General features: G+C 41.1%; 3 protein-coding genes across 5 annotated transcripts; 1 reads left to right on the forward strand and 2 right to left on the reverse strand.

The window, feature by feature from the left end:
* Positions 1-709: 709 nt before the first annotated feature.
* VTA1 (vesicle trafficking 1) lies at positions 710-42,427 on the reverse strand. Of its 2 annotated transcripts, none has more exons than XM_089530267.1 (8): positions 42,262-42,427; positions 31,803-31,897; positions 23,151-23,278; positions 22,740-22,815; positions 13,663-13,771; positions 8,998-9,174; positions 7,489-7,569; positions 710-1,753 (listed from the first exon to the last, which is right to left on the reverse strand). In XM_089530267.1, exons 1-8 carry the CDS (start codon positions 42,368-42,370, stop codon positions 1,608-1,610), a joined length of 921 nt encoding a protein of 306 aa, XP_089386393.1. In that variant the 5' UTR covers positions 42,371-42,427; the 3' UTR covers positions 710-1,607. The 2 variants fall into 2 exon arrangements, with proteins under 2 accessions (XP_089386393.1, XP_089386395.1); XM_089530269.1 differs by lacking the exon at positions 42,262-42,427 and adding an exon at positions 41,999-42,017.
* A 10,731-nt stretch (positions 42,428-53,158) lies between these two features.
* Positions 53,159-63,128, reverse strand: LOC149311048 (gap junction epsilon-1 protein-like). The gene is made up of 3 exons (XM_089528453.1): positions 63,090-63,128; positions 58,801-58,983; positions 53,159-53,554 (listed from the first exon to the last, which is right to left on the reverse strand). The coding sequence occupies exons 1-3, from the start codon at positions 63,126-63,128 to the stop codon at positions 53,159-53,161; spliced, it is 618 nt and encodes a 205-aa protein (XP_089384579.1).
* A 9,899-nt stretch (positions 63,129-73,027) lies between these two features.
* On the forward strand, positions 73,028-98,592 carry LOC149311049 (neuromedin-B receptor-like). Of its 2 annotated transcripts, XR_016281604.1 has the most exons (4): positions 73,028-73,062; positions 89,733-90,081; positions 95,358-95,926; positions 96,297-98,592. XR_016281604.1 is itself a non-coding variant. In XM_089528454.1 (3 exons), the coding sequence occupies exons 2-3, from the start codon at positions 89,755-89,757 to the stop codon at positions 95,757-95,759; spliced, it is 729 nt and encodes a 242-aa protein (XP_089384580.1). In that variant the 5' UTR covers positions 73,028-73,062; positions 89,733-89,754; the 3' UTR covers positions 95,760-96,087. The 2 variants fall into 2 exon arrangements, 1 of the variants encoding a protein (XP_089384580.1); XM_089528454.1 differs by lacking the exon at positions 96,297-98,592 and having other exon boundaries at positions 95,358-96,087.
* The last annotated feature ends 45,587 nt before the right edge of the window (positions 98,593-144,179 follow it).

A 144,179-nucleotide genomic window follows, 5' to 3' on the forward strand; every position in this document is an offset into this window, starting at 1 on the left:
TGAACAGTTTCAGTAAAGGTGACCTGGGGAACTAGTGAGCTGGAGGAGTGTACCTTACACTCTGTCCACACCCACTTGTTCGATCATCATCCATCTTGGAAGAACACAGATTGACCAGTTCCAATTTCCCAGGGTGAAACAAACTGAACAGATTGTGCAGGGGAATTGTGAGCATGCTGAAATCCCAGTTCTTCCTTCCCTTATACTCTTCAGTATTTACCTGTAACCTCATGATAAAGTTACATAAAGTTTTGAAATGGAATTACATCAATACTGTTGTGGCATTTGAATTTTACTGCATTATGTAATATTCAAGGTCAGTGACAGCATTATGTTGGTGTTTATTTTAATAAATAACTGGATGAGCACACAGTGCTTAATTCTACTGTTGGTTAATGGCTTATTCACCTGAGAAGATAAGTGTTCAAGCTATCATGATAAGAATGACTTGCCATAAAATAGTCAGATTTGAAAAGGGGGGGAGGGAGGGGTATTTATCCAGCTCTGTCACTATGATCTGTGTAAGATCACTAGAGACTGGTCATTTACCCCTTCTGAAGAGAAAAAACCTGGACCATAGTTATTCACAGTCTCATAACTTCCACACCCCACATTTACACTACTGTAAGGAATATTCAGAAGCAGCAATTGTATTTTCTGCACTGTTACTGTGATTCAGTACTGGGAATACATCAACAAGAACTATGTGTTTGAAATTGGACTATTTTATTCATTGTTAAAACTATATATATACATATACATATACATTTTGAAATTATATTAAGAATTCAGCATTACATGTAAAGAGTCAAATATGTTTTAATGTCATCTACAATCCAGCATTAGTTGAAAATTTTGATTTATGCAGCAAATTTACTGTTTGGGAACAGACACAAATAAAATATACTGTGAACAGCTCAACACCATAGTTCAGATATTTAATTAGAACAATGGCTTTTTTGTAAGGTATAGAGTTGAAACTATCAGCAGCTGGGTTTTAGATTTTGGATGCATCTTCCTTTTATACCCATAAAGAGGAAAAAAAAAACCCAAACACAGCAGATCATACAGCTTGGCTGAATGCTGCAATCACAAATTATTAGGATGGTTTTCCCAAAATATCTTACAAATACTACCTACTTTTTCTACATTGATTTAACAGCACCTAAGAAAACGTCTCCTGCTTTCTCCTTCTTTTACAACAGAATCTGATGGTATATTCCTCCTCTTCTTATAATGTGAACTTTCCCTTTAAACTGCATTTCCAAACAATTTTGTTTGATACTTGTGACAAATACCTCCACCCTCACACCTCAAAATTATAAAAAACAATAGCATAGAGGTCTGGACAGTTCACATCAATGGATCAGAAGTACTCAGAACTTGCACTGTGAGTTCAAATCATTTTCCTCAGATGGTTCCTGTTACTTTGTCAAGAAGTAAAGGCAGGTCATAGCTCCAGACTGTAGAAAGAATCTGATACAGAAGCAGATTTTGTTTTCTTGTCAGAGAAATAAAAATGTTTTGTGTAACTGTGTTTGTTTGACAGGTTGAAGGTAGGAGTAATCGACTGTTAGTTCTTTAAGCATCAGTCAAAGACAAAGACCTCATTCTTTGCCTGTAGTCAGCAGCTTGAGGGCTTTTTGTAGATTCTGCACAGCAGTGCTTACATCTTCATATTGCAAAGCACTGCCAGCATATTTGCAGTATTTCTGGGCCTTGGCAAAGTCTTCAGGAGTCAAACGAGTTTCCCCTATGAAAATAAAGACCAAGATTCAAGGTCACTACATAACACACACATTTACTTAACTACTTGAAATGAATGGCTAATATCAATTGTGAATACTGAAGTTGCCTGATACCCTTAATGAGAAAGCTAATACTTTGAGAGAGATTTGCCCTTTATCGGAAACCACTAAGGAAAGCTTTTAAAAACTCCAGTCAGCTAAAGCATCATCATGTTACAATCTGCACAAAGATGAAGGACAATGCCTCATGCTTTAACCTTACATTTCCCCTTTCCCCCCTCAGCTGGGAACACAACTGAGGCCATTCATGCTGCCTCTGCATAATTTGTCTAGATAGGGGAACATCCCTGTTACAAATACACTCATTCAGCAATGCAAGATATGCACACTGTTGCTGCATTTTCTTTTTCCTGGCAGGTGAAAGAGAGCCAGACCTGTATTTTGTATTAATAATGCAGCAGCAACTTGGTACAAACAGTGGAATATTTTTAGTAAGGAAAAACATAAGGAATGTGCTCAGTTAAAACAAAAATATATTCATCTACACTTAGTATCTTGGATGGCCAAAAAGACAAAACAAATGGCTCCTTGAACTAGACATTCCCTGGAAGTCAAATTGACTAAACTAAGCCTGCCCAAGTAGTGAATGCCTCGCTACAGCAAGTCAGGTTTCCATCTTGCCAGTGATAAGGCCATTATTGGGGGGTAAATAAAAAAAATCCTCCTAGATAGCTCTTCCATAATGGAGAGCTGCTGTCAGTCTCCAATATTCCATTTTTGGGCAAGATTCTAAAGCATGTGGTGGAGTTCCTGGATGAAACTTATTATCTAGATACATGTCACTCTGGCTTCAGGCCCAGCTATGAGACAAAAACAGCTTTGGTTGGGCTAACTTAACTGATTTAGGAGTTTTTTGACACACACACATATATATGTATATATACACACATATGCAGGGAACTAGGTAAGAAGAGTGTGATGGAATCTGGGGGCATAGCTTTACAGTGGTGCTGGTCTGTCTTGTTGGGGTGGCTGTCTTCTTGTTATATTATATATTATATTACTTCTGTATTTGTTGACTTTCTTCACTGTACAGCTCTCCCATTAATATATTATGATGGGGATTGGGTGATCCTAACTTTAGTATTCAGTGTTGTATCTTTGTACTACACAGTGAGAAAGCCTGAAATATAGGCATTTAGGTAGTTTTCACAAACATTTAAATTAGGAGTAATGAAGTGTGGTCTTGCAGATATAGATGACTTGCTATTCCCATCATTCTTCATTACTAGCCAGGGTGGCTGAGGCTGATAGAAGGTGAAGTTCAACAATATTCAGGGGGCCAAAGGTTCCTCAACCCCAATTTAAAAATGCTGTTATTCTGTTATGTTGTACAATCCTGTGTGTTTACTTGGAGAAAATTCCAGTGAGGCTTACACCTTATGTTTAGGACTGCAGCCTTAATTTCATTTTTCAAAGATGGATAACTGAAAACTTATCCTGATGTTACAGGATGAAATCTGATGAGAGATAAATTCAACATTCAGCTCCAACTGGAGCAGACCCACTGAATCAGTGCAATTTATTTCCATTGCTAACAAGTTCCCATTGATGCAGTGGGCTTACTCTAGTTGGGACTAAATTGAATTCATCCCAGGAACTTTTACATTTATGGACATATTACATAACTGTAATTCATTCACCATTTGAGTTACTTCTACTGTTGAAGAACTAGATTTATTTATACAATTAGTGTTAAGTGTCAAATATGGTGATTATTTATTTATTTATGTTATTTTGGTTTTGTTCTAATGAAGTTAGTGAGTTGGATTTGAATGTTTCCTTCTGTGACTGGAAGGAGTCTGCCTTTGATAAATGGACACATTCCACTGGTGGAAGCTTCTTCTGGTGTGAGGAAGGGAAACTTTATAATCAACCCAATGTATTTGACAACAGTCAATGGGCTAGATCTTGCTTTGTTCAGTTCACAGCCCAACCTTTTTAACAACTTATAAAAATACACAGCAGGCAATATTCACTTCATTGCACACCACTCCAACTGTTCCTTTGAAAAATACTAAATTTCTGTCAACTGTAAGTTTAATACTGAATCTGAAGGGTTTATTTTATACAGTTATATTTGTAATATGCAGCTGGATATCCAGACGTTTAGGTCCACATTTCGCTTGTAAGATTTGGTCAGTGGTGACCTCCTTCCATTTGAAAAAACACAGCAAGAACAAATTACCCCAAAGACTGTCTCAAGCACATTTTGTTTTTTTATATGAAGATGCCAAAAGCAACTTGAAAATCATTCTTTTAGAAAACAGAGAAGGCATCAGTCCAGTATTCAACTGATTTTTTTGGAACAAAGCCTAAATTAACCAATCTAATCTTATTTTTACAGTACCTACTCTATTACATGTTCTATTGGCAACAGGCCTTTTTATTATTGAGGCCTACTTCATATATCATTATAGCAACATATCAGGAAACGGGTTTACCATTATTTGTAAATGACCAAGAAAAAGCTGGAAATATTTCAAAAAAGGAGCATTTAGAAACATGAAAGTATATATGGTAGATTCTTTTCATCTGCATCAATTGAAAGAATTGGATTCTGAAATACCAAAAATATTGACATATGGGTAAGGCTGTGCCTTATGCAGCCTAGAAAAAGCCAGACTCTCTGCAAATCCAAGGATAATATTAGTATAGTAGTTATATTCATTTCTGCAATGTAACAGTCCACAGTTAACTTCCACCAACTATGAATCTTTCAGCTAAACAGTTTGGAACCTGATATAGAAGCTGAAATGGATTTAGGTCAGGGATAAAGAAATTAGGCTAGTGAGGAAGGAAAGCAGTTTAATGTGTCTGACAAAACGTGTAACTATTTAAGAACTGTGGAGAATGGTAGGATATCAAAGCAGATCACTGTAAAAGCAGCACAAGATATCTCCCTTGATGTCCCAGGCAATCTGGTTATGTATCTAGACCAGGAGGTCCCAAATTTGGGCCCACAGATGTTTTGGAGTGCATTTTCTAGAAGCCCTAGGTTGTATGGCCAATGGATAGGAATGCTGGGAGTTTAAATTCAACAGTCTCTTTAGAACCACTCATCTAGATTTTACCTAAGGTTTGATCAACTCTAAAGACTTGATTTACCAGGAAGTGACATCTTTTGATATGCCCACTATGCTGGGGCAGAGGTGGAAATTGGGGAGGAACAGACAGGCAGGAAAGAGCAGCTTGAGGTTGATTCCATCCAGAGGGCTGTGGGATTGCAACAACATGATGTTGTCCTGATGCTGACCCCTGTCGCGGTCTCAAATGGACTACCGCAAGGAGCGGAAAAGATCAATTCCTTTTGGGGCTGGGTTTGGGCAACCCCAGGAGCAACATAGGAGCAACCCCGGTGTGGCTTCCAAGTGGGTTGGGGGTGTACATCATCGAAATGTCACACCCCCAAGCCATGTGGAAGCTGGCTTTTTACATCCATCTGTTTTGGGTCATAATTGGGTTTTATGTTTTTATATTACTGCATTCTGTTATTGTGTGGCATACAACTATGATGAACGAGTAAATGCTTTTATATGTTTTTGTGTAGGCTATTCGATTATAGGTTTCTATAACACTTTTATTTTTATTATTTATTTATTTTATTTATATGAAGATTTCCTCCTGGCACTGGACCAAAGGCAGCTCATAAAAAGGCTAAAACAAGATAAGCTAAGAACATCATAGGAAATACTTAAAATATAATTGATCAAGTTATCGTATTTAAAAATCATTACATTTAAAAAAGTATTACTACAATAATATTACAATAATAGCTGATAATCTGAGATTGTTATATTGTCATCCACAGAAGAAAAAACATTGCCTCTTCTCTGATACATAACTAACATGTCAAGTCCTTTTGAAAATCTGTATGCGGATGTGTGGGCAAGAAAAGCCAATATGCTTGTTTTCTGTATACTGATCACAGCCAGGCTTTTCTTAGGAAGTCTCTGGCAAATGGCACACTGGTGAAAAGCATACATAGGCCCTTGGTATCTATTGGGGTTTGGTTCCAGGAGCCCTGTGGATACTAAAATCCATGGATGTTCAAGTCATATTAAATACAATGGATAGTATAAATGGTTTCCCTTATATAAAATGGCAAAAATTAAGGTTTGCTTTTTGGAATTTATATTTTTAAAAGATATTTTCAAGTGTGGATATCTGAATCTGTGGATAGACACCATTGCTATGGAGGGCCAACTGTACCAGTTGTTATGTATCATAGCGGGTAACATTTGGTGGTGTTGGCTGGGGAGTGGGAACAGCAACTTGCTGCAGGTTGCACCAACCCTCCTTACCCCCAAGAGCTCAGCAAAAAACAAAAAACAAAACAGGAAGTACCCATTTGATCTCTTCCAATTTTGATTTTTCGTTTATGGACTGGAGTTGTGGAGGGCTCCTGATGTGGCAAAACCCAAACCAATTGCTTCTGAGGCACTCTAGAAGTAGTAAAAATCATTTGTTTCCTTTGTTTTATTTCTCGGGAGAGGAGAAAGTATGTTATTAAAAAGCCTTGGGAGGTCACCTGTGACCGATGGGACCCATTCCATCAGCCCCATTATGGAACTTCTGGATCTCTAATATATTTTATCACCTACCATTTGACTAGTTTCCAAGCTACTGGGGCATGCATATAGATGCCAGAATTGTAAACATGTTTTGGAACTGAGAAACATCCAAAGTATTATGTCATACCTTTCAGATTTGGATGACACATATTGCCTTACTGGGCCCTTCTCACTCAACAGAACCAACTGTTCATCCATGGCAACATTCCCATATATTACAAAACACACAAGACAGATTTAAGTGTGGAGTGGGAGCAAAATGCCTTCAAAACATGTTCTAGGATTAATATGTTTTGTGCAAAATGACAAAATAAATTCGGACCCAGTTATGGGGGCTCACACAAAATTTTCTATCTAGGAAAAGGTTTTAAAAATTTAGCTTTGTAAACAAGTTTTGTAAACAAGATCTGGTTGCTTCTCAAGGCATTTTCTGTCAACACATGGCTACTGAGCAGAGTCTCACACAGGCTAGCTCTATCAGAAGAAAGAACAGCAAAGGAACTATGCTGCACACAATCCACTAATCCTAACTTGCGTAATGCTGACTAGTCTATCAATGTTTTGATTCTACAATAAACTGGAAGAATAAGCATATTAAACATTTAACATATACTAGTAGCAGGCAATGTAAATCTGACCAGCCAAATTTGGAACTCATACAACTGCCAACACAATAGTTTTTTATGTATATTTTTATAGTGGTTAAAGTACTCTAGCCTTAGCCAAGCTCCCAAAGTTTCTCCTTTCCTCCCTGAGAAAACAATGCCTTTTTGGTTAGTTTTTGTTATCTGACTAAATATCCAAGGCTGGTGAATGTGTGTGCATTTCTGAGAGTGCTTTCAAATATAATTTCTGCAAGACTATCTTGATGTAACATCATCATTTATGAACAAAACAGGAACGTCTAATATAAATGAGTATTTTAATGTTAGCAATGCTTTTGCTGCTGTATCGACACTCAAATTATTGTCTCTTTTTTAAAACAATGGTTCTTAGGTTAATGCATTCCACTTGCATTCCACTCAGGTGTTTACAGCTCTGTGTAAAATTCTGCAGCTAATGCTTTTCGTATGTTGTAAACTGATACAGAAAAACAAAAATCTTACCTCCAGGCTGGACATTATAAAGTGAAGGATCTACAATTGGAATATTTTGAGGAGTGGGTTGAACTGTACTGCTTGTAACACCTGTGGGTAACAAAAAGAAACAAATCCTGTTTATTTACTTCACATAGCTGTGCTCCAGTTCAACTTATTTCACAAGTTGCTGTGAGATGTGTAAAGCATACCACAGAAACAATATGAATTGGTTTAAAAATTAAACATGAAAATGTAATTGATATACAGTGTCTATAATCTTCTGTGATTTTATCGTAATTGCAATGGAGGTGTATGTTTAAAATTTCCACATAATTTCAAAAGAGAACATTAAACCAATAATTTATGAGTTAGGCATACATTATTAGCATATTTCATTAAATATTTGATATCCATTTGTGCCTTTAGTAATTCAATTACACAAACATGCAAAAGGTGGTATTAAGCAATATAAACATGACAGAATTACATACCACACAAAGTGGAGAACAAGAAAAAGGGACCATACAAGCTACCCTCTTTTTGTTTTCATATATATCCCCCTCTATGATAACTGTACTGGAAGAAGACTGGAAGGAAACAATTAGGCTCCTTCTTTGGGAAAACCCAAGTCAGTATTTTAAATAGCAACAGCCATGGCAATGAATCCTTCTACTACTTATAAAATGTAAGTACAGAAATACAGGAAGAAGGAAATCCCACTGTTCAGTGATGCGTTTGTCAAAGTTGTGCCAATTCGCTGCTCACTAGCTTGCCAATATGGCAGACTCACTGTAGCATATTATTCAATGGCGCTTGTGTGTACATGGACATATGCACATCACCACAACTGAGTAACATGGACCTTGAGTGCCTGCATTTTGTCTCATCTGAGAGGGATCCCAGAACTGAACCCTCACAGATGGGAAGGTCCCACAGTATTAAAATTAAAAGTAGAATAAAACTTCACCATCTAGGATACTCTCTCACTGAACATAAAGTAGCGACTGTACATCAAAGTAACTTCAATCTGAGAGGCTGTCAAGTAACAATTCATTAAGCAACTCTTGTCTATCACCAGTATCTTGAACTGGGATAACTGTTATCACATTAAATTTGTTAACTGGTCCACCCAGTGCCAGAATATTTGGTCAACTAGCAACTGTTGTGGGGATGACCAATACTAATAAAGTGATTGTCACGGTCAGTACTCTCTACATTTAATTGCTACCTCACTGATTACAATCTCACACTCTGAATAACACTATAGTACATGAAATCTCAAACTAGAATAAATTTGTTAGTCTTCACAATGCTATTGCAGCCTTTTTCAAAATGATTTTACAGACAAATAATAACTGCAATTCCACCTTATACTACACTGGTTGAGGGCACAATTCAGTGTTATGCTGTAGTTCCCTTTCATTTCACTGGTTCTGAGCAGATGACAGAGACCTCTTCACTTAATCTTTACATTACTATATATTCAGTAAATCTACTGAAAGGTACTGATGAAACGTACATTATAAAATAGCATACCTGTGCTATGAGGCACTTCAGCAGGAGTGTTAGCTGGAGCATGAGCACCAGGTGGGATCTGTATGCCAGTGTAATTGCTTGTGGGCACGTTGCTTGTGGGCACGTCAAAGGTGGATGATGATGGTTGTGATTCTTGGTTAGGTAAAGGTGGAGAGCTAACGTCCTCATTTTCATCATCTAGTAAATAGAAAACAGGGACTTGCTGATTATTTTAATGAACTGCCACTGAAATTATTTAGATTTATAAATATGTGATATACTGAAAACAGATGTCTTCCCAGCTAACGTACTTCACAAGGTTACTTGTGATGATAAATGAAAGACATCCTGGAAGATTAATTGCTCAGCTGCATATATACAAATAAGAAAAATGTTAGGATAAAAGCTTCCCCATGTATAGTCAATATACACCAGCTGCATAAAACCATTCACTGGAGTATCATGTAAGGATGTCAGTGCAATTCTAGTCACTTAAAATACACTGCAAGAGAATAAGATGCTATGACGGCACAATGACTCTGTTTGAAAGACTGTCAGCAACAACTGCTGCTTGTCTAACAGGTGCTGTGCATGTGCTATTTGGTGATTACTTTGCTACAAAGCAACTGGCCATGTAGTTTAATATACAAATTGCAGAATAAAGTGGTTATTCCGGGGTCATTTTGTGTATGAGTTTTACTTTACAGTATGGTTTTCATGAATTACAGGGAGAACACCACTTTGTGAAAATATGGCATTCTGTCAAGCTATAGAAAATGAGTTTCAGTCTTTTTCAACACTTGTCTTTTTCCACTTGCAAGTGAAGGAAGAAAGTGAGCAAGCAGAAAGGAATGGGGGAAGTCCTCCAGCACACTTAAACAATGCTGCTTTTCTTTTTCATTTGCACAAAGCAGGAATTATGAGACGTTCTCAGGGTATTTTGGAATACAAATCCATTTCCATATGAACTTTGGCACTACAAGACCCTAAAAGTTGTAGCTTATATATCACATACAATACAACTTTAAGAACATACTGCAAAACTGATTTTACTGGTTTTTTTTATCGCAGATAGAATAAAATTAAATGATTATTATATCTATCAACCCACTGTTTTAAAGGAGTTATCAGTCTCACCCAAACAGGTGGTAAATTTTAAAAAATGCAGGGTTACATGCACTTCAGTTCAGCTTAATGCAAGTCAAACGCTACTAATGAATGAAATACTTCAGTTATATATTTTTAAAATCAAGTGTTAAGTGCAGGGGTAGGCAACCTTTTTGAGCCGGGGGCCGGGTTGCTGTCCCTCAGACAACTGGGGGGCCGAAGCCAATATATATATATATATATATATATATATATATATATATATTGGAAAAATTAAATAAATAAATAAACTGGGACAACTGTAGGACAAAAATCTCAAATGGGGGACACTTTTCCCGAAAAAATGGAGGACACGCTAAAAAAATTGCTGATTTTAAAAAAAATGTTAATATAAATGCATGTTTCGGAGGCTTCTATAGACAATTGCCCCCTTGCCCGCCGCTTGTCCCCCTTGCCTGCCGCTTGCCCCCCTTGCCCGCCTCCTCCTGATAGGCCAAAGGCCCCACACCCTCACGTGAGAGGCCAAAGGCTCCGGCGGCAACCGGTGGCAGGACCGGGCCGGGGCCGGTCCCAAGGCCTTGCTGGGCCGCATCCGGCCCACGGGCCGCAGGTTGCCTACCCCTGGTTAAGTGTAACATACTCAGCAGTCAGTTTTCAGAGAGATTATGTATTTAAAAATTGCTCCTGATCCAGGACGTGATCTTGGATGGAGTTGTTAACTAGTTTATAAAGACCTGGCTGGGTAAAATAGTCTGTGTGTGTGTGTTTAACCTGTTCCAAATTTGTCCCCCTAGGTCTCAGTGGAGAAGCAGGCTGGGAATTGGGGAGGTAGAGTTGCAGTAGTCTCTTGGGATTCCATCTCCCTCACCAGATGCCCAGTCTCATAATGCTGAATTTGAATATGTGTACTTAAAGGTTGGAGGCTGGGAAATAGGGATTCTGTTGGTGGACTGCTCACCCTGCTGCTGCACAGTCTCCCTTCCTGATGGTGCTGAGTCCCTGCAGCTATGTACAGGGGGGCTTCGACATTCAGGTGGAAACTACTCTGTCTGGAGCAGCTCAGGACTTCATGTCCACCATGACAACCATAGGTCTCTCCCAAGTTGCATCTGGTGCCATCCGTGCTGTAGGACACACTCAGGACTATTTTCTGCATAAGGTTAGATGATGGTGATCTGAATGTGAAGGAACTTTCCACAGTTCCATTGTGAAGGACAGACCATTATCTGGTGGGGTTTGGACTAACTGGATTTCAGACTTCTTACAGGGGTGGGGGTTGATTAATATGTCATGGATCAACAAGTTTATGGATCCAGATGGATTCCTGATAGCTCCTGGGAATTTCCCTGTTATCTTAGCAGGTGAATCCTTGGCTGATCTTATGAATAGGGAAATGGCTAGGGCGGTAGACACAATTGTTCCTAAAAATCTCCACCAGAGTGGAGCCAAGCAAGGGCCTCGGTTCACTAGGGAGCTGGTGGTGATGAAGGGAGTGAGATGGAGACTAGAGTGACAATGAAGGAAGACTCAGAATCTGACTGAACATGGGCTAGAGCTCATTGAAAAGCCTATTCTGTGACAATGGTACCAGCTAAGAAATCGTTCATTGCCAACCACTGCATCCCCAGTATCATCCAGAGAAGCTGTGTCTAGTGGACACAATGGAAGCCCCCAGGCTGTTTGAAGGTGAATGACGTAGCGGTGGAAGAGGCAAAGAGACTAGGCCAACCACCCATCACATCGTCTTCCTCGTCCTCTGCTGCTTTGTTCATCTTCAAGTGGCATGGGGGCTTTTGAGGGTGGGCGGCCTTATCTCTTTGCTGTGTCTCTGACTCTTCCACTACATCGGCCATTAGCAACAATGGAAACCCCCCAAGCCGCCTGAAGATGGACGATATGGTGGAGGATGAGGAGGAGGCAGCAAAGAGACGAGGCTGCCTGCCCACCGCATCCTCCTCCTTGTCCTCTGCCACATCATTCATCTTCAAACAGCCTGTGGGCTTTGATGGGCAGGCAGCTTTGTCTCTTTGCCACATCATCTTCCTTCTCTGCTGCATCATTCATCTTTGAGCAACCTGGGGCTTCCATTGTTCCTAATGGCTGCGGTGGCAGCGGCAGATGAGGCAAAGGGACAAAGCCGCCACCCACCAAACGCCCTGGCCGCTTAGAGGTGAATGACATAACAGAGGAGAAGAGGCTGTGCAGCTCTGCTGCATGCTCGCTGGCACCAAGATGAGATTGCAACCTAGCCTGGAAACCCCCTCCTGGCCTCATGTAAACTTAGGCCCGAGGAAGCCTCCGCAGAAGGTGGTGGCGTGCGCTGAATGACTTTTGGGGGTCCAGGAGCAACGGGCCTGGAGCTCACACGTGGAGCCCGGGAACAAAGAAGGACTTTGTGGGGGGACTCCTCTTGACTACTGTGAATCTATTTTAATTATTTTACTTGTTACAAGTTTATTTTGCTTATCCTCCCATCCCAATTCCTTCAAGCCCTCGTATTTCATTTGCATCGGTCTTTCAAACTGTGAGCTTCTTTGAGCCTATTGCCCCCAATGGCAGTGAGGCAATCATATTTGACCCTTGACATATCCACAGGTCTTACCAAAAACCCCAATTTTGCCCCCAAAATGTATCCTCAACTTATACATGAGGCCGATCTATAGTTGAGTATAAACGGTACTACTACTGCTTTTCATTCATATGAGCACTTTTGCTTTCATTGGCAGTAGTAATGAAAAATGAGACTGGCTAACTTTATATGAGGTGGCTGGATACAGCACTGACAGTACCTTTCCTCTTATATCTCTCAGGTGTAAGAAGAACTTTAAAAGCAAACATGCTAGCTAATTATTTAGCAGAAAGGTCTGGAACATTCCAGGGGTGAGAGGAAGCTCACAGAGCAATCACAGTGGAAGTTGTGAATTTAACTTCCATGATACAGATACTGGCAGGAATGTGTAAAAGACTCGGGCAATCTCAAGGCAAAGATTACTGTTGGCTGTAATAGCAGCAAGTATTGTCACTGAAGTGCCAGCTATCAACAAATATAAACCTGCTCTGGCACTTAATATAACTAAGACACATTTGCAAGGTTTCTGCATCTGCTACAGATGTAGAACTGGCTAACAGTATTCAACACAAAGAAAAGATCTCTTCCCTTTGCCTGACAGGAGGGCGTAAGACTACCCTTATAGAATTGAGTGTCAAACAGAGATGATGTGCATCACAGATAACATGCTGGCACATTCCATTTCAAGTCTACCAATTATCTGTCAAGTCTGCACATCAATGACACATCCACTCAGATCTCTACATGCTGGTAAGTAGAGAAGGGAAGCATTAGCATCTTTCTGAAGAAAACGATGTAATTCTCTCTTTTGCAGCAAAACTGGCCCTTCCTTGAACATAAGGGCTCCTTCTGTTTCCAGAAGAGATTGAGATGCAGTAAAGACTCCTGCTAGAATGGTTAAGTGTGTGGTGGTGATGGTGGGGGAGTGGATGTAGGGAGTTTCAGTGATTTTGCTTTTGGTCTAACCAAAATAAATTGGATCTATATGCAATATTTGAAACAAGGATTACAGAATTCTCCTTCCAATCCAATAGGTCCAGACTGTGGAGTCTCTCCATTCTTTAGACAATTATGAATATAAGCTGCCTTCCATCTGGCATATTTTCTGTGCTGAACATTCTAGAAAAATAAAGAGAAAATTAAAGTTAAATTATTTAATTTCTTGGTCTGTGGAAGTCTGTAATTAAAAAGAAAAGGTAAGCAATTGTCATTATTTATATTTTTATAAGATTCTGCTTTTCTTCTGTTTCTGTGTATTAGTTACCGCCATTAAATGTCTTTGGACTGGTCTTCTAGCTGGATGTTTTATAGAAACTCATTTAAAAAAAGATATTTCAGTTTTCTAGTAAGATTTGTTGATAGCAACACAATATAATATGCCCTAATGAAATACAGACATGCTAATTAGCAACAGGTTCTGAAAATATTTACTTCCTTCTTTCAAAAGGATCAATGAGTATGATAGGCTAAAATGCTTTTCTTAATTTAATTTGTATGGCATTCTGAGGCCCTATAATCATGATGTGCAATTGTGTTTTATACCATTTTGGAATGAAAAGAATTTAATACATATCTGTACATATTCTGAGCAAGTCTAGAAATAAGTACTTTAAAAAGATGAGATAAAAATGTATTATATAGTTAGCCAGAGTGGTGTAGTGGTTTGAACATTGGACTCTGGAGAACAAGGTTGAAATCCCCGCTTGGGCATGGAAACCCACTGGGTGACCTTGGATAAGTCACACTCTCAGCCTCTGAAGAAAGCAACAGCAAAAAAAACCCCAAAAACCTTCTAAAGAAATCTTGCCAAGAAACAACAGTAATAGGTTCACTTTAGGATCGCCAGACACCAGAAACTATTTGTACACAATGATGACAACAACAAAAACAACCATCAGTTCCACACTACTTTCTGACTTCTCACCCCAATTATCATAAGTGCTTAACAGTGAGGGGTGGAAACAAAGATGATGTTTGTGAAGACCAAAGATAGTTAGTGGCTTGAATCCTCTATAGTAGTTACAAATGCATAATCCAGAGTTACGCAGTTATGGACCGTTACATATTCATGACTATTATGTATTCACTAGTTTAGAGTCTATGTAGGGACTGTGAAAATATCTAGTCCCTACTTCCCGGACAGCAGCAGATGAGATCAACAGAGGTCTATTGTCTATTGATCAGTAAGCACCTGGCTGAAATTTCTAGTCCCCTGTGGTGCAACCCATCTTCAGTGTGAGGGGAATTGCAACAGGTGTCTTTCTTCTGCATGACACACCAGCGATTGCTCATGGGAAGGGGTAGAAATGGCAGTCAGGTCTTTCAGTTGCAGTGGCTGCTTTGGGCATATGAGGGGCTTTGGGCCAGAGTTCATTGTGCAACCCCAATTAGAGTGCTTATGCATACATATCTCCCGTACAGGATTTTAGTCGTTGAACATGTTTAGGGCACGTTTTAAATAGCATTTCAATTATACTTAATTTATAGTACATTCAATAATATATGGGAGTAACATCTGAACACAAAATTTATTTTTTAATTTATATCCCGCTCTTTTCCCAGGACTGGGACTCAGAGCGGCTTCACAGCATTAAAAAACAAACAAACAAACAAACAAAAAGTACAATTTAAAACATTTTAAAAATAAATAAATAAATAAATGACGTACATTAAAAAGAATGATTAAACTAGTCCAACATTCCAGCCTGTCCTTATAGTAATTCCTTAAAAGCCTGTTTGAACAGGTAGGTCTCCACCTGCCGGCGGAAAGCCATCAAGGAGGAAGCCGTTCATATCTCCCTGGGCAGAGAGTTCCAGAGTCTAGGGGCAGCCACTGAGAAGGCCCTTTCTCGTGTCCCCACCAACCGTGTTTGTGATGATGTTGGGACAGAGAGAAGGGCTTCCCCAGAGGATCTTAGAGTCCAGGCTGGTTCATACCAGGAGAAACGGTCTGCCAAATAGTGTGGACCTGAGCCATGAAGGGCTTTGTAGGTTATAACCAGTACCTTGAATTGTGCCTGGAAACAAACTGGCAGCCAATGAAGCTGTTTCAACAGGGGAGTTGTATGGTCTCTGTAATCTGCCTCTTTTAACAGCCTGGCAGCAGCTCTTTGAACCAGTTGAATTTTCCGAACACTTTTCAAAGGTAGTCCTATGTAGAGCCCATTACAGTAGTCCAAATGGGATGTAACCAAGGCATGTACCACCGTGGCAAGATCTGGCTTCTCAAGGAACGGGCTCAGTTGGTGCACAAGTTTTAAATGTGCGAAAGCATTCCTGGTCACAGCAGAGACCTGGGCCTCCAAGTTCAAAGCTGAGTCCAAAATTACCCCCAAATTGCAAACCTGTGTCTTCAGGGGGAGTGTGACCCCCATCTAACACAGGCTGGATCCCTATTCACCGATCTGCCTTCCGACTGACCAGGAGCACTTCTGTCTTGTCTGGATGGCAGATCGGGGAAAATATCTCCCTAAATTATCTCAGATGTTACCCAAAGTAAGACTTTTTCAATTTTATAATCTTTCTGTACTAGCTTAGAGACAGTACCTAGCTGTGCAACACTTATTTTACATTCAGTCAAAAGCTCAATCCAGTAAAATTTAGAAAGAGATAAATCCCATTCCATGGATTTCATTACAGCTAACTTTCTTAGATTGTGTTCAAATTCTACTATCCCTTCTGTGATTAGTAGCGCCTGACATATTGTACATACAATCAAAAATCAAAAAAGAGAAGTTGTAAATAAAGCAATAATATCCAGCACATATTCAGCAGAGACAGCAGTTAATTACATAGAATCAAGGAGGTTTTGCTGTTTAATAACTATTATAGATATTGGTGACTAGAATATGGGTGTTAGTGCCTAGCTAGGAAAGTACTTTGTTTTTGACATTAACTTATAGAATAACTGATATTTATCTGAGAATTATATCTTTTTAATTCCTGACCCTTTAGATTTGTCCTGGAAAGCTGCAAACCTTAAATAAAAGCATAGTACCAGGTCTTGAAGATGTTTAAGGAGTTAACTCTATACACAGAATATGTGTGTTCATCAGATTTTCAGCAATTTCCCTTTCCTTCTTAGCCCCCTGCATCAGAGCTCAACCCATTCAAGAGGTTGCCCTGACCTTCAGTGGAAGAAAGGGGGGCTTTCCATTAGCCCATTTCTTCTGGCACTTGGCAGAATGCAAAATTTTTGAATAACAACGAACTTTGAAAGAGGTAATGATTCTCAAGTGATATCTGTAGGCTGTTTTCCCCCACTAGGACTGAATATTTGGAAACCAGATAAATGTATTAACTTGATAAAAGAGTAATAGACTGAGGCCCCGAGATTCCCTTCTCTTCAGTTTTTCCAATCATGCCTTTGGCAATTCAGAATTCTTTGGGGTTAACTAGTTCAAGCTTGTTTTCCAGCACTACAGACTTGCAATGTGCTGCTTCCCACTGAATAATCAAGAGCTGTTGGAAAACAGACAGCATTTGTGAAACTTCTCTCTCTTTCCTTGGCTCTTGCTGTTATGCAGCAATTAACAATATGCAAGCTTCAAAGTTTTCTACTTTTTTTTAATTTCTAGAAGGTGGTTCTTTCCTAGATAAATTTTAACAGGAAACAGTGACAATAACAGGAATGCAGTCCATTTCTTACGGATGCTGGGTTATTTGCTCCTTGGAACATTTGTGGTCATTGGGAGGGAAAGTCAAAACTTTGCCTCTTAATGGGAATCATCTGTCTTGCTTCAGAAAGGCACACTAATTCATGTTTCTGTACATATTTTCTGAGCAAATATAAAGTTCTGACTTTGCAATCTTCTAATCACCCACTATAAATTACCTAGAAGGTATAAGGAAGAGGCTTACTAAACTATTCCTTTCTCTAGTAGGAAATTGTTGTTGTTGTTGGTACTAGTTGATATTGTTGCATCATCATCATCATCATCATCATCATCATCATCATCATCATCATCATCATCTGCCTGCCTGCCTGCCTGCCTGCCTTTCTCCTGATATAGCCTAACAATAAATTTAAAACAGTAAAAGTTAAAAACAATACAAAACCATTAAAATGTAGATACAAAGTTTAAAAAACACAATTAAAAACACTACATATTAAAATTTAAAAACTTATGAAAAACTCTATACAAACTCTAAAATCTGAATTACACAGCATTTAAAAGCCCAACCTTAGTCAGTTTGGAAAAGCCTGATGGCATAAGAATGGTTTTACCTGTCTGTCCTAGAAAGGAGAGCAGCGATGAGGCCATCCTGAGCTCTCTAGGGAGGGAGTTCAACCAATTTCTGTGTGCTGTTTTTGTCAAGATATGTTAAGTATATTCATTGGAGGCAGGCAGCTCAATCTCAGAGCTCTAGGCCTCATTCATAAATTGAATTCATGTATCCTGCTTCGGAGATGTGAATTACTTTAACATGGGTTCCACTAATTTTATAGGCATTCCATAGCTCCCTTTGACTAACTTCAGAATTCACCTACACTAACACAATGAATTTTATTATTTCTGCACAAGGCTTCCAACATTTCTGACATTCTTTTCCATCCAGGCCTCTTAATTTTGTCCATTTTTACACAATTTCTCCAATTTTATTTTCCAAAAGGGAAATGCCAGAAAATGGAATATCTTGTTTAGAATTTATCTATTCCAGCATGTCCCAGACTAAATCTCTTGCAGAACATGTTTCTGCAAGAGAAATTCATGGTAGAATTGGCACATATCTTTATTTTAATGCAGAAGTTACGATGGTTTCCATTTTTTAACTTTTAAGAGGCATACTTAACTCTAATCCTGTACAGCCAAATTAAAGAGCTTTAGTTTAAATATGCTTTAATTGTATTTACTCTAGTTTGTCAAAAGCAGGGACAGGTCATGTAATAGGCACCCAAGAAAACAGGGTTACACATACAGTGTACACGTAGTCTAAATTGGCAGCAAATTCCTTAGAATTGCACTGATGTTGTAAGACAAATAGAATTCCCTAGGAACTAGTCCCAGTGGCAACCAAATGTTGTGAAAGGAGCCAACTTCTGGCATAAACTCTGGATTTACACAACTAACTTCTATATGTGTCTGTCATGTTATTTTTCTTTTTAAAATTATGCATGTCATAAAGTGGATCCTTCCCAGCCGTGGGGGTATGCTTCCATGTCCCCCCCCCCCCCCCGCAGTGGGAAAAAGTGCTGGAGCTGAAGCCCATATTAGTCAATGAGTGGCAACATACATGCACCCATGTCAGCATATCCATGGGTGGGTGCCACCACTGACTATTATGGGGCATGGCAATCTAATCTGTAGATGGCTAGTCGTCTGATACGGCAGGCCTTATAATTAAAGCCTTATAATTTTCTTATGCAGGAAGGCAACATTGGTTTTGGGTTTGTTATTTTATGGAGATCAGAAGTAGCTAGGAGTACTGGAACATCTCATCTTTCATTATCATATCCTGTTGACAATGATTTGTTGGTACAAAAATATTAAAAATCAAGCTGGAGCATCATACACTGCTCTGTTTTGTTCTTCTCTTTAACCAAATGGATCTGTCCTTGTATTCAACTGCTTTTTCATACATATACTGCACTCAGTATCATGGTTGGAAATGCAGCTGCTAATCTTAGTTAGATATTGGCCACATTCCTTAATCATGTCATGATTCTGCATCATGTTCACACCATCCATTTGAAGGGAACTACTGTAATATATTTCCTTGTGGTCCAATGGACTGAGGCCTATGTTACCTCCACTACAATTCTACATAAACACACACAGGTAGGATGATATTAAGCATAAGCTTATCTAAAACTTAACTGAAATGTCTTTTATAGTTTACATCTCATCTCTGACTGCTCAGAATACACAACATGACAAATAGAGAATCCAAACAGATAACTATGAATTAACAACATGATATAAATGTGTGTTCTAAGGACATTATCACATCAGTCTTGTGTCTTGTGGCAATCACATTATGAAAGGAAACATAATGTGGAATTTCCTTCCATGGAAGGCTAGCATGGCATCCTCCCTGCTTTCCTTTCACTGGCAAGCCAAAACATTTTTATTTAAGTAAGCTTTTAATGCTTAAGCAGGGGAAGTTTCTAATATAGGTATGTTTTGTCTCTTGTATAATTTTAATCAGTTTTATAGTGTTTTAATGTTGTGTTTTTAAACTGCTTTAAAACTTTCTGTAATAATTTTAACATTTAACATTGTTATGGAAATTGTCTTGGGTCTCTGACTGGAAGAAAGGTGGCATGTAAATAAATAAAAACAACACTGACAAGTCATGAAGTTAGCCTGCTTTTGGGAAGGGGAGGTGGAGAGAGAAGGAAAATCAGGTCCTGTCCTGCTACATGACTGTTTTAATGCCTGAACTGAAATGAAGGGACTTTTACATCCATTCAACTGCACTATAATAGGAACATTTAGAGCTATTGATAGGTTTTGCTCTTCAATAAAAAGGTGCACTACAGTAATGAATTGAATGCAGAGTAGTAGCAGGATGGACATGACATCATGTGGTAAGTACAGTGGTACCCCGGGATACGAAAGCACCGCCTTACGAAATTCCCGGGATACGAAAAAATCCCATAGGAAAAAACTGTTCCGGGTTACGTTTTTTTTTTTCGGCTTACGAAAAAAATTTTTGGTGCTTTTCGGCGCTATTTCGCACGAAATCGCGGCTTTTAGCGCTAGCGCCTATGGCTTTTCTGGGTTGCGAAATCTTTCGGGTTACGAAGGGCTCCGCGGAACGGATTAATTTCGTAACCCGGGGTACCACTGTATTGACCAAAAACGCTCTTATCCTGTTAAAATTCAGTGTTTTAGCTTCATGTGGTAAAGTTCATAGAGGATGTTTTGCTATCTGAATAACACCTAACATTAGAGCAGGTCTCTTTTTATAAGATCTCTGTTTAATGGCACGGATCTTCCATAGATATTATCTCCTATCTAAGGAATGTTTTCTTAATTCACACTGAAAATGCAAAACAGTAATATCACAATAAGACTAAGCAATTGAAATTTTGATCATTTTGATTAATTTTGTTAAAACCAATGCTATTTCTATTTTAAATACAGCAAGAAGCCATTCTAAGAAGTGTGCTGAATCTGGGATTAATAATAATAACAGAGTTTATTTATATCTTCCCGCCTCTCCCAATTGGATCGAGATGGAATCACAACAGAGTTCAAAAAATACAATTAAAACATTACAATATTATTATCACACAAGTTAAAACCTCAGTTACAAACATAAAATCAATAATCATAGGGTCAGATGCTGTCGTTCCATACAGAAACAGTCTGTAATTCATAGAAGGTCAGGTGGGTATGCACGTCGAAAAAGCTCTGTCTTAACCCCCTTCCTGAAAGTTTCCAGGGATGTAGCAAGGCGGATCTCCTCTGGGAGTCCATTCCATAGTGTGGGGGCAGCTACTAAATGCTTTTTGGGAAGTAGAAACATATTTAGATGCTGGTATCTCTAACAATTTCTTCCCATTTGTCCTGAGTGCAGGGCGGATTGTATAGGGAGATGCGTTCCCGTAAGTAACTTGGGCCCAAGCCATGTAGGGCTTTAAAGGTAATAACCAATACCTTGTATTGTGCCCGGAAGCTAACTGGGACCCAGTGTAGATCTTTCAGAATATATGTTACGTGGTCAAATCTCGAGGATCCAGTGACCAACCTGGCTGCCACATTTTGCACTAATTAGAGCTTCTGAACTTGATACAAGGGTAGCCCCATGTAGAGCGCATTGCAGAAATCAAGACGAGAGATTAGCAGAACATGTGCTACAGCTTCAAGGTCATTTTGGTTGAGGTAGGGTCGCAGTTGGCGTATCAACCAAAGTTGATACCAAGCACTTCTGGCTGTCGCATCTACTTGAGATGACAATCGTCGAGACGGATCCAGAAGTACTCCTAAACTGCGAACTTCATCCTTCAGAGGAAGTGTGACCTTGTGTAGGAGTGGTTGACCAATTTCCTTCCCCGGGCCTAAGGATCCTATGGTAAGTACCTCCGTTTTCTCTGGATTCTGCCTGAGTTTGTTTTTCCTCATCCAGCCCATTACCGACTCAAGGCAGGGATTCAGAGGGTAGATGTCATCCTTAGTCACTGTAACAGTCGGGGACATAGATAAGCATATTTGGGTGTCATCAGCATACTGATAACCCCGCACCCCATGTCTCCGGATGATCTCTCCCAGCGGTTTCGTGTAAATGTTAAATAGCATGGGGGACAAGATGGCGTCTTGGGAGACGCCAGATGTTAGCTCTTTTCTAGAAGAGCAACTGTCCCCCAGCCTCACCATCTGGAACCTGCCCGAGAGGTAGGACCTGAGCCACTGGAGTGCAGTACCCCCTATTAAGACTTTTTGCAATAACCAATTAGGCTGCTTTCATGGATACCAACCCTGTTCATATTACTATAACATCTCATAACTACAGTGGTCCCTTCCTTTACATGAGGGATCTGTTCTGGATCCCCCCATGTACGGGAAATTCCATGGATGCTCAAGCCCCATAAAAGATAATGGGGCTTGTGCCCATGGCAGCATGCACCATTACTTTTTCTGGCGTGTGGTGCCGTTTCTTCTGGCGCAGCCTCCAGCATATGACGCAGGCACACTGTACTATAGTACTTTGAATCAGCAATTCCTATTCGGTGAAGCAAATACTATGCCAGGATCCAAAGAATCATGGAAAAGGTTCTGTCTCTAGGGTGTGTAAGGGCTTCTGTTTCTCAAACAGTAGTCTTCAAACTATACAGTAAATTGTATTACAGTAAAAGATTTTGTAATTTTAAGCTAGGACGTCCAAAAATGTCACTGGAAAGCCTGAACCTGAGTTAAACTAGAGATGGATTTCAGCGTCTAAGAGTTTTCAATATAGAAAGACTGCAATTCAGCTAAAGTTAATTTGAGCAAATCCAACTGACACAATGGAACAAGTTAACAGAAAACCCATTGCTTTTAATGAGATTTAGTTATGACTAACTTTTGCAGGGTAAGAGACAAAAATCTGTTTCTCTGTATTCAGCTGTTAATGATACATATTACTTAACTGTGCAACTTACCTCATCTGTTAGTTCTCCAAACACAGTCAGTACATCTATTAGGAGGCTTGCAGTATAAAAAGACTTAATCATGTTTCTGGAGAGAGGAAAAACATTTTAACTTCTCAAATGTTTTTTAAAGGCACTGCTTGCACGTTAACAGAATATGAAATGGAATAATTTCCCCACAAGCTAAAGAGGACAATAGAAGGCTACTTCAGGGTATCTGTGTCTCTTAACTGCAAAGTTGTTGTGGATGTTCAAACCAGTAGCTTGCCAAAAGTCACTCATCTGGACCCTCTGCATTGTTTAAATGCCCAAGGATAAGCTGGTGAATTTATTTTGATTAAATCGGTAGGGTTACTCTGCTTCAATTCCACATTTACCCCAATTACAAGTTCCAATATAAATTGCCTTTTCTAGGCCACTTACTTGTGAAACCGCCCAGCTCGATCTTCATTATCTGCATAAAGAAACATTTTCAAAGCATAATTCTCCACATGGGCACAACCAACTATTTCCTGAGTAACAGCTTCATTATCACCCAGCTGCTTCTTCATCTGAGAAAATACAGAGGTTCAAAAGATTATTTACATTTGCCCATAGAAATTGGGCAGCAAGGAAATATCTTAGATTTCTAGCTCTCATACCTCTTGCTTTGAGTGTCCTTCAGAGACAAAGCACCTGCTATACTCAAAACCGTTACTGCATGTCTGTACACTTGGGCAGGGGGTGCCAAGAGAATGAGGTTAGCCTACACATTCCTTTCCTGTCAACTGTGGTGCTCTTGTTATGACTCATGCTATGGAAATGGATAGTAAGAATCTTCTGGTTTGAGGGGAGTTCCCACTGATGGCTTGTTAAAGTAAATTGTTCCTGAAACTGGGCCCTTGCCTTCTTGTGAAATCTAGCTAGATTCGTGACATTACCTGAACAGCTTTGTCTACAGTAAGTATCATCATTTTGGTCTTCAATACAATTTACAAGCCACTTACTGTATGGATCATTGTCAAGTGTTAAAGGTGTAAATTGTGTGGGAAATTTAACATGCCCTCCCCTAAATGTTTACCTAGAAAGGTCCTGGAATTCAACAACTGTACTTCACTTCTTTAAAAAAATCATGGTAGCATTGGGAAAGGTTTTGTCAGAAAGTGCAAAAACACAAAAGGAGCATGTACAACAGAAGAAAAAATGGTTGTGTGGGATGGTGACCTTATCAAAGTACTGTTCATAATTCTATATTGGGGTTTTTTTTTGGGAGGGAATCCTCCCCAATGTTTTTATTTATTTACTTCCTTTAAAAAAGATGAAGTAAAAACATTCTCATTCTTCAAATAACAATAACATACTATGTTACTTAGCTAGAGTAGTAGCTAGAGTAATCATCACAGTCTGGAGTTCTAGCAGTTCTAGGACACTTTGCCCTCTTGTGTGCCTTCAAGTCATTTCTGGCATGGTCTCCTGAGATGAACTTATCACAGGGTTTTCTTCCTAAGATTTGCTCAGAGGGTTTTTTTTTTTTTTTTTTTTGCCTTTGTCTTCCTCTGAGGTTTAGAGAAATTGACTTGTACAATATCACTCAGTGAGTTTCCATGGCTTAATGGGGATTTTAACCCTAGTCTCAAGAGTCATAGACCAATGTTCAAACCATTACACTACTTTGCTGCCTTATCTCACCTTAAATTAGCACCTATATAAGACTCAAGATTTTCTAATTCGTAACTTTTTTTTTGTAACCACTGAAAGTCACCAGAGCTATAGAGTTTCTTCCTGTGAAACAGCTTGGAGCATTTAATATAAAGAATGAAATGAAAACCCCTCGTTCAACCTAACTGCACTAGTGTCTTGAATATTTACTGGAATGCTTAGTCAAGCAGTGTACTGCTACAGAAAGACCTCTTTTCAAAGATGTTACAGAGTACAGAAAGCCTCAGGTTTCCTAATAAAATCAGCAAAGTAAATAACACTATTACAGTTACAACAGGTGGATTTAAAGCACCTGAATAGACTTACTGTTGGCATTTAGGGAAATTCTAGTTTAGCTTTACAAAACAAAAACAAAGGATATTGGACTCTCTTATATTTCTTGTGTTGCCAAAAACTAAAGAAAATATGAGAATGGCAGTTTATTTTCTAACACCAAGTATGGCCCTGTGCAGACTGGCCTTAAAGGCTGGGTTGGAGGTGGGGTCAGGGCATAGCGTCCATATGATGCATGCCCTGCCTCTGCCCCTAGAGCAGTGTGACACATCACACCACACCGCATGCCATGTGGCATTCCTCTGGCTCTGCGTCATGATGCAGCACTGAAGGAGCACTGTAAAGCCGTAGTGCAGCGGCTATCACTTTTTGCGGCTCCTTTTCATGACCTGGGAAGGCCAGATAAGGGGCCATGGCATGTGGTTGTCACGGCCCCGATCTGGCTGCATAGCTCATACGTTAACTAAATTTAGAGGCCCTGTAATACTGATGACTGACAGCATAGAGGGGTCAAGTTCAGATGAAAATCTGATACTTTCTTGGAATATCAACATTTTGAATACAATACATTCCATTCCTACCCTCATATCTTCTCTATCAGTTTTCTCCCGCATCCATGATTTTCTTCTAACAATCTGATATCTATCCACTGTCTTCCTTCTTCGCAGCTTCTCTTTTCTTGCTCCTTATGGAACTGCTAAAGTTGCTACTGTTCATGATTTATATATTTCTCTCCAGACGTTTTCACCTCCTTGCTCTTACCCAAACCTGGCTTCTTGCCCATGGTACTGTTACTTCAGCTGTCCACTCCTTTGGAGGACTCTCCTTTTCTCCAGGAGGTAGGGGTGAGGTGGAGTGAATTTTCTATTACTTAGCTCATTCCAGTTTCATTTTTTTTCTTTCCCACCAACCAACAGTTTATCTTCTTTTGAGGCCAACGATATGAGATTCTTTTCACCTCTGTGCCTGCAGATTGTTGTCATTTAATGTCTATCTGGCCCATTTCAACTTTTATTTCTGATTTTGATTCTCGGTTGACTTCCTTTCTCTCAGATGATATTCCCATTGTTATTATGGGTGATTTAATATTCAGGTGGATGATTCCAAAAATCCTCCCATGCTATCTTTTCTTTCTTCTTTGACTTTTTCTGGGTTCAAGCTTAATACCTGATATTCCTTTGGCCATTATTTGATTTTGTTCTTATTAAGTATTGTTCTCTCTCTTATATCTTATATCGAATTTTCTTTGATCCATCATCTTCTTTCTTTTGCTCTTGCTCATAGTCCACCTCCTCAGTACTCTGTTGCTCGCTCCTTTTGAAAGCTTCATTCTGTTAATCCTGAGGGCTATTCACAAGCATTGGTCTCTTCCTGGTTTTCTTTCAACTCTATTGGTTCATTGGACTTAGCTATTTCTTTACCCAACTTTAACTTCAACTCTTGATAGTTTTGCCCTTTTGTCAACACGTATAGTTCTTGCTACCAAATCTGAGCCTTGGCCTATTCGCCGCCTCCCCAGGTGCCTGATGTGGGGATGCCCCAAGCAAGAGGGCCTCGGAAGACTGGCTTCGGACTCCGAGGGGAACCCCCCCCCCCGATTCTCAGCTGGCTCTTCTCGGGAGATGGGTATGGGAAGAGAGGCAGTGGTGCTAGAAAAAGAAGAGGAGGAGGAAGAATAAGAGGGGAAGGTAGCAAAGCAGGAGGAAGAAGAGGAGGAGGAGGAACAGGGAGGAGGAGGAGGGGCCCCCTCGGTTGGTGCCATGTTCCTGCTCTGCATCGCCTCCACACCTGCTCTGGCCACCGACCACAGCCCAGGAATCTGCCACCACTGCCGCAACCCCCTCTGTCCCCTCTGACATGGTTTCCCTGAAAAGGCATGTCATGGTGGTTGGGGGTCCCTTCCTCCCCCACCAGGTTTCCTGGGATAAAGGGACTTGGGGCCCTCCAGAACATCTGCTGAACCCCTTCCCTGCTTCCTGGACAGCACTTCTCTCCTGAGGCCAGGGCTGTGCAGATGAGGCACCCCAGGCAACAGCAGGGAACCCTTGATGGCCACTTTCTTCATCCCCTTCATCCTCCTTTTTCTTGCTGTTCCATGATCGGAGGAACCTTCCTCTCCCCCAGGAATCCTGCTGGGCTGGTCCCACACCCTTTTTTGAGACTTGAGTATCCATGGATTTTGGTATCCATGTGGGGGTCTGGAACAGATACCCTGTGGATATCGAGGTCCCATTGTACTAAAAATTGAACTTATCTGTTCTGATATTGCTGCTCCTTCTTCATTACCCACATATCAAATGTTTGTTTCGTCTATTTCCCCTCAATTTTGTATGCTGAACTGTTGATGTTTTCACATCTTTCTACCTGCTTTCTAGATCTTGTTCCTTTGGCTTCTTAATTACTGTTGCCCCTGGCATTCTCCCTCCTCTTCTCCATATTATTAATGTCCCCTTTTCTGGTTTATTTCCTTCTGAACATAAACATGCTATCATTTCTCTAATTATTAAGAGCCTTCACTTGATCCATCTTCTAATTATCATCCTGTTCACGACTGCCTTTTTTCTCAAAAGCTTAGGAACATGTTACTTATGTATATTGCTTTGACTGACTTTCTTGTATTTCTGGAATGGATCCTTTTCAGTCTGGATTTTGCTCTTCACACTCTGCAAGAGCAGTTCTTACAAAGACCGCAGATGATCTCCTTCACACCAAGTCAAAAGGCCTATATTCAGTCCTTACCTTCCTTGATCTCTCTAGCCTTTGACACAGCTGATCGTGCTCTTTTGTAGGAGCACTTCACAACCTAGGGTTTACTTATTCAGTCCTCAGCTGGTTCTCATCTTATCTCTAAGGCTGGTCATTCAATGTGGTACCTGGAGGACACGGGTCTTTTTCTTTTCTTTCGGGTTGAAGTTTCACAAGGTTCTGTTCTGCGCCCTTTGTTGTTTCCTCGTTATATACAGTACTCTCTTTGGGCAATCTTAGTTTGTATGGTTTTCAATATCATTTTTATTCTGATAATACTCAGATGGATTTCTCCAGAATGCTCTTTGACGTTGAATATCATCTTACAGCATGTCTTTCAGTTATCTCAGCATGAATGCTTCACTGTCATCTAGAACTTAACATGGCAAAGACAGACCTACTTAATTTTCCTCTAGAATTGTCTTTACATTCTCTTTCATCACTACTAATAATGTTCCCATTTATCCTTGACTTTATTTTTTACTCTTTGTTTTTCACATTGAGGATGTAACAAAGTAATGTCATTTTTTTCTTTATAACACTGCCAAAATCAGACTTTTTTTTCTGGATCCTCTGGTAAGACTTCATTTCATGTCCTGGTAATTTCCTGCCTTGATTATTGTAATCTTCTTTTGACTGGTCTTTGATTATCTTACCTTAGTCCTCTGGTTTCCATTCAACATTCTGCTGCTAAGATTATCTTTCTGGCCTGTCGTTTTGCTCATGTTATCCCACTTTTGATATCACTTCAATGGGTTACCCATTTCTTCAGTATAAGCTTCTTGTTAACTTTCAAAGCCCTACACAACCTAGCTCCCCACCATCTTTCAGCCCTTATTTTACCATCTCGCTCAAGATCTGAATTCTAAGAACTCTAGGCTTCTCACCCAAGGGTTTCCTCCTCTTTGGCTGGCTTCATTCTTGTTTGTTCACTGTTTCATAATCCTGGAATTGCTTCCATGAATGATAGCAGACTGCTTGTTCCCTCATTATTTGTAAAACTCAATTAAAAACTTTCTTGTTTTTCAAAGCTTTTGGAATCTTAGGCCCATTACAGACGGGCGTAAAGTACATCCTGGGGACGTACTAGGGTTAGGGAAAGTGCGTGCCTTATGCACGCACCTAACCCTAATACGTCCCCAGGACGTACAAAATGTCAGTGCCCGTTCCACACGGGGGCCACCATTACGTCATGAATGCACCGCCTCCAAACGGGGGTGGCACGGATGTGACGTCTTTGCTCCGCGCGAGGGCGCATAGAACGCCCTTTCCGCGGCGCTAGAAGGAGCTCCAAAACGGAGCTCCTTCCGCGATTTGTGTTGCTGGCGCAGCCTTTAGATGGCTGCACCAGCGACGCAAGGGAGAAAGGGGCCGAGCGGCCCCTTTCTACTCCTCCCCGCTGCCACCGGGTGTCCTTGGGGTTTGAAGCCCCAAGGACACCCCTTTCCAGGCTGCGGGGAAGCGGCCTGGAAAGTGGCGGATTAGGGCCTTGGAGGCTGCCGTTCTGGCAGCTAAGGCCCCGATCCGGCGAGGAAAGGAACGCCTACAGGCTGCCTCAAAGGCGCGGTCTGTAATGCGCCTTAGTTTAATTTTTTTATAATCTTGTATATTTTAGTTAGATGTGTTTGACAGTTTGCTTTATATTATGTTGCATTTTATCTAGATAATCTGTTTTACAATTGTATTGCAGCCTTACATTTTTATTATTTCCATCTTCTTTCTTGCTCTCTTTCTGTATAAATTTTAGATTGTATGTCTTTGGCAGGACCCATTTTTCCTTGTAAAGTGCCCCATAATCAATGGTGATATATAAATAACCGCTAACAACAACAACAAAGCTTCTTGGGTTGGTTAAAGTGGACAGACCATTGTTACAAACACCTCCAATCCTTGATACAAATTGGACATAGAAACATAATTACCGTATGCCCTATTTAGATTTTTCAATAAATGAATGGATAGGGAAAAAAACATGGAAAGACAAGGGTACACAAGTCTGCAACATACTTCCAAAGCCCTATACTAAATCCAATTATTCTGAAGTAAGCAAGTTCAGGTGAAGTCTAATCAAGCTTTTCTATGGATGAAGCACATTCAAAAGATCCAATTAATACATAATGTGAGCTCAAAAAATATTGGTTTATTAGATCAGATCCAGCATGATGTAATGGTTTGAGTCCTGGACTCAAATCCGTGTTCAGCCATGGAAACCCATTGAATGGCCTTCGGCAGGTCACACTATCTCAACCCCAAAAGAAAGGGATAGGCAAGACCACTCTGAGCAAATCTTACCAAGAAAATCCCATCGATAGGTTCACCTTAAGGCTGCCATAAATTGAAAACGACTTGAAGGCGCACAACAAGATCTGAATTATCCTTATACCTGCATCCTCCCTCCTCATGCATTGTTGGCTTTGAGGGATAAGGAGCTTACAGAGGTCTTGGAATCTCACACAGCTCCCTACCACCCTTCCTCATAGATTGGAGGGCCATTCCTGCCATCCCATTTCTTTGCATAAGGTCTAAACGTGCTGTGAGGCATAGCAACATTGCCCCACATACTTCTTGGAGCATACAAGGCACCTTTTAAATCAGACCAAAATATGGGGAAAGGTCTTACTGGACTCCCATTTTTAATCAATACAAAGGGGTCATTTATAACCAATACAAGGAAGGCTACAAGGTGCCTTTGTTTGAATATAGTGCAGCATGGGTATGGGTAAATAATTTAGATTCAATCCCAAAAAGGCAAAACCTCTGTAACAACCTGTTTTGGCAGGGGCTGTACCCTCTCTGACAGAACAAGTGTATAGTTTGGAACTGTTCTTGGACCTAGTATTGTTCTTGGAAGGCTAAATTGCTGTCCTTGGCCAGAGCAGGAATGCTCTTTCTCAGCTTTGAGTGGCACACCAGCTATGCCCTTTATTAGGGAGGACAGATCCAACAACAGAGGTTTACAATTAGCTAGAGTACTGCAGTGTACTCTTTGCTAGAGGAGCATGTTTAGCCTGGAGAAGACAAGGTTAAGAGGTAGCATAATAGCCTTATTTAAATATTTGAAGAGGTGTAATATTGAGGATGGAGCAAGCTTGTTTTCTGTTGCTCCAAAGATTAGAAAATGGAGCAATGAATTCAAGCTACAGGAAAAGAGATTCCACCTCAACATTAGGCAGAATGTCTTGACAGTAAGAGCTGTTTGACAATGGAACACATTCCCTGAGAGTGTGGTGAAGTCTCCTTCTGTGGAGGTTTTAACAGGGGCTGGATGGCCATTTGAAGAGAGTGCTTTGATTGTGTATTCCTGCATGGCAGCGGGGCTGGACTGGATAGCCCTTGTGCTCTCTTGCAACTCTATGAATTGAGCCTGCTTGAAATTTATCACCCCCAGCAGAGGTCCTACTGCATGTCCTACCACCCTGTGAGACTAAATTGATAAGCACACAAGAAAGGACTTTCTCTGGTACAGCATACTGACTGTAGAATTCCCTTCCAAAGGAGAACAGACTGGTTCCATCCTTTTCAAGCTTCCAGTGGGCAGGTAAGTCCATTTTATTTCTCACGGCCTTTGGTCCTTAAAACCGGGGGGGGGGGGGGGGGGGGGCTGCTCTGTTTAAATTGTCTGAAGTTTAGGCTTTTATTAAGACAATGTTTTATCATGTTTCAAAATGTTCTAATTATGTATTTAATGTTTTAAACACATTTACCTCTTGTATATCACTTCAAGGTCATTGGACTGAGGTGAAAGATAGATACTTCAAATAAAATAAAATAAAATAAAAGAGGTTAACTGGGGGCTCCATGTGCAATAAGCCATGCTTTACCCATCCTGGTTTAAATGCTGCCTATGAACTGGGAAATCAAACCAAGGTCCAAAATGCACTGCAGAAATAATCCAGTTTGAGACTGCTTTAACTCCCCTGGCTCAGTACTAAGGAATCCCGGGAATTGTAGTTTATTGTGGCATCAGAACTCTCTGACAGAAAAGACTAAATGTCTCACAAAACTAGTTTTCAGAATTCCCTAGCATTGAACCAGGCAGTTAAAGTGGTCTCAAAATGGATTATTTCTGCAGTGCATTTTGGACCCAACATTACTTTTCCTTTCTCTCTCCCCAGCATAATACTCATTCAGCCTTTTCCTCCTCTTACTCTCCTTCCCTTACTATAAATTCTTCTCTCTCTGTGAGATGCTTTGGGGATCCTGCAGAGAAAAGTGCCATGGAGAAAAATATAATGAAGGAAATAGCTGTTAGTAGCAAAAAAAAATTGTATTCATGTTTATGCAAAAAGATATACAAAGCAATTGTCTCCATGTTTCTATAAACAATACCAACATTAACACCAAAACAGATTTACTTACAGCTTCAAGTTGATCCATGAGCTTGCACAAAAATTTGCGACACTCTGGATTTTTACTATCAATCTTCATACCTGCCTGCATAGCATACAAACGGCCTGTAAGAAACAAGATTCAATGAGGATGACAGATGAGCATACAAAACATATGCCACACTGAGATTTCTTAATCTGATACCATGCCAGTATAATGTGTTTAGTAACCATGGCCCTGTATAGATGGGCCTTTTAGTACATCCTGGTGACATACTAAGGTTGCCTGGGAGCGTCCTTTTTAGACGTTCCCTAACCCTAGTACGTCGCCAGGAAGTCAAAATGGCGGCACCCTGTCTACATGGGCACTGCCATTTTGACAAGACAGGTGTGGCGCATCCAAATGGCGTGGCACGGCTGTCACATCCTGGCGCTGCCACAGGGCGCTTGTGGCACCCTTTCTGGTGCTGGAAGGAGCTCTGAAACGGAGCTCCTTCCCGGAGGGCGCCTCGTTTCTGTGGCAACTAGATTGACAAGGGAATGGCACCAGGGGGAAAGGGGCCGAGTGGCCCCTTTCTCCCCTGGCTGCGGCTCCCGGGGTGTCCTGGGGCATGAAGCCCCAAGGACACCCCTTTTCAGGACCAAGGAGGAGCGGCATTTTGCCGCTCCACCCTGGTCCCGAAAAGCACCGTATTAGGGCGTTTGGGCTGCCGCTGTGGCTGCCCTGGCCCCAATACGGTGCGCAAAGGGGCGGCTGCAGTCTGCCCGAAATTGGCGATCTGTATCCAGCCAAAGACAAACAAAAATATGGACCTGAAATCACCACCATACAACATGATAAGCTACTGAACGTGGATGGATGTTTAAAGAATTTGAAACTCTGTGTAGCAGTCTGAAGGGTCAAACAAACAAATCAAAATGTCCCATCTGTGCACTGAGATTATTTTATTTATTTATTTATTTATTTATATCCTGCCTTTCTCCTGATATAGGGACTCAAAGAGGCTAGCAACAAATTTTAAACAAGTTAAAAACAATATGAAAGTATTAAAATGTAGATACATTTTTAAAAAACAAACAATTTAAAAAATTTTAAATTTTAAATGGAAGGAGAACAGGCCACTCTAGATACCTTCATTTGGGAGCAGGTGGAATATACAGTTCTCAAAGTGTACCTTTTTAAATGCTCCCAAAGAATAACCTTTAAATGGAATGGAAAGTCTTTGATGTTTTATTTATTTTTTACAAATTTTGCAAAAAGAACCATTGCAAAAAAATAAATAAAAAAAAATACAGTACCAGCAGCAGAGTAAAAATCAACAATGCCAACAGTGTGAACAATCTAAAGTGAACAATGATCTATAAAATTATATGGTAAATCTCTAAGGTTTATAATGTTGTTCATATATTTCAGCCAGCCAGCATATACTATGCTGTTAGCATGCAACCATTCTTGGCTTGATATGTTTACAATAAAGGTTACATTAGGCCTGTCAACTTCATCATTCAGCGCTATTTCACTGGACTGTGTTCCAATACTGCCATAGAAATCAACACCTGCAAATTACATTTTTAAAAATGGACCTGCTCAGAAGCAAACAATATATATCTTAACTTGTTGATTAAATACATGAGATGCTATGCTCTGTATCTGTGACCAGCTCCTAAAAACTTGCTATTTAAAGCAGGAATGGGCAACCACTTCAAGTAAGACAGCTACAAACAACTCTCATGGGATATCACATAACCCCCTTTAATTTTTTTTCATTTGGTTAAGTCAAAATACCCCCCTGCACCCATTATGGGGTGAAAGTGGCAAACAAAATCCCACCCTATTATCCTGATGGTTTTAGGTCCTTGAGAGACCTTTTAAAATCAGGTCACTCCTGATTCTGAGGGGGGGAAAAACCACCAACACCCAGAATATAGTGCCACTGTATTTTGCTTTGGTCAGGCTCCACCTGGAATACTGTGTCCAGTTCTGGGCATCACAATTCAAAAGGGACATTGAGAAACAGGAGCGTGTCCAAAGGAAGGGGACTAAAATGGTGAAGGGTCTTGAAACCATGCCCTATGAGGAACGCATTAGGGAGCTGGGGATATTTAATCTGGAGAAGAGAAGCTTTAAGAGGTGATATGATAGCCCTATTTAAATACTTGAAGAGATGTCATATTGAGGAGGGAGCAAGCTTGTTTTCTGCTGCTCCAGAGAACAGGATCTGGACCAATGGATGCACTCCACTGCATTTCAAGCCCATCCCTCCCCATACATGGCAAAAATTATGTTCCAATCCCTCTAGAAGGCCAGAAGAACATTTCGAACATAACTTTTTAAAAAATCTTGTTTTGGAGAGGGGCCCTTGAGGGCCTTTCAGTAGCTTCTGAGGAGAGCATGCTATTCATAGCTAGCTCTTTCTCTACCTGTGATTTTGAGGAACAGTTACATAAAAAGCATTGTCAAACTATTATGCTTGCTTAGACGAAAGCTTATTTAATCAATCTGCTACCAGCCTCAGTATTTCAGTTGTATATATTTTATCCATAGTTTCTCTCTAATAGTCATGCCCAGCTCCACAAAATACCTTCCAGTAAAATCTCAGTTCCTGGACTCTCTTAGAAATGGCACGACAGCTGCTATGCTATGCAATCTCATGGCGTCATGAGACTGGTTTTTAAGAATTAATAAACTACAGAATACTTCTTCTACATGAGCTGTTTGATCAGTGAGCTGATACTGCCTACATGTGGAAACCTGTTCTAATTGCTTCTGAACAGTTTAGACAGTATACTGAAAAGCGATACAAATCGCAAACATTTCAAATCTAAAACAAATACACACACAAACCTCAAAGGGGGGGACCCCTGTTTTTAACAATCTGAGTAGATTTCACTCTTAAAACAGCTCTCTGACAAGCTGTTAAAACAGTTTACAAACAGGCAAAGTCTCTTCTGCAGAATAAACAAAACAAGTGGAGAAAGATTAAAAACTCTAAATGTTATTGGTGAGCTAGGGCCTAAAGTAGCTTTAACCCATAATAATAGGGCCTAAATATTTCTCTTGAATTTATTTTTCTGGAGCATTGAGAACATTGCCAAGGAATGGAAAGGGTGATGGGAACAGTTATTTACACTAGTCTTTTGCTCTAACTATAGTCGCCCCTCCTAACTCACGGATCTGGGATCCACGTCCTTTAATACTCACAGAGGGGTGACCCCCATTGTTTCCAATGGGGTGTGCTCCTGCGGTGCACGTCCTGTGTGCGCTTGTGGGCATATGCCCCATTCAAGCCTATGGGGCTTGGATATACGCATACATCTGTTTTCGTGGGGTGTGTGTGTCCGGAACGGATCCCCTATGACTGTATAACCATACAGTGCTACACTAACTTCTAGGGTGAAGTATATCTTATGGATGTTTGTTGCCAGAAATGGAAGCCCTAAGACAAGCTTTGGCCAACCTTCTCTATAAAATACAAATTATCCAGTGTTATCATTCTTTGCAAATATGTGATCATAAGGTTTTCAGGACCTCCCCCTCCCACCCTTTGCCTCAAAACATGCTTTTCAGGGGGTTCCCCGGCTCTTCACACACATTTCTGAGGTGTTTTGTGCACCTAATGGGCCACTCTGGATACCCCCCCCCCCCCCCGTTTAAACTAGTCAATCCTCCATATCCTTGGATTCTTTAACCATGGATTAAAGCATCCACAGCTTGGAGATATTCAAAAATTATATAAATACTGAAAAGCAAACATTGATTTTGCCATTTTATATAATGGATACCATTTTATTATCCATTGTATTTAGTGGGACTTGAACATCCATGGATTTTGGTATCTACGGGATGTCCTGTAACCAAACCCCAGCAGATACCAAGGCCCACTTTACAAGCACTAAACATTATTTTGATCTCACTGGCAACCAAGCCAAGATGTTGAAAATCACCCAACATTCATTGTGGATCACCTTACACACTTTTTAAAAAATGCATACTGAAAGAACTGAAGGAAAGTGGCAGAATTGCAAAACAGACCTAATTGTGTTTTCAGAGGTGTTGAAAGGATCTCAGAGCAGAATTGTCATTCACTCCCTGTACCACTGCTATGTGTAGGCACAAGGCTGCCAACCTCTGCACTGGACCCAATTATTTGCTTTTGAGGGACAAGACAATGTTCAAAACTGTGTCAAATGACTTACATATGCACTTTAAGAACTATGAACTACAGTAGAACATGATGTTCTCTCAGGGAAACAGCTTGTTTTACAAGACAATTAATTGAAATAATGAGCTACACATGTTACTATAAAGCTTTGCAAGTCTGAAATGTAATTGGTAAAACTAAGAGGATTTAACTACTTTTCAAAATGCAATAGAAACCATTTTCATCCTTTTTTTTTTTTTTTGGTATGTTATCACTTTTACCCTACTTGCCATTCTTACAAGATGCATCAGGCCATATACTGTAATGCTACTGACAAAGTCAGCAGGACATTATTTCAAAGATGATGTGTGTTCTAGTGGTTTAAGTGTTGGGCTATGACTAAGGAGGCCAGGTTTCGATTCGAGCTCAGCCATGAAATCCACTGGGTGACTTTGGGCAAGTCGCATGCTCTCAGCCCAAGAGAAAGGCAATGGCAAACCTCTGAACAAATATTGGCAAAAAAATAAAAATAAATAAAACCATGATAAGTTCCCTTTAGGGTCACCATAAGTCAGAATTGACTTGAAGGCACATAACAGCAACCAAGTATGTTCTCATCTGCATATCTTAGATGTTAAAATGCAGCCCTGCCTCACCGCCTTGCCAACTGGAAACCATTCCATCCCTCCATATTCTGCCCTACACTGACCTCGTCTCTTGAGTACAGTATAGGTTTTACAACAAAATAGTGAAACATTGTTGCACACTAATTACTTTAAGAACAATGCATATGTATGTTTTCACACAAAGGCTTTGCTATAATCCATAAAGCACAAACTGATTTTCTTCTTAAATTCTTTGGTGTGCTCTATTATTCAGTGTATGTTCACAATATGATCCAAGTGCCTTTTATTCCTCTGAACCCAGCTTGAACATCTCTGATTTATTGCTTCATATATGTAAAAGTCTTTCTTTGTAAAATTTTGAGCATCATCTTGCCTGTATGGGATATTAAGGCAATGTCTTGCTGATTGCTGCACTCCCTGATGTCCCTATTCCTGGGGATTAGAATGTATATTGAATATCTCCAAACTGTGGGCCATTGTTTCAATTTTCATATTTTAGTTAAAATTTGAGTGGTTTTTTGTCTCTGTAGCTTGAAACATCTCTAATGGCATGCCATATGATCCTGGTGATTTACATCTCCCAAGCGCTTTTAGTGTACCTTCCACTTCACTCTACAATTGTGGGTTCATCTTCAAATTGTTCTCACTTGATTGAATCTGTTATCTTTTCATCTCTTTTACATAGTTCTTTAGTGTATTGTGTCCATTGACTTTTTATTTCTTCTTAATTATCTCATTTATTCCCTTGCTGGTCATCTATCATCCTACTCTTGGTTTAAATTTCCCTTTGAATTCTCAGATCTTGTGGAAGAGGTTTTCTTCTACTTTTTTGTTGTTTTCACCTCTTAGTTCTCTGCAATGATTATTATATTAGTTCCCTTTGTCCCTATGCATGGGTTTCTAAACAGTTGCATCATCATCATCAGCATCATCATTATTATATTTATTTTGTATCCCACTCTTTTCCCAGAACTGGGACTCAGAGCAGCTTTATGATATTCAAAGAACAAAACAATTAAAAACATAAAAAAGAGGTTCATTAAAAAAGAATTAAATTATTACAATGTTAAAATAGACAGCTATTTAAAGAATAAAATATATTTTTTAAAAAAGATAAAACTGTATAAAATATTTTAAAATGAAACAACATCCCAAGCCAGTCCTTTACAAACATTCCATTTTAAAAGCCTGTCTGAACAGGTAGATCTTTGCCTGTTGGCGGAAGGTCAACAAGGAAGGAACCATTCTGGTTTCCTTGGGAAGGGAGTTTCAGAGTCTAGGGGCAGTCTCCAAGGTTCCCACCAACTGTGCTTGTGATGGTGGTGGGACGGAAAGAAAGGCCTCTTCATAGGATCTCAGAGCCTGGGTCAGTTCATACAGGGAGATACGGTCTGTCAAATAGCGTGGACCTGAGCCATATAGGGCTTTATAGGTCATAACCAGCACTTTGAATTGTGCCCAGAAACAAACTGGCACTCAAAATTCTGATACTACTTCTATCACCATTTACTTTTAATTCTCATTTGTCCTTAACTTTTTGAAGAGGTTCAGTTGTTATCCAATATGGCTTCCCTGTCCTTTTTGCTACAGACAGCATCTTATTGTATTCTTCCTGACAACATCTCTGGCTTTGCTCTAGAATTTTTCTGCTTCCAGTTCAATTAAGCTTAATAGTACAAATATATTTTTTACATGGTCTTTAAATTTTTCAGGACAGTAGTTCTTATCATATTTTGGTGGCGCAGTGGTTAAATGCCTGTACTGCAGCGACTCACTCACAAACCACAAGGTTGTAATTTCAATACCAGCCAACGACTCAAGCTTGACTCAGGCTTGCATCCTTCCAATGCCGCTAAAATTATTTATTTATTTAGTGGTATTTATACTCCGCCCTTCAGCCCTAAAGGTTCTCAGAGTGGCTTACAATTATTATTATTTTTAATTACACGGTTCCCTGCCCTCAGGCTTGCAATCTAAAAAGACATGACACAAAAGGAGAAGGAAATGGTGGTGGGGAAGGGGGATCAAGTCCAGCTGTTCTTCTCTCCCTCTGAGGCCTGGACCAAGGAAGATGGACTGGAGGGAGGGCTCTGCTGCTTAATCTAGGCCAGGCCCAATGGAGCTGGGCCTGCATCTCTCCCTCCATGATCTGATGGCACCAGATGAACTGGAGGGTGGGCTCTGCTTCTTAGAAGGCACTTGGAAGGCAGAGGCCCAAGTAGGAGTAGCACCAGCAGTATCCAGCTTGTTGGGGGCAATTAGGTTACACATTTTAAACTGCTTGGGGAGTGCTTAAGTGTATCTCAACAGGGACCGCTCTTTTGAAATCCAATACAGCGCGCCCACATATAATGTGGGCGCGCTATATGCGGCTTTGAGCGTATGTGCTCAAGCCACGCGGGAGCGCATGGGGCAGCGCGTCCCATCCAGATAAATGGGGTGTGTGCCTGCAGTGTGCGTGCGCCGCTGCACCACCACATGCACAAGCCCCATTCAAGTGAATGGGGCTCAAGCATAGGCAGAATTCGCCTTACATGGGGGAGGCGGGGGTCTGGAACTGTTCCCCCACATAAGGCAAGGATCCACTGTATGTCTCCATTCCAGTGAGGTCACAGGCCTCTTTGTAGGCAGAAGACAAAGGATTCCCCTGTTGTAGCTACAATGCGGTATTCCCCCCCTCCTATTTTATTTGTAACAGCTTGCCTGATAAAGAAGCCCATGGAGCTTCGAACGCTTACAAGTATTATTATGCATTTTGGATGGCCAATAAAGGTATCACTGGTGGATTTTTGTTTATATTTGTTAACTGGCCAACATAGCTACCCCTGAATGTTTTCTGTGATCATGTGGCCAGCATGGCTGCATGGAACACTGTTACCTTCCCACCAGTACTTATTTATCTACTTGCACTTTTACATGCTTTCGAACTGCTAGGTTGGCAGAAGCTGGGACTAGTGATGTGAGCTAGATCATGAAAGGCTATGGAATATCCTTAAAAGATGGGAGTGCCATCACATTTGATAGCCTGGATGAGGAATCTGTATTTAGAACAACAGGCTACTATTAGAACAGAGTATGGAGAAACAGAATGGTTCCCAGTCAACAAAGGGGTCATGCAAGGCTGAATAAATCACCCTACCTATTCAACCTATATGCAGAAAGTATCATATGCAGAGCAGGTTTAGACTCAGGAACAGGAGGAGAGAAGAACTGAGGAAAGAATATCAACAACTTAAGATAAGCAGATGAGACAATACAGACGGCCCTCCATTTTCGCGGGGGATCCGTTCCCCCCCCCCCGTGAAAACTTGCCAATATCCAAGCCCCATAGCCTTGAATAGGGTGCGTGCCTGCAAGCGTGTGCGGAGCGTGTGCTGCAGGGGCACACCCCATTGAAAGTAATGGAGGTTGCCCCTCCATGAATATTCAAGACTGCAGACCTGAAGTCTGTGAGAAAGGACAGGGGAGTCTACTACTAACAGAAACCAACAAAATCTTGGAACAATTACTGAAGAAGGCAAAGAAGGAAATTGCCAAGGTAGAATTAATGCTGAATGTTAAAAGAAAACCTAAAATAATGACAACAGAAGTTCTACAAGAATTCATCCTAAATAATGAGAAAATAGCGAAAGAGTTCCCATATCCTGCATCAAATACTGATCAAAACAGAGACTACAATCAAGAAATTAGAAGAGTAGGAATGGGAAGGGCAGCTATGAAGGAACTGAACAGGATCCTAAGTGTAAACAGATAACTCTGAACATCAAAGTGAGGATTGATCAATGCCAACTGTATTTATGTATGGATGTGAGAGCTGGATAGTGAAGAAAGAGGGTAGGAAGAAAATTAATTCATTTGAGTTGGAAAAGAGTGCTGGAAATACCATGGGGAGCCCAAAAGACAAACAAATGGGTTCCAGAACAAATCAAGCCTCAACTTTCCCTGGAAGCCAAGATGACTAAACTGAGGCTGTTGTATTTTGGCCATACCATGAGAAGGCATGAATCATTAAGACAGACAATGAAGGTAGAGAGCAGTAGAAAAAGAGGAAGATCACACGCCAGATGGTTACTCAATGAGGGAAGTCAGGGGCCTGAATGTACAGGACCTGAGCAGAGTTGAGGACAGGGGGCCTTGGAGTTGTCTCAACCACAGGGTCACCATGAGTTGAGGTGGACAAATGATTTGCAACCTGAGACTCATATCTTAAGTTGAACAGGTGTGTCCAGAGCACTGACGTTAAGTGTGCATGAGGCAAAATGGGGTTCACAAGCATTGTATTGCAATAAAGTGGGAGAATCGAGTCAAGCAAAAAAGCTTCTAATATCAGAACAAAATGTATTCTGCCTTTTAAAAAAAACCTGACAGTCACATCTGATCACGCTCAAAATGTAGATTCCCTTTCACCACAAACCCGCGTGTGCCTGTGTCCTGGAGTCATCTCACATGTTTAAAGCACCCTCCGTGGGGTGTCTTCATATGCTTTTAGGGCCCAAACAGACAGGCCAAAATAAAGCTGCTTCAGGTCACTTTGGAGGTATGCTGTTTAAATGACTCATGCATCTTAAGAGGCTGCAGTCCTTAGGACTGGAGTATGTATGACAGCCTGGCAGCAGCTCTTTAAACCAGCTGAATTTTCCGAATACTTTTCAAAAGCAGCCCCATGTAGAGCCCATTACAGGAGTCCAAACGAGATGTAACCAAGGCATGTACCACCGTGGCCAAATCTGGCTGCTCAAGGAATGGGTGCAGCTGGCGTACAAGTTTTAGATATGCAAAACAGCTTCATTGGCTGCCAGTTTGTTTCCAGGCACAATTCAAGGTGCTGGTAATTACATACAAAGCCCTACATGGCTCAGGGCCACACTCTTTGTCAGACCGTTTCTCCTTGTATGGACTGGCCTGGCCTCTGAGATCCTCTGGAGAGGCCCTTCTCTCCCTCCCAACACGGCTGAGGGCCTTCTCAGTGGCTGCCCCCAGACTCTGGAGCTCCCTGCCCAGGAGATGAGAAGGGCTCCCTCCTTGATGGCCTTCCGCCGGCAGTGAAGACCTAGCTGTTCACACAGGCGTTTAGGGAATCGCTATAAGGACCGGCTGGCATGTTGGACCAGTTTAAAAATCCTTTTCAATGTACTGTTTAAAAATATATATATTATCATATAAATAAATAAACAAGTAAACAAAATCTACCTCTATTTTTTATAAAATTTGTATCTTAAAAATTTGCATTTTATTATGTTTTATTGTTATATTTGTCTTTTGTAATCCGCCTTGATTCCCTCAGGAAAAGCCAAAACATAAATAAATTATATGTTATTATTATGATGTTGGAATTATGATTTGCCAGGGGGGATAATGGGATTTGTTTTATTGTACTGTATGTTTTTTATTATTATTGTAAGCCGCCTCCATCTTATAGGGGCAGAAATAAATATTATTATTATTATTATTATTATTACTGTTATTAAGGGATGCGGGGGCTTCGTGGGGGATCTATAACAGCTTTCCAGGACCTTCACTGCAGATGCTACAGCAGCACCCTTAAGTGTCCCTGCGCATGCGCACTCGAAGTGCGAAGGGGGCGGCAGGACCGTTGAAGGGGGCGCCAGCAGGAGCGCTTTGGCTCCTCCCATTAACGGAAGAAAGGGAGGGGGCGGGGCAGCGCGGCCCAAGTTCGAAGTGGGCGGGGCCCCTGCCGGCCGCTGACGCCTTTCTCACTTACAGTAATACGCCACCACAGGCTCGCGCTTCTCGAGCTCCTGCGCGGTCCTCAGGAAATGCTGGACGGGCTTCAGCTGCGGGGGCAGCGGCGGGAGACTCGAGGCCGCCATAGCGCTATCTGTATCACCACTATGACTAGGGTTTCCAATATAGTCTCTCTCAGGCACTTCCGCTTCCGGTGGGGTAGCTGAAGAGTAGGCTTAGCCTGGCTCGGCTTAAAAGGCGCATGCGTATTGTGCGAATTGCGCCCCAAACGCGGCCGCAGCGCCATCTAGTGAGCAAATGAGGGAAGGACCAGCAAAAGGGGTCGCGTCGCGTCGCGTTATTCTCTTAGGCTTTCAATAGACACTTCCGGTTTCCTTTTGTGAACTGAAACGAATCCCTCTCTTAGGCTGCATCCACAGTGGAGAAATAATCCGGTTTGGTAGCGCTTTAACTCTTTGTTTGGCTCAAGGCTATGGAATTCTGGGAGTTGGAGTTTGTTGTGGGCCCAGAGCTCCACAACAAACTCCAACTCCCAGAATTCCATAGCTTTCAGCCTGATAAAGCGCTAAAGCGCTGCCAAACCGGGTTATTTCTCCACTGTGGATGCAGCCTGAGAGTAAACAGGCGACGTAAAACCAAAACATCTCTTAAAATAATTCTAAAATAAACTAAAATATACATACATATGCCATTTTTGGCCATAATTAGTGTTGTGTAGGACACCATTTTTTTAAGAACTCAAAAATAATTATATAAAAACAAATAGGTGATATCAAATGAATAGAACACAAAACGTCAGCAACAGCGTCATTTGAAAATACAGAAGGGAAATGTAATACGACCGCTTTACAATCTTACTTAAAAGTAATTTCTGTATCATCTTTCCTAGTCGATGTCTTATATCTGAATTACTTCTTATAGCTGCATTAAATAACCATCAAATCAGATTGCGAATTGGAATGCTTCCCTCCAGAAGTGCATCAGAAGCTGATGAAAGAGACAGAGTGACCCGAGGTCCTCCTTTTCCAGGACCTGTCCTCCATTTCTGCCTTCTTTCCAGGAGGAATTCCAAAATGGGCATCACTAAGAAGCAGGGGTTTACATTTATACATTTATATTACTGTTTTTAACTTTTATTTGATCACGGCCAACTTTTTTGGTTCCCAACAGGCAAAGGGATCAGGCAAGGCTACATTATCTCACCCTATTTGTTCAACTTGTATGCAGAAAATATCATAGGAAAAGCATGTTTAGACTCATAAGGAGGAGGAATAAAGGCAGGAGGAATGAACATCAACAATCTAAAATACCATACCATACTACTAGCAGAAAACGTCATAGACTTGGGACAAATACTAAGAAAGATCAAAGAAGAAAGTGCAAAGGCAGGTTTACTGCTGAAGATAAAGAAAAGAAAAATAATGACCACAGGAATTCTACACAAGTTCAACCTAGATTATGTATTTATTTGTTATTACTATGTATATTCTGCTCTTCAGCCACAAAGGCTCTCAGAATGCCCTACAGATTGTTTATTTGACAGTTCCCTGCCATCAGGCTTACAGTCTAAAAAGATATGATACAAAAGGAGAAGGGCATGGCAATGGGGGAAGAGATCAAGTCCAACAAATACTGCCACTTCTCTCCAAGGCCAGGATGGTGGCAGATGGTATGGAGGGAGGGTCTTCTGTCTGCCTCTGGGGCTAGGTATGGTGGAGCTGTGCCTGCCTCTTCTTTCCCCCTGAGGCCGGGGTGATAGCAGCTAAGATGTAGGGAGAGCCTTTCAACTTCCTCTGGGGAAACTGAAATGGTTAAAGTGTTCCCATACCTTGGATCAAACACTGATAAGAATGGATACTTCAGTCAAATCAGAAGAAGACTAGGAATGGGAAGGGCAGCTATGAAAGAACTAGACCAGATCCCAAAGAGTAAATATCTACAACAGAACACTAACGTTAGAATAGTTCAATCCATTGCATTCCCCATCACCACATACGGATGTGAGAGCTGGACAGTGAAGAAAGCAGGGAGGAAGAAAATCAACTCATTTGAGCTGTGGTATTGGAGAAGAGCGCTGAGGATACCACAGACAGCCAAAAAACAAACAAATGGGGTCTTGAACAGATCAAGCCTGAACTCCCCCTGGAAGCCAAGATGATCAAATGGAAGCTGTTGTACTTTGGCCACATCATGAGATGGCATGACTCACTAGAAAAGACAATAGTGCTAGGGAAGGTAGTAGAAAGAGGGGAAGATGGCATGCTAGATGGACGGACTCAAGTCAGAAAGGTTGTGGGCCTGACGTTGCAGGACCTGAGCAGAGCAGTGGAGGGCAGAGGGTCTTGGAGATGCCTCATCCACAGGGTTGCCATGAGTCACAGTTAACTTGAGGCAGTTAACAACAACAAATTACAGAAATTATAGAAATAAGTTACTTGGTCAGTAGAAATAAATTAATAAATGTATTAGCAAATGAATTTGCTAGATAGTAAATGATAAGAAAGGGTTGTCTTTATTCAATTGCTAGTGTCCCCTAGCTTCTAAAGACAAAGTAGTGTAAATGTTTAGATCCTTTGCGTTTCAGTGCTTCAAAAAGCATTGTTTTCTGCCATTTTTTTAAAAGGAGAAAACAAGTTATGAATGGGAGCAATGTCTGGGGTAAGGTTACTGCTTCTTTCATAGCTTATGATGTGAGTGGAAACTGAACAGGTACAGACTTTAAAATTCTGCTTGATTTTCATTTTCTGCCAAAGACCAATGAGGATTTCCCAGCTAAGCCCAACAATATGTTTGCAACAGCTAAACATTACAACATGTTTACACTAAACATTTACACCCCGATCTAACACCTCTATTTAATTTTTGACGTGTACATTTTAGAGATGTGAAGTTTATGATGGAAAAGTATTTGTCCATGTAGGCTTTCTGTGCAGGCTCCCTCAAATCTTACTTATCAGGTGAGTTGGTACCTTTCCCTTTGGAGTTAGCATGCTAAGTAACCCATCTGTTGGGACTCTTGACAGTTGTCACTAAGAACTTTATCATACGGGGAAAGTCAGGGGTTTAAACAGCTGATTATCCCGTGCAAAACATGATATCACATTTAAGATTTTCAGTCACACCTCTATTAAAGAGGCAATAAGCAGCAATAAAGAGCAACAAATCCTTTTTGGGATTTCTCCATGAATGATTTGTTGCAATTTATACCCTTTTTATTACCTCTTTAATAGCAACATTATGTGAAAATCTTAAATGCTATATCACATTTTACATGGGATAACTGGCTGTTTAAATCCCGATTTTGCCTTATTTCCCCAATGTGATAAAGTCATAAGCTCAATACATTAATGGGTTGACTCACATGACTTCTAGTTTAAAGAAGTCACTGTATATAATGGTAGCTGCTAATGGAGACCACAGTGTTGCAGTTAGTTAATGACTGAATCTGGATGCAGGGATCTTGCAGACTGGTATCTTTCTCCTAAATGTGTTGAACCAGCATTGCTGCATTTGTTCTGCTCCACCCCTCTTATCTTGTTGAGTGGAGCCCAGGGCATATGCAACAAAGTCTTGCCTTATCACTACTGAGTGTAAATTGTTCTGTATAGGCCTGTTACAGACAGCCAAAATACAGCTGCTTCGAGTCACAGTGGAGGTATGGTGTTTCAATGATGCATGCATCCTAAGAGTCCAGAAGTTGCACCAAAGCCACGCTCCAGCCTGGAGCATGGCTTTGGTGCGATTTCTGAACTCTTAGGATGCATGCATCATTGAAACACCATACCTCCACTGTGACTCGAAGCAGCTTTATTTTGGCTGTCTGTAACAGGCCATAGCTATTAGTCATACCTCCAGTATTCTACTTGATATAAGTTACAAGAGTGGGGAGGAATAATGTGGTATACCCATAATGCCTTCATAGGGTGCTTGTGGACAACCTAATTGGCCAATGTGTGGATTAGGATCTCGGACTAGAGACACCCTTGGTATAATCCAGAAGTACTTTTTAAAAAGTACACTTGGCCCTTCACATTCACGAGGCTTAAGGGCCCAAGACCCCTGCGAATGTGAAATAACTGCAAATAACTCCCCCCCCCCCGGAAGCCAGTTAAAGGGGTTGGGCAGGGAAAGAGGAGTAGGTGTGCACACTTCTCTTTTCCTCCCACCCTCCAGTCCCTTTAATTGGTCCCCATCCCTCTCCCAGGTGGATGGATACCCATCCACCTGGAAAAAGGAGGGATGGATTCATCCCCTTCCAGCCTCTTTCCTGGGTGGATGAGTGCCTGCCTTCAGGCACTGATCCACCCAGGAGAGGGGAGGAGATGGATCCATCCTTTCCAAGCCTCTTTCCCAGGTGGATCGATGCCTGGCAAAGGTAGTAATTCGACTGGGAAAGGGGCACGACTGGTGTGTGCACCCTTCCCAACTTCTCTCTCCTGGCTTTTTTCCCCCAAGGGGAAAAGCTCAGGAGGAAAGAGGAGTGCACATGCACCCTGCCTTGACCTCACGAATAATCAAAATTGCAAGTGGCTAAGCCGTGAATGTGGAGAGCCGAGTATACTACTTGCAGGAATAGGGTGTCAGTAGAATGTTTTTACTAGTAACCATGACTGTACACATTGCCACTATGTCTGTTTCAGCCCTTTGTTTCTCAAGCGTCTGTTGGACAATCTCCTTTTCATTTTCTGGCCAAACCCATGCTTCTCATTTTACTTTTCCATCTAGTTCTAAATGTCCAATTCAGATCTTCTTTGTCCCCCTTCCTCTCTAGCAGATTATGTAATCTGAATTGGGAAGGACCATGTTGCTTTACATTTTGCCGTTTACATAGCATTGCTTGAACAGAGGCAAAGTAGGGTATACTTACCATATATACCCGACTATAAGTCGACCTCATGTATAAGTCAAGGATAGGTTTTGGGGCCAAAATTATGGATTTTGATATGACTCATGGATAAGTCAAGGATAAAATTTAGGGGCATGTAACAAAGGATGTAAAGAATGATGTTTACTGTCTTCATACAGAAATGTCTTATTCAGATCCTTCTAAGCCCAATTCCTCTTAGCATTCCTATGAGGGGAAGCACCAAAGAGGTGCCACCATTGCCATTTTCCCATCCAAGCATTCAAAAAAGCCAGACGCAGCATCCTGGTGGAAAGAGTAGAGGGATTAGTGGGCTTTTTTGGGGTGCTCCCAGGATGAACTTACCTTTTGCCACTCTACTCAGAAAAGAAGAGTTAAAGTACACTACCTACATTGACTTGTGGACAAGTTGACCCAGCTTTTGGGGGTCATATTTTTGACAAAAATGTCTAGACTTATACATGAGTATATACAGTATTCGTTATCACTGTTTATGAATACCCAGTTAATTGATGTTGTATACTGATTAACAATTTCTTATTTTTTATCTGTTCATCTCCCTTCTTTTTACATCCCCAACTGGCCAATTTCTTCATTAAAAGTCACCATGTTCCCAGCAAGCAATTTTTATTTCATAAAGTAATAGAAAGCAGGAAGCAAAATAACTTTTGCAGTAGTGAAAACATACCCGTATTTTCCGGCGTATAAGATGACTGGGCGTATAAAAGACGACCCCCAACTTTTCCAGTTAAAATATAGAATTTGGGATATACTCACTGTATAAGACTACCCCTCTTCCAATGCACACCAAATAAAATTTTTAAAAAACCATCAGATTTGATTTCAATATGGTAATTTTAATTCAAATGACATGCAGATACTTAGCAGGAAACCTTGTTGTATACGAAGCCTGCTTGGATTGGTCAGCTCTCCCTGCCTGCCCAGCCCTCCCTGTCTCCAAGGCTATCAGAGTGGTAGCTGCTTTCATACGATCGTCGCATACGGTGGGGATGTGGCTGCAGCCATTTTTGAGCTCCCCCCACCATATGCAGCAACCGCAGATTCCCCAGTCTGGCTCAGAAGTTTCATACATGTTGTATGTATCTACGTGTTAATACAATAAAGTTTATTTTAAAAAATAATAAAAGAAGAAGTTTCACCTGCCCTATAAGATGACACCTGGCGTATAAGACGACCTCCGACTTTTGAGAAGATTTTCCTGGGTTAAAAAGTAGTCTTATACGCCAGAAAATACAGTAGTTATTTAAGCCTGCATCATGTTTTGTTCCTGTTTATACGTCAATTCCATTAACCGGTAATAATTTCCATGGTTTTTCCCCCATTACTCATCTCCCCAACATAAGGAGTCTAATCATAGTTTCATATGGGAAAGAGTACATAATACCCCCAGTATCCACTGGGGTTTGGTTTCAGGACACACACCCCTCCCATGAATGACAAAATCCATGGATGGTGAAGTTCCATTATATGCAGTGATATAGTAAAACGATGTCCCTTTTATAAAATAGTGAAGAAGTCAAAAGATTTCCTTTTTGTAATTTTGAATATATTTTCAAGCCATGGGTGGTTTAATCTGTGGATATAGAGAGCAGACGGTATAACAAAAGAGATGGTTGTATTGAACCATCACTTTCTGGTTTGATTTTGGATATACATTTAAAGGAGAGGGTTGTAGGATTTCATTTAAGTTTTGCCCAAAACACACTGCAGAAATAATCTAGGTTGAGACCACTTTAACTGCCCTGGCTCAGTGCTAGGGAATTGTGGGAATCATAGTTTTTTTGTGGCACCAGAGCTCTTGACAGAAAATGCTAAATGTCTCACAAAACTACAGTTCCCAGAATTCTCTAGCACTGAGCCAGGGCAGTTAAAACAGTCTCAAACTAGATTATCTCTGCAGTACCCTTGATGCTGGAGTTCAAGCTTTCTTAGGCATTTCATAGAATGGCAGAACTATAGAGATTCATGGTACCCCAAAAGTAATTTAGTCCAACCCCTTGCTGATCCAGAAAATTCTTGCAAAAGCATCCCTTTTATATTGCCATCCAACCTCTGCTTAAAACCCTCCCATGAAGAAGAGTTTGTTTGAACTGCACTTTTCAATGTTTTCTTCACCACTGGCTTTGCTGACTACACTTTATGGGAGTTTCAGTCCAACAACATCTAGGGAACTGCACTTTGCCACCTATGCCCTAGGAACAATCTAAAACGCCCAGTTGTGTTGCTCCTTATCAGTGCTAGTAGTTTTGTATCTCTGTCATAACCACATATTTTGTAAAACTAATGGGTCTTAACTGCCTGTTTAAAACTAACCCATCAAGAAGCACTTTACATTCCAGTACAGGTCTCTCCATCAATATACTGTTGCTGTGGAAAGCCATTTCCTTCCCAGCTACTGTAGGGACTGCAGTTAAACTCAGAGAAAGTAGGAAAGCCTGAAGTATGTGTTTCTGCTAATCAAAAGTCACTCTCACTCGGTGAGCCCTAGCCCCACTACACCAGTGCATTTGTACGTTATGAAACTTTGGCTTCCATGCATAGAATTAGGATGGCTTTGGCTATAATCTAATTTACTTTAACCAGAATAAGCAGTGTATGTGTAGCCTTTGTGTAATACATTCACATACCCCATATTGTTGTGAATAAAAAGTTTTTATTGTACCTGAGATTATACATTTGGAATCTGGGGGGAAACGACAACGCCTCTGTTTAAATAGAAACATGGATGGATATTTGATAAAACAATAATCATTGCTTTGCAACTGAACAAAAGATGTTGGATAATATAAAGTAGCAATGACAGCTGATTAGTAAACAATATCTGGCCAGTTCTTGTCCCTTTAATAACAATTTGATTTCCAGCAATTGGCCAAAAAAGTTTTTAATAGTGTGAAGATAAACATTATTGCCAAGTGACATAATCAACCTGCTATTAAAAGCAGGGGGTGGGTTGAAAAAAAGAAGCTGGCAAGCCTCATTCACAGCATCCCTTTTTACACGTAGATCTGCATAACACATAACTCATATCTATGCAGAAACAAAGCATTCACCTATAACATAAACTGTCTCAGGACTTAGAATTGTAATTGTTATATTTTTGATCAATATAAGTAGATTCTGACTTTCTTCATTCAACCACTAAGAGTGGTGCTCCATTGAACAGCAGGTCAGGGATCCAATAGAGATTATTCACATGTTGAATGAGATCCAGTGTGGGGCAGCTGCTTTTCAAATTCCACTCGTGAAGTTTACTGGATAATCATGGGTAAGGCACTCTCTCTAACCTATAAGGTTATTGAGATGAAAAAAAAGTGTCACTTTGAACCCTTGGAGTGATGGGTATGTCACTAATGTTTGAAATAAAACATTGACTACTTGTCAAAGCTGGGCTGGGATGTTTCTTGAGACTTTAAGAAATAGGTTAACTTTAAAAAGGTATCTTCCTCTTTTTAATGGATTCTAATCCATTAAAAGTGTTGTACATAGAATGTACAAAATACATAGATACCATTGTGAAGTGATATGCAAAGGAACTGTATAGTACAGCTTTCTCTGTTGCTTTCTCTTCAAATAGTTCCTTGTGGCTTGCTTTAGAAAATCAATGATTGCTTTTATTTTGTATTTATATGTTTATAAAAGTACTGAGTTATGCAAAGGCTGAGAAGTTGGACTACTGCTGGGAAGATTATGAAGAAGCCAAGAGCACATGCTGTTTGTATTTCCTTTTTGTTTGGACTTGGGAGCATGGCCATGGTGCATTAATGATCTAAAATTACTGCCAAAGCTATACATAGGGATGTCATGCATCTATCATTGGTATAAGAGGAAGGGACTCAAAAACAGAAAGGAGACAACAATGCTATGTATTATGTTGAAAGTAGACTTAGGAAAAGAATGTAAGAAATATCATACATTGCCTTCACATTAAACCTTTGAAATTTATACTGTGCTGTGAATTTAACACTGTGCTTGTTATGAAGCCTAGCTGACCTGAAGTATCTAGGTTAGACATAGATATGATGGATCATACAGTTCTATCTAATCTCTATTTGTTTTTGTTTTTTGGGGGGAGGGGGAGTAATGAGCTGTTTTGTATAGTGTGTTTGTGCTGCAGTCAGTAAATTGAACTGGTTGTTTTAGCTTATGATCTGTATTTCAATCAAGGTTTAGTGATGGAATACTATCAATTTTTAAAACAAGAAAAAGAAAATAAAAACCAGTAGCAAGCTATGTATGGGTACTATCTATGTACTTCCTTTCTTATGATATTTATTTAGAAATTCATTTGGACTACTGGATTGGGCATATATAAATATCACAGAAATATTCAAATACTGTATGTTTGTGAGATACCTTTTCTGATCATACACAATAGCCCTTAATTTTAAATAGCAGTCCATAAAGAATCTATTGAAAAGGTAATTTACTATGCAGGAAACTTCAACTATTACTTGATTATTTCTGAACTATTTGAAATTAAAGCATGAGGTCTGCATTTTGGTCAGCATGTATATGGTTTTCAGTGCCATAAGAGGAAGCTTTTCTGTTGCTAAAAACGTATGAAGTATTTATAACCTTATAAATATAGAAACAATATAGAAACATGTCCAGCAATTTGCCCATGACTGTGTGTCAGAAATATGGCAGAGTTGTTTGACCTCATTGCTTTTCTTATCCACTATCTATGAAACTAATAAAATTGGCACAACATGATTACATCCTTCCTCCACTCAGAAACATACTTTCATACTGATAACTAAACAAATTGGAGCTCTATTATTATCTTATCTAAAGCTACAGGAAATACTGAATAAAGTCTCTTTCATCCCACCAGAGATAATTTTCTGTGCATAATATATCTTCAACAAGTTCCTGTATTAATACAAAATATAAAACAAAAAAGGAAATAAATTATCACCATCTCTTATTTAAGATAAAGAGATAGTATAGAACAAGGAAAAATAGAATGGAAAACAGGACAACATAAGAACAGTTTCAACATGGTAGCTTAAAAGTACTTTACAAGCAGCAAACAACATAGCTCATTATGTTTATAACAGAAACTACTTCATACAATTAAAAGTGGTGTTATAAAATGGAATCTCAATGAATATAATCTCTTGAGGTATAGCCATGTTAGTTTATGCAACAAAATCAGCAAGGAGGTTTTTGGCATCTTAAAGACTAATACACTTATTATTACGAACTTTTGTGGACTACATGCATCTGATGCAACAGGTAATTGTCAATGAAAATGGTTATTCTTCTTGCTCTATATGAGGTTTAAAATAAAATTCCCTAATTATGACCAACCAACCTGCTGTGTTGGAAAACACAGAACGTTAAAGTTAAAATGTATTTCTGATTTTTTAAGTATATTTTTTCCTGGTAAGTCTGTCTTAAATGATATACAAGATTTAGCATCTTGTTTGTTTCCATTATAGTCGGTAAAGTTATAAATATCCTTTGATGTTTTTATAGTGTGATCCTAGGTATACTTACAGCCAAAGTTACATACATTTACTTGGAAGTCTCACCTGAGTTCAGTAACATTTGATTTCACTTAAAATTTTATAATATCACAACTCAGCCTGGAAATAAGCCCGCTGCATTTACTTCAGTGTAGGAAACCAGGGTTTGAATCCCAGCTCAGCCATGGAAATCCACTGGGTGGACTTGGGCAAGTCACACTCTCTCAGAGAAAGGAAAGGGCAAATCCCCTCTGAACAAATCTTGCCTTAGGGTAAGTCAGAAATGACTTGAGGGCACACAAACAAGAAGAATGTTTCAAATCAGGATATTTTATATATCTATGTAAATATAGATATACAAAGTGTGTGCAGGTATTCAAGAATTCCTTGGTGAAATATTCAAAGAGTATTTTAAGGTGCTAGCTGCTTTTGTTAGCCTTTAAAGAGTCACCAAACTTTGGTATTAGAAGAAAGTAATTTCTGTTTAAAACAGAGAACTACATTGTACATAAAAATATGTGTTGATGAACAAACAGGATAAATTAATTATAACAAGGTTATTGAGTATTCAGGAAGCCTAACCTTCTATACAAGATTTCAAAAATTTCTGCAATACATAACATAATTGTGATCACAGTAAATGTGTACATAGCAATAAGGAAGATGGTCTTTTCAAAATGTTCTGGTACCATGCATCTGGTAATATTAAACTTTTTATCAAGGGCTCCTGCATCACATCTGTAGAGTGGGTTCACTTGGAAACCAAAGAGCTGACTCTGAAGCCAAAAAGCCACAACTTCAAGGATGATCCTTAACAGAACAGAGAGAATATAAAAAACGGTGTAGGCAGGTCTTTGAAGGATATCTTCCTGAGCGATGCTTTTACATGCAGCATAAAGATGGAAAATGGCTCCAGGTACCAGTACGGTCACTAGTTGTAAAGCCCAGAATACCTAAAGTGTAGCAGAAACTCGGCTGTCAGATCATTTATGACTGTACCATATTACCTGATACAGACATCCTTCTGAGTGCCTTGAAACTTTTCTTTTGTTCTTTGTAGATAATCTTAAATTCTAATTTAAACATAGCATTTATATGAAATATAATATTATAATTTATTCCAAAAGATGTTTTCATTATCAGTTAACTTCATTTAAATTTTCCCTATCAACATTTTGAAAATTTGATAATAAAACCAAACTGACAGTTTTCAGACTTTCTGCCTTTGGGAAATCCTTTACACACGTTGTAGAAATTTCTGGATCTTGCTCTGGGGAATATATTAAATTCCCTGAATGAGAATTGGCTTGGTTGCTGGGCCAGGTGTGAATGAACAGTGTGTAAAAGAATGTTTCTGGAAACATTGGTAATGGTAAATAAATTGTTCTTCAGTACTTACTTTATTACTATCATAGAAGTTTTCATGAAACAATCTTGTACGCAAGAAATACTACATACTATATGGATGCTGTTATAGTAGTAGCAGCTACAGCAATATTAACATCAACATGTTGTGCTAGTCATGATCCCAAAATCAGGCTGCAAAACCAGTATAGCCAAATTCTGAAGTGAATTGGTTGGTTTGGATCAGGTCTGGATTGTATGGGCTGGATCCAAAGCAGAAAGCACAGTCTGAAATGATTTGTACCATTCTGGAAATTTGGATATAAGTAGTAAGTAGAAAAAGCAGAAGGTTGTCTCCATCACAACTATGAAAAAAAAAAAAAAACCAACGTGGTTGGGATATGGAGGAGGGAAGAGTGGATTTGGTGTTGCTTACTGACAACTCTCCTGTCTAATCTGGAGCAAGAATCTCATGAACACTCTCTAATCATAGTGTATATCAGAAGGATTTTGTGAGCTCACTGAAGTCATGCAGGTCTTCATTCATTTGCTAGATTTAGCCATTATTGAGAGATTGTAACATGAAAGAGTTGTGATAACAGTTTGACAGTTAACTGTTGTCTAAACAACATGGAAGGGATTCCACAACCGTAAAGAAGCAGATAAGGATACTTACAAGGTATACTTGAATAATCATGCATTTTTAAAATCTCTGCATATTTTTAAATGTTAGAATTAACATTTACAAGATTATTAGTAATGTATCTATTTGGGGGGGGTGGTCTGGATGGCTTCTATCAATATTGAATGGATGGGAATTCATTGTTTAAGAATTGGCAGGCTGACACATCTATTTAAACAGAAGTCTTCGTATTTTGCTTATTTATTGGATATAGACAAATTGCCTAGAGGGTCAGTAAACTTCTACTCTACAGGACTGCAAATACCATATCCTCAAATATAGGCCACCCCTGGCTGGGGCTGATGAGATCTGGAGTGCGACAACATTTACAGGGCCACATAAATTGAGCATGGAGTGAAGTGCATTCAGTTTACAGTATAGCGGGTTTCTAATCACTGCTTTACAGGGAACTAATTGCCTTCTCTCTGTTCTCTTTTTTTGTACTGACTATATTTTACATTATACAGTACTTATATGATTAATAATTACTTGTCGGGCTCTCAGATCAGTACTTCTACTTTTAATATTCTCAAGAGAATTCTTAAACATGAAATGAGGGAAATAATAAAGCTAAATGTGCATCTGTTCAATTATTCTTAATTCTCATATTATTATTTTTTTACAGACATGCAAAAATTTCTTGCAGTCAAGCATAATTATTCACAGAAATGCTGTCTACAAAGTCTAGATCTGCATCAGGACATTGAAATCACAAGTTACAATGTCCATACACATTCACATATTGGTGCGTACTCTTAGACTGAACCCAGAGAATACTCACCAATGGTTGCTCTTCATCCTGGAGACAATATGAATGGGGTTCTGTCCTGGGCCTGATGTTGATTAACATTTTTATAAATGACTTAGAATATGGAATAGAAGGCAGGCTTATCCAATTTGTAGATGACACCAAATTAGGTGGAGTACCTAATGCCCTGGAGGACAGGATCACCATTCAAAATTACCTTGACAGATTGAAGTACTAGGCCAAAACTAACAAAATGTATTTCACCAAGGATAAATGTACTACATTTAATCAGGAAAAATGAAATGCAGAAGTTTAGGAGGGTGACACCCAATATGTGTGAAAAGGATTTACTGCTCTTGGTAGACGACAAACTAAACATGAGTCAATAGTGTGATGCAACAGCCAAAAAAACCAATGCAATTCTGGGCTGCCTCAAAAGGAATATTGGTGCATTACAGACCGCCGGATTGCAGCGGTCTGCTGCCGCCACCACTTGCACCGTCTGGGAGCCGCAGCCTTTAAACGGTGCGGCTCCCGGATGCTGCCGAGAAGGAGCGCGAAAATCGCGCTCCTTCTGAGGCCCCGGAAGAGGCGCTGCAAAGCGCAAGGGGCGCTTTTGTGGCGTCATTTCCGGGGTGACACGTGCGGACGCAACGCATCCAGCACGTAAAGATGGCAGCGCCCGTGTGTATAGGGCGCCACCATCTTTATGCCCTCGTCACGTGCTAGGGGTGAGGCCGGTGTGGACGCTAGGTCCTCGGCCAACCCCTAGCACGTGACAGGGGCGTATTAAAGGCCCGTCTATAACACGCCATAGTGTCCTGATTGAGGGAAATTATTGCCACTCATTCTACTTTGGTCAGACCTCATCTGGAATACTGTGTCCAGTTCTGGGCAGAGGGTATGTACAAGATGGAACGTGTCCAGAGAAGGGCAACCAGGTTGACCAAAGGTCTGGAAACCAAGCCTTATGAGGAAAGACTTAGGGAACTGTGTATGTTTAACTTGGAAAAGAGAAGGCTGAGAGGGTAACATGATAGCTATCTTTAAATAGATGAAGGGATGTCATGTAGAAGATGAAGCAAACTTGTTTTCTGTTACTCCAGAGATTAGAACACAAGCCAATGGATTCAAATTGCAGTAAACAGGATTCCACCCGAACATTAGGGAGAGCTCTTTAAAAGTAAGTGTTGTTCAACAGTGGAATAAATTGTCTTGGAAGGTGGTGGACTCTCCATTTTTTAAATGTCTTTAAACAGAAGTTGGATGAGCACCTTTCTTGCATGGCAGAGGGTTAGATTACATGGCCCTTGTGGTTTCTTCCAGCTATAAGATTCTATGATATACACACAAACTGTGTAGAGAACCTGAGACAAGACCACAGCCAGTGGTAAACCATATCATTTGCATGCAGAAAGTCCTAGATCTGATACTTGCTTTCTCAATCTAGGAGTTGGGGGAGCAGGAACTGATCTGAAATCCTAGAGAATAATGGCCAATCAGAATAGACAATACTGAGGTAGGTAGACAAGTGACCAAACCTGACACTGAGGAGCATCCCATATTCAGACCAGTAACGATAATGGCTTACTTGGAGTACCAAGTATATTGTGACATTTTTATGAAGTAATTATATGTAATGTCAGGATCCTTTAAAGTGTAACAGCCTTTACTTAATACTTATGAAATGTCATGTTGAGATTATTGTTGGAGATTTGAGGGCATTTTCTATTTTTATGTAATTTTTGTAAAAAAAAATAAAACTATAATAATAATAATATTTATTTGTATCCTGCTTTTTTCCTCAGAAGTGAGACGCAGAGCAGCTTAACAATATTAAAAGAACAATACAATTAAAAGAAAAACTATGAAAAAGTAAAGTGCTATGTTTTACTTTGTCAAGTAATGGCTATTGCAGATGTGTGACATTTTAAATATACAGTTCCAAGCTAATGTCATGCTTCTTTGCAACATTAAGGAAACACGTCTCTCTACCTCTGTCTGATCAATCACTGACATTTGTTAGGTATCTACTTCTGTGTGACCCACTGTTAGGAGCTGTACATTACCTGCACAAACAAAAGAAAGCCCTCTCTATTTTGGCCTCCAATTGTGGTATGCCTTCTCCTTAAAAGTGTGTCTGGCACCAGTACTGATCTCATTTTGGCACCAAGTTAAAATTTGGTTATTCATTCAAGCTTTTGGGCCTAGTGATCATGGCTTGTTTCGTCCTAGCTGGCTGGTGGATTTCTATCCACGGTTGTTTTATAAGTGTCCAGTTTATAATTTATAAATTGTTTTATTGACTCTACCCTACTCTGAGATCTCTAGATACAGGGCAGGATATAAAATTTTTGATACATTACCATATATGCTTGATTATAAGCCATGTATAAATTGAGGGCAGGTCTTGGAGCCAAAATTGTGAATTATGATAGGACCTGTGGTTAAGTCAGGGGTAAAACCTAGGGGCATGTAACAAAGGATCTAAAGAATGAATTGGAGAAAAACAATGCCAAAGAACTTACAATGTTCCAGCAGGCATAATTCTTTGTGCTCACACTAAAGACTGCTTGGATGAGAGAGTACAAAGGAGCATCAGTGATTCCAAGACAGTTACACTCTTGCTTTTCACCAGGGGATGGTTTCTTTTTTATGAGTTAAAGTACGGTATTTGCATTAACCCATTAATAAGTTGACTCAGGTTTCTGGGGTCAATTTTTTGGCTAAAATTTCTAGACTTATACATGAGTATAGTAATAAATGCATAATAGTAATGAATAGTTCATAGTGCCCATGTAGAAGCCCTAAAACAAAATATCTTCAGGATGCAATACATATATTGTACAAGTGCACTCAAATATAGTAATAGAACAGCAAAATCAAACTTTCAGGTCAGGTACACCTCAGCAAGTGTACCATGAATATATTCAGTAATTTCTCACTTTGCCAGGAATTGGCTTTTTGATAGGCAGGTATAGTTTTGCATGCCCCATCCACCCCATGGAAACTGGTAGGAAACAAAAGCTGCTTCAGTGCTTACAAATATCCTGAGATTTTTGGAAAGCTCTGTGTAGGAGAGGAGGAAATTATGTGCTACATCCTAAGCTAGAAACACTGCCAGTTTTCAAAATTTTAAAAGAGTTATACTTTTGGGGAAATCAAATGTTATACTCTAGTGTGGTTTGCCTGTGCTGAAAACTCCTAATTTTGTTTTAAGTCTTGCTTTCTGCTAGTATCATATAAAATAAACTTTGTATAGCATTGCCCCACCTGTTAGTACCCTTCATAATCAGTACATCACAGTTCTGTGACAGCATACTAATTTATCCTTTACAGTGTGTACAGCAGATCTATTTTTAAAAATTGTCAGTTGAGCATTGGTATCAGCAAATAAATTAGTCATAAAAGAGAAAAATGTTTACCTGTGGGGTTATAGGCCTGAACTGATTGTAACAGAATAGATTAACTTCTCTCTTGTCTGGCTCACAGCTGAAGTGTAAGGCTTCGTTTCCATAAACTGCAAAACCCAAAACACCAAGGAAAAACATTCGGACAGAGCCAAAGAAAAGTGTGTGGAATTGTCCAATCACTGTAGGAGGCCTAAGCTGTAAAGAATGATATGAACAGGAAAGAACTCAGAAAACAAAATGAATAAAAGCATATTTCATCAAGGATCATCTTCACTCCTCATCATTCCTTCACCATATTGCTTAGTACAGATGTGAAAACATATTCTACACCTGTCTCTAAGGTGATCATATGAAAACTCTGTTGGGTGATGGATAACCAAATAAATGATTGAAGTCTCATGGTAATCTGAGGCCAAATGTAGATTTCAAAGGTCATTTTCTATATTATGTCCAAGACCTGAACTGTACTCCCCTATTTACGTTAACCGATTTCCCACTTCCATTTGCACTTAGACACCATTTGGAAGGCCTTTGGGATCCAGGTCAGTGCATTACGAATCATGCTATAAGAATCTCTTGTCACTGGAATTTGATCCAAGAGACAACTTGTTGATTTTTTTTAAAAAAACACACCACCTCCCAATAATCATTCCAATACTAAGTCAAACGTGTTCTAATTATAGTATGAACTGTAAGAACTGTAAAAACTAAATAGTCCAGACAGACAAGCCAAACAAATTCATAAGTGTTTCAAATATGGTTTCAAACTTTATTTTAGGCTCCTAATGCAACAAATACAGATTATAATGAAGTATTGTTTGATGTTAAAGTAATGTTTGGCAGCTTACATGTGTCATTTGTAGCTTAGTATAGATTTATTAAAAAGTAGAAGCTAGTAGTAGAATACAAATTTCCTTTTAGGGACTATTCCATTCTGTATATTGGGGGAAGGGGGGAATTGAGTCTCAGTATTTACTCCATGGCTTGTAACAAACTGTCCTTTTTGAACCCTCATTATCCCCCAATAATGAGAACATATTTTTTTCTAGAGCACTTCTAATCTCATTCATACTTACACATCCTTCATAGAAGTTCTTGATGTAATTTAAAGACATGTCTTGTAAGATGTTCTCCTAGCGCAATTGTGGAAATAATTCCTACGCCTCATTGCCAATTTGCTGTCATTGGGCTCATTCTGATGCTATTACTCTCTCCTGACCTTTGCTATGGAAAACTCTTGTCACTGCACAATTTTGCTGTTTTATCTCTGGGGCCCCAATTAACTTTACTCTTTCAGGGAGGGAGGGAGCAGGGGGAAGCCCAAACAAAAGCTGTGTACATGTGGCCTGCCCAATAATCCCCCATGAACACAGTCAGCAAAAACAATCTCAACCCAACCTCATAAACTGGCAGCCAGCAACACAATGGTGAACGTGCAACTGGCAACCGTAGTCACTTTGTTATGTTGTAAACACACGACACTTCTGCCTTTGCTGCTAGGGCTGGTCTAGATGGCAGCTTTGCCCAGGGTTAATTTTGCAAAATAGCATCCAACTAGTTTGGCTGTACTATGAGAAACTAGCATACAAGAAACTGCTTGGAACATTGCTACCTGTATTATTCCTCATAGGGACCCCCTCTACCCATTGGGGGGGGGGTCTACAATATTCCTGTATAGATGGGGAATGATGGATGTACTGACATAAATTTATTTGCTCCAGAATATCCTCAAAAACTCCACACACCTGTTTTCAGGATGTACACATCAGTCTCATATTTTTTTTAAATAAACCTAGAAAATGTCTCCCCCAGCTTTTAACAATATTGTGACATTACCATTCTGTAAAATCATTGCAGTTATATTGTACAATAATTTTTAAACAACATGGGGAAAGCAGACATTTGAGAGGTTTGCTGTGATCATTGGCTTAATTTTTCATCTTTCACATGCTTGCTGTCCAGCTAAAATCACAACCTGATATATCTGTGTATTTCTATACCCATTTCTAGGCATGTTAATTCATTTGAAAAATAAATATATCTGTAGCCCCATTCTTTATTTATGTATCCTGCCTTTTGGTGGCAATCCCTTTCTTATTTCTCCTCCTCTCATTCTATTGTCATCTTGCCCACTTAAGGTTGCCAGAGTGAAAATAGGAGATGGCTCCTGCATTGCTTGTCACCCAACCAGGTGACAATCATTATATTTTTAATATCCTGCTTTTTTGCTAAAGTTGGAACTCAAACTATTATACAATTTAAAATAATACAATTAAAAACAAGCAAAAATATAAAATACAATCAAAAACAAGCAACATCTGCTCAAATTTCCTTTTCCATACAACCATTAAAGAAACAGAAACCATAAAAGGTACCCTTTTTAGTCTGAGAACCCTATACCCACCTACTCCCTTCCTTCTTGTGACTTATTTGTTGTCATTGTGTGCCTCCAAGTTGTTTCCGACTTCTGGTGACCCCTAAGAGCCAGTCTAGCATAGTGGCTTGTGTGTTGAACTATGAGTCTGGAGACCAGGATTCAGTTCCCAGCTTGGACATGAAAACCCACTGGGTGACTCTCAACCTCAGCAGAAGGCAATGGCAAAACTCCTCTGAACAAATCTTGCCAGGAAAACCCCATGATAAGTTTGCCTTAGAGTCACTATAGGTCTGAAAGACTTGAGGGCACACAACAACAAAACCACTGTAGAAATAAAGCAGTTTGTCATCACTTTAAGTGCTGTAGCTCCAAAACAAATTCCCTGTTTGTATATAGAAGTTCAGGAGGTAGATAAGCAGCGTAGTGCTTACTCTCAGAAGGCAATGGCAAACCTCCTCTGAACAAATCTTGCCAAGAAAACCCCATAATAGGGTCGTCATTAAGTTGGAAACAACTTGAAGGCACACAACACACACACACACACACACACAGAGAGAAGGCAACCTTATCATGATTTCCTGGGGCTGAGAGTGTGTAACTTGCCCAAGGTCACTCAGTGGGTGAGGGAGGGAGAAATGGGTTTCTATGGTTGAGCAGGGAATTGAACTCTGGTCTCCAGAGTCATAGTCCAACGTTCAAACCACTAACCCACACTGGCTCCCTGCAAAGTAAATTTAGGTCTATCACAGGCAGGGTGACCAGAGGTCCTCCTTTTCCAGAACATGTCCTCCATTTCAACCTTCTGTCCAGGAAGAATTCCAAAAGGGCCTCTATTCTGTGCATGACTAAGAAGCATAAATTTACATTTATAGGAATGTTTTTTAAGGCTTTTGCCACATCCAACATTTTTCTTCACTATCCTACATTTTATGGTGCCTTGTCCTCCTTTGCACTTAGGATAGCTGATAATGGGGTTTTCTCAGCAAGATTTGTTCAGACATGTGGTTGCCTTTTCCATTCTCTGAGGTTGAGAGAGTGTGATTTCCCCAAAGTGGGCTTCCATGGCTGAATGGGCGTTCGAATCCTGGTCTCCAGAGTCTTATTCCAGCTCCTACATTATAATGTCTCTCAAAGTGTCATCCTAAATCAGAAATGACACAACAACAATGCTTCTGAAACATCTTTATTTACTTCTGCCTTGTTTGTCCAATTCAATAGAGCGCTGGCATGATCTACATTGCCACTGACAGCCATTAGGAAACCATAATGGTTGCAACTTTCACACATCCACATAAAACTGGGAGACAAAATAGGCTGCAAAGAGTGGATAAACTTCGCCATTTCATAGATATCAAAGATATAGCCATGTTAGTCTTTGGAATCAGTATGTAGAGAGATCTTGTAGCAACTTTGAGACTCACTGAAAGAAAGTAATTGGCAGCATGAGCTTTTCATAGACTTCAGCCTACTTCCTCAGATGCATTAATGCATTAATGCAGAAATGCATCTGAGGAAGTAGACTGAAGTCTACGAACAGCTCAGGCTGCCAATTACTTTCTTTCAGTCAGTTTCACTCTCAGAGGTGCTACAAGACCTCTCTCCTTTCTTTCAGTCTCAGAGGTGCTACAAGATCTCTCCCATTTCTTTTAGTCTCAAAAGTGCTACAAGACCTCTCTCCTTTCAGTCAGTCTCAAAGGTGCCAGGAGACCTCTCTACACGCCTACATAGCTACAGACATGTTTCACTGCTTGATTTCCAGAGCCAGAGCCCAGCAGCACTCATCCCACTCCACCAGGCTGGCTTGAGCCTCCCTTTAAAGCCCAGACTCTGCTAAGGCTCGGGCCCCTAGTTTTCCCTGGCCTCCTTGGCTGCTGCTGCTGCTGCTGCTTCCAAGGGAGGAGGGAGAAGGCGAGGCCATACGCACCAGCCGCAGTCCTGGCGTGGCGTTGTTGGGGTTCCCCATCCTGAGCTGCCACCATCCTCCAAGGCAAGGGCCCTCCGAAATGCCGGGCCGGAGAGCTTCCCCGGCGGCTATTCCCCCGCCCAGTGGGCATTATCCCTCGCACAAAGAAGCCAGCGAGGGAGGGAGGGAGGGAGGAAGAGAGAGACACAGAGAGAGACAAGGGAAACATCCCGGGACAGCCAGCCCACCAGCCATCACAGAGCCTGGAATGGGGGACCTTTCAGAAACATCATCATCATCATCATCATCCATCTAGGGGTAGCCGTGTTGGCCATAGAGCAAATCCTATCACATCCAATCAATGGTACCTTTACTGGGTCAACCAAAATGCACAATTACATGTTGCAAGCTTTCAAAGTCCCACCGGCTTCTTCATCTAATATTGTAATGTTATTCTAATATTGGCACTGATTTGCATGCTTTACCACTACACCTCCTAAAGTTTTCCTGATGTGAAACGTGAAGCCTTCTTGAGAAATTCAGTGTTCCCTACCTACACAGGAGCCTCTGGCTTCACAAAGGAAGGAGGCGTGCTGGATCCCAAGAACACATCTTCCTTGAATTGCAAATGGACACTAAATTTCTTTGACTTTCAAAATGTCCCAGTGACCGCATGCCCCCCCCCCAAAAGAGGGGGTGCTAGCCTACAGAGAAACAGCAAAATGTAGGCCTATGATTTACATCTTCAATTTTTATTTCCTGTTTCCCTGATGAAGGAGCCAGTGTGAATTCAAAAGCTTGCAACATGTAATTGTATATTTTGGTTGGCCCAATAAATGTATCATTATTTGGATGTGGTGGTGGTGGTGGTGGTGATGACGACTGATGATGATGGAGAACATGACCCAGTAAAATACTCAATATAAATATCAGTTCATTTCATATCGTTTACACACACACTCTGTGCACCCATGTGTGTGTGTGTGTGGGGGGGGGTGTAATTTTTTTTTTATTGTAAGTGAACAAACATGTACACAGGACACCAAACCAGCAAAACAAAAAGCCTCACGATTTTGGATTACAGCTAAAAGATGTGGGTCTTCTTCTTGAGTTCTGTGTCATTTGAAATGAGTATTTAAAAACTATATTACATATTTTATTGTTGTTGTTGTTCTGCTTTGGGACAAATCAAGCACTGGTTTTTGTGTCCTTTTCATGTAACCTCTACAAAATTATAAGATATTTGTAAATATGTTATGTTGTTGTTGCTGTTGTTGTGCACCTTCAAGTCATTCCTGATTTATGGTAACCCTAAGGAGAACATATTGTGGGGTTTTCTTGGTAAGTTTCTTGAGTGGGGATTTGCCATTGCCACCCTCTGAGGCTGAGAGAGTGTGACTTATCCAAAGTCATCCAGTGGGTTTACATGGCCGAGCTGGGATTTGAATCCTGGTCTCCAGAGTCCTTGTCCAATACTCAAATCACCATGCCACCGTGGCTATCTATATTACATATACTGTATTGTATTATATGTGTGTGTTTGTGTTGTATGCCTTCAAGTCATTTCTGACTTATGGCGATCCTGAGGCTAAACTATCATGGGGTTTTCTTGGCAAGATTTGTTCAGAAGAGCTTTGTCCTTGCCTTCTCCTGAGGCTGAGAGAGTGTGACTTGCCCAAGGTCACCCAGTGCATTTTATGGCTGAGCAGGAACTGAACCCTGGTGTCCAGAGTCATAGCTCAACACTCAAACCATTATGACTCAGCCATATTTTTCTGCTGAACTTACCCTTGTTTAAATGCCTTGCTGGCCTGTAATATAGAACTCTGAGTAAGGCAAATGCTTAAAATCGTATCTTCCTAGCAACAAACCCTTGACTGAATCTGTATTTAAATTATTCTTTGCATTTGTCAATTGTGCTGAAATTAAGGGGGGAACCCTTTCTATATTTGCATTGTGTTCTCAAGCAGCCCATTGCCTAACACATTTGCTGTCCTTTTTTCATGAGAAATAAAGGTGCCCCGAACTCTGGGGTCAAATCTTGTCTGCTACTCTTAGGAAAAAAATAACTTAGGAAGGAGCCATCCTCTCCCCCTATTTGCTGCAAGGACAGGCTGCCAGGTAGACACATTTCTGGAAGGGGAACAGCAAGTGTGGTGTTACTCAATGGACTTGTTAGTCCTGGTCAAAATAGAAGACATTTTGAAACTTTCTGGACAGAAAGCTGAAATGTAGTACATGTCCTGGAAAAGGAGGACATCTGGTCACCCTGTGAGTGGGCAACATGGGCTACCAAAGCATTCAGAAGTGCTGCTGGCTCAGAAGATCTCCATGCATAAAACTCTACTTTCCTTCTAGAAATGGGGGATATTGAACCCATGGCATTTTGGCACTAATTGGCCCTCACTGCCCCTTTGAATCTTGGTGCATGGACACAGTATTTTGACACCTGAGCAAGAAAGTTCTATTCCTATTCCTTGTTCCCATTTAGGGCAGCACCCCCATACATTAATAGCAAAGTAAATAAATAATCAAAATTGTAAAAGAGTTCCCATACCTTAGATCAAACATGAATCAGAACGGAGATGGCAGCCAAGAAACCAAAAGAAGACAAAGAATAGGGAGGGCAGCTATGAAAAAACTAGAAATGATCCTAAGAGGTAAAGATGTACAACAAATAAGCACTAAAATTAGAATCATCCAAACCACTGTATTCCCCATCACCATGTAGGGATGTGAGAGAAGGACAGTGAAGAAAGCAAACGAGGGGAAAATTAATTCATCTGAGATGTGGTGCTGGAGAAGAGTCTTGAGGATATTGTGAATGGCCAAAAAGACAAACAATTGGATTCTTGAACAGATGAAGCCTGAATTCTCCCTAGAAGCCAAGATGACCAAATTGAGGCTGTCATATTTTGGCCACTTTGTAAGAAAGCATGACTCACTAGAAAAGACAATAATGCTAGGACAGGTGGAGGGCAGAAGGAACTGAGGAATGTCACATGATCAATGGGTCATGGATGGATGGACTCAATCAGAGAAGACATGGGCAGAAGTTTGCAGGACCTGAGCAGAACATTAGAGGACAGAAGGGCTTGGAGATGTCTTATCCACAGGGTCACCATGAGTCAGGGTCAACTCAAGGACAGTTAACAACAAAATAAGTAATAATTTAGTGTCCTTGTCAACCATAGAAGGAGGTTTTGCGTGAATTTGCTGTCCTTTCACAAGAACAAAAGTCTGTCCTTTCACATGAAGGACATCCTCAATTTGGGTAATCCTAGAACAGGGCCTGTTAGTGAAGCAGAAAGACTCTCTTATGCCTTCATGTATCAAGTTTTAGGGCCCCACCCTTAGGGAACCAAAATTTGGCTCAGTTTAAATTCTTTTATTTTACTACCATCTCTTGGGGCTACACCCAGTCACTAATAGTAACAACCATATAGGGAGGAAAAGAGTGAAACCATTTTAAAAGCTATTTTCAACATTCTGATCATCATAACAATGACATCAAGAGATAGTAGTAGAGGGTCTTCAATGAAGCCAGGATGAACATTTGTCTTATAATATCCTAAATGATAATTAAGAAATCATGGATAGTATCTATTACAGTGGGACCTTGGTATCTACTGGAGTTTGGTTCAAGGACTGCCCTATGGATACCAAAATCTGTGCATGTTCAAGTTCCTTGAAATACAGCAGCATAGTAAAACAGTGTCCCTTATATAAAATGGTAAAATCAAGGTTTGCTTTTGGAATTTCTATTTTTTTAAAAAAATATATTTTCAAACCATGGATGGTTGAATCCATGGATAAAGAATCTGTGTTTAGAGGGCTTACTATAAGTGATATGTGCATGGGACTTGGATTTCTGTAACATGGAGAGTTTCTGTGTCTTTTCTGATGAAATGAGTTTGCTGAATATTGGAAAGAAAAGAAAGGAAGAGAATCACTGTAGCGGCTAAAGACTCAGACGTTGTCTTGTGCTGAAATGCCATTTCTATCCTCATCTATATATGCAGGCTTATTCTGAGCACTTGGGCAAGTTGCTTCCACCTCAGTTCTGCGTCAGTAAAATAGAAATCATGATGATTAAAATTAAGAATAGGTTTAATGTTCTTAAAGGGAGGGAGTGGTATTACCAAAGGTGCTGTGGAGGAGCTGGAGGGTGATGTCATAGAATCATAGAATCATAGAGTTGGAAGAGACTGCAAGGGCCATCCAGTCCAACCCCCTGCCATGCAGGAAATCCAGATCAAAGCATCCCCAACAGATGGCCATCCAGCCTCCGTTTGAAGACCTCCCAGGAGGGAGACTCCACTACACTCCAAGGGAGTGTGTTCCACTGTCAAACAGCCCTTACTGTCAGGAAGTTCCTCCTAATGTTGAGGTGGAATCTCTTTTCCTGCAGCTTGCATCCATTGCTCCGGGTCCTAGTCTCTGGAGCAGCAGAAAACAAGCTTGCTCCCTCCTCAATATGACATCCCTTCAAATATTTAAATAGGGCTATCATATCACCTCTTAACCTTCTTTTCTCCAGGCTAAACATACCCAGCTCCCTAAGGCGTTCCTCATAGGGCATGGTTTCCAGACCTTTCACCATTTTAGTCGCCCTCCTTTGGACACGCTCCAGTTTCTCAATGTCCTTTTTGAATTGTGGCGCCCAGAACTGGACACAATATTCCAGGTGGGGCCTGACCAGAGCAGAATATAGTGGCACTATTACTTCCCTTGATCTAGACACTATACTTCTGTTGATGCAGCCTAAAATCGCATTGGCCTTGTTAGCTGCCACATCGCACTGTTGACTCATGTTCAACTTGTGGTCTACTTGGACTCCTAGATCCCTTTCACATGTTGTCTCCTTAAGCCAGGTGTCCCCCATCCTATATCTGTGCATCTCATTTTTCCGCCCTAAGTGCAGTACCTTACATTTCTCCCTGTTGAAGTTCATTCTGTTAGCTGTGGCCCAGCTTTCTAGTCTATTCAGGTCATTTTGAATTTTGATCCTGTCCTCTGGAGTATTAGCTATTCCTCCTAATTTGGTGTCATCTGCAAATTTGATAAGTATTCCCCCAATTTTTTCCTCCAAGTCATTGATAAAGATGTTGAACAGTACTTTGATGCAACGTGATGTGATGTGATGTCTACGTGTGTGTAAAGTTTGGCAGTTGGCTAATATTTGCAACAGTTGCTGATTTTTTTTTCTTAAAGTATAAACAATTAGTTCTGGTAGAAGGAAAGGAGACACACACCATTCAAAGTTTGGTAAGGACATGCACAAGGACTAACACTCCACCCTATGTTAGACTATAGTTTTTCTGAGCAATGTTACGTGTCATGGACAAAACAGAAAACTCAGCCAGCCAGTGTTTCAGGCAAACATCATTCCCTTGTTCACTTTTTCAAGCAAACAACAACCTTGGTTACACTGTAAAAGAGAGAGAGAGAGAGAGAGAGAGAGAGTAAGAAACATAAATGAGCTTGAGGCAATAAGGAAGTGAAGTAAAAGAGAGTCGCCCAGCTGCTGACAAGATAATAGCCAAGACTGTGGTTCCAGCAGACATATTCCAGTGGAACTGGCTACTGTTCAAGATTTCTTGCTTCAGATTACTGCCTTTGTAGCCAGACTTCTAAAATGGTAATCTTGCACCAGGGTGGTAGATCTGTAATTTGTTTTCCTTCGCCAAACTGGAGTGTTCATGCAGGTTCTTTTGCACACAGATACATTCTTGCTCCCCCTGCCCTCTACACACGTCCTTGATTTCAGCAGCGCAGTTGAACACAGAAAAGGGAGGTTTGCTCTCATTGTTGTTACACTATTTAGAATTGGAAGCACTTGCTGTGATCAGCTGCTAGATCCTAGTCTATATTCTCTCTACCCCTTTTCTGAAGCCCTTCCACTCCAGTGTAATTCAGGAGTTTTGTCCCAGAAGTACTGAGAGGTACATACATGTTAGTGGCAGTAGTAGTTAGTGGTGGGAAAAAAAACGCACAGATGTGTTCTCTGGCGTGATATGATCCCTTGATCATTTTGACTTATGCTTAACCCACAGTCTGCTACCATTCTCTTTTCACCTCAACACAACACCTGCTTTGCCTCTCAGAAATGATGGTGCAGTATATTTCATCCACAGGGGTCCTTTGCCATTATATATGTATGGGACTTGGACTATTTGGTGGGTTATTTGACTAGAGTAGTTGTCACCCCATAACATATTGCTGCATCTGAGCTCAAATCCATGCTGACCACATCTCAAATATGTAAGTACATTTGAGTCACTGTTTTAGAACACTAGGATGTGATCATCATAAAGATAAATCACAAAAATAAATATGTTTTCATGGGTCAGTTGGCTCACTCATTAGAATCTGCTGGGTTATTTGACTAAAGTAGTTGTCACCTCTGACACAACTTTATAATATACCTCTTTTCTACCTCCCCACCACACTGATAGGGCTTCTATGCCTCTCATGGCTTCACAACAGGCATAAATTCAACAGGTGAATCTCCCCCATTACTGGCATTTTCATGTTGGTATTTTCAGTGTTACTTCACTAAGAAAACTGCATACTGTAGTTAGGAGAATGGGAATTGTTGGATTAAAGCTTCAGTTCCCATGCTGAATGTCCTTACACAAGTTATTTCCTGCCTTTGACTTAAATGGAGGTGAACTAATTCATAGGAATCTTATGGATGAAAGTTGCACGAAAAATACAAAACCCTTCCCTATAGAGAAAAGTTCCACACAATATTTGGCAATCTCTGTGCTGTTGCAAATCCTCTCACTCTCCTTTGCTGCGAACAGGAACCTAAGCCGAATGATGCCAAATTAATGTTTCTTCCTCAGTCTGCCAAAGTGATTTCCCACTGCAGCCTGGACAGAAAGAGTGAGAACATTAGCAATTAAATCTCGGGTCATTCTTTTAGTGACTTCATTTTCTTCACTTCTCATCCATCCAAGCTTCCAGCTTGTCATTTTGACCTAACCCTCAGGGCTCTCTCTCTCTCTCTCTCTGTGTGTGTGTGTGTGTGTGTGTCTGTGTGTGTGTGGTACTAGGATATGCAATTCCCCATAAACCATAAACCTATCTGCAAATAACGCCTTCTAAAGCAGTGGCACCTATTGATCTATCACTGTTTAAGATTTCACCATGAACACCATTTCTGGCACATCCAACTAGAAGCCATTTCTATGTGCCTGGGCAGTTTATCAAAGGCTGCATCCACACAGCAGAAATAAACCGGTTTGACCCCACTTTAACTGCCATGGCTCCATGCTATGGGATTCCAGGAAAAGCAAAGCTCTGGTGCCACAACAAACTACAGTTCCTAGAACCCTACAGCATGGAACCATGGTAGTCAAAGTGGGGTCAAACTGGATTATCTCTGTTGTGTGGATGCAACCAAAGACTTTCTCTTCCTTGTCCTACCAGAGTGGAAGAGGGATAGAATTAGGCAAACCCAAAGAGAGTTGTAGACTTCAATGATTTTTCAATATATATGGGCATATGATGATGAGACCATGCTTGTTATATTGTTTATAACCATCAATAATATGGAAAGACATTATTAAGGCAGTGCCATTTTTTAAATGCTAAGGCATATCTAAGTGTACTTGCATCCTTGTCCGAGGGTATACCTTTGAAAAGCATGTCACAAATGTATTGGGAGGGAAAAGAGAGAACGTATGTATCCCGTTTGAAGCATACACACACACACACCTCCAAGAGAATAAAATCTGTGACTCACAAACTTCCACGAAAACTTTCAGGATCCTGTTCAAGAGCAGCTTACATCCTTCTCTTATTCACATTTACTGGAAAGCAAGTCCAAATAATTTCAATGGGATTTAATTTCTAGGCAAGACTGCAATCCTATACCTTCTTACCTTTAAGTTACACTGGACTCGACTGGGCTTAGTTCTGAGTAAAAGTGAAGAGAGCTCTATTAGAGACCAGGGTTCAATTACCAGCTCGAGCATAAAAACCCACCAGGGGTAACCTTGGGCAAGTCACACTCTCTCAGCCGCAGAGGATGGCCATGGCAACCCCCCTCTGAAGAAACCTGCCAAGAAAACCCTATGATCGGGTCTCCGTTAGTCAGAAAATGACTTGGAGGCACACAACAATAACAACAACCAATGCAGTTACAGCAAAAATCGCAATTTCTTCTGCTTTGTAGCTAAAGAAAAGTCGGGATGCTGTCTTTCTTTCAGCACTGAGGGGCGGACAGTTCCCCTTCCTCCACCGCCTGGCTGTCTGAAGATAACCCGAAAAGGATTACAATAAAGCAGGGCCACATCCACCTTTGGGAACCGCCTTTCACCCGGTGCGCTTGAGATTTCTAGCTGAGGAGTTTAAAAAGGATTTCTTTTAGAGCCTCTGAGCCTACTCCTGCCATACTCAGCAGGGAGGGTCTCTCAAGAAGCAGGAAGAACAGGATCATTCATTCATTCATTCATTCATTCATTTTTAAATTTGGAGTATTAATACCCCGCTCTTCGAGCCAGTGGGGCCTAGTGGTTTGAGTATTGGACTCTGACAGCTAGACACACATTCATAAGGACACACAGATATCATGCGTCGTCTCCTTTGGCACATCTGAACGTGACAGTCTTCAAAGGTGACACATGGCTACATTTCCTTCCCTTTTGATACACAGAGAAGAGCCAGCATGGCGTAGTGCTCTGAGTATTGGACTACGACTCTAAAGACCAGGATTCGAGTTTCAGCTCGGCCACGAAGCCCACTGGGTGACCTTGGGCAGGTCACACTCTCTCAGCCTCAGGGGAAGGCAGTGGCAACCCTCTTCTGACCAAATCTTACCACGGAAACCCCATGATAGGGTCGTCTTTAAGTCGGAAAGGACTTGAAGGCACACACCGCTCCCACCACTTCAGGCACAGAGGCTCCAAGGCTGCGTCCACACTGGAGAAATAACCCGTTTTGGCAACGCTTTAATTCTTTGTCTGGCTCAAGGCTATGGAAATCTGGGAGTTGGAGTTTGTTCTGGGGCCACAACATACTCCAACTCCCAGAATTCCCTAGCCTTGAGCCAGACAAAGAGTTACAGCGCTGCCAAACTGGGTTATTTCTCCAGTGTGGATGAGCCCATGTCAGCCTTCAGTCCCGGAGGAACACAAGCAAGACTAAGAAGTATGGGTCAACATTCCCTTTCCTCGGCTGGACGGTCCTCCCTCGCGGGGCGCCTGCTTCTCTTTTGGGGCTGCCCCGTCTGCCCGCCCCCCCTCCTCCTCCTCCTCCCCTCCTTCGCCCGCTCCGTCGGAAGGAGGCGGGGGCTGCCTCCTTAATCCTCCCAGTCCCAGTCTCAGCCCAAATGCTGGCAGGAGGGGGAAGCTGCCTGCTCGACGCCGGGCGGCACACCTTGCCTTAACTAACACAGACCCTTCGAGCCAGGTTGGCGCAGAGCCTTCAGCCTCGGGAGGCCAGGGTTCGAATCCTGGGGCGAGCCACGCTCTCTCAGCCTCAAACCATCTCGGGAGGAGAAAGTCGGGAAATGCCTTGAAGGCGCAAGGAGGAGGAGGAGGAGGAGGGGCGCGATGGCCAGCTGGGCCAACCTGAGCTGGGAGGAGGGGAACGGCAGCGCTTGGGGGGGAGCCCCTTCGGGGGCCTCTGCCCTTCCTTTCCCTGCTGCCGGGGGCCGCGCCTCCTCCTTCTCGCTGGAGGTGCTGCGCTGGGCGGTGCCCTCGGTCTACCTGGGCATCCTGGGGCTGGGGCTGGTGGGCAATGCCACGCTGCTGCGGGTGCTGGTGGGGCAGAGGGCCTCCCGGAGGAGCGCGCCCAACCTCTTCATCTCCAGCCTGGCGGCCGGGGACCTGCTGCTGCTGCTGACCTGCGTCCCCGTCGAGGCCTCCCGCTTCTTCCTCCAGGGCTGGCTCTTCGGGCGCCTCGGCTGCAAGCTCCTGCCCGCCGTCCAGCTCACCTCCGTCGGCGTCTCCGTCTTCACCCTCACCGCCCTCAGCGCCGACAGGTAAACGGGGCTAGCCTCCGGAGAATCCCAGAGGGCCCTGGTCCAGCCCAGACCCCTTCTGCAATGCAGGAACTCTCCCTCAAAGCAGCCCCCGGGACAGGGGCCGTCCAGCCGGGGTTGGGGGGCTGTGGTTGTTGTGAACTGCCCTCCAGGCCATCCAGACCAGCAGTTCGCAACCCGTGAGTCCCGACTAGTGTTGTGACAAAACAATTTTTGAGCCAGATGCGAATTTTTTTAAAAAAATATTGTTTTCAAAACTCCTTTCAAAAGGTTGTTTTTCCTCTCCCTGTAGGTTTGCTTTGTTTTGTTTTGTTTTTGCAGATTTCTCAAAATGAAAATAAAAGACCAGGGAGGCCAAGATTTGCACTCACCACCTGACGATATGAATGGTGGCTCTGCTTATGCACGATACTCAAATCCTGGCCATCAAATTAAAAACCCAAATTCTTACTTGTTGATCAAGAAGTGCTCATAATGTCTTCTTTTTAAAAAGCTTTCAAAATCTTCAAATGACAGATATTTCTTCTGTTTATTGAATTTTGACACATATTCTTTACATCACTAGTCCCCGACCCCTTTGGGGGTCAAATGACCCTTTCACACAGGTCACCTAAGACCATCAGAAAACACATGTTTTATGGGGCTACAAAGTCGAAATGAACATAGTTTTATGGTTGAGGGTCACCACGACATGAGGAACTGTATTAAAAGAACTGCATGAGGAAGGTTCTAGATACATGGCAACCCTATGGATGAGACATCTCCAAGACCCCCTATCCTCCACTCCTCTGCTCAGATCCTGCAAACGGATACCCATGACTTCCTTACAGAGTCCATCCATCTGGCATGTAGCTTTCCTCTCTTCCTGCTTCCCTCCACACAGGCAGCAAACAAGTTAGGAGACTCACTAGGATCTTAATCTTACAGTGGCAATTGATAGAATTATACTAGAGTTGGAAAAGATCCCCAAGGGCCATCCAGTCCAGCCCCCTTCTGCCATGCAGGAACTCACAATCAAAGCAAGCCTGACAGATGGCTATCCAGCCTCTGTTTGAAGACCTCCAAAGAGAGAGACTCCAAAAAAGAAGAGTCCACCACTGTCAAACAGCCCTTACTCTCAGGAAGTTCCTCCTAATGTTGAGGTGGAATCTCTTTTCCTGGAGCTTGCATCCACTGTTCCAGGTCCTGTTCTCTGGAGCAGCAGAAAACAAGCTGGCTCCATCCTCAGTATGACATCCCTTCAAATATTTAAACAGGGCTATTGTATCACTTCTTAACTATCTCTTCTCCAGGTTAAATGAATCAAATCTTTGAAGGGAGGACAAAACCAGAGAGCAAGGCTGTATCAGCACTCTAGAAAGAACCCCTTGACACCTCCTTGAACAGCCATGGCTCCATGCTGTGGAATTCTGGGGATTGTAATTTGTTGTGGCACCAGAGCTTTCTAACAGAGAAGGCTAACTATCTCATATAACTACAATCCCATAATTTCTATAGCATTGAGCCATGGCAGCCCATGCGTTTTCCAAACTGCATTAATTCTGCAGTGCAGATGCAGCCCATAGTCTCCACCCCACTTTAAGAGCTATGCTATTAGGTGATATTTATCATTCCAACCGGCATAATATTTGGTATCTTAATTAGGGATAGAAAACATTTAGGACAGATGTGAAGACATGGTCTACACTTTTCTCCAAACTGATCATATGAAAACTCCTAGAATTCCATAGCATGGAGGCATGGCAGTTCAAGGGATGTCAAACTGGATTATTTCTGCACTGTGGATGTAGAGACTTAGGATCCTACAAAACACCCCCCAGGAAAACTACCATCAACTCTTGTAAACCACACCAAAGGTTCTTATAATTCCTAGTCCATCCCTCTGGGTCCTTACCTCTGAAGGTTCATGCCTTTGCACTTCCTCGTTTAAGAGTTTTTCTTTGTTTTTAAGAAATTTTCTTTGTTTTTAAGACTAGGGTTAGGTTCTAGGACTCGCCTCCTGATACCAAAATCCATGTAAGTTCAAGTCTGACCAAATGCAATGGCACAGTAAAATGGTGTCCCTTAAATAAAATGGCAAAATCAAGCTTTGCTTATTGATACATTCACACACATGTTTGAATCCATGGCTAAAGAATCCATTGATAAGGAGGGCCAACTGTATAAGATGTCATGGTCATGTGTCACCTATAGGATCCCCCTGGCTTACCTGACACCCTTGAGCTGACTCTGTGACACTGTTTTCTCTGTGTACATTTTGTTTGTTGCATGTAATGTAATGTTGTTGTTGTTGTTGTTGTTGTTGTTGTTGTGTGCCTTCAAGTCCTTTCTGACTTATGGCCAACCCTAAGGTAAACCTATAATGGGCTTTTCTTGGCAAGATTTATTCAGCGTTGGTTTTCAATGGCCTTGCTCTGAGGCTGAGAGAGAGCGTGACTTGCCCAAGGACACCCAGTTGCATGGCCGAGCTGGAAATCGAACCCTAGTCACTCCAGAGTCATTGTTCAACACACAAACCAATACACTATGCTGACTCACAAGAGCAATATACAGGCAAGATAATCATGGAAAAAATAGGCACACAGGTGCAGGCACCTCATGTCAGACAATGTGGCCATTTTCTTTATGTGACAATCGTGAAAGTCAGTCCTAGACTGGCAAATCTAACAAGTCATTTAAAACTCATTTACTTTTACTCTGGTGATCCACCCAAAGGAGCTGAATTTAAGATTGCTGTGTGTCCCTAAAACTCAACACTGAAGTCTCTTAAGAGAGAGAAAGTGCGTGTTAATTGCTTGGGCTAAAGCCACTCATCTGATGTGGAACCTAAGCACACTGGAGCATGCACAGTGCACCTGTTCATTAACCTTGAGTAGAAACTGGTTTTCTGTGGGAATATGCTTAGTTCTAGCAATCCTTGTTCTTAAGATCTTACCTGGTAGCATCTGCTTTTACACACAAAAAGTAGCCCTTCACACATAAAAAGGCACATAATTAATATTTGCAAACCACTTGCCAAAGGAAGAGCACAACAACCAGTTCATAGATGTTTTTATTTAAGCAGATGTTTGATATCATATAGGGTTTTTTATGGAGTAGGTGTTTTAGTCATGCTTTTAACTTTTATATATTTCTATATAATTTTATACTGCTTTCAGATGATTTAACTGTTTTATATTTTATTGTAAATTTTTTTAAAAATGCTTTTGTCTGTGAGCTGCCTTGGGTCCCTTCTGGGAGAAAGGTGGCATACAAATACAGTCATCCCTCCATATTTGTGGCTTTGATATTTGCGAATTTGATTATTCATGGATTACATTAATATGTTCTCTCTAGGACTGTCTAGGTCCTCCAGTGCAACTCTGTGGTCAACTTTAACTAAAAGTTGCACTGAAAGACCATTTGTAGCTACTCCAGTGCCATTCCATGGTCAGTGTATGTTGGACATTGACCACAGAGTTGCACTGGAGGACCTAGAGATTCCTAGAGAGGTGTCCTCTCAGGTAAAAACAGTGTTTTTGTTATTTGCGGTTTTTCCATATTCATGGGGGTCTTGTTCCCCAAAACCTAGCGAATATGGAAGGACAACGGTAAAATCATATAATTAAATTAATATTAAATTTGGAGTGTATCCCATTAGTAAATAAGCTGTCTTATCTCTTCCGGCTTGAATTCAGGATCTGGGATGTTCCTGGATGTTATGATACCTAAATCACCACTTTCTAGCTGGGAAGTCACTGCTCATATGGATCCTGGATCAAATCCTCGCTCAGCCAGCATTTTTTTTGAAGTTGGGGAGCTTCCAACTTCAAAAATTGGCCAGCTGAGCGAGGCTTTGACACAAGATGCATTTGGGCAGCAGCATCCCAGCTAGACAGGCAGTGATTTAGGTATGATAACATCCAGGGGCACCTCGGATTGTGGTTATTAGTCTTGATAGCTGAATGGAACTTCCATATTCAGAAGCAGTATACCTTGGGATATCAGATCTAGGGAGCAAACAGAAATTTAATATTGTCTTCATGATTTCTTGAGGCAAAAGTCTGAATTGTGTCCTCTTTCCCCCATTTCATGTTCAAAAGGGGGAAAGTGAAACAGATCCTGATGAACAACTGACTTTGAAAGAAAGGTCAGAGTTGGGGGAGAATGGCAAAGGTTCAGCAATAGCAGAACAAGAATTTTACTACCCGTGATCCATAAACAGTGTGGACACTCCTTATGTTGTCAAAGCTGGGCCATCTGTAACTGAGGTAGCAAAAAAAGTAGCAAAAAAAAAAAAATAATAAATAAAATTTGGTGACTGCATAGGCACTTTTTTTCTGCTGTTCTAATGCCCAGACATGGGGGGCAGGGGAGACTTAATTTTGGGACTACAACTCTCAGAATCCCCTAGCAACTCCAGTAGTCCTCAAAAGTCTCTTAGTTTTCTTCTTGTCCTAGTCCTTCACTTTAGAAAAGGCACATACCATGTTCTGGCTATACTGTAAAATGTCACTGTGCATTTTCTTGTGGGCTGGCACTATTTACAAAATGGGAATTTTCTTGCCTCTATCCTTCCCTTGTTCTATTAAACATTAAAGGTTACATGGAATGGACTGTTCTGAAGGGGGATGATTCTGCCTGGAGTATATCTGTTTCTCAGAGAGAAAGAAGGGGAAGTGTGTGGCATGAACCGTTTCTCATGTAGGACATCCACCAGTCCTTCAAACCTTCAGCAGAGACAGTAGTAAGCCTGGGTCTAGGACAAGCCACATGGCAAGAAATATGCTGGAATAAGCCATAGAAGGACACTCTGCTATTAGGCAGAACAGGGCATATATCTCAGGCTGCATCTACACTGCAGTGTGACATCACTTTAACTGCTGTGGCTCAATGTTATGGAATTCTGTGAATTCTGTACTTTTGTGAGATATTTAGCCTTCTCTGTCAGAGATCTCTGGTGACACCACAAACTACAGATCCCAGGATACTATAGGATGGAGCCATGGCAGTTAAAGCAATGCCAAACTGCACTAATCCTGCAGTGTATACACAGCTTCAGAGGCTGATGCTGGAAGCCGGTAGCAAGGTGTTGGAGGAGATGTCTGGCTTGGCTTGCCCTCCACCCCTAAACCACATGCCTACCTTCAGGTGAGAGGGAGGATATTCTTCCATTGGCACTGATGAAGAAAGATTCAGCTGCCCCATCTTATCAGCTTCATTACATGGAAAAGAAAAAACAGTGGCGTCAGGTGGCCATAACATGGGTGGAACAACGGTATGGGATTTAGAGTCCAAGGCACTGAACCTACTTTGAGGCTAGCGCTCAGTATCTTGGATTGCTTCTTTAAAGATTAAAACAAGATGTTGGTTTATCTCGATACTGACATGAAAGCCATCAGAAGCCACTGGTGGGAGGGTGTTATCTTGTTGCCTCTGGCAGCAAAATATTTTGGGCCAGGCATTATCTTAATGTTCCCTGGTCTGTGGGCCTCTTGATGTTTCAGACTAGCAGGCAAATGCTGAACCAAGAATATTGGATGTAACCAGTTGTCATGCCCTAACTGTAGGCATAGCTTTAAGAACAGCAATAACAATATAGGCACCTGTACAAACATATGGTGTCAGAGTTGATGGCTGCATTTAAGTATAGCAGGTACAGTGTATACATACATACATACATACATACATACATAGTTACATCTACTCAGGAGAGAGTCCCTTTGATTTCAATGGAATTTACTCCCAGATATATGTGGCCAGGTATGAAGGGCACCCCTTTTTCTACTGTATCATGTATGAATGGAAAATGCACATGAATTGTTAGGGTTTTTTTAAAGCCCCTTCCAGTTCTATCCTTTTCATACAATGAAAAAGAGTGATATACAGGGCAGTCTCATTACATGTATATGGCAGTACTTAAAGTGGTGTCAAACTGCATTATTTCTACAGTGTAGATGCACCCATAGTCAGGCCATTCCTCCACTGCCACTATGCTTCACTGCTTTAAAAGCACTGCTTATATTGTCTTTCAAATAGCGTAACTCCCTAGTCCCTGCACTATAGCTTCTGAAACTTTGCACCTTGCTGTTCTTAGTACCTCTCTCAAATGGCTTCTGCAAAAACACAAGGGGGAAGAAAGGGAAAGCAATCAGTTCTCCACAGATTTTAGGTCGTCACTTCCCCAGAAACCACTGCACCTATGCTACTGAAATTCTGCATGTTTGTTTCTTAAAAGCAACTCTGTGCCATTTGTTATTTGGAGAACAAAAGTACACAAGGAATCTGGAAGAGTAGGTCACTTTTTATTTTTGCAGTTCACTATATACTATAAAGATGTAAATTTCTGATTTTTTTCGTATGAAAATTAGCAGGCTCGATTCCCTGAGAATCGTTAACTATCCCTGCAAAATTCTTCCAGTGGGCAGCTACTGTTCATCTTAGATCATACAAGTCTCTATTCACTGTTTTTCTGGCAGGAGATTCATGAGCTGCCCCTTGTTTGGCAGCAAAAATCCCCCCATGTGCCTATAAATTCCATTCAATTAGGACAAAAAGAGCAAAAGTTATAATCACTCTTAGATTTCCAAGGATAGTCAGTGGGAGGTATGAATGCCAAATCACAGAACTGCACTGAGCCTTTTTGTTACTTGAGGTGGGGTAGCAAATATAAACCTCTCCCCCAGATCAAGATGCACAGTAGTCACAGCCAGTGAAATTAGTGTGTCACATCAAATCCCACAACCACCTCCTCTCATCCTTGGTAGTACAAATACAATGACAACAAAGTAAATAACTAAAAATTTCCTGCCCTTTCATAACATTTTTTGCCAAAACTTGCTGCCTGTGGCAGCTGTCTCTCATTGTATAATGACTGCCAGGGCTGGCTTTGCTACAGGATCCAAATGGAAAAGATCAGTGCACTCCTATGTGTGGTTTCTGAATAACAGAAATGTTCCCCAAAAGGTATAGGATACAGGAAATGGCTCAGACTAATTAATTAGTAAACAAGGAACTGAACAAAATTAATGAGCAAAGGAAAAAAAATCACTTGTAGGATAATTAGGTATGTAATTAAAATGAAAGCTCACAAGAACTAAAATGGTATTTTGCAATTTATTCTGTTTATGACATGTGAATGTCACTTGTTAAATTAAAAGGGCATAGTTTCAAACAGAAACCTAATACCTAATGTATCTAAATATTTTTTCACCATATCATACGAATGTTCTGTAATGTTTTATATATGTTATGAGATGAGTTGAAGCTGCATGTGCATGTGCACACACATACACACTCATGCTTTTAGGAGGTGTTACAAATTTAAAATATTCTAGTTTTTGTGGGTTTTTTGGGCTATGTGGCCATGTTCTAGCAGGGTTTCTTCCTGACGTTTCACCAGCATCTGTGGCTGGCATCCTCGGAGAAAACGTCAGGAAGAAACTCTTGGGATGTTGACTTGGGATGAAATGTTTCCCTTTGTTTTCCAGTCATTATCTTCTCTTTCTGCTCCTTCTCCTTCTTTTGTAATTTTGCAATCCTTGCACTTGCCCTAAGCCTCCTGATACTTTCTTTGCTGCAGCGATGGCATCAGTTTAGCTACAAAATAATCCACAGTATCAGGGCATTTTCACACTAGGAATTAGAAGGCACTGTGTAGCAATTCTGTCTTTTTTTCCTTAATAGTTCCTTTCTGGTAAAAGAGAGGACAGAAGTAGCAGTGGAAAAAAATAAATGATGTTGTATGAAGCCCCTGTAAAATTCAGTGAATACGGCAAAGAGATAATATGAAACCAGGTATTGTTTTGAACCAGCCTTTCTGAGTTTGCTATTAAGGTTTCTTATGTGCTGCATCTGAATTTTGCACACATTTCCTAAACATCAGATCTCTCTCTCTTTCTGAATTAATATTTGTTATTGCTGCAGCAGAGATGCATTATGAGGACTGTGAGGTTCCCTTCCCTTATCCTGTCTGAGCAGGATCAGACCTCTTGAGACCACCTTTTTATCTAACAAACTCGCCACCTCCACCACCCCATGATTTGACTTCTTCCTTTTTTAGTGTCCTGGTGGCACAGTGGTTAAATGCCTGTAATGCAGCCACTTACTAACAAACCATAAGGTTGCAAATTCAATATCAGCCAGGGGCTCAAGCTCAACTCAGGCTTGCATCCTTTTGAGGTTGCTAAAAAGAGTGCCCAGTTTGTTGGGGGCAATCAGCTTACACATTTTAAACCACATAGGGGGTGCTTAAGTGCACTGATAAGCGATATAGAAATGTACTTGCTGTTGTTATTGCTATTGCAATGCAATGGGACATTGCTGGGGATTCCACTGGCACTTTGCCTCTGTTCCCAGTTTTGGTGAAGAATCAGGTCTTGCTGAGCTAAGGCATATGAAAGAGGCAGTGACAGAGTACTTTTAAAGAAAAGGTTTATTCTAAGTAAGGAGATACTATAACAAAATGATATCTCTTACCTGAAGAACTATCTTGTTCTTCAGAGACAGATAGAAAGTATAAATAACAGAGAAGGTAGTTTCAGCCAAATCAAGAAAAGAATCAAAATATCCTAACATGATTTGCTAGTACATCCTCCAAATCTTACAGATCAGATGGGATTTGTAGTCCTTGATGTACATAGGCTAGCTGGGAGCTGGGGCTCCATTGTCCAGATTCCAGTTCTCCATGGTCCATTTTGGGAGATCCCTGAGAAACCCCATCTTGTGGTGCTTTTCATAACCTCTGCTCAGAATTGTCTCAAAATTTTGTGCTTCTGCCAAACTGTCCATCTCATTGGGCAATTGCTATCTTGTCACCACTGTCAAGCTGAGCCTCATTAAAATCTAATTGTATCTCCTCTCACATTTAACCTCTTGTCATTTGGGGAGAAACCTCTGATAAATGGAAAGACTCCCATTTATCAGAAGCATGTTTTGGAGAAGCCAGTTCTGGAACTGTGGTGCATAACACTGGAGGGAGGAAATAATTTTGCTCGGCCTAAAGATGAGGAGACCTAGGATATTATCAGATGAAGCCATGGCTGAGCTGTAGCTGATCTGTCCAGCCATCAGTAACTATTGCACAACTTTTAATTCACAGGTTTTCCCTTTCAATTGCTGCCAATATTGCTGCTGCATCACCAGAATGGTGTGTGATAATGTCTGGGCTTCCAGGTTTTCTTATTTATGCTGCAGTCACAGAGTGCAAATTTGGCATGTCTTATGTTAGTACCTTGACATTATTTACCATCCAGTGTAGACTTCATGGGAACTGAGTGGCCTTTTATGATGAATCATTTAGTATAAGGTTATAATCAACCTGTCCCTTTGCTGGGCTCTGCTGCAAGTCCAGTTAAGCATGCAGACTACTATTCAACCAGACATATGCTTGATAATCCATCTCACAGCAGACATATAGTTAATAGAAACCTAACAACATGAGGCCAGGCTGGGAAGCCTATACAGATTTCATAATAGCTCCTTCAGAATTGTCAGTTTGGTTCACAGGGACTTCCATTCTCATCAACCATATCAGTTTGATCCTGAGTGTTCCAGCTGTAGTGACCCTCACTCCTTTTGGGATGCCAGGGTTGGATTACTAACAAAGAAATGCCCAGTGAGCTAACAACAGGGACCAGCACTTAAGGTGCAACAGGCAAGGATCTTGACATCCATTGCCTAAAGGTGCCAGGTCCAGTTTGGCTAGACATGTTGGTTCCGTGGTGCGGATATATCAGAATATTTGAGATGTTTTTAAGTCTAGTTTTAGTACTCATTTTCAGAATCGCTCCATCCATTTTTGTTTATGGTAATTTCAAATCAGTTAAGCATCAGGAATCCACACTTAAATAGCAGATTGACAAGAACATCCATGAGGGAAGAGTGGTAAGTCTCTTTCTTGTTCTCCTGGTTCTCAGTTTGAGAATTTCTCCACTAGGCATTGGCTCAAGAAGACTCAGACCTATGGAAACTTAGAGAGATCAGGTGGTGAGGGCCATTCGTCTTCCTCTTGCTCCAGATACCAAGAAGAGTTATCTTAGGCCAGCAAGGTGATTTATCTACTTCAGACATCAGCAGGGCTTTTGAGATGGCTGGCTTTTACAGGTGGTGCACATTTTACAGTTCTGTGTTCTCCTCATGGAAAGTGCAGAGTCCATTAGAGGCAGATTGTCAGCCCTAGCCTCTTACGTTAAGGCCCTGGGATTTTCAGAGAGCACAGGTGGTTTTAGTGTTTGTAAAATGGTGGAAGGGTGGTCCAGGGAAAGGTGGATGGTGGTTGATAGGTATGAACCTCTCTCTCTCTGGCTATACGGAGGAGCTTGGGTGGTCTTTGGGCTAGTATCTTCTCACATTATGATGTTTTTCTGTTTCCTGCTGGTTTCCTTATAGATTTATTTTTTTTTTTGGGGGGGGGGCTTTTCACACTCATGAATTAGTGGTGGCATTTAGTGGGCATTAGGGCCTGTATTAGTATTTTGGAGATTAGGGGCTCTAAGGATGGTCTCTTATTCTGCGCTGCAGATAATTTTTTTCTTACCAGATATCAGTTTTGCATGGTTACTGCTAAGACATTGTCTGGTGGCTTGATTTCACATTTATTGTTTCTGAATCAGAACTGCATCAGTAACATCTACAATGGCATAGGCATGAGTGTCATTCAGAAGCTGTTTTTTCACTAATGTTTTTCAGATTCAAGGTTCTGCTTGAAGAGGTTCCATTTTTGATCTGTGGACATAGCATGGTCTATTGGGCAGTGTGTCAGGTGCAAACATACTATTGTGAGTCTCAGCTGGGCCTGACTGACCAAACCACAATCAGGTGGCTGCAGGAGGGGAACATGTGATGACATGGTTTACTTGCTTCATTGTTTGGGGAGCACAAGGGCCTCTGCTGCAAATACTGGTTATTCAACTTGGTGGTAATGACCTTGGTAACTAAAGCGGGATACAGACTGCCCCAAAAGGGCGGTCTGCGTGTGCCTTGTTTTGCTGCATGAGGAAGCTGCAGTGGACAAACCACGTGGCTTCCTTGCACAGCAAAAAGGACCTGCAAAAAGTGGGTTCTTTTTGCAGCGCCATTGTGATGCCACAGTGCACCAATGGCACACTCGTGATGTCACAATGGCGTCGTGACGTGCGGACGCTAAGCGTCCATTGCCTCAAAATGGCGGTACTGGGCGCCGCCATTTTGACGCCCTCATGACATGTGAGGGTCGAGGGGCATCTGGAAGCGCCGCCCCTCGCACGTGACGACGGTGCCCCATTGTGCCCGTCTGTATAGCGTCTAAGACAATCACCTTGGTTTGTTGAAAGGGAAAGTCCTAATGCTTCAGACAATTTGTGACTTTCAAATTGCATACAATGGCCTGGGGTGCATTCTACTATGGTCAGCCATTCTTCCTCACCATGTTTGGAAGGGTCAGGTCAATCTACAGTGTCTGGATAGGGCTCAAAGATAGGCCAATAGAGAAATTAAGAATGCATTGATGAAAAGTTTGGACCCTTTTTTAAAACCACATCCCCATCACTGCAATACAGTCCTTTGGACTGGATCAAAAAGGAGCAGAAATAATCCGGCTCCTGGTGGCAGGCAGCTTGGGACCGTGGTGGTGCCCTGCTTCAGAAGTGGGCCATGCAGTCACCATGGTCCCGGCATGATCATGGGTGAAGCATCCAGAGGCTGCTCTTTGCCACTCGTCTGCTTTGCCCCTAAGTTTGCTATCCATTAGGGCCAAAAAGGGAGCAACCCAGCTATTTGGGTTCTACTTGGGTCTCTGGTGTTTGCCCAGGGGAAGATGAGGATGGGGCCTAGTGGAGACCTACTTCCTCCATTGCTCCCTCACCAGGTTGCTCCCCACTATTGCTTATCACAGAGTTTAAATTAGTTTGATAAGTCATAGGTCAGTATAGTGGCCTTTATTTAACCCATGTTCTTGTGTCTGTTCTCTTTATTTCCATTGTGGATGGCAATGGATATGAGATTGGGAGACTTTTTGGTATGTAGATAGAGAGGATGTAATTATCCTCCCTTGAAAAATGAAATAATAGGGACAGTTCTGTTTCTGCTGCACTTTATACCAGCAATGGATTTAATCTGTTAACCCTAGAAAATATGTTTGACATCAAACCTGTTTGCAATTATGGACTGAGCAGCATTTTGCAGTATCACACAGAGACTTTCTCTCACAGTTTCTCTTTAATCCGTGCATCCGCCTCTGGCTATTTTAGCATGTATGGAGGAAATAAGGAGCATAGTACCATGAAAGTAAAGATATTGTGAGGATAAATGGTTAAGAAACCATCACCACATTGCCCTCTCCTTTCAGTCATTTTGTGCTGGTGAAAAAAACTGATATGTGGATTTGACCTTCTTCACTTGTAATTGTGTCTCTGGGAGATAGAGATTGATCTTGCTTATCTGAGCATGCCTGCCTCAAGAGGAAGCTTCTTGCTTCATTTCTGTGCAATTGGAAATGCTTGTGAACACAGTCAACTATATGAAATGGAGATATTGCGTTTCCACTATATTGCATACCTTCTCTATGGATTCTTTTCAGGAGCATAAAGAAAACTGCCTCATCTATGTAATAGGCCAATGGGAAGAATTAATCGTGGGCTGAGAACAGCTAAAGGCAGTGATTTACATCAGCTCTTGTGAAAGCCATATTTTGAAGCCAGATTTTTATCTTCATGCATATTTTAATAAGGCTAGCTGCAGTATTTGGGCTTAGTATTAGTGTGTTAAGTCTGACCCACACTGAGTTGCAGACCATGGCAAAAGAGAGAGAACAATGAAGAGAGCATCCATGAATGATTTTCTCCCCTCAAGGTGCAACCAGAGCCATTGGCTTTCATAGATCAGTGGTAACAGACATTTATAGCATTGTGAACACAATCTCCACTTTTATTTGCACAACATTTGAGTGAAAGATAGCAACAGGCTCAAACCAGGCTCATGGTTATGTGTTTACTTGAATCCAGGCTTCTGTAGTCATTAGTAGTAGACATTGTTGATTTTCTGTTTCCTTATCTATGCTTGTTTTTTACACAGTGGTTAATGCAGAAATAACTGTGGGTACGTTTAATAACCCTGCATGTGTGAGCACAGTCTTGGATTCAAGCAGGCATTTAATTTTGATAGTATACATGCATGGCACTTCTCTTCCACTGCCACAAATTGGAGCTTTCCTTTCATTGCAAATTGTTTGTGTGTGTGTGTGTGTGTGTGTTGGGACTATTTCAGATTATAAACATGGAAGGCATAATGAGTAATATTTCTAGTCCAGCTCAGCACTGTGGGACTTTATTGTAGCTTTTTAAATGAAAATGATACTAATAATGACAAGAAAGCCTATAATTTAATGGTTCCTTTTCATAATCACTTTGCTAGCACTTTATTATAATTTTACTTGTACACTTTGTAATTTTACCCTTTTCTGTAAACCATCTGTGGAATTGTTTGTCATTGCATATAGCAATAATTAAACACTCAACACTGAAGTGATCCATCTCTTTTACTGACTATAGGAATGAATGCACATGTGATGCATAGGTATCTAACAGTCCCGTTTAAATGAATTAAATCTAAGCACTGTTACTCAATGTAAGAACCAGTGAGTTGGTTAGATGTTCTTGAAAAATAATCATGCGATCATTGTTTTTAAAATGAAAAAGGATATGGAGTGGCCTAACTTTTAAAAAATCTTGTGACATATTAGTAACAGGGGTGTAGCAGTTTGTGGAAAGCAGTCTGAAATTTTGAGGATGATTCACTTTCTCTTTTTTTATCAGGATTTTTCTGGGCAATTTCCTTAGAAATTGCACATATCAGGGGACTTCTGATGGGAAAGATGGTGCTTGGTCATTTGTAAGAGATGGACAGGAAGTTATATGGATTGGTATTAATAAAATCACAATTTGAAATACAATTGTGAATAGATTATGAACATTTAATAGCTAGTATGTATAAATTATTATTGAAAATGGAAATGGAAGATGAACAGGGAAAAGAATGCATGGTGGCGCAGTAGGAGCCCTGGTGGCGCAGTAGGAGCCCTGGTGGCGCAGTGGGTAAATGCCTGTACTACAGCCATTCACTCGAAACCACAAGGTTGCGAGTTCAAGACCAGCAAAAGGGCCCAAGCTTGACTCAGGCTTGCATCCTTCTGAGGTCGCTAAAATGAGTACCCAGACTGTTGGGGGCAAATTAGCTTACTTGCTAATTAGCTTACTTGCTGTTCACCGCTATGATCTTTGGAATAGCGGTATATAAATAAAACAAATTAAATTAATTAATTAATTAAAATGGGTACAAAATATGGGTCATACTGTAGATGGATCAATTGGAGAGAATGTGGATGAAGGCTTTAAAGTTCTATGATATTAAGGAAAAATTTTGCAACACAATGTACCAATGATATCTGACATCACAAAGAGTCTCTAAGATGTATAAAGGAATCACTTACATACACTTGTAAGTGTTACAAAAGGGAAGGAACATTTTATCATATGTGGTGGATCTGTGATAGGGGCTGCTGCCACACTGCAGAAAGAAAGCAGTTTAACACCATTTTAATTTCTGTGGCTTAATACTATGGAATTCTGGGATGTGTATTTTGGTGGGGCAAAATACAGGGTTCTCTGACAGGGAAAGCTAAATATATCTCAAAACTACAGATCCCAGAATCCCATTATATTGTATCAGGCAGTTAAAATTGTGTCAGACTGCATTAATTTTGCAGTGTAGATGCAAGCCAAGGTGAGAAAATATTGGCCCTAGACACACTGTATGATGAAAAACATTTTTAAAATTAAATTTCAGTTAAAACCAAAATAAAATTCTCTTGGGCTTGATGGATGACCAGATGGAAAAGAAACATGGAAGAATAATTTTATATATGCTTACAGCTATTAGAATGTTTTATGTTCAGAAACAGAAAGACATGGCCATTCCATCTGAAGAAGATTGGTTGATAAAATTACATGATTTTGCTGAAATGGAAAAGTTGATGAACTTGATTAAAGGAATGTCATTGAATATTTTTTAAAAAGGGAAAGGAACCGACAGTGGGTTTTTACAAGAAAGCATTGGAGAAAATATACATTTTTGGATTTGTAGAACAGTGGAATGGAATAACACATAGAAGTGTACCTTACATATTTATTTAGAGGAAGTACAATAACTTGATAATTACAGCTGTTAGCTGGCAAGCTGGAAGTAATTTGTTTTCCCTTTTCTGTTGTCTTATGTTATTATATGTAGTTGGTTAGTGTAGTGTGTAGAAGTAGTTAGTCTTAGGTTTGTAGCTGCATGTATGTAGCATTATCTTATGTGCTATTTTATTTTTTGAAAAATATGCATTAATAAAAATTATTTGAAAAATAAAATAAAATTTGCCTTTAGATTAGAAAGTGAACCTGCCATTTATTCAGCCTTCAGCCCTCCCCCCCCACTTCCCCTCCCCCTGGACATTTTCACAAAAACAAACCCTAAACCATGCCCCCTTTGTTTCATCACCATGCCTTTCTTAATTACCAAATCCAACACAAAACTTTGGCTGGGATCAAGCTTTAATTCTGTTATCTTTGGAGGGAAGCCCATTTCATCTTAGGATGCAACAGAAATAGTCAAAATTGCCCTGGTTTGACTAAGGCTTTGAACTTTATCCAGAGTCTATTTTCGAAACCACAGTATATTTCCAATGAGGTTTTCAGCAACAAACAAGTTCATTAGCCCAGGCTCTTTTGCTCATTAAAGTTAGATTAATTTTGAAGTGCATTAATCCGGGACAGTCTCAAGAGCTGTATCCATTCTACACTCAACTGCACAGATGTCAGCAGTCTTGGATTTATGGCAGCTGAGCATCACTCCCTGAAGCATATGAGATATAGGAGTTGGTGTTTTTCTGTCTTTCACAGTGCTCTGCAAAGGGCTGTCTAGATTTAATAGGGGATTTAGATTTACTAAAGGGATTTCCTAATCTAATCAACATCCTTATTGGTTAACATGGTGTTTAATAGAAGGAGAAAATCTCTAGCTTCAAATTCCTGGATACCATTAATCACAGCTGTTTCTAAGAAGCTTCAAAACACTTGACCCTTGAAGACTAAAGACAAATAGTTTTCATTACACTTGCCAGTCTGGAGCTGAAAGTGTGTGTGTGGCCGGCCCATGTCTCTGTAATGTGGAACAGAAATGGATGTCCTTAGGGACCAATTTAAGGATCAGCCAGAGTTATTCTTCATGCAGTGCATTTTCATGCAGGGTTACTAGGAGATGACTCCATTTCACAATCATAATGCAAGTCAAATGTCAGTAGAAGTACTGCTATTGATAATGGGAGAATACAACTTTTGACATCTGTATTTAATTTTAAATGATTCACAGCACAATCCTATAGATGCATGCTTAGTAGGAAGCCTCACTGTCTTGTTTCTGAGTAAGTGAGTAGTATACATAAAATAAAAAACTGTTGCAGCAAAAGCCTGTTTGAAATTTATTGCCTGTGATGTGAAAGCCCTGCAGATATGGAGATATATATTGATATTCTTTTTACAGGCTTTTTGAACAGAAGTACTGAATATGAACTCATACCTGCTTCTTGTTAAGTTTTCTGTCTTCTTTTCTCTTCCTCTTACAGATTGTCTTCTTTGAAAAATAACATTCATCTCTCTCTATATATATACTTTTAGGTACAAGGCAATTGTCAATCCCATGGATATTCAAGCACCCAACACAATCCTGTGGACCTGCATTAAAGTGATTGCCATCTGGGTAATTTCCATTCTGCTAGCAGTTCCTGAAGCAGTATTCTCTGAAGTGGCATACATCAATGATGCAGACAATGTCAGTTTCACAGAATGCATTCGATATCCCTTGAAAGATGATTTGCACCCAATGATCCATTCAGTGATGATACTTCTGGTATACCTCCTCATTCCACTCACCATCATTAGTATTTACTATTTCCATATTGCAAGGACTTTAATTAAGAGTGCACACAATCTTCCAGGAGAATACAGTGAACAAACTAAAAAACAGGTAAGTCACCCCATATATAATTGGAGAACTATTTTAAGAAAGTGAGAGTCTCTGACCTCTCACGTAACTTTAGGTAGGTCAGATGTCGTATCAAAATGTGAATATGATGCTTCCACTAAAATATTCCAACTAATACTCCCCCCCCCCCCATTTGATATCAGGAGGTTTTGTAACTCCACTCAGGCACCAGTATTAAACAGGGCTTTCAAAATAATTTTCTTTGTCACTGTAGTTTGATAAATAGTTCACATCATGTTTAATATGATGTCTGTGACAAAAGGAAAAAAATAGTTCCAAGTTCACCTGACCCCACTTACAGATCTAACCTTTTTAAGTGTGGAATTTTTAAGTGTCTAGCCTTTTTAAGTGTGGAATTATGGGACAAAATGTGTGTTCTCTCTCCTGCCTATTTGTTCTGTGAAAAAAAAAGCTCACTCCTGACTCTGAGTGTGTTTAGCCAGTGAGCCAACTAAGACTGAATGGCAATAGAGTCAAAGAATTAGATATTACCCATTGTCTCTCAATACCTGTTTCTGGTTCCTTCTATCATTGTTACAACTCTGTGGGAAAGTCTAGCTCAGTATTACTTTAAAGTGCCACTTGGAGAGCCATCAACTGCCAATCATGTTCATACCCCACAGTAAGTGCTGGCTGCAAAGAATTTACTTCAACCGGCTGCATACTTGCAAAAACAACAACAACAACAACAAAAAAACCCCTGCAGACGGCTTCAAAGCCTGGATTGTTGTAGAATATCCATGAATTCACCTGTTTCCTTCTCGACTTTCATACTGGCTCTGACATCAGGGCTCAATGGGGAGGGAGCATAGGTGAAGAGAGGAAAGGTAGTGATCATGCATATGTTCATAGAGATGTGGTAGCAAGAACTGAGAGCATGTGAACATTAGCAGGAACCAACTGGCTGCTTTTAGTTTCTTTAAGGAGAAGCAATCAATGGCTAAGAGACAGCAAGAAAAACAATTCCTTTAAGTATACTGAGTGCTGGTTAGCAGGCAGAAGAGAACTTGAAAAGCAAGTTGTTGGTCTCTCTCTCTGTCTCCTCTTCTTCCCGAGTTGGCAACTGGCAATCAAAACTGATTTAATAAAACAGACCAAAACACATTGATTTGAGATTTGTCCAATGGCTGCTGCTGGCCCAATCTTTTCTCTCTCCCTGCTGGTCCTTGGTTGAGGTGCAAGACCAGGGAGTGATCATCCCACTGATTGCTTCAGCCTCAAAACCAACAACACATGCAGGCAGCTCAGGACCTCAGACAGTGAAGGAGCAACCAATCTGAAAGAAGCTTGGAAAGGCTGTAACATTCAGATCCACAAAACAGTGATATTGTTTAATTTGGCCAACCTAAAATGCACAAAACATATCATGCAAGCTTATTTTATTTTATCTATTTCCAGGATTTATATCTCACTTTCTCCCATAGTGGGATTTAAAGCGGGTTACAATACATTTAAAAAAGATAGAGCTAAAACATTGATTACAAAAGTTAAAAAATAATTAAATGCTACTAACATTAAAACATAGATTAAAAACTTCACAGTTAAAAACAGTAAACATTAAAACATCACACCACATTACTCAAATTAAAACAACTCACCAAATGCCTGCCTAAATAAAACTGTCTTCAGCTGCTGGTGGAAAGAACAAGGAGGGGGCCAACCTGACCTCCTGTGGAAGGGAGTTCCACAGTCTGAGAGTATCCATGGAGAAGGCTCTCTCCTGAGTCCTCACCAACTGCATTTGAGAAGGTGGTGGGACTGAGAGAAAGCCTTTTCCTGCTGATCTCAGTGCTTGGGCTGGCTTGTATAGGGAGACATGGTCCTTCAGATAGTCTGGACCTAAGCTTTAAAGGGCTTTAAATGTCAAAACCAGTGCCTTGAATTCTGCCTGGAGATGGACCGGTAGCCAGTGTAACTGTTTCAGCAGGGAAGTGACTTGATCCCTGCTGACAGGCTGTTGATCCTGTTTGATAGTCATTTTCTTAAACCAGAAAACTCCTGGATCTGAAAAGAGCCAAGAGGAGCCCTCCTGGAAGCAGGGATGGACCCAGGATGCGTCTGGGTGGCAGATTAGGCAGCCAAATCTATTTGATAACATCAGGATGCCACCCTTTTAAAGATTTAAACCAGCTAGCGATAAGCCAATTTTACAAGTGAAGTAATCAGCTCCTTAGAATGATCTTGAGAGTAACAGGATTTTGCAACCCCATTTGCATATCAAACATTGTTAGAAAAATGTTACTCATGGGGCAAGGGTGTCACCAGAGAGGTGTGGGGGACCACACCAGGTAACATCTCAGAGACTGGTGAATACCTGACAAGGTACCTCACCATCTGTCCCAAGACCTCTCTGGCCACCACCTTCTGCCAGCCAAGGCACCTCTGCCATGCACCTGCGGTGGTTGCTGGTGAGGGTGAGTTGCTGCTACCACCTGGGAACCTTTTCAGGTCTACCAGGGCTGCTGGTTGGGCCAGAAAATGGCGGTATTGGCAGTATTGACAGCCATAGACTCCTCTCCTAAAAAGGAAAGGCATCCATGGTCACTACTGCTGACATCACTTTTCTTTCCCTCCAGGCCAGCATCCCTACTAGACTCAGAACCTAGTTTACACACTAGTTTTAAGTGTGCAAATTACCCCTGGTCACCACCAAATTCTAGGGCTTCAGACTCAGGGCTGAATGTAAGTATATAACCAAATTGCCAGCCTGCATCTTTGGAGGAGTCTAACCCTGTCAATCACATGTTGAATGTCTGTTCCTGAAACTACCTTTCAGAAGACCAGGAGCACCTTGGTCTTGTTTGGATCAAGCCTCAGTTTGTTCTCTCTTATCCAGTCCAGATGCCATGCACAGGTCTAATGCCAATTTAGTGCATATACAGCTTCCTGGGGTTAGGTCAAAAGGAATAATAGGGATGGATGTCATCAGTATTCTGTATGTAGAGAGATCTTGTTATTTCAGTTAGTCTCAAAGATGCTATAAGATGCTTGTAGATACTGATTCTGTAGACTAACATGGCTATATCTTTGAATTCTGTCAGCATTCTGGTGACAGCTGATCCCAAAACTCTAGACAATTGCCCCTCTTTGTTTCTGCTGTTTGTTAAAAAGCATGGGTGACAAAGCAGAACTCTGAGGGACTTCACAAATCAATGGACAAGGGGCTGAACAAGAATCCTCAAGCACCACTTTCTGGACTTGCTTGTCCAGGAAGGGCTGGAACCACTATTAAACAGTACCTTGAAGTTCCACCAGCAAGGTGGCCCAGAAAGATGCTCTGACTGATGATATTGACAGCCACCAAGAGATCCAGAACAACCAACATGGTCATACTCGCTATTTTCAGTTGTCAAGGTGATAAAAGAGGTCTCCATCCCACAACCAGGCTGTCCAGGAAAGCTGCCAAGACTGCTGATAACGTCTTACACAGCCTAGCAGAGCTTTATAATCAAAACAAAAGGTCTTTGCAAATGCAAGAACCAAAGTATAGTGTCAAAGTACCAATTCAGTATCCAATAGAGAAGGGTCAGGCAATCCAAGGGTCCAGGGTTCCAGAAAGGCAGATTTAGCAAGGCGGTCAAGAGTCCCAGAGAGTCCAGGTCATTTTGTAGTCCAAGAGTCATGGCTTCAGGCCACAAAGTCCAAGGGAGTCAGAGAAACATGCTTTTGCCAGGAAGCTTAGGTAATCTCTGACAAAGGAGCTCAGCATCCTGCACCTGTTTATATTACCCAGTTCCTAATCACAGGTGCTTCCCAATTGCTACATGTTTCTCATAAAGCCTCCTGGACTGGTGAAGGCATGCCCTTTCTGACCTTCACTTGCTAAAGGTAGGTACCTCAGCGTCCTGCTCATCCATATCTTCTGTGCCTGGAATCTCTGTTGGTGGGAGGCTGGGCTGCTGAGTTTCCTGACACAGAACAGGCTCTGCTTGAGCCTAGCTCAGCTTCAGGTTCCACCTCCACCTGGGGCTCAAACTCAGCCTCCTTATCTTCTGAGTCCTCAGCTTGGCTGAGCATGACACAGGCTGAAGCCAGGCTGAAATGTATCTAGATCACCAAGTGAGTTTCTATGGCCATGCGGGAGTTTGTCTAACACTCAAACCATTGCACCATGCTAGCTCTCCCATGATATGTAGAAGCATAACAATTTAACAATATGCAAACTTGACACCCAGATTTGAGGGGCTGGAATGTGCCTAGCTTCAGCCAATGAAAAGCTAACTTATTATAGAGAAGAGAGTGTCATTAAGGGAATATTCCTTCCCAAATGGACCCTTTTCTCAGGGTCAGCTGATAAGGAATTGCCAGATGATCTGATTCTGTATGTTTAGTGATTTTCATTTAATCATACTTCTGTTTCCACAGGGTGGGAAAGGGTGGCCTGTTGGTCACATGTTGCCTCAAGTCTATCCTGAGGCCTCCAAGGACCCCTGCTCCAAAATTATTTAGTTTTACTCAAAATGCCTACTATACCTTCTAGAGGGTATTGAGAAAAATTAATTGTTTTTCAGTTTATGTCCTGCCCTATATTGAAAGATCTTGGGTAACACACTGAAAAGTCTGTTCAAACATTTAAAAAACTTAAAACAATAATAATTCATATTTAAATCTAAAAGGAATATTTTCAATAGAACAATTTAAATGAAGTTGAAAGAGCGTTAACAAAAGTATGTTTACCATTTTGGCTAAAACCATTAGCCCTCAAAGGCTTTGGTGTACTTTCCTAAACCAGGAAGTACACATAAAGTTTTGGTTTACTTCATGATTTGAAACGGCTTTTCCTGGGCACATAAGAGCCACCCATTGCCTTTCATACCCCTAGATGATGCAGGAATATTCTGAATAATATTTTTTAAAAGATGTTTGGAAATCAGATGGGAGAATGACTCTCTAAGATCTAATAAGCAGCTCCCTATAATTTAGAAGGAGATGTGCTGCTTTTTGTTGGGTTGTAGAGATGAGCTCAATCAAACCTTAACTGTAGTTCTTTAAGTAGGGAACTGGCAGTAATTCTGTAGTAATATATGCACACTAATACCTTGTTTACAAAGATGTGTATTGTACCTGAAAATATCTAGATTCAAGATAGTGCCAAAAAAAAAGTTTATTGTGGCTTCTATGCTATTAGCTTTTCTGTTTGCATTTGCATTCATCATAAAGGTGAAAGAAAACACAGTGTTACATATTTTGATCAAGTCTGAACCATACAACAGCTCTGTTTATTGTAACTGATTGCGTTTGCCAACTTCTCATTCTAGATGGAAACTCGAAAGCGACTGGCTAAAATTGTACTAGTCTTTGTTGGGCTTTTTGCTGTGTGCTGGCTGCCTACCCATGTGCTCTACTTGTACCGGTCCTTTAACTACAACAAGATCGACCCATCGCTTGGCCATATGGTTGTTACTTTGGTAGCCCGAGTGCTCAGCTTCTCCAATTCATGTGTAAACCCATTTGCTCTCTATTTTCTTAGTGAGAGCTTCAGGCAGCATTTCAATGGTCAGCTTTGCTGTCGCATTGCGCCTCGACAACGAAGATCTGCTAGTTACATGAACAGCACCTCGGCCATTGGAATGAGCTCTATGGAAAACAATACCAGGAACACTGTTGCTGTGACAACAATCCTGAATGGGAATAACCCCAAACAAGATATACCATTGTGATTGGATTAGTATAACATCTGAACTTGACATGAGTCTGTTTTTGTTGCATGCCTGAACATAGATAATGTATTAGCGTCTTCTAACCCAGGAAGAAGCATTTATTAATTTATTTTCAAATGGATTTGGAAAGAATTAAAGCTATACCTGCTCACTTAGCACCTATTAAGGCAGGGGTAGGCAACCTTTTTGAGCCGGGGGCCGGGTTGCTGTCCCTCAGACAACTGGGGGGCCGAAGCCAAAACATAAATAATTAAATAATTTTTTAAAAAATTAAATATATAAATAAACCAGGACAAATGTAGGACAAAATTTTCAAATGGAAGACACTTTTTTAAAAAAATGGAGGACACGCAAAAAAAATTTGCTGATTTTTTAAAAAAATGTTAATATAAATGCATGTTTCTGAGGCTTCTATAGACAATTGCCCCCCAAAGACCCCGGCGGCAATCGGCGGCAGGACCAGGCTGGGGCCGGTCCCAAGGCCTCGCCGGGCCGCATCCGGCCCGCGGGCCGCAGGTTGCCTACCCCTGTATTAAGGAATTGTTTCTTGTTTGGAACTGATGATCTGGGATGCAGATATACAACTGGCTGCCTTCTAAAATGAAATTGTACTGCTTAAATGACAGTTCAAAGATGGAAACCTTTGAATGGGGTATGACTGAGTAATATAATTTTACAAAATACTGTTTTCTGATTCTAGCAAAGAGGATCTGTACACTCTTGCTAATCTTTATGCACATCAGGGTGCAAATTCATGTTTATCTTGGGTTCACTAACTTTCATAGAGATGTCTGATGAAAATAAATATAATTTATTTATGAAAATAGAAATATGTACATATATAAGATGAAAATTGAGAACACTTCATCCAGGCCACTATCTCTGTACAATAAAGCCTGGTTTGGGTTGAACAAGTGTCTGTGGGTGAAAATAGAGCACCTTCACATCATGTAGGATTTTGCTAGGAGCAACAATTGTGATGTGATATGCTAGCTCTGTTTAGATATTCATGTAGATTTGCCCCCATTCTATAAGAGGTGAAAACAGAGCTACATTCAGGTGTCCTGATTCCTTCTTCATTATGATGGATGGTGAGGACCTGAATCTGTTAACCTACTCTTCACCTGCAGATTCCCCATGCAATTTGGGATCCTGCTTAGAGTTCAACAGTGATGCAACACAGCAAATTGGGCCAGCAAGCATGCCTCTCCAAGTGTAAGTAGGAAGGCTCAATCAAGAGCACAGCCTTAATTTGGTTCAAATCTGTCATCATAAAAGCCATTAAGTGTGATCCACTTCTCCCCAACAATATGCAAATAAAGGCACGACATAAGGGGATGCTAGTTATGTTCAAACTTTATCATGGTTTGCAGCTGATGAAGCAGTTGTTTCGTCTCCCTCAAGGCTGGAATGCCTGACAGCCACAATGAGCTTCATGAGCATGATATATCTCCTCAGATTACACACAATTCACATTGATCTTCATTGAATTTTGCTGTTTAATTTGTATGGGTTGCTTGTTCAAAATGGTTTTATGCCACAGAACTATTGATTTGTTTTACCCTGTTACATTTTTCATAAGGTGAACTTCCTGTGGTGTTTTAATAATATATAACAAATGAAGAATGGTTGCTCCAATCAATGGATGAGTAAGTCTTTAAAGACTCTACACGACACAACTTTTAAAGATGATTTGCAAATTTCATCTAAATAGTAGATAAATAGTAGCCATTGGATACTATGACATCTATATTATATCAGCTGCTTTGGTTGCTAGTGCATTTCTGGCCCCAAATTTCACCAGCTTGTACTGGCCATAAAGCCACAAATGGTTTCAATCCAGACTGCCTGAAGGACCACTAGCCTACCTGCACTCTGATAACAGGACTGGAAGAAACTTCATGGTGGCCCTTTGCTTAAAGACCTTGGCTCCAATTGATATTCAGTAGGGTTCATCATTATACATCTCCAAGTATACTCTAAAAACTTATCATTTCCTTTTGGTTTATAATTGAGCTCGTTTATTGGGTGCCCATCTGCAAATGCAGTTAAGCAATTGAAATTACTAATTTTCAATATATCATTCGTCTCCATTCTTGAAATAAATATTTCATTGGGTTTCACCATGTGAATCTTACATGCCACTTTGGGAAAGTTTTCCCTAAAAGGCGGCCTATAAAAAGTGACCTATAAATCTTCAATAAATAAATAAATAAATAAGCCATAAATGGTAAATAATCTAACCAGGTCTTGTTCTAGTAGTGACTCTCCACACATTTTTGTTTGGCATAAGCTTTCATGGACTACATTCCACTGCATCAGATATAAGGAGCTGTGGTCCATGAAACTGATGCTAAATAAAACTATTTGCTCTTCAGGTACAAAAAGACTCTTTGTTGTATTAGCTGCAATATACTTACAAGACCGGCCCTTCTTAAATTTTCCGTATTTAAAGATTTTTCAAGATCCTTCTCCATCACATGCCATCCCATTTTAAGTAATATTAACCTGCCCTTTTTGACCTTGATTGTTTATCCCCAGAGGTGGTCCCATCTTGTGTTGCCCACAAAGGACCATGGAATGTGGATTCTTCTTCTTCTTCTTCTTCTTCTTCTTCTTCTTCTTCTTCTTCTTCTTCTTCAGTATCCCATGTGAGCTTCCCTCCCATCTTTTCTTGGAAGGGATTAAAAGAACCTCTCTAGACTACATGTTCACTTTGCGATCTTCACTCTTCAGGCACTGTCAGCTTCCTGCTTCCATGCCCCCAACCTCCGGCTGCTTTTGCCCTCTTGGAGGAAAACATATAGTTATGCAAAAAAAAAAAAAAAAAAAAAAAAAAAAAGCTTAGGGTGGGAGATAAATTAATAGAAAGGAATTAGAATGCTGTACTTACAGGGATGACTGGTGGATTCCATGTCAGGGATGTACTAAATTCATTCTGGGTTTTATTCCAGACTTTAAAGGTCTGGAATAAGGTAATGAATTTGATTTGGGGAGAGGGTTCACCACATTCAAGTTCTGAAATAAAATTCAGTGTGGATTTATGGTACAGTTGATATGGAAAGCACCAGCTGTTGTTGGCTCTTAACTGTTTCGTTAACACTGATTTCCATGGAAGATGGATTGCAACATGGGTAAGTTGTTCTACACTGCATGAGCAGGATGACACCAGGGCTGCTCTGCTAGTCCCACCTGACACTGCACCATGTCTCCTCACTATGAGGTGCTCATGGGTGTCTGCAAAGGGGCAGTATCATGTGCAGGTGCCATAACATCATGATAGCACGGAGAAGCTATATGCAAGTGATTACTACATATAAGTAACATTACTACATATAAGCAAGAGCCACCTCTTTGCAGATGGCCATGTCCATTCTGAGGGGGTCGAGCAAATGGCCAATTTGGGTGGGGCTTGTATCACTGGTTAATTACCACTTTGTGAAGGGGACTTTCATTTTGAAAAGCAAAACTGCTTTGTGGTAAAACATAATTTCAACTTTGGGGATGTTAGAAATCCTCTCTGGTGTGCAACTTGCCTTGTAATAGCAGTGTCCCTAAAGGGAAGCAATGATCTCCTTTAATGTGGCTTCAGCTATGTTTATAGGGAATGATTTGTACTTGTTTTCAGACATCTTTCTTACCTCATTCTCTGTGGTATGCACAGCATGAGGTTAGCAACAAACTTTGATCCATGGACAGATTTAGGGTGACAAGGGAAGAGTGAGTTGAGAAAAGGTGTAAACCTCTCTTCTTGGCAGAGGACAAAACAACAGTGAAGCAGCAAGTGATCATGTTGTTTTAGCTCATTTATAGCAACTTGCAGACAGGAAATGAGTACATCTTGAATATATTGCTTTGCAGACCTCTTGTCTGAAGCTTGGCTTGGGCAAAATAATGGCTTTTCCATATAGCTTGATATTTGTCAATTGTTGTTGCCCTGGAGTCCTGTGGAAACTTCTTAAATGTTTTTCTGGTAATGGAGTGTTGTATTCCCCAGACAGCTTTAATGATTATTTACTGTGATGTGGTAAACTCTGTAAATGTGGAAATATATGTGTGACATAGCTTTATGTAAAAATAAATAAATAAAAGAATAGCAGAATATTTCACAGATGGAATTTCTCTGTTTCTATGGTTATTACACAACTCTATTGATAAACACCAGAGAAAGAAATGCGCATTTACAAAATAGGCATTTACAAGTAGTAAGTACTGGACTGAATTGTAATAATGTAATACATTTAGTAGAAGTGGTAAAATGCCCCAGCCTTTCCACAAAACTCCTGTTGCTGAAGAAGTGGTGACAATGGGTCCGTGGACCAGCCATCTCCTTTTCCTGTGCTGCTGGGGAAAGGGGAAGGTATGGCCCCACAATGGGCCACCGGCTTGGCCTGAAGTGATATGAACCCAGCCATCCTAGTGGGCAAACACTGAGGTTTTCTTCAGCTTTGCTTACTCCCAGGTAAAGTCAGATTAACAGGTAAAACCTGTGGTATTTTGCTAGAAGCAGCCATGAGTTGTGGGGATATACAGCAGTAGCTTGGGGGTGAATTCTGATTTTTTTTTTTACAAGTATAGATAAACTCTCAGGATTATAGTATTGGTAGCCTAATTGTACCTGAAAAATAAGATAGCTGTTTTCCATTTCAAACCAATATGAAGTAGAACAGAGGGAGAAAAGCAAAACTTAGAAAAGAAACCTTTTGAGACAACAGTGCCCCAAATTCTCTACCACTATGCAATAATAATAATAATAATAATAATAATAATAATAATAATATGGCCAAGCTCTGGAAGAAAGTCACATATCACATGAAACAGAAAACATAATTTCAGTTGATTTAAATACTTATAAATATAAGTATTTATAAATTAATTATATTTATACTTATATAAATACTTATATAAATATAAATACTTATAATAATAATAATAATAAAATTTTATTTGTAGCCCACCTTTCCAGATATTATATTTATAAATATTTAAATACTTAGATTTAAATACTTATTTTCTCTACATTACATATAGATTTAAATATGATATTCCATTTGAAAAACCAGCACCTAGAAATATTTATGGCAACTAATATCACATCATGTGTGCCCTTTCTAGAAGTGTGAAGACCATGGCTGCATATATTCTGCATCAGGCAAAGGAGATTTGTTCAGTTGCCAATGAGGAGAGATGTTTCCAGCAGCATCCCACCAGTGGGGGAGGCTGTGATGAGGAATTGTGACAGTGTTCCTGCTTCTGATTGTCACAGCATTGTTCACTGGTGAACATACCTCCTTTGCCTGATGCAGCTGTTGCATGTTAAGGTGGGCTGGAAGGCATTTATGTAGCTTTACAGTAAGACTATGTAGTGTGAAGTCGAAGGCTTTTATGGCCAGCTTCCATATTTTTTTGTGGATTTTTCGGGCTATGTGGCCATGTTCTAGAAGAGTTTATTCCTGAAGTTTCACCAGCATCTGTGGCTGGCATCTTCAGAGAATCTCTTCTAGGCCAGCATTCTCTGAAGAGGCCAGCCACAGATGCTGGTGAAACATCAAAGATAAACTCTTATAGAACATGGCCACATACCTGAAAAAAACACAAAAAACTAAGACTGTATAGTCTTAGTGGTTTATCATATGGGAGAAACTGGGAATTTAAACAATGATTAACCTATGAAAACCGCGCAATTGACATTAAAAATGCTTGAAATGACATTAAAGCAAGTGCCATTATCCTGTGAAGAACCAGGGAATAACCAGACAAGAAACAGCAAAAAGTCATTCACGGGAAAATTCCGCAAAAGAGTTACTGTTGTTTCTTGCCTATTTTTTCATGGGATAGCACTTTAATCACCTTTCATCTCAATGTCATGTGAAAACCATTCATACAAGTGTGCACAAGTGCAGGTTAATCACAGATTTTTCACAGGATAATAGAACTTTGCATGTGACGTCGTGTGAAAACCATTTGTGCAGTTACGGCTTACTCACGGGTTAATCACCGTTTATACTTCCAATTTTCCCTCATGTGATAAATTCCTTACTGAATATTGAGTGGTTATATATTCTGTAACTGCCATATAGAATGCTTGATGGGATTTTTTATAGTCATTTATAGAAACTGAGGTAACAACTGACCTGATTAAAGTTCTTAGTGTGCCAAATTATGTTCAATATAATAGCTTTTTAGAAGTAGTCATAATAGGCTGCAATTTGTGAATCAAAGGGGTTCAACAGACTTCCCCAAAGGGGCGGTCTGGAGCTGCACATTTTCCCTTCAGAGGGAGCCCACAGCAACCAAACCATGTGGGCTCCCTCTACACCAAAAAGAACCTGCTAAAAGTGGGTTCGTTTTGGTGTGTGAGCATCAGTGTGCTATTGGCTCTGTCACGTCAATGACGCAAGCATGACACCCCTATGTGTGGATGCGGCACGTGCTTCCATCATCATGGCGGCCCCTGTATGGACAGGGTGCCGCCATGTTGGAGGCATTCGTATGGATTATGGTTCGGGAGCATGCAGTTGCTACACACTCCCGAACACTAGAATCAGCACAGACACGCCATTTCCCGCCCATCTGTCTCGGGTCAAAGATTCATGCTATTCTATAAAATGACATTCTTTCAACATGCAGTATTTTATAATTCAGCTATAGGAAGCTTCTACTTAGAAAGATGTCTTCTATCTAACTACTCTTTTTAAATACAATTTTATTCTAGAAAACCCATCTTGAATAAATTATGAATGTTTTACACCAATGTTCTCTGAGAAAACTGTAAACGTCAGTTGTTAGAATTAGTGATCATTTGATCATTTTGAGAACAATCATTTCCTCCACAAAAAAAGGAAAATGTCACTGTGATGAAAATACATAATGAAAGAAAAATTGAAGAAAATGTGTATGGTCTCTTGGAATTGCCTGGAGCATTTCCACTACAATTTTCTAGATGACATTAAACATGACCTTTTAAAAGTTTATCTGATTGCAGTAAGGGCCCATGGAGTGAAAGGTCCATGGAATGAAGTCAGTGACAAAGCTCACAACATTCTTTATGTGCAAAAAGTATTATCCCTTGTATGTCTGAGTCAACTCACAGAAATCTCCCATGACAACTTCCTTGATCACAGAAGCACATTTCTTCTGATTGTAGATCAAACATTTGCTCTTGCTGATGGCCATGGTGTATTAGATAATGACACTGAATTATTGAGGATGGGTCTTTATCTTGGCGGTAGACCTCATGCTTTGTATACAAAATGGACGAGATTCAACGCATGGCATATCTAGTTAAGGCTGGAAAAATCTCTTGTGAGAATCCTTGGAGACCCACTGCTATTCAGCATAGGCAATGTTTACTGGTGGATCTGATGTTGCTGAGGGAGTGGGGGAGAAGAGAATGAATCCACTCCTGTTTTTCATCTTAGATTTGCAGGAACTATCCAAGGTACTGAACCAGTTTTGGAATCATTAGTCTGGATAGCTCCTGGTAAATTTAGACTAAAGGCCAGAGCAGATTGGGTGCCCCCTTGAAGCAACCAGTTGCCACTGAATACAGATAATACTGAGGAAGATGGAGCAATGATTTGACTTGGTTTAAATGCAAAAGCAGCATAGAAGGAGTCCCAGAAGGAGCTAAAACACAATACCTAAAAGGTATGAAAATGAGACTACATTCTTAAAATTGGTCATACTTAAGTGACCAACGTTATCTAATGGGTCCTTATAGGCTCAAAACCTCTAGCATCTTTGCATCCAAACTGGTTCTTTCCTAGCACAGTTAAAAATATTTTATTGCTAATGAATGAGGCCTTTGAATGTCGTAGGGCCCTTTTACATTACACATTTATAGCACTATGATTCTACTTTAAATGTCATGTCTGCCAAAATGCACAAAATACATTATGCAAGCTTTTGAAGCTCCACTGGCTCCTTCATCAGGCAAAGGTATTGCATTTTCTTAAGGTGTTGTGTTATTCTGTGGAGGGATATCTTTTATGCAAGCAGGTCTCTCCTCCTTCTGGCCATGTGGCACTGGGGACAAAGCATTCCAAAATCCAGGAAATAAAATTTTAGTAATACAAAGATGTACTTCTTCTGGAATCCAAGATGTCTTCATCCTTTGTGAGGTCATAGCCCCTTTTGTTAGGCACTGAATATTGAATCTTACAAGAAATGCTCCCAAGCTTTTGCATCAGGAAAATGTTAGGTTCTGGTTTGGTACGATATACCAAATGTTGTCCCAATTTTCTTTTCAAAATTGGGAACTCAAATAAAGATTTAATATAGACATGAAGTTATGTGGCATTGCCCCAATTAAAGATGATTTGGACAAAATAGTAAAAGAAGGGAATGTATGACAAATATCAAAATTATATAAATTATTATTGTAAGTTTAATTAGAAGATGAGCAATTACAAACATCATGATTGTGTGTGTGTGTGTGTGTGTGTGTGTGTGTGTGTGTATTCCTTGTATAATTTTTAACACTTTTGCCTGATGAAGAAGCCAGCAGAGCTTCAAAAGCTTACATCATGCATTTTGTGCATTTTGGTTGGCCAAATAATGGTAATATTTTTGTGGATTTATGATGTTAATGTACATTGAATACCAAAGTCAGCCTTCTCTATGCCATCCTATTTCTCATTTCTGAGTAGCTGTGAAAGCTGGCCAATGTAGAAAGCGGGTGAGAGGAAAATCAACTCATTTGAAATGTGGTGCTAGAGAAGAATTCTGTGGATACTATGGACTGCTAAAAAGACAAATCAATGGGTCCTCAAGCAAATGAAGCCTGAACTCTCCCTAGAAGCCAAGCTGACTAAACTGAGGCTGTCATACTTTGGCCATAACATGAGAAGGCATGGCTTACTAGAAAAGACAATAATACTTGGTAAGGTGAAAGACAGATGGAAAAGAGGAAGACCACATTACGGGGGGTATAGACTCAACCAAGAAAGACACAGCTGCCCTGAGTTTGCAAGACCTTAGCAAAGCTGTTGATGATACGATGACTTGGTGGTCCCTCTTTCTTAGGGTCACCAAAAGTTGAAGTTGACTTGATGGCAGTTAACAAGGACAAAGGGGGAAAGGGAGAGAAAAAGAGAGGAACCAGGATATTTTAAAAGTTACTTAAAAGGCGGGTGACAGAGGAGTCACCCTGTAAAACTAGGGCAGTTGGAGGGTATGTGTTTGTTACTGAGGAAATCTCTGTAGTGGCCACTTGCCCAGCAGTGGAAGTTGTGACCCAAAGAAATAATTTTTCCAAGCTTTGAGAATCAACACTGGTCGAAAGCCTGTGGGTGCTTTACTCATGCATCAGTTCCTCTATGGAAGAGGTTAGACATTTTTATCAATGCAGAAAAGCTGTGCATGCTTCAAAGCTGCAGGAACAGAGTTGAAAGTAAAAGGAATGACATATAAATTACTTGCCTATGTGGATTTAGGTGTTACACTTGCACGGGGACCTATGTGCTTCCATCTTGAAAATGGTTAAAGTGTAGGTGTCCCGGAAAAGCAAGGAAGTGATAACATTGGCAAACCCCATAGTTAACAGTGAAAATTTATTAAAGACTCTTAACAAATATTGTGAGGTATTGGGTTATTGGATCAATAAAAACAAGACAACAATGTTATTAATACATCTATCAGAAAAAGAGATAAGAGAAACAGCTGAGAAAACAGAGTTTCAAGTTAAAAAAAACAGTGAAATATGTAATGCAAGTGTCTCAGTGCCTCTGATATTCATACATGGAGTATTTTATACTGGATGAAATACAGAACTAATAATTACTGGTAGTCTAATCTTCATAGACATGTCTAATTTACCTTTAAAACCATCCAATTTGGCAGCCTTCACTACATATTGTTGGACAGGCAGGAAAAGTCCTTGTGTGTTTATGTGCAATGCTTTTATCTTCCTTTTATCTTCCTTGCATTAATTTCAGTGGATTCTATCATTATGACAGAAGAAGAAATATCACTCCATTTACTCTTCCCACACTATATGTAATTTTATGCATTTCTATCATGTCTCCCCTTCTTTTCTATGCTAAGCAGCAGATCACAACAAGAAAGTCATTCTTAAAAGCTTCAGTGAAACTGAAGTGGCAGAGAACAAAGTTGGAAAGTCATCAACAATGTCAGCAAATGAGAAAAATGTCTTTAGATAGTAGCTGCCTTTTGAACAGATGTCTGCAAATATGATTTTATACCAATATAATTATCATGATTTCCCCTTATGAATGCTGGAAATCATAATTTCATGAGAGTGCTGAGAATTTTCTGAAAACCCTAATCTTTGTCATGGGACAATAATTACTGGAGAGAGGGTATTACTGTGTCAGACTAATTTCATTGCTCTACCATCTTAAAGCCATAAGACAAGTGGCAGAGCTAAGTAAGAGGAATGGGAACGTTAATGTACTTAAAAAGCTGTGAATGATAAACCTTTCAATCAGAATTGGGACAGCAAACATAAATGCTGGGAGAAGGGCTTGATTGGTGTATGTGACAGAGACACTTAATTTATATTTTAAATACTGTTTTCTGTACCCTTCCACATGGATTGGATTGTCATTCCCATCATCTTAATTGTCTGAAACCAAATCGGAGCATGAAAAATCTGATCATCCAAGTCAGAATTGTACTGTGCAGTTGTGTCACCAACTTACCTCTCAACCCTTTGTTCAAGAGAAATCTAACGATCTGAACATTAACCAAACACAGCTCATATGTATTTTGGAAAGCTGTTTTAATTCCATGCTGGAGAAGTAGCTTAGGATTTTTGCCTTGACAATGATACTAGAAAGCACCTTGTCTCATGAAACAGTATATGCCTAAATATGTGGCTGGTGTACCTGGATCTAATCACAGCCTGCTCTCAGGACTTTTTCACATGGGGACCTATGTGCTTCCACCCCGAAAATGGTTAAAGTGTTGGCATCCAGAAAAGCAAGCAAATTCGCTAATACTTACTTATCACACACAGAGCACAACAAGGGGTTAAAACCACATTACTTAGGCAAGAAAGTGGGTCGAAAGCAAATTTGGGTTTCAGACAAATGAGGCCAAATCCCCTCGCTAGCTTGGAAATAACTTTTTTGCGCATGCTCCAAACTGTTATTTCCATAAATGCATACACACACATGCTCCAGAGAAGGAAGGAAAATGGAGGAAAATCCTCTTTGCCCCTTTCAGAGGAAGGCAGGCTGAGGTTTCCCTTTGCAAACTCCCATAAAACCACACACACACACACACACACACACACACACACACACACACACACCAGAGAGAAAGAGAAAGAGGAGGTGGCTGATCCATAAACCTGCCTGGTTTCAGTGAGGACTGAAACTCCCAGATGCCCTCCTTTTCCAGGACATATCCTTTTCTCCCTGCTGTCATCTCTCTGTCTCTCCCACCAGCTAATCCCTGCTGCAGGAAGAGAGCAGCTGCACGAGGGAAAGACGTGTGTGTGTATCCCTTTAAGAATAAGGCTTTCTCCCTCTCCTTGGCACAGCAAAGAGCCATGGGGAATCTGGGAACAGGGAGAATTGGGGACATGGTTTTCAGACTGCTGCAATTACTTGAAAAGAGCAAATTCGTGAATGAACTGGCTATGAAAAAACAGTATTTTTGTGAAAATGCTTATTCCCTGATTTACTTCACTTTCTGTCTGGAGTCTGCCTGGCTTGTGCGCAACGTTGTCTGAAAAGCAATTGCGAAATTGTCCCTAATGCCCTGAATGACCCTGCATTGTGATCAGTTTAACCTTCCATTTTTCCCAGTGTGAAAAAGTCCTCTGTAGATAGAACACTGGCATTCAGTTGGTGACATCTGCTGGTGTTGGTGGGAGTTACACCTATTACAGTGCGCCTGCATTCTATGCGGGCACACCATACGCGGCTTTCAGCGTATGCACTGGAAGAGCTCGTCGCGTGCCCTGGAAGAACTAATGGGGCACACGCCCATGGCGTGTGCGCGCTGCTGCGCCACCACACACCACAGGCATGAGCCCCATTAGTTCCTATGGGGCTTCAGCATACGCTGATTTCCCCTTATGCAGAGGGATCTGGAACGGATCCCCGTGTAAGGGGAGGGTGCACTGTATTATTATTATTTGTATATTTCAGAAGGAGTATGTCCAGTACACTGCAGAAGGAATATCTCCAATATCTTCTTCCACTAGGTTCCCACCCTGGCACACCAGGACAATGGGGAGTTAGAGGCAAGCGGCTGTGATGTGTTGAAAATAGCCATAGCCCCATTGCCCTGGCCACCAACAGACTGTGATGGTCAGCCTAGGATTGAGCACTGAGGGAAAAAGAAAGAGCTTAACACCAAGAATTGAGGGGTGGGGGTCCTTCCTTCCTCCATGTTCAGAAAGAGCCTGGATATGCTCTTACAAGTAAGCAGGAGTTGGAAAAACAGAAGAAGCAACTGGGTTCAGAAAAGGATGTTGACAAATTGGAGCATGTCCAAAGGAGGACAACCAAAATGTTGAAGAGTATGGAAACCGTGCCTTATGAGGAAAGACTTAGGGAGCTGGGTATGTTTAGTCTTGAGAAGAGATGGTTAAGAGGTGATATGATAGTCTTGTTTAAATATTTGAAGGGGTGTCACACTGAGGATGGAGCAAGCTTGTTGTCTGCTGCTCCAGAGAATAGGACACGGAACAATGGATTCAATCTACAAGAAAAGAGATTCCACCTTAACATTAGGAGGAATTTCCTGACAGCAAGAGCTGTTCAACAGTGGAACACACTCCCTCAGAGAGTGGTGGAATCTCCTTCTTTGGAAGTTTTTAAAGAGAGGCCATCTGTTGAGGATGCTTTGATTGTGAGTTCCTGCATGGCAGGGGGTTGGATTGGATGGTCCTGGGGGATCTCTTCCAACTCTATGATTGTATGATTCAATGATTCTATGAAAGAATAGAGAGCAGCACCCTCTGCCTCCCATGAGCACCTTGGTGGAGACTAGGGAGGTGTCTGCATGGGCCAGAATACTCTGGGAGCAGCCTGGAGTATTCTGGCCCCAAAGCTTCCCCAGCATCTTTCCCTTACCTGGGCAGTCCAGAGTGATGCCAACTGGCTGTTTGCACATGTGTCCTGTTTTGCTGCCTGCCACTGGTGCTACATCAATCACATGTCTGGGCATGCCATTCTGACCCCAGTGAGAGTGACTTGTGTCAATGGCAGTGGTGCTGAGGGGCACAGTGTGATGTGTTGTAAATAGCCACGGCATCATTTTGAAGCACTCTGGATTCTCTTGGAAAAACTGGAGTAAAAGGTGAGTATAAAATTCGCTTTAAGGGTTGTATACTACAGGTTCAGCGCTAAACTGGCTATACAGCATCCAGACAGTTTGCAAATCTGGAATTGGGCACTGTATCATCCAGATTGATTACCATGAGAATGGGGTGTAGAGGAGGATGTGTTACTTGGCCCTTGGGGGGTATGGCTTTAGGCTCCTGCCAGCCTAAGCATCCATGGCTCTCCATTTTCATTTATCCTTTGAACATTTCCCTTATTTAACTATCATGTCCAAAGTACAGAGTGCAGAACAAACTTTCACTTATCCTACCTATCTAACATTTTTTTTCAGGACACAGAAATAGGCAGCTGTATCATAATTAGTGAAATGGTGGACGTCTGCTATAGATTTCTTCAGTGCTGTGTCTATGGCATGGAAATCAGCTAGAGTACAAACCCAATCTTACTTTTAATTAATCCCATCAAGCTCTCTGGTGTACCATGTTAGAAAACACAAATGGAAGATGATTAAGCTACTAATTACCAAAGCAGGTTATGGGAACTAGGTTTTTAAGCCAACCCCAGTCAGACAGATGCATCTTCTTGGCAACTGGGATTTTAATTCCTTTCTTTTGGCAAGTCATGTGCATTGCTAAAAGAATACTAGTTTGGAATGGGTGATTCTCCTACCATCATTTATTTGGAAAAAAAGTCACATTGAGACTGGATTACATAATAATAATAATAATAATTATTATTATTATTATTATTATTTGTATCCCGCCTCTCCCTGTATTGGATCAAGGCGGGTAACAACAAACATAAGAACAATAAAAACAGAACACAAGCCACAAGTAAAAACATAGCAAAACTTATAAAATCCCATTCCCTATCTCCCTCCCACGTTAAAATAGCATTAAAAACAACAATTCCCAATAAAATGCTACCAAAAAAGTAGTCAATAAAATCAAGCACAATCACAGTCCAGTGGGATCAGCTATGCAACTGGCGAGTGAACATTCCAAGGAGGTCAATTTGGGAAGGCCTACCGGACGAGATCCATTTTTTATTGCCTTCTTAAAGGCCTCCAAAAATGTTATATGGCAGATCTCTTCTGGCAGGTCATTCCAGACTTCTGTTTGCTTGCAACAGTAAACTGAAAGCAAATTAATGAGGGTACACACCCATACCAAAGACTGCTTATTTGATGGCACAAAAGGGCTTAATGCAGTGTGCATCAGATTTTTGAGGTCTACTTATGTGAGACAATTCATATCAATTCACTGTTCCCACCTCCTCTAAAATGTACATGGAGAGAATTACAGGACTGAGTTTCATGCCGTCTGTGAGTCTTGGCTGAATAGATATTACAGTGTGATAACAGAATATTAATCAGCATTGTCCATGCCAAACTGTTACAGTTGTATGTTATGTACTGGGGATTTGCCCTTCCAAGATTAATGTGATGAATTGCTGGTCTAGATCAGGGTTACATTCCATCTCCAGAAATCCATGGATCCCCCCCCCCCCCAATAATGGACCTGAGATACTAATCATGACATAATGGATGGGAGCCAGAGGTAAATCCATGCAGCTGGGCTAGCTGAAGTTCATAGAAGACACCTCTGCCAAATATAGGGGAGAATTTATGTCATCTCTGTACCACAGTATACTTTTTTCCCCAGTGGGATCCCCCAATCCTCTGTGTAGAATCTTTTAAAAGAGGCTGAAGAACTGCTGCGTGGAGCCAGAGAAAGTTTCCACATGCCTAAGTCTTGATCCAACCTAAAAGACTGAATACATGCTGATGGGCATGAAGATATGGATTGCCAAATATATGGTCCATAGTGCTATTACAATTGGCAGAACATAGCCCTTCCTGTGGAGTCGTTCCTTCCAATCTTATTTTCAGACAGATGTGTGGGTTGCCTCCCTAAAGATACATATCCTAAAGACACATATCCTAAAGACACATACCAAGATGACACAGCAGTAAGGGGTAGCACATGCAGTAATTTCTCACAGAAGAATCTAAACTGGAATTCTACACAGTTTAGGATTCTGGGAGTTGTGATAAAAAAAAGAGTAATTTCTCAAACTCTAAGAGACTGCATGCCTAGGGAAGATCTGGATGTACATCTTTTCTGTTGTGCTTCTGAGGACTCCCTGCATGCTTAGACATCTCACCCTAAATTTAGCAACAGACATTCAAAGCACTTCCTGAGCTACTGAGATATCTTGTTTTTTGTTTTTTCATTGTCCAAGCCCCAAAAGGCCTTGGTCCTCCTGAAGTTAAAGCTGTGATGACCCTGCTTCCTGCTTGAGCTCCCCCAACCCTGTGCACCTGGAGGTCTTACACAAGGCTTGCCTACTTAATTTCAAATTTTCCAACCAACATTGTACAGTGGTTTTGGTCTCTCTCCTAAAATAGTTAGATAGTCCTGCTGGATGGCTGAGCTCCTTTAGTACAATCGAAATTTTGATCCAATCAGCATTTATTGGACTGTGACTCATTCTTTTAAAAAGTCATTCACACTGGATAAGATCCAGAGGTAAGTATTATCAAAATCCAAGTGTAGCGTTACTAATAATGAATGTCAGTTGAATGAAATGTAACTAACTTAATCTGAATCTATTGATGTTTTTTATACAAAGGGCATTATATGCTGCATAGACTTTATACTATATTTCCTCTTTGTATTGTTCAATGATGTTTTGTTTTACACAGGCACTTGGGACTTCTCTTTACTTCAGGAAATGCATAGATTACTAGTGTGAGATGGAGGTGTGATACTTTAGGAGATTGAGTCCACAGCTGTAATGGGCTTCTATTTCATCCATTATTCCAAAATCTAAAGGGGAAAATAACACCTCTTTTTGTCAGGGAATATAATTAGGCAGGTGTGACAGCATCTGCAGAGGAATAGGCACAAGTACAAGTATACCATAGTAATCATTTGGCAAAAGAAAAATCTGGATGCGTATGTAATTGCTTTCGTTGACAGCTAACAAGCTCCACACTGAGGATTAATTTTAGCCTTTCATGATAGAATGGAGAGAGACTTTCTTTTCACAGAGCAAGTTCACACAGATGCTGGAGGAAAGGCCTGTTGGGATTGTTAAGGATGCTCTGGAAGCAAACATCTAATTTCCTCATGAAACATAATTTAGCACAGCTCTCAAATATTTCACCATCCTTCTTTAAGTCCCTTTTAAAAAAAGGTAGCTTAAATGATATGTGTAGCAATTGACATGCTATTCACTTTTCTGCATACAATGGTGGACATATAACATTTTGTTGGCCAGTTTGATACCAAAGCCCCAAACATCCAGAGCCTGCATACCGATTGATGCTTCAGCACAACATCAGGCCATTAAAATGTTTCCCCAAAGCTTTGCTGATAGAGTTAGAAGCTATTTGATAGGTTTGCTAATAACAAGGATATGTGAAATATAATGAATGCTCTCCTCACATCATTTGTCTTTCACTCTCAACATTCTTCTCTGTTATTATTTAGACATCATGCTGCTCTGCCTGTCATATTTTGATTTTATTAGGGATTTTTCTTGAAACATTCAAAAAAATTGAGGGACAGCGAAGCTTAAGAGCAACCAGGAAGCGTCAAAGTATATTCAACTGCCACTGCCCTTCCAAGGAAGTCAGGAGGATGCCCACAGACTATATTCCCTACGTAGATGCTTTGATTTGACATTATTATTGGTAGATTACAGTTTGGTGAGTAGGAAGTGGAAAAGAAACTTCCAAAATATTTGGCTGTGGGAGGTAAAGGACAAGACTTTATTCATTTGCTTGTGTAAATCTTTTATGCATTGTATGTGTTTTGTAATTTTGTAATTGTAAATTTGTAAACCGCTTTGATCTTTTGGAAAGGTGATATATAAATAAATTTATTATTATTATTATTATTATTATTATTATTATTATTATTATTATTATTATTAGATGGCACCCCTTTTCATTCTATGAGTCTGGTGGGACTCAAGAGTTGAATCTCACTTCAGTACATCCTGTAGCTATGGAAGTAATAGACACTCAGTGGAGGTGAGCCTCTCCAAATGATCCTCTAATCTCTCCTCTCAAGTTACAGCCACATTTGCAGAAATAATCCCGGTTTGAGACCACTTTAACTGTCATGGCTCAATCCTGTGGAATTCTGGGAACTGTGGTTTGTTCTGAGCTTTGCTCTAGTGCCACAGCAAACTACACTTCCCAGACTTTCATAGCACTGAGCCATGACAGTTAAAGTGGTGTCAAACTGGATAATTCTGCAGTGTGGATGCGGTCCCAGACAGAGTAGGGCAGCAGCTTTGAAGGACAGGAGTCCTGCACTGGCCATAGCAGCATCACATGTGAGGTTTGCTGCACTCTTGGCATCACTGGTCACTGCTCCTTTTTAACCACTGCTGACTTCCATCTCCCAGGACTGGGACATGACATATTAAGGCCGTAAACTTTGTCATAAACAAAGAGTCTTATAGTGTTGCCCAAAGAAAAATGTACATCATTTGAACAAATATTACCATTTAGTGTGCTTATCTATATATCTAGTTGGTGTAGTGTAGTGTAGTGGCTTGAGTGTTCTTCAGGTAACCAAGGTAAACAGTGGGAATACACATAGTGACCTTGGGCATGTCACACTCTCTCAGCTTTAGAGGAGAGCAATGACAAACCTCCTCTTACCAAGAAAAACCTATTATAGGGTCAGCATAAATCAGAAATGACTTGAAGGCACACAATGTGACAATAGCAACAAATCTCTCCATATTTATTTATAGTTTCTTTTATTTATAGATTTTTGTAGTGTATATAAATCTGTCACTCACTTCCCCAACCCAACTTAAATTGCCCAGCTAACCACTGAGCTGAGCGAGTCATGGTTCTATTCTTTGTCATCTTTTCTTCTGCCACTAGTGTAGTAGCTGGCAAGCAGGTGAAATCCAGAAACATTTTACTCAGATTGGGATTACTGTCCTCAGAATTCAGGAAATGGAAAACAGAAACCCCAGCGCAGGGGTTCATCTCAGCTTGAAAGTAGTGGCTGAAAGCAGGATTTGCTCCTAACAGTCAATTTGGACCAAACTTTTCTTGGCTCACTTACATCTCCTCTGGTCAATCAAGTGCTTCATCACCAGAAACCTCACTCCACTTTGTTCAACCCCCATCATGCTGTGGGACAGGAGACTGAAAGTAGTAGCTCCTTCCCACTCAAGCTGCACTAAATTCACATGGTGGACTCATCATCTTTATCACTTTGGGTTTGTCACCTTTGTCACACTTCACAGTTGTAGCAGTTTGAGCTCACCGTAATTGTTATGGTTCCATCCTCTGGAATCCTGGGGTTTATAGTTGGGGGGGGGGGGACTTAAAATTTTCTGCTAGCAAGAGCTAGTCCAGTGTTTCTTGGATTCATGGTGTCAATTACTTTTTTTTCAGTGTGCCAAGGATTGGCACCATATTGGTGCCTGTTATCTACAATTATTTCTTTCTTTCCTGGAAGCTCACCAGTGACCAGTTGAAAATGTCTCAATGACTGGCCCAGATCCAGGGATTGTCACTTTAAGTAACACTTAAACACTTCTATTACACCCCCCTGAATTATAGTTCCTAAGGCATCCTGAGCACACAACGACAGAGGATTAAATCAATGTATCTTGAGATATATTTTTCAACATTCTCTTTACCTAAAGTCACATGTTCCTTTGCCTTTGCACTTTTGCATCTGCCCTTCTCTCCATTGTCAGTTTCACTGAACTTTCCATTAAAAAAGCAAGCAAGTAAGCAAGCAAGCAAGCAAAATTCTCTTTTCCCTCCCTTTCTCCCTCAGCTCCACTTATCCAAGCATGTGAGCCTTCCCTAGCTCTCCATTTATCTGTACATCTGTTTTTTTTAAATAATATTTTTTCTCTTCTTTCTCCCTTCTCATTGCTCTCCAATTTCCCCTTTTTCTGAGTGCTGTTAACCCTTGTTGCACCCTCAACCTCTCTCCAGCTCATGTTTAAACTATGCATTTGTTTTTACGATTTTACTCCTTTTACTTCCCTTCTCTCCAAACCTGCCTTCCTTTGTTCATTGGATCCCCTCTACCCTTGCTGTGTCCTTTCTTGTACCCTTTCCACTCCAGAAACCATTGCTGCTTGTTAGATTTCCAGTAAGTGTTTGGATTTTTTTTAATTTCTTGTGATTCTTGTGGATGTGTGAAACCTCTCACATAGGGTGCATCCACACTATAAATATAATGCAGTTTGACACCACTTTAAGTGCTTGTAGCTCCATCCAATGGAAACTTGGTAGTTGTAGTTTTACATGGCCTTTAGGTTTCCCTGCCAAAGGGTGCTGGTGGCTCACAAAACAACAAATCCAAAGATTCTGTAGGATGGAGCCATGGTGGTTAAAATGGCGTCACACTGCATTGTTTCTATGGTGTATTTATTTATTTAGGGGATCTACATCCTGCCTTTCCCCCCAAATGGCACTGAAGGCAATGTAGATATACTCCATCAGAGGATGTGGAGCATTTCTTCCCCACCTTGAAGTCTTCTTTTTTAAATGAACAACATGTTGTAATGGGTTAATTTTATACATTTAAAGACAGTTTTTTAAAACAAAATTATGAATATAATGTAAGAGCAATTTAGTACTACAAACTGGGATAAAAATTCATGAGGAGCTGATTCTTTCTTTCTGAAAGAGAAGGTTCATAATTATCCAACTGTGTTTCTCCAGATCTCTCCTTGTGATGTGGGAGGTTGGTGAAGACCATCTGATTCATAGTTGTATAACAAATGAAAATAAACCCATTTCCTTCAGATTAATCTGAGTTGCTGTATGCTTCTTGTTGCCAAATTGTATGAATCATATTGTTTAATGCCAACAAGAGAGGATCCATTGAATCAACTGTTGAATCATGAGTATATGTGTGGAAATTTCCATTGACTAAATGGGTCCACTCCAGCTAAGGCACGTTACAGACCGCCCAAAACGGGTGGTCTTGCGCCGCTGCAGGTTGCTGCATCCGGGAACCGCAGCAGCCAAACTGCGCGGTTCCCGGGCACAGCTACAAAGAAGCACCAAAATGGCGCTTCTTCCTGCACCCTGGAAGAGGTGCCGCAAGGTGCGAGGTGCGCACTTGCAGTGCCACTTCCAGTTCGCGATGTCCGGATGCTGCGCGTCCGCAATGTCAAAATGGAGGTGCCCATCTGTATGCGGCACCGCCATTTTGACGTAGTCGTTACGCGTGAGGGGTAAGGTGCATCAGGAAGCGCCGCCCCTCGCGCGTAACGACGGTGCCCCATAGGGCCCGTCCGGAACGTGCCTAAGACTAACAGAATAGTTCAGCCGACAATGGGCTGAAACAGATGGCCCATTAGAACCTACTTCAGGGCACCTTGGGAGCACATGGCATTTAACCGCTGCAGTTTCCGAAGCTGCCCAGAAGCTGGCTGGCTGCCCAGACATGGGTGGCTTCAAGATGCTCCCGAGGCATATCAGTGTCTTGAAGCCACCCTGGGGCTGAGGTGGGGCTGGAAAAAGCACCCCTTTCTCTGTCCAAATAGGAGTCAATCCTTTCCACTCCTATTTGGGCCAGGTTAAGGGTGGATTGGAGGTGTGGCATGCGGTTTCCATGGCCCCAATGCATCTTCATCAGGGATGGTTTCAAGCTGCCCCTTCCTGGCCATCTGTTACAGCCCAAATACACTAGTCCACCAACAGTTCTTCACAGAACTGAATGTGGAAGATAAAAGATTTGTAGCCAAGGGTCCTTTTAGGGGAATTTTATTATGTTGTTATTAGTCCAAATATTGCAAGAGGGGGGCTGGCTACAAGAGCCCACCGAGATCGTCTCCCGATATGTATACGGAGTAGACCAGGGCCTCCCAATAAATGGAGCTGAGACAGACTTCTAGAATTAATAACCAATTTATTTATAAGGGGAAAAACACATACGATTCACTAGCATACACACACACATATACAAGGCTCAGGAAAAGCATAGGTTAGCATGGAATAGGATTTTAGGCATCACTGGGGTGATACGTACCAGAATGTAGACTCCCTCCAGGAATCCAAATGGAATATGATGAGGATGGCATGAGGCTCAGCCATGGAATGACTGGCCAGGAGTCAGGAGCCAGGAGCCAGGAGCCAGGTCAGGGTTCAAGGGGACAGAGCTTCCCCCTGAAGTCCAGACTGGCCCAGTGAACAGGCAAATCTGATGATATTTATAGGCAAAATCTTGCCTCTGGCAAAGGTGCTTGATGGTGAGAACAAAGGTGTTTAATTACTTGCTTTTCACCTGGATGTCCCTGTCTGATTGTCTTGGTGGTCTTAAGCTGCTCGGACAACAGACTCAAGGAGGGGGTAAGAGGCTCAGGCAAGGCAAATATTTGCTCTTCCTGGTCCTATGATAATCCTCTTATGCGACTCTCTAGATATGATGATGTGGGTACCCCTCAGGGGTGTGGTACATGTCCTTGTGCCTTGCTGGCAATGGTGGACAGAGTTCATCTAGGGGTCATTAAGGGTTATCATTTATACCAAAATTTATATGAAGCAGCATGGGTAACATTCCCCCCCTTCGGAAATTACGAGGACTCACAGGTGGGTGGGGATGAGTATTTTCCGAATTAATCTTTGCCATAGAAATTTTGGTGTGAGAATATTGGAGAGGGCATCCTATTAAGGGAAGTATCACACTGGTGATGCACAGGGGAAGCCATACATACACCATACATACCAAAGATTATTACCAAAGTCAAAAGTGGGGGTGAAAAGGGGGCACATGAAATATAACCAACGGAAAAAGCCTTCAATAGGCCAAGAGAAAAGCAATAGACAATCAATATATAGTATGAAAAAGCAACAACCAGTGGAAATGAGTCCAATGACTGAAAAGAGCAAATGAATGTGACATGAGTCCAAACAGTTGGTGGTTTGTATATGGGATGACAGAGTCCATGTTAGGTTTTGTCCAGCGGGAGCCAGATGGCTCAGTATGGATATGAGAATGCGGGCATAAGGTATAGCTGTCCTGTAAGAAACAATTTCTTTGCAGCCAATGTCCATATGGCGAAAGGATGAGCCATAGGTCTTGTATGCGGGAATTTGTCATAGTGAAGTGGGCTAATGTCCATGAGATGGCAGTTTAAGTCCAGTGGTGAGTAGTTCCACATGTGGAACACTTGAATGCAGGCAATGAGCTTTTGGAAAACAGTGATGAAAGTTAACAGCAATAGGTCTGTGGAGCTTGTCATCGGGACAGACAGCAATAAGAAAGGCATCTGGATGTAGGTAGGGCCATGGAGGACCATCTGGAACAGGAGCAGAGGTGCGAGGACACCGGTTGTGTAGCCTTTGGAGGATGTCCATGGCAGCAGGGGATGGAGGACATCACATGAAGGATGCAGGCAAAATAGTCTCAACCCTGGAGCGGGGAACATCACGAAGGCTGGGAAACAGCTTGGAGAGTCCTGTATCATGGCATCGATGGGAGGACATCTGTGGGGTCTGGTCCGGCTTTTGGGAAGAATATTGGGGCTTACCTTCCCCATGAGGATATAGGAGAACAGAACAAGGACAGGATAGAATTTTACATGCAGTGGGGGATGAAGGAAGACAGACTCCCTCCCCCCCTTGCTCCCGACGGAGCGGGTCAGCTTTAAAATAGGAGTGGAAAAGAGATATGGTTTTTACTTGCCTTGGAGGATGAAGAGGACAGTCTCTTCTCTCCTCCCCCCCCTGGTCTCCCGCAGAGACCAGGCTGGCTTTGTTATAAGACAGTTTTGTAAGAAAAGGATAGGACCTCCAACTTATATCTATGTGCCATGGGAATTACTGGAAAAGATAGGAATTTTTCCCTGGCTCCCTGCTGGAGCCAATCCTGATAGGTAAAGGATGCGGAAGGGGTCAACATTTAAAGCAGTGGCAGAGAAGTTCAGTGAGGCCACTGTCCGGCACTTAAATAGGCAGACAGATAGTACATAGAGGCCAAGGATAGGACTGGCATACACATGCAGAGTATAGAAACACACAACATTAATAAAAGAAAACCAAGGGGTTTGTGAGGCAATGCACTGAGGGCACTGCATTGTTTGGTTGTGGTCAGTTTCCAGGCTTGACCAAGGCTGCTATGAGGATGTGGAAATTTAGTCCAACTTCTAGCAAAAACTACCTCCAAAAATAGCCAAATTATTCATTTTTGGATCCCAGTGCCTGGGTGTACTTGCACCATTTGAACAGAGGAGTCTAGCCATGGGTGTATTTTAGAAGCATTCCTTCAAAAAAAATGAAAATAAACTGGAGCAGCCGTGGAGGAAGTTTTATCTTTGGCAAAAACCTCTAACCATTGGGCTTGCTGACCAGCAAAAATGAAAAGGCAAAAGAAAAGCAAAAACAACAACTGTATCACTGGAAAGTAATGTGACTAGAAAATAACTCCAAATTCATGCAGCCAGGCGATTTGACCACTAGGCCTGCTGTTACCCAAACACTGTATGAGAAGCAGCGTTAAAAGATCCAATCCAAAGACCAAAATTCTGCTAGCCAAAAATGGGTGATCCAAAACAAAGGTATTGCATTGGAATGTGTGGGGCTGACAGCAAACATAAAACACAAACAATAACAAAAATGAGAAGGCACAGTTAATTTTTGGGCTGAGAGAGTGTGACTTTCACTCAGTCTCAAAGTTGCAGAACAAAATGAAAACAAAACGGCACACATAAAAATACGCCACCGCCTTGTGGAGGAAATCACTCAGTTCTCCGAGCATAGGCAGAACAAAACTGGGTATATTTGCAGCATGATCCTAACCTCTGATCATGTGTAGAGAGCAAAGCAAAACCTTTAGGAGGTGCTGTGTAACATCATTGGCAACACTCACAGCAAAGAACAAAGAACAGAGTAACTATGAGGAAATCTATCCTTCCCAATTCCTAGGAGAAAAGAAGAGGATTCCTGAGCATGCTTAGAGTGCATAGTCTCTGAGCATGGAAGGAGAAAAACAGGAGCAACAGCGGGCGCTTGTGAGACCAAAATAGTATGAACACACCTCAAATTAAACAGTGGATGTGCTGTCCTACATAAATTGTGGAGGACAAAAAAGGTAGACTGCTTAGTCAGTGAGGCTCATCTATGAATTCCAAGGCTCTGAAAACAGAGTGGAGGGAGTTCCTTTACACTCCCAAATCTCAAACAAACAATTAAACAAGCACAAATACCAATTAATGTATGGAGATACCTTGGTTGAGAGTCAGCAGTTAAGACATTTGTCACAGATAGACTATGCTGACTTGAGGCTCTTTATAACTACTTAACAGAAAAACAAAGACATTTAGAATAGATCAAGAGGAAGTTGCCTTCAAACTCCTGAATCCCAGGCAGTCAAGCAAACAAGCAAACAAACAAACCAGAACGACTTTACAATGCCTGACCCTGCTGTGTCAGCCAAATCTATGCGAATTAAGGCAAGGGAGACAAATGGGGCTCCCTTTTCCTGATCAAGCAGGCTAATGGAAAGTCTAGTTTTTCCAGAACCTAAGTACCAGATTTATTTCACAAAATGCTACGTTTTCTTATCACAACCAAAACAACAAAAGTAGCCCAAATTTGGGTCAAGAGAAAAAAACTAGAAAGTCCTGTCCCTTTGCATTCTCCATAATTACAGAAGAGATCTATAGTTTAACCAAGTAACATCCAAATTAGAGTCGAAGAGCATGTTGTACTCACTAGAAGAGGGGGAGCTGAAGAAGGCACACAAAATCAGCTAAAAACACCTGAGGAAAAGACCAAAACTTTGGTTTGGGGCTGAGACAGTGTGGCTCTGTTGAGTCATACTCTTGGGAATGAGAATGTAGGACAAGACTCATGGAAGATGACCAGATCAGACTTATAAGAGCAAAAGAAAAACTTTTGGCTGAGCAGAAGGTCTACAAAAACTTTACACACAGTACTGATTACTGAAGACAAGACAAAGGAATAGCTCTCTTGAACAATGCAAGAATAACAAAAGAGAAGATGGGGGTTGTTGGGCGGCAGGAGGCCTCTGAGCATGTAAAGAGAGCAGAAAAAAACTGAAACAGCAAACCACAGCTTAAAACCTATGCAGCCCCGAGCACATGGCAGCAGAGACACACTCTGGGTCCCAACCATGTGTTCCTAAGAACGGGAGGGGCACAATAACATAGACTGCATGCCTTTACCCAAAAGACAAAATCCTAACAGCATAAACCTACACTAAAGAAAAGACAGATGGTGGGCTCTTGCCAAAAGTAGAATCAGAACACCAACACAACAAGAATATAGAACTGTTACAAACCCAGTACTATCTAAAACCTTAAAATACACAGAATAACTATACCAAACTATACCAAGAAACTCAAAAAGAGATCTCTAAAGAACAAACACAGTGGGGAATGGGCTTGAAACCATATTTGCAATGGATTTCCAAATCCAAACTAGTTCTATGGAACAGGGGGTGCTGCAAACAACCTGAGCCTGCAGCTCTGAGCTTTCTGTTCTGCATTGCATCTGAGCACATGCAGAGTGTAAGCAAACAGAAAACAATGAGGCATTTCTCAATCTCTAATTTGCAAAGCAGGAAAAGAAGAGGGGGAGGGAAGTCTTTTCCCTCCAAGCCTTCTCAAACATGGTGTTGCAAATTTTACACAGATAAACCACCTTTCCCTTGTTGACAAACCCTCCACTCACACCAGAGTGGTGTAAATCTCAAAAGGGGAAACAAAGGCAATTTGCCATTAACTGAATCTGAGTTCTAAGCTAACCAGGATGATGGGCTTTGCAACTTCCTTTGCCCATGATTTGGTTTTCTTGGCTTCTAGCAGCCAAATTTTCCATGAGGCTGTGGCATTAGGCAAACTATAGAAGAGAAGAAAACTGCCTGTTTTCTAAAATCTCAACATTGACCAAAGTTCTGACCAAAAGTTCCCTGCACACACCTGGAGTGCCTGCAGAGTGCTATGCTTCTCAAAGGGCAGTCTCTAAGATACCTTTTCGAAAGCTATTTTCTGGGGCCTTTCTTCCTTGCCATGTGATGGAGGATGGGGGAACTGAGGCTGAGACAGTGTGGCTCACCTCTCGGTCAAGGAACTGGGCTGAAACAGTGTCACCCATTCCTGTTGTTAGGGAGATGGGATTTGCCTTCTTGGAGGAACACATCTCCCAGTGCCATTCCAATTTGGACCGCGGGGATGGGATGAATGACCTCTAGGGTTTCCTTTTCCTGGCATGCCTGGCTGGAAAGGTTTCCAAGGCTTGGGGTATTTTTCCCAGGAGAAAGGGGGACATTTCCATTCTTGGATCCTAGCTGCCAAAGTGGAACTTTCCTCCTTGAGGAGGTTGACTTGGGCTATCAATTCTGTAATTTTTCTCTCCATACTACTGGGGGAGTTCATGGAATTTTGGGAACTTGGAAAGGCTTTTCCTTTGTACTGCCTGCTTATGGTTTGGTCCAAGAGATCCATCAATTCTGCATTGGGCCTATGATCTAACTCTTGTTTGCTAAACCCCAACTCTCTGAGCTGTCTCCAGATGTTGTTACGGATTTCCCGAAGCGATTGTCTGAGGGGTTCTGTTCTTTTGGGCTGGTTCCTGGGGTTGTTTATCCCAAACCTCCTGGTTTCTTTCTGCACTGGCTGGAAGTGGGGACCCGTGTTGTGATAGGTGACTGTATGAACTGGTTCTCCATCTCTTCCTCCCCTTTTCCTTCCTGCCCTGGGGGGCCTGCCAGATCCTGCATTCAAGTCCCTTTCTGCCTTTGTGCTCCAGAACATCTCTGAGACTGCACAGATATTTTCCATGAATTGGGCCCACGTGGAAGTGTGTAATTTTAGTGCCGCCGGTCCCAGATAGCTTTTGGCGGACACATGTAAACCCTCATACACTTCAGCAATAAAGTTGCAGTTATCGAGGATGGGCTGGCCCTCTGCATTGAGACCAATTTCCCCTGAGAGAATTCCTAACATCTTCTTCCTTGCTACATAGGTGTCAGGGGCTTCATCTGAGGCTTGTCTTTCGAGTTGGTATTTGGTGCGCAGAATTGTTCCTGGCCATAGAATGCCTGCAACCTTGGACATCCATTCACTTATCTCTATGCTGCTTAGATCAAAATTTATGGCGGTGGCTTCAAAAGCTCCCATGTATGCTGGGTCTAAACACATGCTGGCAACCTGGGTCAGGTCCTGTCCTTTGGCTTTGGGATAGGATATGTACACACTAGTCATCCATTGAACCCCGGTGTGGGCATCAAGCCTTCCTAGGTGGTCCGCTATAGTTTTTACTTCTGTTAGGGACCATGAGACAGTTTCAACTACTGTTTTAGTTACCACCCTGTTTTCCTCTGTCTCTCTGGTTTCTACCATCCTTCTGGTTTTTACAGGGTTTATTGGTGCTGCTGTGTCTGAGGTGACTTTTTTGGGAGGATTTGGAGTTATTATGTGTTCCTGCTCACTTCCTTCCCACTGGGAGTTATAAGGTGGCAGTGTTTTGGATTTGGTGGGGAGTGGGGTCTCCTCATCCCAGTCTATGGTCCTTAAATACTGGGGGCTCACTGTGGCCACCACCGAGTGCCTGAGATCTAGGGCAGCCTCAAGCTCCTGGATGCGCTGCTCACACTTGGTGTGATCTGCTTTTGGGTTTCCCTTTGAGTAGTGGGCCAATACGTAATCGGCTGCCTGCTTTGCTTGCTTGAGCCTTCCTTCTAAATCCCGATTGTATTCTTTCAGCAGTTCAATCTCTGCCTGAGCCATTTCGGCCTGGCGGACTGCTTCTTCCCTCGCTATGATAGCCAGCGAGGCTTCGGCTTCCTTTTTCTTTACTAAGGCAGCCGATGCTTTTTCTCCCTCCGCAAGCCTTTTGTAGGCTTCGGTGGCTTCGTGGGCTAACATCCAAATCCCCCACGATGCCCATCTGTCCTTTTCTGATTTGGACACCCTTTTTAAACCTTTCCTCGCTGTCTGGGCATTGTACACCATGAGCAGCGTCTCAAATGGATCGTCGGTGAGGAGGCTTCTAGCCTTCCAGGGATTAGGTCCCTTTCCTAAGATCCATTTCTTCAGGCGGTCTTGAGGCTCTGCCGCCTTCACAAATTCCTCAACGCCTACCTGCATTTTGCTAAGGTGGATCGTGGACTGAACCTTACTCAAGGCCTCCAGGGAATCCCTTAGCTCCCGGAATTGCCACTCGGCTTTTCCGATAACCTACTCGGGGTCAGGGTTGGACACTCGCCTCCCCAGTTCGCGCAAGGGCCCGGCGCTCCTGCAGGTGGAGGCTTAGGGGTACTCTTTCGCTTAGACCCGGCCAGAAGTCAGTTTGGCCCTGCCTCCCTTTCACTGGGGGGTTTGGGTGCTGCAGTCCCACTCAGTGTGGCCCGGCTAACAGTACTCAAACCTTGGCCCCCAGCTAGACTTCTGCCTGAGCTTTATTTCCCGGTGGAATCGCCCACTTGGCGTCCACCGATGGCACTCCTTCTCTAGAGCTGCCTTCTCCCACCCTTGTGCCCGGGCTTTGGCCTCCGGTCAGGGACGTCCTCCTGCCTTTGCCTACCTCACCTGTCTAAGGGCGTTTAAAATTGCTGGGGTGAACCTAAGTTATATGGGGGTTTGAAGATCGGGGAATGGGGAGGACCTCTTCCTCTGCTTTCCCACCCACGATAGTGAAAATAAAAATAGGGCGTCGGGCTGCCTACTCCGACAAACACGCCCAAGGGTGATTAGGGCCCACCACTGGACGGCGTACCGGAGCCAATGAGCAGGACACCTAACCAAAGAAATGAAACGGGATCAGCCAACCCAAAATAGCCCTTTGCCCTTATGGCCAAGCGCACAAGAACACACACACACACCTCCCTATTTATTTCTGTCTGCAGCGGCCTTTTTTGGAATCCCTGTTCTCTCTACGTTCCGAGATCTAGACAGCCCAAGTGATCAGTTTGGAAAGTCCAGATTTCGGGGGAGAGTTCTATGCCCAAGCTTTCTCCACCAAATTGTAGCCAAGGGTCCTTTTAGGGGAATTTTATTATGTTGTTATTAGTCCAAATATTGCAAGAGGGGGGCTGGCTACAAGAGCCCACCGAGATCGTCTCCCGATATGTATACGGAGTAGACCAGGGCCTCCCAATAAATGGAGCTGAGACAGACTTCTAGAATTAATAACCAATTTATTTATAAGGGGAAAAACACATACGATTCACTAGCATACACACACACATATACAAGGCTCAGGAAAAGCATAGGTTAGCATGGAATAGGATTTTAGGCATCACTGGGGTGATACGTACCAGAATGTAGACTCCCTCCAGGAATCCAAATGGAATATGATGAGGATGGCATGAGGCTCAGCCATGGAATGACTGGCCAGGAGTCAGGAGCCAGGAGCCAGGAGCCAGGTCAGGGTTCAAGGGGACAGAGCTTCCCCCTGAAGTCCAGACTGGCCCAGTGAACAGGCAAATCTGATGATATTTATAGGCAAAATCTTGCCTCTGGCAAAGGTGCTTGATGGTGAGAACAAAGGTGTTTAATTACTTGCTTTTCACCTGGATGTCCCTGTCTGATTGTCTTGGTGGTCTTAAGCTGCTCGGACAACAGACTCAAGGAGGGGGTAAGAGGCTCAGGCAAGGCAAATATTTGCTCTTCCTGGTCCTATGATAATCCTCTTATGCGACTCTCTAGATATGATGATGTGGGTACCCCTCAGGGGTGTGGTACATGTCCTTGTGCCTTGCTGGCAATGGTGGACAGAGTTCATCTAGGGGTCATTAAGGGTTATCATTTATACCAAAATTTATATGAAGCAGCATGGGTAACAGATTCGTAGCTGGTGTCCCATCCAGATACTCAGCAATCTGCCTGTCTAGCTTCAGCAACACTCTTGTAATATATATCTTCAGATTGAACCTGGCACTCTACCCTGGGAGACCTCATTCCATGAAACTGGAATGTTCAGTGTACAGATTTACTGTAAATAATTAGAAGAACAAGCAAACTTAAAAAAACAACAACAGCAGTACAGGTAAGCTGCATGATTGGGTGAGCTCCCATCACTAGTCCCAGCTTCTGCCAACCTAGCAGTTTGAAAGCATGCAAATACAAGTAGACAGATATGTACCACTTCAGTGGTAAAGTAACAGCATTAATAAGAAAAGCGCTCTAGGAGGCTCCCCCAGTTACGAGTGCATGATGGGAATGGAGCAGGAGCCACAATTCTACTTATGTAGTGCCATGGGGGATCACATCCATGGTGCTTGTGTGACATTTGGGGGGGGGGGCTTGCGTGATGTTTAGCACATGGAAAGACCTCTGTGTGATAAACTCCAATGCTGGCTCTTTGGCTTAGTAATGGAGATGAGCACTGCCACTGCAGTCGGGTATGACTAAACACTCAAGGGAAAACCTTTATCTTTTACCTTTTACAGGTATGGTGTGTTGTTGAACATAGAGTTCATGACTGCTGACATGGCTTGTATATGTACCAAGACCAGTGTTATCATTAGGCAGGAGATGGTGTCTTCTAGGCACCCTGCACTTCATTTCCTAAGACAATGGTGATGCAAGACTGAAGACCAACAGTGAAGCAGCCACATAGCCAGAAGGTGAGAAGACCTAAATATAATAAGGGTGGCCTGGATTGTTTCATTATGAAATAGCTTCACATCCTCCACCAGTAAATAATTACATGGACAGGCAGGACAAGTGTATCCTAGTGAGATAATGGCCAATTTGTCACTGCGTTGGAACAGGACCAGCCCAAGATAAGTGAAAAAGTGCAAAATTGCAAATATTTCAGACTGTATTTTCCAACAAGACAATTAACCTGGAAAAAGATCATGCTCTTTTAAAATGTTTTTCAAAGACAGAATTGTCCAATAAAAGCCATGTGTGTGCGTGCATGCGTGTGTGTGTGTTATGTGCCATAGTTTCTGATCTATGAGACCCTAAGGTGAACCTATCATGGAGTTTTCTTGGCACAATTTGTTTGGAGGAGGTTTGCTATTGCTTTCCCCTGAAATTGAGAGCATGTGATTTGCCCAGTGGATTTCATGGCTGAGCTGCGAAATGAACTCTGGTCTCCAGAGTTGTAGTCCAGTCAGTGCTCAACCCCTTATCACCAATTCACCTTCATGTTACTAGTTGCAAGAAATAACCAAAAATTAGAAAGTAGTCACCTCCTTGTCTTTGAATTGTTGCTATCATCGTGTTTTGAACTTAGTATGTTAAGAGAAATTAACACATCAAGTTCAGGACACAGGATTGCTTTAAAGAGTTGAACCAATGCCTGCTGGTGTTAATAGGCTGAATGATGGTAAAATTACCACCAGCAACCTGACTGAATTGGGAAATTAAATAGGTAAAATCTGATTAAGAATTCCTGGATATGGTTTGATCCTTTGCCAGCTGTTTTATCCTGCTAGTTCTCTAGCTACATTGTGCCCATATCATGCCATCAACACTTCCTGTTCTTCTGCACATTTTAACAGTACTGGCGAGTGTGCAATGAGTTTAAATGGCAGCTGCTGACATAGCAGCATCTCTGTTCTAGAAGTCAGCCCTCAGAACATGGGAGTATTATATACAATAATTACATTATCTGTAATGCATTACTATTAGGGTTAATCAGAGGAAAACAATGTTGTTTTTGCAGACTGATGAGCCAACTGGTAGTTGTAGTCCTCCTTCCATTTATTTCATCATTTTGAGTAATATTTTTTATTACTTTCAAAACAGTAGATTAAGAGGTGATTGGGGAAGTGGGGGGCAGGGGTAAAAAACTTAAAACACAACAGTGAGGGCAAATGCATTGTTTTGGAAATAGGTAACAACTAACACCTGAAATCTTACATTAAAAAAACTAACTTTCCAAGCTAAATGCAAGGTGTCCAAACCAAGCTCTCAGATTTGTTTCTGAAAATTACAAAATGCAGTTATAGCAAGTACTGAGGAACTTCCTGACAGTAAGGGCTCTTTGACAGTGGAACACACTCCCTCGGAGTGTAGCAGAGTCTCCTTCCTTGGAGGTCTTTAAACAGAGCTGGATGGCCATCTGTCAGGGTTGCTTTGATTGAGAGTTCCTGCATGGCAGATTGGGGTTGGACTGGATAGCACTCGGGGTCTCTTCCAACTCTATGATTCTATGAAACAGAAAGGGTCAAAACTAAAGCATAGGTGTTAGAAGAAGTTAACATTAATTAGCATTGTTAAAAGATGTTCAACTGACCCAGGAAGAAAAACATCTTGCCAATATCACCTCTGTCTTGTCATTGCTGATCTTCAGTTTATAAACTGAATATATCCAGGCCATTACTGAATCTGAATATGGATTAATCCCTTTCAGTGTTGAATCAAATGCCAATGAGACATAGCAACATCTTGTGTTGGGTTTCATCAGCACACTGGTGATGTGACCTTACTCAAAATTCCTGAATTACCTTACACTGTTTCTATGTAGATATTAAAAAGCAGAGAACACAGGATCAAAAACCCAAAGAATTTGATAGCATAAATTCCAGGATGCTGCATGAGAATCCCAGGGCACTTGTTTTTAGAAATACATCACTGAGATAGGAGCAGAATCACTGCATCATTGTGCCCATGGTTCCCAGCTCTGACAGCATATGCACAAAGATACCATGGCTGTTGATATTAGGAACTAAGGAGGTCAAAGAGAATACGAACTGTTCACCATGCAGCCTAGGCAATCAAGAGCATTTCAGTGTATCTAAAGTCTAATTAAAATTGATCTAAATAATCAGTGTTATCCAATAGATATTGGAGTTGTTGAGACACTAACCATGTGGACAGTTTGCAGCATTTTGTGATTCTGTATGAGAACAAAGAAAAAAGCAGCTATGCTGCTGAATACAGAATAGAGTCGAGGCTGGGGAATTAAGAAGGTTTTTTTGGCTTCACAGTCAGGCACAGATCCTTGTTTATTCCCATGGCCATCAGAAATAGAAGAAAGTCTTCTAAATGTGTTGATTTTTTTAAAATGTGAATATTCTACACATCAGAGAATGCAGCTTTTCTTTGCAACATTTTGCATTACTTTGGCACAGGATTGGGGGTGCTGCTTTTTTTCCCCAAAAAGAAGAAAGAACAGAGCACACACTTCCCTGTTAATATTATCTTTTCAACCAATCATTCTGCTAGGAGGAACTGTGTCTGTGTCAAAGTTAACATCAAATTCCTATTTCTAGCATGCCAAAAAAGATAACACAAAATTCAATAATACATGAAAGGGTTAGGGATAAATGATGACTTTCACATGTATAAAAGTATATGCCAGCAGAACTGATTTGTGGTGAATCTAAAAACTGTCTGAAAGATTTATATAGTCAATATATTTAGTGTTAGAGCTTCAGATGAGACCACTTTTGGTTTGAGTTTGGGCTTGGGTACATTCAGTGCAATGGGCTTAAATGTGATTCACTGTCTACATTTACAGAATGATTCCATCAGATCAGATATATTGTTCTGAAAGAGAGCACTCTCTCAATTGTTTTCAGTTTTGCTTATGGCACTGGAGCCTCTTAGTGGCCCATCAAACAACATGGATGATGTATTCAGTCAAAGTTATGACAGGAAGGCCAAGGGAGAAATTTAATTAAAAGACCAAATAAGTAAAATCTTTATGCATTATCATATTTTTATTTGTGTGATGCATCTGCAGTCTCTTCTTCATTGTATAATAACACTAATAGAATAATCAGCTGTTAAATTAATCACTGGGGCAACTCAGCCAGATACTACTAGTTGCCTTGTGTTATTAAATTCACCATTTCAGATGTTTCACCATTTTCAGGCATTTAAAAACTGTTGACAATCCTAAAATCATTCCAGTATGAAAAAAAATCATTTGACATATATCTATTTTTGTCAAGCCCAGCAGGAACCAAGTTCAGAAATGCAGGTTTCAGCAAAGAAAACTTAGCAAACCTTTATTCATTAACTATAGATCCACATCAGAAACATTCGTTGCCAGAACTGAACAACAAAGCATTAAGTATGTCTAATTAAACTACTCTTTATTTCAAATTCATGGTGGGCTGTTTTCTTGTTTGTTAAAATCAATAAACAAATTTGCTCCTTTCAGTTCCCATACTGCCCCTCTTTGTTCTTACAGCCAGACTCTTCCCACAAGAATGACCTTCAGTGAACTTGAGTTCCTCTACAGTGTTATCCCACCACTTGTGGGGATCACTATTTATTTGCAATACTTGTCCCACTATATATTCCATCATCGAACTGAATATCTCCAACCCCATTCTTAAATCTTTGTATTATTTTTTGTGGCAGGCAAGATGCATATGCAACTCTTGGCAATTTTAAAAGGAACAGTATATGCTCCATTTCTCCATAGGTCTGGCACAGTTATCCACACATGCATGCTCACACTGAGGACAGAACTGCAGCATTGAAGAAGCTTTTAAATCAGTGACTCCAGAAGAGAAGATGAAAAAAATGCACATCAATACCACATCAAGGATTTGGAACATGATCTACAAACAGCTATAGAAACAAAATAAGCGAAATGACAGAAATCTTCAGCAGCCCAAAATGCAACAGGGTGAACATACCCTCCAATTCTCCCAATTTGACAGGAACAGTACTGATTAATCCTCTGTCCTCCCAAGCTTTCAGCTGTTTTTAAAATGTCCCATTTTCTCTTTCCTCCTCCCACTATCCCCCCCTTTGTCCTCATGTTACTTCAGTTGCTACAAACTGAGTTCAAAGTGCAAAAGTAGTTTGTTTTGAATTAAGTCAGTTGGAGGAAGTATAGAATTTTGCCACACACTGATGTTACTTGGCCACGTATGTCCTGATTTTCATTTGTGAAATGCTAGAGTGTATGAGTGAAGTGACTGCTCCATATAGCATTATACTGGAGAAAGGGAGGAAGAGAAAATGGCAGAAGTTATAGTTGAAGTCAGGAACTGACTGAACGGTGATTGAGATATTTTGATATAATAGCCTTGGCAACAGGACAGTGTTGGTGTTTAGGCTTGGCTCAAGCAATAACTGTCTTGGGCCTTTTTTGCTTCTCTTCAGTTTGCAAATATGAACAGCTGTCATTCTTTAATTTTCTCTTTTGGAACACAAGACATCTGGGAATTGATAAATATAAAAGGTTGGCATAGCAGAATATTCTTAGCATAATGAAGCAAAATGGGATGTTACACAGATGAAAAAAAAAAATGAGCCATGAACCTGCTTCATGAATAACCATGAAGGGGAAACATATGGAGACAAGCCTGTAGCTCTGGCCCTGTCTCCTAATTCATGGGACATTCTTTGTCCTACTCCGATATCCACAGATGCAGTGGAGTGGATTCATTGTCACACTGACCTGTCATCACTCTGCTGATGTCTACAAAGGAAAGCATACAACTTTTCATACACTGGCTTTTCCTGCTTTCTAGAACTCTAATGGGGCCAGATTCCACAAGGCAGGAAAAACCTACATGCTGACAGGTCTAGAAATGAAAGTTTCTCTTTTGCAGAGATTTATGTATGGCTATGGAGCCATCTGTGCAGTGTGACTAGTTTGGGGTCAGTCACAACATTGTAGCCCTCCCTGCTTTCTTTTTGCCAGCAGAGAAGAACCTTTTTGTTTAAGCAGACTTTGAATATATAAGCACTATACATTAAATAGAATTCATATTTTTATTGGGATGTTTTTATCTTTTAAAAATTTGTATGTTTTAAAAATAATTTTATGTTGTCTTATGTGAGGATTTTAATTATTTTTTAATTTTTTCTTGTTCTGTTTTTTTTTTAATGACTCTTCCTGGAAGCCACCTTGGGTCCCACTCTGGGAGAAAGGTGGCATACCAAAGAAATAAATAAATACATAAATAAATATTTCAGCACACAGCTTCATCTTGAAAGCATATTGTTGTTGTTGTTGTTGTTGTTGTGTGCCTTTAAGTTGTTTCTAACTTATGGTGACCCTAAGGCAGTGGTTCTCAACCTTCCTAATGCCATGACCCTTTAATACAGTTCCTTATGTTGCGGTGACCCCCCCCCCCCCAATTATGTTTCTGACTTTCTAAGACCATCAGAAATATGTGTTTTCCAATGGTCTTAGGCAACTCCTGTGAAAGAGTCGTTCGAGCCCCCAAAGGATTTGTGACCCACAGGTTGAGAACCTCTGCCCTAAGGCAATCCTAGCATAGGGTTTTCTTGGTAACTTTCTTCAAAGGGGGTTCGCCATTCTCTGTGTCTGAAAGAGTGTGGCTTGCCCAACATCATCCAGTGGGTTTACATGGCCAAGCCAGGATTCGGACTGTGATCCAATGCTCAAATTATTACACTGTGCTGGCTTTTTGGCTTTTTTTACTCTTCACGCAGTGCGTATGGGAGAGTAGGCACATAGGCTGCTATAGCAAACAGGCAGAAGTATAAAGTTACATCTGTATAACTCAATTTGATATTACCAGGCCATCTTGGATTGATGTTTCTTCTAACAAACAATGCTCTTTTAGTGAAAAGTTGCACATTTCTTTACTGAATAAAAAGGAATGCTTTCGGGGGTTTGCTTTGTCCTGACACCTACTTGTGCTGTAAAGCAGTTCAGAATTCTAATTAAGTGGAAGTCTACTAGGAGGGTATAAAACATGACCAGTTTAGGACTATATTTCACATTTCTTCCTCTATAAGGATGCCACCACAATATACCCTGTTAGTTATGAGCCATCCCAACAGGACAAAGAGACTACTCATTCTTTCAGGAAAGTGTGAGTGTAACGGACCTGGATTTATAATTGCAGCTGTGCTGTAAGTCAGTTGTTTATTAAGCTATCTGATATGGGGGGGGGGGGGAGAAGCTACACCTCCACCCACACACTTCTGTTAAGGACAAGTACTGTGTTTGTTACTATCAGCTACAATTGTTTCTTTTCTGGCAACCCCCCTGAAACAGGTGAGGGCTCAGCGAACAGTACTGTTCTCTGGACCACCACTTTGAGTGGCACTGATATAAATAACATTTCTCCAGTTTTCTGCTTGTCTTTCTGTCTACAGCTGCCTAATGAAATAAGCAATAATAGGAGTCTAGGCAAGTAAGCAAAATTCAGACCTCTGTCACTAATGAGGCTAGCTAGCAGAATGGAATTGAAATAAATTAATTTCATGTCAGTACAACTTATAATCATGCTCTGAGATGTTCCAGGTGCTCTGGATTATCTCTCAAGGGGAGGCAATGAATATAAAGGACTGGTGCCTGCAATTGGATTGACATTATTTCCAATGTGCTGATAAATTGGAACAAGTGCTATTTAAAACTATGGGATGATTCGGCACTGAAACTGAGTTGGTGAACTGAAACCTTCAGCCTAGTCCTAATAACAGGAATTTGAATGGCATCTAGCTGCACTTCAGTGATGGCAAAGGAAAAAGATGAACTGCTGTTATACTGAGTGATCTGGTAGGACTAATAATTTGGATTAAGAACTGTAATAAATCTGAAGAAAATGGTAGATTTTGCCATTTTGTTGTACTGGGCATTCAGTCTACCCTGTTTCTTTAGCAGAGCAAACTACATATGGAAACCAATTTCATTCTTAGGTCACTGCATGATCATATTGACTCTAGCTGTGAAGCACTTCATTTCTCGACTGTTTGTAAAACTTTTTCAGTATGGAGTCAACTACCTCTGTCTTGAGTCAGCCAGGACCTAGCTCCACTCACATGATACAATCAGCTCTATTTCAGCAAGAAGAGGTGTAAGTTGCTTTTAAGCCACCCCCTTGCTGGAAATTAATCTTTTCTCTGGAGCCCTGCCTTGCACTGCAACCAGCATTGTAAAGCAGTTGGCAGTGGCCTAAATCACATTGGTAGCCCCAATTAGAGTAGACTCATTGAATCAATGGAATTGATGTTAAGCGTCGACTCAGAATTTAACAATTCATTTACTAACTCTATATCAGAGTTGTATAGGGTACATGCCCATTTGCAGACTTATGTATTGACTGTGCTGACCAACTGTTATAACAACACTGTACAACTCTTATTTTGGCACCATGGCACAGCTGAAGATATACTTGAATTTGCCACAGAATGCACAATTCAATGCACATCAAGCCACTCTAAGAGCACTTCTGAAGAGTGGGGTATAAATACAATAAATAAAAAATAAAATACATTTTAAACAATATAATGTGCTGGTACATCACATATGGATCAAATGTGCACATGCATCTCATATGTAGGGAATGGAAAGAATATTCAGAGACTCAAGAAAAAAATGGGAAAGGGACATATAGGAGACTCTCCCAGAAGCCTCTTTATCATCCACCTTCCCATATATTCAAATAAACTTAGGGGCTACTCCTGCCCCTTTCAATCACAATCTCATGTAGAGAGTCATTTGAACAAAGAAGTTCACCTCTAGCTGATCTTATATCCCTGACATGACATCATCATCTCAGGCAATCCAGGAATGGAGAGTTATGGAGGATGCCTGTGTTGTGTGCTGACTATCAGAATATAGCCAGTAAAGATATTCCTCATTCAGCTGCTCTTCTGCCTTCCCACAGACCACTACATGGTTGTTCCAGGGCAGCTGAGCAAGGATAGGGAGCTGACATTCTTCTGACACTGGCAGTGGTGGTGGTGATAGTGATCCTCCTCACTTGGCTGCTCCCCCCACCAACAACCACTACAATAGCTGTGGGGCAGCCAAGTGAGGATTGACACCACTGCCTGTGTCAGAAGATCATGGGCAGCAGTGACAGGAATCTTCCTTGGCTGCTCTCTCCCTCTGCTTGCTGACCACTGCAATGGCTGTGCAGGGTAGAGAGCAGGGTAGAGTGGAGAAAGGTTGCTGCCATAGGGGCAAAAGCTTTCTGCCTACCATGTAGATCTTTTCAAATAATACACAATATTCAGAGATATGCCTGCAGCAAGGAGAAAATTGATTAAATTATCAATTTTTCCTTGATGGAATGAATAATTGAAAGAAGCACATCCTACTTTCATGCATGCACATCTCATGAGCATCCACATCCAAAATAAGCAAAAACCCCACTTCTGCAACCTTGAACTGAATATAGATGTTCCATGTCAGATAAAAAATTGTCCAACTGCTTCTGTAGGGAGAACTTGCAGCTCCATAAAATGCCAACAGAATTCCAACAATTTGTTCTTAATTGCTTTCAAGTCACTTCAACTTAAGGTGATCCTATGAATGAGAGACCTCCTAGATCTCCTGTTATTAACTGCCTTGCTAAGGTATCATAGACTCAGGGCTGAGGGTTTCCTTGATTGAGGGACAAAACAGATGGCCCTGAAGGTGGTGGATTGAAGCTGCCCCTTCCCAAGATGGATCGGGGCTGCAGCAAACAGAAGCCATGGCTCCAATCTGCCTTCAAGCCTACTGAAAAAGGAACGATTAAAAAAACCGCTCCTTTTTTGGCTAGCAAAAAGCCAGCTTTGCTACCCACACCATGGCCAGAAGCTGGCTTCATGATGCTCCAGTAGCATGTGGCATATAAATGTCATGCTCACAGAGCACCCAGAATCCAGCCCACATCTGGGCAGCTGAGTGGCTTCAAGCTGGCTTTCAGGCAGTTTCAGAGCGTACATCAACAAAATGCAATGGCATTTTGTTGATGTATGCTCTGAAGCCACCTGGACAGTGGCACAAAAGGGTCCTCTTTCGGCCCTGAGTCTATCTATCTGCAGTGCTATCTTCCTTTTTTTCCTACTGCCTTACCAAGCATTATTGTCTTTTTTAGTGAAGCGTGCCTTCTAATGTTATGTCCAAATTACAATAGCTTGATTTTGGCTTCTGGGGAGAATTCAGGCTTAATTTGCTTTCAGTTCCATCTACTTTATGGCAGTCAATGGTATCCTCAGAACTCTTCTCCAGCATCACATTTCAAATGAGTTGATTATCTTCCTGTTAACTTTCTTTCCTGTCCAGCAATTACAACCCTATATAGAAATATAGCCTTTTGGCTGAAGATCGGGATATAAGAAAATAATAATAATAATAATAATAATAATAATAATAATAATAATTGAATGGATCACCCTGCCTTTGGTATTCAATGGTATATTTCAGTCAGTCTGTTTTAGTTGGGAAAACTAGTAGGATTCAGGCCAGTGTCTAATAAGAAGAATCATCAAACAGGCTGGGGAAGGAGGCTGGGGCTTTCACAATTCAGACTTCAAGAAGGTGGAGGCTGGGGTTTCCACAGCTTCAGGAAGAAAACCTAGCATCCTCCCTCTTGCAGATAGGGCAGAGATAGAAAGAGGAGCAGCTGGACAGAGCACAACTGGAAAGAGAGAGTATGTGTTATAGGGAAGGAGACTTGCCAGAAACAAACATAGCCCAGATCAAGTTGTTACCTTCAATTATTTACAAGCTACAAAGGCTCATAAATGCAGTGAGAAAGGAAAGTGTGGTGTAAATGTTGCCTCCCCTCCCCTTTTGGCTGCAGTTTTCTGCAGGTGTAGTGACGGAAAAAGGGCCCCCTTTTCTAGTACTGTATTTTAGTTGCAAAACCCTCGCAAAGGCACTATAGATATACCAAAGTTAACAGATCCTCTGATGGTGAAGCTTTTCAAAGTATTTTTAAACCCACTCATTCTCCCACCTTTCCCTTCTCATCCTCTGTCTAGCTGGAAGGGTATTTTTTGTAGCTGCATTGACACTAGATGGGTTGTGGTGGCTTAGTGGTTAAGATGCTGACTCTGATGATTGCAAGGTCAGCAGCCTGGCAGTTCGAGACTTAAGCAACATGTGATGGAGTGAGCTCCTGTCACTAGTCCCAGCTTCTGCCAAGTTAGCCGTTCAAAAGCATGTAAAAGTGCAAGCAGATAAATAGGTACCACTCTATGGGAAGCCAATTTCATTCTGTGCGTCATGCTGCCCACATGACCATGGAATTGTCTTTGTCAACAATGTCTCCCTTGGCTTAGTAACGGAGATGAGTACTGCCCTCTAAGTCAAACACAACTTGACAATCATGTCAACGGGTAATCTTTACTTCTATTTTATTGGCATTAGTAAGATGGTGAAGGAGGGCTGAAGAAACAGAATGATTTGGCATCAAGTTTCAGCAAGTTGTCTCCAACAAATAATCCAATAATGGTTTTCCTGGAAAATACACTGGGAACTTGGTATCCATGGACTTGCCATCCACAGATTTGAGCATCTGCAGACAGAAAACTGGTACTGTCAGTAATGGTGGTGTGTATCCACTGGACTGAAGTTCTCCATCGCCAATGTAAAGTCGAAGGCTTTCATGGCCGGCATCCATAGTTTTTTGTGGGTTCCTTCCCTCCTTCCCTCCCTCCCTCCCTCCTTCCCTCCCCTTCTGAGACATCTGCCCCAGCTTGGTTTCGCGGGTGGAGACTGGAGTCCCTGTTGGCCACAGGGAGCTGGGTCTGAGACAGGAGACTCACAGCACCCTCCGCCACTCAGGCTCAGAACCTGGGATGGAGCCTCCAGGTGCTGAAGCCCAAGCCCTAGCTCTAGCACTGGCTCTGGCTCCCTCCAGCTGATGGGGCTCCAGCTTGTCTTCAGGGGTAGTGCAAAGGTGGAGGCTGGAGCCCTGTTGGCCAGAAGGAGCTGGAGCAAACGCTGGGGCCAGGGCTTTTTAAAGCCTGGAGGTTCTATCCTGGGTGCTGGGCCTAGGGTGGCTCCAAGAGTCTTTTTTTACCTGCCAGCCCGAGCATGTTAAAAAACAACATAGATCAATACATTTGACTACAAAAATGAAAATCATAAGAAAAGTGAAGGCAGGTGAAAGAAAAGTAATCCCTGGATGCATTTTAGAAGAAGCCTTCAAATGGCCTCTGGAAGATTCAAAATGTTTTTTTTTACTTATGGGAGGATTTACCTCACCTGGCTGTTTCATTTCACATGTGTGCATTGTTGGTTTTGAAAATACGTTACATAAACATGTTGATCTGCTGTTCTTTTTTGTGGTGCATGGACCTGCCCCTATGCTATTTCTGCTTTTGGCACCAAATTTTCTGTAAAAGAAGTAATGCCCAGGAATGCATTTATTTTGTTAACTGAGGTATACCTGTATACTGCAGTACTGCTGGAATAGATATTGTCACCTAGATACAATGAGACTCTAAATCTCTGCAGATTCTAAAAGGTTCTAGGTCGTCTTTTCCTCAGGCTTTCTTTATGAAGTGTTTTCTGAAGTCTCAGAGTGTGCCTTGCAATGCTATATGCTTTCTATAAGACATTTCTTCATTTTATTTTATGGTAACCTTCTAACTGCCAGGCTGGATTAGAGTAACTCACTATATGACAAAATACAAATGGCAATGAAACAGTTCACAGGAAGAGACAGCATTAAAAAAATGAGAAGGGGGAGGAAGATCAAAGTGTGCCCTATATCTCCAACTGAGCAAATACTAAACATTTAAACAATATTTTTTTCTGTGTAACATTATTAATGATTTTATCTAACATTTGATCCATTTATTGTTTTATATTGAGTATTGTTGTTTTAGTTTAATGTCTTTTAAAATAGTTTTTACAAGATATTTTAATTTAAAAAGGAGCAGGTCTTCATTTGTTTGTTATTCATTCTGTGCGCAGAGGTCAAACCATTTGAGAAGATCACACAGATTTTGCAAAGTAATTTGATTACATACTTTACATTTAACTTGTTTTCTACTGTTAATCATTTTATATGTTTTCTACCGCATAAATACCAGTTTGCTGTAATTAACCATGAAATAATGAAACAAAAGAAGTCTGAAATACTTTCACCACTAAAGGAATCTGATATTCTTCTACATGTGTTATAAAATTATGCCAAGGAAGCTTGATGTTACTTAACACTATGCAATTTAAAATGGATTCAGAATTGGCTGCTGTGCTTGCCTAAGTTTCAAATCTCTGTTGGTATTAGAGATAATTGTTTTCTCTCCATGCACCCACTCATGGAGTCCCTCCTATTACTACAGAGATAGTGTGGGTGGTAATGGTACACACCAGTTGTAACACTAAACATTACATTATGCAGCCATTTCCTGCTTCCTGTTAGAACTTATTAATGGCATAAAACTCAAAAGCTGAACATACAAGCCTAGAAACAAGCAAGAAAAATTGTCTTAACACACTTACTATTTGTGTTTTGTTGGGATGTGCAAAGGATGCTTCAGGGCCTGGTTTTGTGACCCTCAACCTCTTCAGACTCTGGCCTCATTCCCACTACAGAATTACCTGGTTTTTGAGTTGAATTGATGAAGCAATTTAGCACAGCTATCAAACCTTACCCATTTCAATTTAATCTACTTTGCATTCACTTTCATCAATGAATCGATTCAACATAGAGTTGCATCACAGAGCTGGTTGTGCCACAGGGCACCGATTCAGATCCATAGCTCATTCACACTAGTGCTGAATTGATTCATTGCAAAAGATGTGGGGAATTCAGCTGATATCGAAGAACTGGTTTCAATGGGTTTAGCCCTGGGCACCCCTTCATAAACCATATCAGGGAATCAGTGCAAGTACAAACAAGGGCCATTTAAACCAGTTCAGATCAGTTTGCAAGCCAGTTTATTATGTAGTGGGTGTGAGGTCTCTGTGTACCGTACTTTTTCAGGGCAAAAAAGGGAGATGAATTGCCTCTCCTGGAAATGCCTTAACATTTTAAAAATTCCTAGTTGTACAAACTAAAAGTGGACTTTCAGCCAGTTCAAGGGGTTTTTGCTTGGTACAGTGTTACCTCGGGATACGAAATACCCAGGTTACGAAATTTTCGGGATACGAAAAAATCCCATAGGGAATTATTGTTCCAGGTTACTAATGTTTTTTCGGGTTACGAAAAAACTTTTGGTGCTTTTTTCGGCTTTTTCGCACGGAATCGCGGCTTTTCCCCATTAGCGCCTATGGCAATTCGGCTTACGAAGGCTTTTCGGGTTACGAAAGCGGCCGCGGAACGAATTACTTTCGTAACCCGAGGCACCACTGTATTTATAGCAGTCAATATAGTCCCTAGGAGCCCCAGGGCCAGATAATTGGCTTCTGTTCCCACTGCACTGGTGTACCCCTTTCTAGATATAGATCTTCTGGTGAGCAGGCTAAAAATCTTTCTCCATTAAGGAAATACAAACCGTAGAGTGAGGTTTCTGTACAGATATGCTATATACATGTACTTGTTTAGGCTTGCCAGGTCAGCAGTATCCCATTTTTTGAGATTTCATAGTCCAAATCTGAGACTAAGAAATGGGTCCTTGTGACATCACAGAGGCAGAATATTAAAGGGTTGGGTACTAGCCCAGATTGCCTCCACATCTGATGATGGTAGAAACAAACATGAAAGCAATAGTTTCAGGATATGGATAAACTTTTTAATGAGAGGATATTGTAATCCAGAACTAGGGGAAGGGAAAAGCTTAGCATTTTTAGTGCCAGGGAGCTGGCAGAATGTGCTCAGTAGCTGTAGCAATTGATGCTGCTACTCCTAGCATTTGCATCCCATGGCATCTACTGAACACATGGCATGCTTATTCTTCTGCTGGTTTTTGTGGAAATTTTACTGTCAGAGCACATGGATTATACATACACACACACACACACACACACACACACCCCAGGCTTGCACTGCTTCTGTCAGTGCTTGTAGAACAAGATAATTCATAAATCATGATGATGTTGGGGCTCTTTTCCCTTGTTGTTTTTGATGTTATGTGTCTTCAAATCCACTTGACATCCACCCTGAACTCTACTCACCAACAGTCCTTTTCAGGTCTTGCAAACACAGGGTTGTCGCTTCCCTTATTGAGTCATCTGTAATGTAGTCTTCCTTTCTTGCTACCATCTTCCCCATTACCGAGCATTAGCTCCACTCCTTGCTGTACCATCTGCTTTTCTGCAAATACACGATTGGCCAAAGAGCATGAATTGCTCATCTCCCCCCCTAGTCTTCTCTTCTTTCTCCTGGCCTTTTCTTGCTCCGCGCTCCTCCGCGCTCCTCCGCGCTCCTCCGCGCTGCAACCGGCAGCGGCTTGAGACCGCCCCTCTTGGGTGGTCTGTAATGGGCCATGTATTCACTGATATACACATACATATACATTCTCTTTAGAAAGAATCAAGGACATAGCATTGTCTAGGTACTTCAGTTTAATTATATTCCATATCATTATATGTAAGGCATCATTCCATTATGTTGCATATAAGGCATCTTATATTAAGTCATAAAGCCATCAAATCATAATTCACATTCACAGGGACTTTCTCTCTCACATGTAAGAACATTACCCTTCTAAACCAGTTAACTTGTAACATTATCCTTGTATCTTCATAATCAGGTTCTCCCTAATCACATAGTTTCCCATAATGCCTGCTAAGTCATTATACAGACAAACCAAAAATGGGCAAACACTGTAATCAATCTTAGGCTATATATTTTACCATCTACAGGGTTTACCAGGTTATATGTAATTATTTAATGATCTATAAAGCCCATATGGTGTAGTGGTTTGAGCATTGAACTACAACTCTGGAGACCAGGATTTGACAACCAGCTTTGCCCTGAAACCCTCTGGGTGACCTTGGGCAAGTCACATTCTCTCAGCCTCAGGGCTGGGCAATGACAAACTTCCTCTGAACAAATAATGTGAAGAAAAACCCAGGATAGGTTGCCTCAGTGTTGAAAACGACTTGAAGGCACACAACAACAACAACAACAACAACAACATTTTAATGTTATATGCACAGGCTGAGAAGCTGCCAACTAAAATTCACGTGTAACACTTTTATGGACAGTGGCTGCTGTCACACTTCAGAATGAATGCCATTTGACACTGCATTTACTGTCATGTCTCTATCCCATGGAATCCTGAGATTTGTAGTTTGTCATGGCACCAGAGCTCTTTGATAGAGAAGGCTAAATATTTTTTTTAATGACAAAACCCAGAATTCCATAGCATTGAATCATGCCAAGTAAAGCAGTGTCAACTGTCAACCTGTATTATTTCTGCAGTGCAGATGTAGACATACATATAGGAATATTAATGCAATAGGTTCAAAATCCACCCCAGAATAACATGAGTCAATGGTGTATACTAATTTCACCCCATGAATAAGCTGTTATTTTGATTTAGCATAGAGTCATGGAAAGGCACACTGCAGGCAAAGAGAGTCACTGAGGGCTTCTTTCTAGGCTGAACAGAGCTGATTGGATGTACGTTGTGAGGCCCAGTTTGAGAAAGGCTCGAAACTCAAAGGGGATTGTGCCCACCTTGATTTGGACCTTCTCTAAATTGAACAGGGGTGGCTACTGCTTTTTAGCACCTCTGCTTTAACTGGTCACCCTGCCTCCACTCTAAATGCAATAAGCTATTTTGTGAAAGGTCTTAGCTATTCTAAGATGCAATTGGTATTATGTCAAAAGGCATATATGAGAAAAGAGAATCTGAAGTTTTGTGAAGTCGAAGGCTTTCATGGCTGGCATCCTTAGTATTTTGTGGGTTTTTTGGGCTTGGCAACATAGCCTGAAAAACCCACAAAAATCTGAAGTTTTGTTACAGCACTGTGTATATGGAAGATCACAGGATGGGAAGGGCAATGTTTGTTGCTGCTGTTGTTCTTGTTCTTCTGTGCCTTCAAGTTGTCTTTGACTTGTGGTAACCCTAAGATGAACTTATCACAGGGTTTTCTTGGCAAGATTTGTTCAGAAAGGGTTTGCCATTGCCCTTCTCTGAGGCTGAGAAAGAGTGACTTGTCTGAGGTCACCAGTGAATTTCTCTTTTCCTGCAGTTTGCATCCATTGTTCCATGTCCTGTTCTCTGGAGCAGCAGAAAACAAGCTTGCTCCCTCCTCAATATGACATCCCTTCAAATATTTAAACAGGGCTATCATATCACCTCTTAATCTTCTTTTCTCCAGGCTAAACATACCCAGCTCCCTAAGGCATTCCTCATAGGACATGGTTTCCAGACCCTTCACCATTTTAGTCGCCCTCCTTTGAACACGGTCCAGTTTCCCAATGTCCTTTTTTAATTGTGGTGCCCAGAACTGGACACAGTATTCAGGTGGGACCTGACCAAAGCAGAATAGAATGGCACTGTTACTTCCCTTGATCTAGATACTATACTTCTAGTGATGCAGCCTAAAATCGCATTGGCCTTTTTAGCTGCCACGTCACACTGTTGACTCATGTTCAACTTGCTATCTACTTGGACTCCTAGATCCCTTTCACACATAGTCTCATTCAGCCAGGTGTCCCCCATCCTATTTCTATGCATTTTGTTTTACTGCCCTAAGTGCAGTACCTTACATTTCTCCATACTGAATTTCATTTTGTTAGCTTTTGCTTGTCCTTTGTCCAGCTGGCTCCTGATGGTATCACCTTATAGTTTTTCTTTTTTAAAATACATCTTTATCTGTTTCCCCCCAGATTATACTGTTGCAGAAATGTACAATGTTTCTAAATGAGGATCGTACAAAGATGAAACAGCATAATGAAAAAGAGAAAATATGGCAAACAATAGAAATCAAAGGTTCAAGAAGTGTGATATTGAACTGCTGCACCATGGGATTGCCCCAGCATTCAGTGCTTTGCATGATTTCTCTTCCAAGAACAAGAACCTTAAAATTGTCTAGATGTAGTCTGAGTGTGACTCTGTGTGTGTGTGTGTGTGTGTGTGTGTGTGTGTGTGTGTAGTGTTGGATGTTTGCTTGGAAAATGCTAGACTTTCAAGTCCTTCTGCTTTTGCCTCAGTGGACTCCACATTAATCACCAATTCCTAGCATATTATATTGCATGTGACCTTGGTACCAATAGAGCCGAAAAGAAACGCACACACAAAAGTATTAATCTGTACTCCACTCTGGCTCCAGCATTTAACCTTGTGATGCAGAAGGTCTTCAACAATGACAGCCCTATGATTTATGCCATTTTTATATCAATTGCCAATGACCCCATATAGAGTTAAGTGAAAACATTACCCTGTTTGAATACTCCCTTTCTATTATAAATTAACACCCACCTTTCTAAAATTCTAGAGATTTCTTAACTTCTACCCTTCATTCTATTACCGTTGTTCTGTTATTTTTATAGCAATTTATTTCCACTTATAGGTGAATAAACACAGCCCCCCTTTTTTTTTTTAAAAAAAAAATTGAACCCTCTAACTATAAATTTAGCTTTTGCAGAAACCTCCCTGTATC

This window comes from Sceloporus occidentalis, unplaced genomic scaffold (assembly GCF_023333645.1).
Source record: "Sceloporus occidentalis isolate IW3139 unplaced genomic scaffold, rSceOcc1.0.p SCAF_6, whole genome shotgun sequence".
Taxonomy (NCBI): domain Eukaryota; kingdom Metazoa; phylum Chordata; class Lepidosauria; order Squamata; family Phrynosomatidae; genus Sceloporus; species Sceloporus occidentalis.

What these genes read in the sequence shown, in the direction of transcription:
- VTA1 (XM_089530267.1), bottom strand. Translation starts at nt 42,370, where the DNA reads ATGGCGGCCTCGAGTCTCCCGCCGCTGCCCCCGCAGCTGAAGCCCGTC. An exon ending in CGAGCTGGGCGGTTTCACAA is followed by an intron (nt 22,816 to 23,150) that starts GTAAGTGGCCTA and finishes TCCTCTCTCCAG; the next exon opens with AAACATGATTAAGTCTTTTT. An exon ending in TTATAATGTCCAGCCTGGAG is followed by an intron (nt 1,754 to 7,488) that starts GTAAGATTTTTG and finishes TTATTTTCATAG; the next exon opens with GGGAAACTCGTTTGACTCCT.
- LOC149311048 (XM_089528453.1), bottom strand. Translation starts at nt 63,128, where the DNA reads ATGGGGAACCCCAACAACGCCACGCCAGGACTGCGGCTG. An exon ending in CCACGCCAGGACTGCGGCTG is followed by an intron (nt 58,984 to 63,089) that starts GTGCGTATGGCC and finishes CATTCTTTACAG; the next exon opens with CTTAGGCCTCCTACAGTGAT. An exon ending in TCAGGCCTATAACCCCACAG is followed by an intron (nt 53,555 to 58,800) that starts GTAAACATTTTT and finishes GCTACACTTTAG; the next exon opens with GTATTCTGGGCTTTACAACT.
- LOC149311049 (XM_089528454.1), top strand. Translation starts at nt 89,755, where the DNA reads ATGGATATTCAAGCACCCAACACAATCCTGTGGACCTGCATTAAAGTG. An exon ending in GTGAACAAACTAAAAAACAG is followed by an intron (nt 90,082 to 95,357) that starts GTAAGTCACCCC and finishes TTCTCATTCTAG; the next exon opens with ATGGAAACTCGAAAGCGACT.